Source organism: Anabrus simplex, chromosome 4 (genome assembly GCF_040414725.1).
Source record: "Anabrus simplex isolate iqAnaSimp1 chromosome 4, ASM4041472v1, whole genome shotgun sequence".
Taxonomy (NCBI): Eukaryota; Metazoa; Arthropoda; class Insecta; order Orthoptera; family Tettigoniidae; genus Anabrus; species Anabrus simplex.
Genome location: NC_090268.1, coordinates 384819640 through 384963818, shown reverse-complemented (window position 1 = coordinate 384963818; position 144179 = coordinate 384819640). Strand labels below are relative to the sequence as shown.

Sequence of the window (144179 nt, the reverse complement as noted above, 5' to 3'; positions counted from 1 at the left end):
TCTTTTTTCGGAAATCGCTCAGAACAAATCGAGCTGCTTTTCTTTGGATTTTTTCCAGTTCCTGAATCAAGTAATCCTGGTTAGGGTCCCATACACTGGAACCATACTCTAGTTAGGGTCTCACCGGAGACAGATATGCTCTCTCCTTTACATCCTTACTACAACCCCTAAATACTCTCATAACCATGTGCAGGGATCTGTACCCTTTATTTACAATCATATTTATGTGATTACCCCAATGAAGATCTTTCTTTATATTTATACCTAGGTATTTACAATGATCCCCAAAGGGAACTTTCACCCCATCAACGCAGTAATTAAAACGGAGAGGACTTTTCCTATTTGTGAAACTCACAACCTGACTTTTATTCCTATTTATCATCATACCATTGCCTACTGTCCATCTCGAGGTCATTTTACAGTTGCTCACAATCTTGTAACTTATTTATTACTCTGTACAGAATAACATCATCATCATCTTACTAGGATATATGCTTTTTCGACCGCAAAATGGTGAAAGCCACTGGACGTGGTTATCCACTCATCCAAGAAGATGGGATTGGCTTGTTTAGGGCACATTTTCTAGCAGAGTAAATGTTACATTGAGACTGACAACTGGGAAGTGCTCACCCTGGAACGTTCGGCCTGGAGTAACACTGTCCATCAAGGAGAAGCGGTTTTTTAAGAACAGAGACGTCGTATTGCAACGGGACAGCTCACTTGGAGAAAACATAGGGATGTCCTGAGGAGAAATGTCCAACTACCAGCAGACTCTTTAACATAATGTTTGTCACCATTGAGGTAGAGGATGTAACTCACAGATTGACATGATTAGCCACCTGAAGCCACATCAATAGGAAGACTAGAAAAACTATAATCAGATCCGTATAATTTTTTTCGCTAGTTGCTTTACGTCGCACCGACACAGATAGGTCTTATGGCGACGATGGGATAGTTAAGGCCTAGGATTGGAAAGGAAGCGGCCGTGGCCTTCATTAAGGTACAGCCCCACCATTTGCCTGGTGTGAAAATGGGAAACCACAGAAAACCATCTTCAGGGCTGCCGACAGTGGGATTCGAACTCACTATCTCCCGTATGCAAGCTCACAGATACGCGCCCCTAACCACACGGCCAACTCGCCCGGTAGAGCCGTATTTAGGCATGGGCCTAATCATTTGAAGATGAGTTTTCAGAATGCGTGCACTTTCGTAGTATTCAAAAACGAAAGATCCCGACATGAATAACGGAATTTTTGTTCCGCTTACATGGAAACTGTCGGTAATAATATTGTAAGTACCACAACAATGTTGAAACACAGCCCCCTCGGTTCTACGTCTGGGTGTCAAGATGACTTCGGGCTGCGACTTAGTCAAGTGAGAGATGAATCAACGCCACCTAGCGACAACCCATAATACCAAGAGTTCCCGAGAAGACTGTCAAAGCAATTTTTATTCATTTTGAGAGTGTGATTGAGCGTTTTTCGTGTTATGCACACAACATGGATGGTCGAAAACGATTACAGTAAGTGGCGCAATTATAGCAGATTGGCAGAAGAAAATAAGAGGAGTGAAAGTGAATTGTTCTTTTAAACAACAAAATTAGATTTGTTTTCCACAGAATCCAAAATAGGCCCTATAACTCAAACAACTTTTCATGCAGTGTGAGGTGAGAGAAGAAGTTTGCTATCATACTGAGGTGAGATTGCTCTGTTATCTTACTGTTCTGAGGGGCCCGATTATCAATGTGGCATAATCCCACAAGTAGCTTTTCAACTCAAGTATAATTATTATTTAGAAATATTCTGACATACACCAGGCTCCATTTCGTTATCTCTTATCTGTTATGACTTGAGTCAGCCTTCCTTTCAGAGAGGAAGCAAATGTAGTAAATATAATTATCTATGTCAAATGTACCCGACTCTGTATTGGAATGTATTTGTATTTGTACTGGTTAGTTGCCGACAGGCACTATCTGATGTTAGCATAACGACCCTAAGTGGTTAGTTCACTTATCATAACGACCATTGCGGTCTTTTCGTTCTAAAAGGAACTTCACAATATACTGTATTAGTATCTAAGACAAACAGGTCATTAGGGCAGGCCGGAGGCCAGTAATCATCCTTTGAAAGAGTATTTAAGCTTAAGGAAATGTATATGATTTGTCAGTGCACCATCATAATATCTGCTATGTACTTGTAGCTGTGCACTGGAGGACTTAACTTCACCTCTTGAATAAACCTATCTACTTTGAAACTTCAAATCTTCGACTTCTTATTTAAAGCTTCTCCATGTGTCTGAAGAACTGCGACTACGTTAGGTAGCCTACACTTGGCAGCCTTAAATAATCTATCTTCTGTAAGACTTCAAATTTAACATCTTCTTTGGACTCGAGTTAAGGCTCAGGTCCGAACCCAAGTAACCATTTTCGGCAACAGTATCAAAATTGATTAGTGTCACGGCTCGCTACGCGACATAATCTGGTGGCAGCGGCTTGGATCAAAGAAGATTTCTACATAAAGAACTTGGTTAAATAAGCAGTCACAACTTTCAACATTTTTTCGGCGATCTACATCGAGGTGTCTGGTCGTCATCACTTCACTGGTCTCTTTCCACCTGAGAGACCGGGACATCTTTTCTTCCTCTAACCGGAGGCCGACGCAGCCCGTCCGTCTTCTGGCGTCGAGAAGGTCAGAACTTCTGATCGAGTACCAGTTGGGGTCCTCGAGGGGACACTGCGCAACCCAGCAAGCCTGCAGCTATCCTTCTTCGCGGTGGTATTCGACTTCAGTGGCAGCTCCGAGGAGTGGCTTTCTCCCTTACATATTTCCAAGTAAGTCCTCAGCATTGTTGTATCTGGCATTGTGTTAGAAGTAATAACTTGTTAAAGAGCAGCAAATAGTAATAGCATTAATATGCCTGATAATTTAGTAGGAAGTTCAGCTCTCAGAGCGGATGAGCAAGCAATTCAATATAGAACAGTCTCAGTCGATACGGCGGTCAAGTTATTGAAAACCACCTTCAGTGGAAACCCAAATGAATTACAGGAATTTATTGATAACGTAGAAAATGCCTATAGTATTTTAAATCCTAGGGACCATTCAACTTTCTTAAAATTTGTGTTAGCCCATATCACTGGAGATGCAAAAACTGTGCTAAGTTTTCGCACAATTCCAGAGGAATTCCAGACTTGGGAAACTATTAAAGATAAATTAGAATTAAATTATTCGGTCCAAAGAACTCTTGATTTTTACGCAAATAAACTATTTACGAGTAAACAGCAACACACAGAAAATGTTACTCAGTGGGGAAATAGAATCGAAAAAATGACTACAGAGTTAAATAAAGCTCTTACTAGGCAGATGATAACTTGGACTAATGAAATGCAGGATGGAGGGAACAAAACAATTTCCTTATTAAGCAAATGTTGTTTCGTACAGGGAATTAGTGACGAGTCCGTAAAGACTATTACGAAAATCAAATCGGAAGATAAGCCTTTGAGACAATTAATTGAAATAGCAGTAGAAGAGGAGAGTGCTAGGAAATCTAGAGATCATTTCAGGGCATATAATGGGAACTGTAAGAAAACTAGCTTTTCGGGGAGCAGCGTAAGAACCCCAATGCAGAATGTACGAAATGGAGGTGGCACTAGTACATCTTCTGCGCAGGCAAGACGTGAACCAGGAGTTAACGCGGCAGCAACGATTACTTGCTACCGTTGTCAGAAAACTGGTCATGTTGCAAGGGAATGCAAGGGCAAACCTTTGTGTGTGAAGTGTAAGAGGAGTGGACATGTAGCCAAAGATTGCCTTAGTACTAGCAATCAGGGAAACTAGCAGCTGGACTGTTTGAGCGACCCAGCTACAGTCCAACTCCACAAGTTAGTAGAGGTTGCAACCTAAACGAACAAAATGAGGTATTAAACCTAAATGTTGATAATGAGGTATTACACCTACGGGCAAGTGAGATCCCAATTAAGGCCGTGAGTGCCAATGTTGTTAATATGAAGGCCGTCAGCGCCGATGTTGTTAATAGGAAGGCCGTGAGCGCCAATGTAATTGAAGGAAGTGTAAAAATAGATAATCCATATGTAGTATATGTGTTGAATGACCATTTCACAGATGGTTATGGGGAAGCATTAATAGACACAGGGTCACAAGTATCTTTAGTGAGGGAAGTGAGTTTAAGAAACATAAGAATTAAACCTGTAAATGTATCTTTTCAAAGTGTAACTGGTGAAGTATTTCCAGTAAAAGGTGTGGTTAACTTGCGTATTAATAATGTAATTAATGAAAGAGAAGTGCCATTTTATGTTGTTGAGAAATTGCCATATAATGTTGACATGCTGTTGGGACAAGATTGGTTAGAGATTCATAAAGGTGTAATTAGAATTCCGTGGAAAAAGGATTTTGTAAAATTACAAGCTTTGAGTGAGACAGTAGTTCAGTTTCCAACACTAGAACAGGGAACACGACACTGCCAAAAGCAAATGATAGGAGACAATGTAATGTGTGCAGACAGTATAGTTCATTGTGATGAAGGTAAATTCTGTTGTTTAATAATCAATTGTAACGAAGAAGAAACCTTGATAGAAAAGGTACCAGAATTAACAACCATTAGCTTAAAAGAAAATATTTCAGTAATAAACGTAAAAGATAGGAAGAATTTATTATTAAGTAAGTTGCGTTTTTCACATATAAACGAAGACGTGGATGAATTGAAAGAAATGTGTGTTGAATACAATGATATTTTTCGCTTACCAGGCGATAGGCTGACAGAAACGAAATCAACGGTACATTCGATACCGACCCCTTCAATATTACCGGGCAGGGCAATAAACCTTAAGAATTATAGAATTCCAGAGCAACATCAAAAGGAGGTAGACAAACAAGTAGAAGAAATGTTAGAGCAAAATATCATTGAACCCAGTAAATCAGGTTGGAATTTCCCAATTTTAGTAGTGCCAAAGAAGCTTGATGCTTCAGATGTTAAGAAATGGAGAATTTGCCTGGATTTTCGAATTTTAAATGAGATCACTATAGGAGATAGTTACCCCTTACCTAACATTCAAGACGTGCTACATAAATTAGGAAGGTCAAGATACTTTTCAGCACTAGATTGTGCAAGCGGATATTGGCAAATACCAATAGCTCCGGAAGATCAATGCAAAACAGCTTTTAGCACCCAGAGAGGACATTTCCAGTTCAAACGGATGCCTTTTGGTTTGAAATCAGCTCCCGCGACATTTCAAAGATTAATGAACACTATTTTAAGTGAATTAGTGGGATTACGTTGTCTGGTTTATCTTGATGATATCATAATTTTCTCGGAAACACTCCAAGAACATCACGCTATATTGCGACAAGTATTTCAGAAATTAAGAGAACACAATATCCAATTAGAACCTGATAAGTGTGAATTCCTAAAGACAGAATTACAATATTTAGGTCACATTGTAACAGCTGATGGAGTAGCTCCAGATCCTATGAAAATTGAAGCTATAGTAGGATTCCCTACCCCAAAGACACAGAAGGACGTCAAATCATTTTTAGGATTAGTAGGTTACTACAGGAGATTTGTACCCCAGTTTAGCAAAATATCAAAACCACTTAATGATTTGCTAAAGAAATGGGAAATGGGAAAAAGAACAAGTAGAAGGTTTTCAGAGTTTGAAAGACAAGATAACGAAACCTCCAGTTTTAAAGTTCCCAGATTTTACTCAACCTTTTGTATTAACTACAGACGCTAGTAACTATGCATTAGGAAGTATATTAAGTCAAGGAGAAATTGGTAAAGATCAACCACTAGCATTTGCAAGTAGAACTTTAAATAACGCTGAAATTAATTACAGCACAATTGAAAAAGAATGTCTAAGTTTAGTATGGAGTTGTAAACATTTTCGACCTTACTTGCTAGGAAGAAAATTTACTATAGTTACAGATCACAAACCATTAACTTGGATATTTAGTGTGAAAGATCCCAGTTCACGTTTGTTACGATGGCGATTGCTCTTAGAAGAATATGAGTTCTATGTAGTGTATAAAGCAGGCGTTAAGAACGTACATGCTGACGCACTTAGTAGGTATCCTATTGTAAGTAGTATTCAACCGGCGAACCAAGAAATTTCAGAAGAAAGGAAAGCAAAACTCTTAAAAGAAATGCATGAATGCCCCATAGGAGGACATCAGGGAGTACAGAGAACATATGAACGTTTGAAACTGTATGTTTCATGGCCTAATATGTTCAGAGACATTGAATCTTACATTCGCAAGTGTTCAGTTTGTCAGTTAAATAAACAAACACTTCCGAAGGTAAAAGCGGATTTGCAAATAACAGACACACAGGATAGGCCGTGGAGTAAAATATATTTAGATATCGTTGGGCCATTCTCAGTTTCGGAAAAACAAAATAGGTATCTCCTGACATGCCAGGATAATTTAAGCAAATATGTTATTGGAATTCCAGTTGAAAATATGACGGCGGAAACGATAGCTCTCAAATTTGTGTATGAAATAGTTTTAAAATATGGAATACCAGACCAACTCTTAACAGACTGTGGAACACAGTTCATGAGTGATGTGTTCACAAACTGTTGTAAATTATTAAAGATTAAGAAACTTAAGACTAGTGTGTATCACCCAGAAACCAATGGTAGTCTGGAACGCTCACACAAAGTCTTAGTTGAATATCTTCGATGTTTTGGAAATAAATTACAGAACGATTGGGATCAGTGGATTCCATTTGCGTGTTTTACGTATAACACTTCTCCACACAGTGTTACAAAATTCACACCGTATGAATTATTGTTTGGTAGAAAGGCTAATATACCAGGACAATTACAGCAAAATCCTCAACCGTTGTATAACTATGAAAGTCTAGTACATGACATTAAACAGAAATTCCAGACAGCATGGCAACAGGCAAAAGAAAGATTACATGTAGCTAAGATTAAGCAGTGTGATAAAATTAATGAGAATAGAACGGGAAAACAGTATGAAGTAGGAGACTTAATATTGGTTTATAATGAGCAAAGAAAGAAATTAGACCCTTTATGGAAAGGTCCATATGAAGTTAAGGAATTAAAGGGAACAAATGTAACTTTAATTAAGGTAGGCACGACAGGTAGAAAAGTAATACAGACTCACATTAATAGAACGAAACCGTATGTTTCAGATCAGAACGAAACATGACGACGTGGATAACTCTACTACTTATTATTTGGTGGTGGACAATTCGGCAAACAGCAGCAGAGCTCGAACCGACAGACCTCAGCAAAGGTTCACAAATCACCCAGATCACAAGTCAAACAGGTGTTTACTTTGATCACATCGGCAATATATATTTCTATCCTACAGAATGGAATTTTATAACGTATGTAGACTTAAGACCTGTTAGAGATTTATGGAAGGAAATAAAAGATAGAATTAACTCTTTAAATGATATATGTAACAAATTAAGTAATGAGACTTGGTTTGTATATACGGATTGTAGACCCAGTACACCTTATTTTCAATCTAAGAGACGAATTGTGGACAGGTTAAAGAATATATTAATAGATTTAATTGGAAAGGATACGAGCTTTAATAGACGTAGGAGAGATTTATTCAATTTTGGAGGTAAGATTTTAAAATTCCTTTTCGGAACTGCAACGGAAGATGAAGTAGCTGATAACTTTGAACATATAGAGTCAATGGAAAAAGACCACAAAGAATTCTTAAGAATAGCTTCAGAACAATTACTAGTTTTGAAATCAACTATTATTACTATGAATACAACTTTAAAAGACGTGTCGGATAATGAACGTAAATTGACAAATGCTTTACAGATATTAAATAAAGAAATTAAAGTGCAAACTGCAGAATTAAAGAAGGAGATTGATACTAGTCTCGTATTAAATGAGTTAATTAAGCAAATTGAGCGAGGAATTGAGGAATGTCAACACACGTTTGACTTATTAATAGATGTATATTTGCATGCTCAGGATGGTATTCTCCAACCTCAAATTATAACGATTCAAAAAATTAGAGAACTTCTAATGGAACAAGCAATGCCAGAGTCGACGATGTTTCCACCTTTCACTTCTTCCGAACTCCTTTCCTTGATACAGCCAACTATCTATACTCAAGGATCATATTTGGTGTATTCTGTAAAAATACCTTTGGTAATTGAAACAAAATTTATATTACATAAAGTAATACCATTTCCTGTCATGATGAAAACTAATGTAACAACAAAACTCTTAAATGTACAGAAAGAGTATATATTTGTAGACATGTTGAATGAAAAATATGGGTATATTACTCAATATGAGTTGGATAAGTGTATCCAACCAAATGAAAATAATTACGTATGTATAGAGAAAAATCCTATTAATACCTATATCCCTAATGTGGAATGTGTACCCACATTAATGCATCCTAATACTTTTCAGGTACCCAGTGTTTGTACTTTTAATTACTTACCTTTAAAGCAAGTGATGTGGTTACCACTTCACAAGAGTAATTCGTGGTTATTTGTAGCACCTCAAATGGAGTTGTTTACAACAATATGTCAAGATGGAGAAAAATACTCCAATCGATTACAAGGTAGAGGTATACTTACCTTAAGAACAGACTGTAAAGGTCTAGGTAGTAAAACTACATTATTTCCATTGTCACATCATGAAACCAATTTAACAAAAAATGATATCCTTCCATTTGTAGATGTTGACATCGATTGTTGTCTAACCCTTCCTCAACAAGAAAATATGAAAAATGTACCTTTAAAACTTCCTTTATCAAATATTGTATCATCATTAAATGACTTGAAAATTGCTAGTTTTAAAATAGATGAAGTAGATAAATTTATAGAAGAGCAAAAGCTTAGAGAAGAACAGAGAAATTATTCTTGGAAAAGAATTGGTACTTCTTGGTACACCTATGTATTATCAATAATAATGTTAATTGGCATTTGGTTTTGTGGATGCTGTTGTTGTTCTTGCTGTCGCAAGATAAGCTTTTGGTTAATTAATCAATGTTCTCCAAGAAAATGGTGGAAAGAATCAAAAGAACTTTGTCCTAGAATTCATGTTACAAATAGTCCTGTACATCAAATTAATTTATCATTAGAGAATATTCCAATGGAAAGACAAAGTTTAATGGAAATGCCAAGGTTCTTAAACCAACCATTGAGAACTAATTCAGTAAGATCATTGCCTTCAGCACCAGAACTAACAGAATTAGAGAAGCATAACGCAGAAATGGAATCTGATCAGCAACTAAGGAGATCAGAAAGGCTTAAGAAAAGAGAACTATGGTCCATGTACAAAAATTAGCATTTTTAGAAATGATAATTTTCGTCCAAAAGGGGGGAGGTGTGGCATAATCCCACAAGTAGCTTTTCAACTCAAGTATAATTATTATTTAGAAATATTCTGACATACACCAGGCTCCATTTCGTTATCTCTTATCTGTTATGACTTGAGTCAGCCTTCCTTTCAGAGAGGAAGCAAATGTAGTAAATATAATTATCTATGTCAAATGTACCCGACTCTGTATTGGAATGTATTTGTATTTGTACTGGTTAGTTGCCGACAGGCACTATCTGATGTTAGCATAACGACCCTAAGTGGTTAGTTCACTTATCATAACGACCATTGCGGTCTTTTCGTTCTAAAAGGAACTTCACAATATACTGTATTAGTATCTAAGACAAACAGGTCATTAGGGCAGGCCGGAGGCCAGTAATCATCCTTTGAAAGAGTATTTAAGCTTAAGGAAATGTATATGATTTGTCAGTGCACCATCATAATATCTGCTATGTACTTGTAGCTGTGCACTGGAGGACTTAACTTCACCTCTTGAATAAACCTATCTACTTTGAAACTTCAAATCTTCGACTTCTTATTTAAAGCTTCTCCATGTGTCTGAAGAATTGCGACTACGTTAGGTAGCCTACACTTGGCAGCCTTAAATAATCTATCTTCTGTAAGACTTCAAATTTAACATCTTCTTTGGACTCGAGTTAAGGCTCAGGTCCGAACCCAAGTAACCATTTTCGGCAACAGTATCAAAATTGATTAGTGTCACGGCTCGCTACGCGACATCAATATAGTGGTAGTGAGGGTGTTCAGGAATAATACAGATACCCTCAGCTATCGTCGTAGGTACATACGAAGCAGTGATAAAATAGTATACAATATTAGTTGATAGCTCAAACATATACGTGGTAAAAGAAGCAGCACGATATAATAATAAAAATAATAATTTACAGCAGAATTTGCGCAGTGAGAAGGAATAGGACCAAAAGAAGGTGACAGGAACAAGAAAATCTCGAATTTAACAAAGCAAACAGGATATGTATTTAACAGATAATAAAAATAGTAAACATTTTTCAACAAGTTTAGTAAATCGCAGACAAGAGTTTGCTAGACTGAAATATATAGAGGAAACCTTGAAAGACAAGGAAAATGTGCCACATTTACAATATAAAACATCAAAAACCGTATGAATAAGTATAAAGGGTACAATGAAGAATAATATAAGTCGATAGAGAGGAAGCAACCTGAAAGAAAAAGTGAAAAGAAGGAAAAAGGAAAAAAATGAAGTAGGGATTTAACGGGGAAAGGGATTCTCTTCGCCGGGTGAAGTTACGCTGCAGAATGTATTAAATAAACATTATACCAAAAGGTAACGATGGTCCAAGGAAATAGATATTGTGATTTCAAAATTCCATTGTCCGTAGTACAGTTCGTGTTTGAAAGGTTTTAGTCGAAATAATGTCTTGCATATATATTTGATGCCGTAATAAGCTGGCCAAAGTAAAGTTCAAGTGGGGCAGATGGCCCAATGAAGAATTTAATGTCCAAATAACATTATGATAAAACTTGCTCACCGGATAACCTGAAGAAAATAACAGTCCAGATGGTAAATGACAATATCGAACGTAGCAGTAGTATGGCTGCTTCCACCACTCCGTAAAGAAGCCAGACTCAATATTTTGAGCGGTGGAGCGAGATTATATAATCGTACAGAAACATCGAGAAGAATAGAGAAGTTGAAAACCAGCATATTCCAGAAACGTCATAATCACGTGTCCAATAGAGGTTAGCGCAACCACACACACAGGTAGAGGAGGCGGTGCGTGGAGAAGAAGATGACGTCAGGATCACGTGATGAACAGAGTAGGCAGGCGACAGGTGAGCATAGCAGAAGAGTGAATGAAGCAGTGGCGGCGTGATCGGCGAAAACCAGCATGCGAAGGTAGGATGTATACGTAGCGGTAGCGGAGATCGTAACAAGTGACAAAAATAAAAATGATGGTAACGACACAAGGAACTGATGAGCATGCGTTTCCATTGGTCTGCTGTTGGAACTGTAAGTGAAAATCGTGAAGACGATCTAGTACCAAGAGAAGGTATTTTTAAACCAAATTATTACCCTTTTTTTTGGCTTTTGAATAATGTCACTAGAGATTACTATGCTGAAAGTGGAGTGAAGCTGAATCAAGAGATGTTCTGTAGTTCTATACGGATGTAGCCTATCCAAACAATTAGTGATTTCTGACCAAAGTGCTGTTTGAAAGAAAGCTTTTAAATGGAGACAATATGAAACGTGAGTATCTGGTTTATTCATGCAGCCAATGATCTGTTTTTGTGCTCCTTGTAAACGTTTTGGAGGGAAATCCCAATTTGCAACAACTCGCTTCAATGATTGAAAGCATGGAAATCAGAGGTTAACGGAATATGAGAATTTCCACTCTCATCGTGATTACGTAGTAATGTTTAAAAGCCAGGGTGGTGAATTGTGCAGATTTGATTGTAGTCTGCTCTCTCAGTTGAAATTATTATTATTATTATTATTATTATTATTATTATTATTATTATTATTCCGTGGTGTATCGTGGATCGCAGAGGTGAAAGAAGGTGCCGGGGGAATGGGTCTAACTACAATGTCAAGAATTGGATTTAAAACTTAAACTGAAGGTTATATTTTCAACAATTTCCAACTTCGCAATTTTTACAGGTACAAGTAGCAAACATTAAACAAGATTGGGAAAAATCCAAGATTAGTGGTTTTACCAGATCATGGGCTTCAAGCCCTCGCTTCATTCTTCCTGAGCTCCTAGTTCAAATTTACAAAGAGCACACATTTACTCAAGGGCAGAAATCCCTCAATACATGGAGCACTTGCTCCCTAAATTACAATATCAAGCCTCCCAGAGGCACTTTTACAACACTAGAAAAAGAGCTAACGTGCTCTCAGTTTTCCAAGCCTACTCAAGGCAACATAGCATGAAAATCTAATACTCTCTGGCCTTACAAGTCACTATTTACAAATAGAAATCTTATTACACAGAGGTGTCTAGTACCCAACCTACAGGGCCTTAGTGAAAAAGAACAGGTTAAATAAACGGCCCGAGTACAATTTGAATGGAGTCGAAGGCTGAGCTCCAAAAATTTAAAACCTATAGGTCACTTGGCCGACGAAACAGGGGCTATTCCCAAACTACTGAGGTAGCACGCATGGAAATCACTTTAATATATAGCAGAAACAAAAGCGTGGCACATCAAACCAAGATGAAGGGGAGCTCGAGAGGGTATATCACTCTCTATCCCCGATTTACAGTTAAAGATTTTATGATGTTATTACATTAGCCGGCAGAAGTTACATTTTCAGAAAAGTAGGTTACATAGTAATGATTCGGACCTTTCCCTCGGGATAAACTGCGGATCTAGCAAGAAAGAAAGAAAGAAAGAGGTTATGTGGCCATTACCTTGTAAAAGTTCTAGCTGCTGACAAAGAGGCCTCCGGCCTCCTGTTTGACACACACACACTAAAATGACGATCAATTGGCCAAGAGACGTGAAAATTAGCAGGATATAAACCCTCGGGGAAAGTTCGAGACCATTCAAGATTAAACTAGCCACACCCTCTCATGTTTATTGGGTACTTTCAAAGTTAAACTCAAAATCGAAGAAGAAGACTGTGATTGATAGAAAATTAATTACAGAAATTAGGGATTGGCTGGATTCAAAACTGGAGGAAAGAAAAGATACATATTGCAACCTAAAAATAAATGAAAATCAATTAGTAAAAGAACTTATGAATACAAAACTTCTTTAAATCAAAAGTTCTTTCACATTGCACCAGGGTGCATGATCATAGTTTTTTGGTAGTGTCATCTATGGGAGAATGTCCAAACTTCTTGATGAATGGCAAACAGAACAAGTAGACATTCACACAGTACAGGAAACTTCACAATAACAAAATTACACCAGATTTCTTTGGTGACATCTTCTGAGTAAAGTTCTAAGTAGGTGTAGTTTCCATTTCACTGTTTCGCCAGTAGAGGACTTATTTTAGGCGTTAGGTTTAAATGCGCGGCGTTGAGGTGTTCCTCCCGGTACAATTATTATTATTATTATTATTATTATTATTATTATTATTATTATTATTATTATTATTATTATTATTATTATTATTTAATGGTATTAATGTTTGATATTTTACCTTGGAGACCTTCTTCTGCATTGCTTTATTCGTTATAATAAAATAATAGTAATAGCAATTTTGTCTTATGTTATGGGGCGCAAAATTATTTGAGGCCAGAGGCGATGCAGTATTTAAATTCGGCGGTGAATATCATACTCGCGTGAGTGATTGGCGATGATGATGGCGATGCTGAGGATACATATTGTTCCAAATTCAAATGTTAATATTAAGTGAAGCCTGCCCTCAAAGAAAGTTTAAATCACATTTGGCAAATTTACAGGATTGAAAAGAAAAATTCAGATAGTTCTTTATATTATGGAGGTCTGGGTTTCATCCTTTCTGTAAGTAGAACTTATACCTTCCCCTTCATAGCTAAATATTTGCATGTAGGCCTAAATGGTATCATAGAAAGATCACAGTGAGAAAACAGCAAACTCTCTGGAAAAGTTATATATCACATCATGAGTTCTGTAGTACTTTTGTGTTTTAAATACATGACAACTCGAAATATACATTATTTTGTAAAAAAAAATACAGTATCAAGAAAGGAACATGTACTGTTGTAACTCAAATGGCCTTGAAATGCAGGCATAATTCTCCTTTTATCACAGTGAGGAAGCTATGAGGTATTTGAAGAATCTAATAAATCCTGCAAAAACAGAAGTAATTTTTACACTATGCAAGTTCATATAAATATGTACTTTGTATGTCTGCATCCTATGTGTCAAGTATAACACACGACAAACTTCAAACAGTTACCACAATACCTACAAAAATTCATCTCCACGTCTCATAGATGGCAAGTCCATATAAAATTTCTTGTCTTGTGGCTTCCTTAAAACACCCGGGCCTAAAATGAAACCAACATTTCAGTAATAAACTAGTTTGTTAAATAGTAAACTTATTATCTGACACATTGTTATGAAAAGCATGTTACGCGAATATAGTGCTTAAACAACCGGCCACGTGATATCCAACGTTCTTCCTTTACCTATTATACAGCCCGATAGAAATGACAATAAAAGGCAAGAGAAAAGGGAAACTGGATGCAATGAAGAGGATTACCTGGACGTAGAACCTCGGACAATTCTTCAGCATGCGCGATGTAGTAACTCTGATACGGTAAACACTAAGTAGGAAAAAGAACTCCATGATAGACGCCAACCTTCTGTGAGAAGTAGAAGAAGAAGCAGTTCTTGATTTCCAACTGAGTAGGACGGTGTTGAACAGAGCATGCCTCGCTAGCCAGTGATAGGACCATCTCGCTTCACTCAACAACTGCATTTCCTTTAAATAATCAGCAACTGCTTGGTATACTATATTCTGAAAAGCAAAAATGCTGATACTATTGCCTCTTCTTCACAATCCCTCTCCTAAACGCTTTCACAACTAACTCTAATCCATCAACCAACATGGTCGAGGAACTAATGCTGGCATAATTGTGCTTACATCATTGAAAGTACATTGTTGAGAAACTCAACTTTCCAGGATGGATTTAAAATGTTTAAGCAATTAACTGAAGTAGAAGAAAGAGTGAATGGAAAGATTGTTATTAGTTGTATGCAATATAATATAAGTAAGACCTATTCATTTCCACACTTTCTCAGCCGATTCTAATCCACCGACCCCTACGTTCAAGGCTTACACAGCCTGCAGTGGCAACTATTCTCTTTACTTATGCACATCCCGGTAGAAATATTACACTTTGTCTGCCATGAAGCGTTGAATTAGCATAACTGAACGACTACGTACCTCTATACTGACGGTAAAAAAATGAAATGGGGTATGGCTTTTAGTGCCGGGAGTGTCCGAGTATATTTCGGCTCGCCGGGTGCAGGTCTTTTGATTTGACATCCGTAGGCGACCTGCGCGTCGTGATGAAGATGAAATTATAGTGAAGACGACACACACGCCCAGTCCCGTGCCAGCGAAATTAACCAATTATGGTTAAAATTCCCGACCCTGCCGGGAATCGAACTCGAGACCCCTGTGACCAAAGGCCAGCATGCTAACCATTTAGCCATGGAGCTGGGCTGTTCTGACGGTTATCCTGTAGTAGAATGTAGCACACAATCCGTCAATCAATACCCTACAGCTTGTCTTAAATATATGTAACTAGAAGATAACAGAAGGATATGTCTTTTCAAATTAAGAATCTATTCAGTATCATTTGACCAGAGAAACTTCATGCAGTTATGCTTTTCTTTCATTTACACTAAGTCGGCCCCGTGGTGTAGGGGTAGCGTGCCTGCCTCTTACCCGGAGGCCCCGGGTTCGATTCCCGGTCAGGTCAGGGATTTTTACCTGCACCTGTGGGCTAGTTCGAGGTCCATTCAGTCTACGTGATTTGAATTGAGGAGCTATCTGACGGTGAGATAGCGGCCCCGGTCTAGAAAGCCAAGAATAACGGCCGAGAGGATTCGTCGTGCTGACCATACGGCACCTCGTAATCTGCAGGCCTTCGGGCTGAGCAGCGGTCGCTTGGTAGGCCAAGGCACTTCAAGGGCTGTAGTGCCATGGGGTTTGGTTTGGTTCATTTGCAATAAAGTACAACATTTCTTTCGTTAGGAACTTAACGTCTAACTCCGATTAGGCTTTTGGCGACAATGGGACGAAACGGCTGTGATTTTAAGTAACGCTTCAATAGAGTGCGAAAACTGAGAAACTACTAAGGAAAACCATCTTCACGGCTGTCGATGGGGGCCGGGGTGGTGTGTGTGTGTGTTATTCGAAGGACCAATCTCCCGAGTGCAAACTCATAGGTACACGGCCCGTACATCACTGGTACGCATAAAAATGAATTATAATGTAGGTTAGTGCTTTTCTTCAGACTTGAGAAACAACAAACTGATCAGCAAAGAATAGACTATAGTACAGTAGATCATGCCGACAGGAGTGCACGTGTCATTTTGTTTACAAAACATTTTGTCAATCAATCAATCAATCAATCAATCAATCAATCAATCAATCAATCAATCAATCAATCAATCAATCAATCAATCAATCAATCAATCAATCAATCAATCAATCAATCAATCAATCAATCAATCAATCAATCAATCAATCAATCAATCCTGATCTGCATTTAGGACAGTCGCCCAGGTGGCAGATTCCCTATCTGTTGTTTCATAGCCTTTTTTATGATTTCAGTGACATTGGAAATTTATTGAACATCTCCCTTGGTAAGTTATTCCAATCCCTACCTCCCCTTCCTATAAACGAATATTTGCCCCAGTTTGTCCTCTTGAATTCCAGCTTTATCTTCATATTGTGAACTTTCCTACTTTTAAAGACACCACTCAAACTTTTTCGTCTACTAATGTTATCCGTTGACAGCTCGGAACATTTCACTTAGTCGAGCTGCTCGCCTTCTTTCTCCCAAGTCTTCCCAGCCTAAACTTTGCAACATGTTTGTTACGCTACTCTTGTCGGAAATCAGCCAGAACAAATCGAGCTGCTTTTCTTTGGATTTTTTTCCAGTTCTTGAATCAAGTAATCCTGTTGAGGGTCCCATACACTGGAACCATACTCTAGTTGAGGTCTTACCAGAGACTTACGTGCCCTCTCCTTTACATCCTTACTGCGACCCCTAAACACCCTCATAACTAGAGCCCGGATTTCCATGCAAATGCATGTTCCTAAATAAGCTGGTTACACTTCTGAAACTTTGCAAATATTCGTTTTATGACTAACCAATTCCAAACAACCGCACTTTTTCCGTTCATGTTTGCATGTTTTGGCCTTTTTGGGAGAAAATTCATGCATAATGCATATTTTGAAGATTTTGGATTTAGTAGCGAATAATTGGACATTTATATTGTATTATATGACTTTTCTTCTGACTTTGACGCATATATTATGTTAATTTGCATGATAGTGCCTTTTTCTGAACATGGATTTGCAGAATTTAGGACCGTACATCCACGTTATTTGTTTATAACTGGGAGAGAAAGAAAATGTATTCTTGGTATATTACTTCACAACCAAAGTTAGATGCATAGAGGTGCCATAATCCAGTTAGCTAAGCACGTTCTTTTCTGTTGCTTGAATAAACATTGACATAAGCGGGAAGGCCCCCCGTCGACCTCTCTAATCCTTAGAAATAAGGTGCCCCAGTAAAAACTAACCGTAAATTTGGGGTTAATAAATGTTATTCCTTTTTTCGTCTATGTAAGACGAAGATATCAAAACTTCAATCATACTTCTGTAACGCCGCGTTTCTGAGATAGCAGCTTACAAACCTTGGTTTTGCACTGCATCCTGTTTTCTTTTCCTGGAATTATCTACTCTGAACTCCGAACTCTCACTGTTCACATGTCTGAGGCCAAAATAATTGAGAAAAGAAGGGAGTTAAAAAACAGCACGCTTACACGCTTCAAATTGCAATTTAGTGTTGGACTGTGCTGTGAAGTGTTGGGGTCATGCCACCTATTGAAATGAAATTGCGTATGGCTTTTAGTGCCGGGAGTGTCCGAGGACAAGTTCGGCTCGCCAGATGCCGGTCTTTTGATTTGACTCCTGTAGGCGACCTGCGCGTCGTGATGAGGATGAAATGGTGATGAAGACGACACATACACCCAGCTCCCGTGCCAGCAAATTTAACCAATGATGGTTAAAATTCCCGACCCTGCCGGGAATCGAACCCGGGACCCCTGTGGCCAAGGGAGAGCACGCTAACCATTTAGCCATGGAGCCGGACATGCCACCTATTAAAAGTATACGAAGAGACTTCGTGTCTAAATGGATTGAGGTAAGGAAATTTTTAGTTAATTTTCGAAAAGAGATAACCACTGAGCTCGATAACTGCAGTCGTTTAAGTGCGGCCAGTATCCAGTATTCGGGAGCTAGTAGGTTCGAACCCCACTGTCGGCAGCCCTGAAAATGTTTTTCCGTGGTTTCCCATTTTCACACCAGGCAAATGCTGGGGCTGTACCTTAATTAAGGCCACGGCCGCTTCCTTCCCACTCCCAGCCCTATCCTCTCCCATCGTCGCCATAAGACCTATCTGTGTCGGTGCGACGTAAAGCAAAAAAAAAAAAAGAAGTGATAACCAGATATACTTCGTCCTAAATGTCTTCATTTAAGTATGAACCTGTCACTTCTTGTGACGTAGAAAGATCATTTCCCGTGTTCAGCAATGTTCTGTCAGATAAACGAATGAACTGAAATGAAGAAAATATGGAGAAATTAGTTGTACAATGTTTCAAACGGAAGTGAAAATATAACAACGTGGAACTAAATTTTGATAGTGCGTATTTTCCACTTGATTGTGCATGTTTCGTCATTTGATGTTGCATGAATACATGCATATTTCGAGACTTGATAGTGCATGGAAATCCGGGCTCTACTCATAACCATGTGCAGAGATCTGTACCTTTTATTTAGAATCCCATTTATGTGATTACTCCAATTAAGATCGTACTTACAATGATTCCCAAAAGAAACTTTCACCCCATCAAGGCAGTAATTAAAACTGAGAGGACTTTTTCCTATTTGAGAAACTCACAACGTGACTTTTAACCCCGTTTATCATCATACTATTGCCTTCTGTCCATCTCACAACATTATCGAGGTCAGAAATTATTTTACTTTGATTATGTGTTATTATGCGTGCTTGATATTTACATACGATTCATACGGGTGCTTTCCCGGCCCCAAGCTAAGGGAGTTGCCATGTGCTCGTCTGCCCAGCTCGCCCATCGAACCGCTGCGGTGCGCCGGCCCCAACTTGAGTAAAATACTCTGTATATGATGTGGTTGCAAAGCTACCATATTGCAACATTCACCAATTCAAGAGTTAGTTCCGTGAAAAGTGCGATGGTAAATGAAAAGAGGCACCTTGGATGTTTTTTAAATAAATAGCTGGAAGTAGGTCCAGTAGAAAACTACTGTGTAAGCAAATTACGATTTTTAAACTAGTGTATTAAAATATGGATGACATATTTCTCATAATAAAATGTGTTCTATATGACTGATTTATGCCAAACTGAGGGAAGTTTGTTTTAACTAGCTGTAACCCAATAATTTTAAACGCCAGAGTGGTCTGGCATCCGCGATTTGTCATGCCATGACTTAGAGAATTTTGGAATTACAGCGCTGGTCGTTGCGCCTAGAAAAACCGCTATGTGATAATAATTTAGAGTAGATACTTTTAAGGCACACGGCTGCAGCTCGAAAAAATTACCAAAACAATGAGTAATGATAGAGAAAGAGAATATGAGGTGCAGTTACTTTAAGCTAATCCAGTTTCCTCTGATTATGAAGACTTTGCTTACGTAGAATAATTGCTTCAAGAACGTGTTACTAATTAAAAGTTTCATTAATCACATAAACTTAGGCTATGCACGCCTACTGATGCTATACCAACCGTAGTTAACGACATATTCTGGTTCATTGCGGTTAAATAAATCAGAACCGCAACATCGTGAAATTAAAATCCTTTCAAAACCTACAAAATACGGCCAATTTTAACCGCCCGCTTTGAAAATGCTTCGGCTAATTTCGGCGCTGCTCGTGTCTCTCTCTGGTCCACTCGCCAGCAATACCTGAGCTATGTTCTCCTTGCTCCTCATAACCCCTCGCCATGCGCACCCCCTTTAAGTCCCACAGCTCCACGCCCTCAGTCCTGAAATTGAAATGATGTTATTGGCTTTACGTCCCACTAACTTTTTTTTACGGTTTTCGGAGACGCCCAGGTGCCGGAATTTAGTCCCGCAGGAGTTCTTTTACATGCTAGTAAATCTACCGACACGAGGCTGACGTATTTGAGTACCCTCAAATGCCACCGAACTGAGCTGGATCGAAGCTGCCAAGTTGGGGTCAGAAGGCCAGCGCCTCAACTGTCTGAGGCACTCAGCCCGGCATCCTGAAATTGAACCTCTTCGCTGATTCCGGAAAGCAGCCGAGTGTTGATGTCAAAATTATAGCTATGTGCGCGAATATACAGAGCCAATTAGAGGAAGAGGCTCTTGGTAGTCCGCCTTTGGTTAGTGTGACTAGCTGCCATCCCCGGAAGACCGGATTCGATTCCCGGCTCTGCCACGAAATTTGAAAAGTGGTGTGAGGGCTGGAACGGAGTCCACTCAGCCTCGGGAGGTCAACTAAGTAGAGAGGTTTCGATTCCCATCCCAGCCATCCAGGAACTGGTTTTCCGTGATTTCCCACTTCTCCTCCAGGCAAATACCAGGATGGTACCTAACTTAAAGCTACGGATGCTTCCTTCTGTCTTCCTTGTCTATCCCCTCCGATCTTCCCATCCCACCACAACGCCTCTGTTCAGCATAGTGCCGGGCTGAGTGGCTCAGACGGTTAAGGCGCTGGCCTTCTGACCCCAACTTGGCAGGTTCGATCCTGGCTCAGTCCGGTGGTATTTGAAGGTGCTCAAATACGTCAGCCTCGTGTCGGTAGATTTGCTGGTACGTAAAAGAACTCCTGCGGGACTAAATTCCGGCACCTCGGCGTCTCCGAAAACCGTAAAAGAGTAGTTAGTGGGACATAAAACAAATAATAACAACAACATTGTTCAGCATAGCAGGTGAGGCCATCTGGGCGAGGTACCGGTCCTCCTCTCCTGTTATATCTCCCGACAAAAAGTTTCACACTCCAGTACACTGCCCTTGAGGTGGTAGAGGTGGGCTACCTCGTTGAGTCCAGGGGCAAAAACAACCCTGAAGCGTAAACGGAATAAGAAATAAATAAATAAATAAATAAATAAATAAATAAATAAATAAATAAATAAATAAATAAATAAATAAAGAAAGAAAGAAAGAAAGGCAGGAAGGAAGAAAGGCTCTTGATAAACAATTTTACCGAGCTCGATAGCTGCAGTCGCTTAAGTGCGGCCAGTATCCAGTATTCGGGAGATAGTGGGTTCGAACCCCACTGTCTGCAGCCCTGAAGATGGTTTTCCGTGGTTTCCCATTTTCACACCAGGCAAATGCCGGGGCTGTACATTAATTAAGGCCACGGCCGCTTCCTTCCCACTCCTAGCCCTTTCCTGTCCCATCATCGCCGTAAGACCTATCTGTGTCGGTGCGACGTAAAGCAAATAGCAAAAACATGTCTATTCCTAGGAGGTTCACTGAACCACTGAACATACAGAACGCGCCGCGCCTGTTGGTAGGTCAACTATCTGTTCAGAGGCAGGTTCCTTCTCACCAAACCAAATCTCATGGCAATACAGCCCTGAATGGTGACCACTGTTTAATCCTAAGGCCTGTAGCGGTACGAATCCCCTCAGGCGTTATTTTTGGTCGCTGTCCCATCGTCAGATAGCCCCTCAATTGTTCTCACGTAGGCTGAGTGAGCCTAGAATCAGTCTTCAGATGCAAGTAAAATTCCTTGACCTGTTCGGGAATCGAGCTCCGTGCCTCCGAGTAAGAGGCAGTCACGCTACCCTTTGATCGTGGGGTCGGCACTGATTCCTTGGTGCCACTCAAAGATAATCTCTCCATCATCCACCTCTAAACGAGGTTTCTAATATAGCGCATGCGAACTTGACATTATGTGGCGCTTTATGACAGCAAAAACATTGACTTCGAAGTGGGACGGATTCGTCACAAAATGTTTATAATGAAGTTCATTATAGTACACCACTTGCAATCAATATACGAACTCATTAACAGATACCGTCAAAATGACGATCGAGAGGATATTATGAAGCTATTAAATGCCTGTCTGCATGATTGTGGCCCATTATGCAATCGTCAAGAGCTATTACAATGGAGGGTTCGTTTGGAAAGCCATTATACTTACTCTGAAATGCTATCTTTTCAGGATGTGTCAAGTTTTCAGTAAACGACTGTTATTGTTGTGGTTGGCTCATTAATTGAGGGCATTTTTGATCACCAGCCTGTGCGGTTGAATGATCAAATGAGTGCGATGAGTAAATCTGGTATGAGTTGGAAGGATGTCTATAATAGGTACTATTAAAAGATATATCTAATGATTCACAACTCCGACGAACCTACGTGAATCCAATGTGGGTGGCCTGCAAAATACATTCGCTGTTTCCCTTGCATGTCCTAAGAGGCAACTAAAAAGGTTAACCTGCAGGAGGATGGTGACCATGGGACACCTAACTCAGCTTGGTAATGCTTCCCTTTGTGTCACTCTTAAATTTCGTACTCGAGCTTTCTTGACCAACTCTTGTTATCACCCACAAACAAACCCCATGGCGCAACAGCTCCGAAGAGCCTTAGCCTACCAGGTGACTGGAGATTACAGGGTGCCGTGTGGTCAGTACGACGAATCCTCTCGGCTGTTATTCTTGGCTTTATAGACCGGGGTCACCTCACCGTCAGATAGCACCGTCGAACTGGCCCTTAGATCTAGGTAAAAATCCCTGACCTGGGCGAGAATCGAACCCGGGGCCTCCGGGAAAGAGGAAGGCAACGTTGCCCCTTCACCGTGGGGACGGCGTTATCTTCCTACCCCGACGATTATAAGGTTGCGATGCCTAGGGTGCCTGAGATTTTCACGCTCTTTGTGGCTCTTCTTCCTTATTTGGCGAAACCATCGTTCTTCAAAAGGTCGGAATCCTTTTGCCCCGCCACCTGAACCGTCTTTTAAACATAAAAGTTGATTATGACTCAAAAATTTTACATAGGCCTTTGCGGTAATGGTTCATGTATTATTTTGACGTAGAAGGATGAGTGCACTAGTCGTGACATGGTAGCTGACCTAACGCGCATGACGCCATCACAGGATGGCCACAAAATTAAGGTATTATTACGTTCCAGCCCTGGCGTAGACCGCTTCTGTATTTCCTGGAAGGGAAGACTAAGCCAGGCCGGCAACCTCTCAGCCGACCGGAGGACATGTCGCGGTCTCTCCTCTATTGTTCTCTGGTCTCCCTGTGCGCCTTCTAGAACATACAGCAAGAATGTTTTGTCTTTAGTCGAGACCCCAAGATTCTAGTACTCCATCATCAGGAGTCAGTGAGTAATGGGAACTGGGGAGGCAGTCATGTTCGTTGTTGTCAGTGTCCCGTCAGTCAGAGTAACGTCGTGTACTAAGCGGAGTACTCTGTGTGTACTGCCTTGGAGATCTGACTGGAGTTCTGCACGTGTACCGATGTGCAGTGAGTAATGGGAGTGGTGGTGGTGGTGGTGGGGCAGTAGTACTGGCTATCGTCAGTATCCCACCGGTGTCAGAGTATCGTCGTGTACTGAGCGGAGTACTGTGTATGTACTGCCGTAGATTGTTGACCGACCTGGAGACTGTGTGTGGAACAGCTGGTTGTTAAGTAGTTCATTGTGTGGAGCGTCCACGTGACTTGACTGTATGAGTGACGGACTTTCTCTGGAGTCGAGCCAAGGAACAGTCGTGTGTTGCGAAAGTCAGCAAACATGTGTTCAGACTTGTCTACATGCAGCTGTTGAGTGAGGTGACTTGAGCGTGCGGAGCGAAAGTGAAAGGTGGAGTCTATCAATAAGGATTGTAGCCTGTATCAGGTAAAGACTGCCTAGCTGGAGTCCTGCTGTGAGAGATTTGTAAATAGACAGTAATTAATGGAGTGTAGTTATTCATAGTTGAATATACTGTAAGTGTGTGTGTGTGTGTGTGTGTGTGGCAGGTGTTCATGCCTGAGTCCCGACTACCATTTATCTCAGGGGGTATCCGGTTCATCTCTGGCATTTTAGAAGAAAATCATCCAAAGAAAATATCTAAAATGTTAAAAATATATATCTCCAATAAGGCGCTCGAGTAGCAGATCTAAAGTCTTGTCCAAGAGGTAGCCTACCTACTACAGTAACGAAATCTAATCGTCCATTCTGTCAGTCTTACGTCTTATCTCAAGTAACTTGTGTCTGATCTGAGGAGGTAGCTTTGTCGTCATGACGAAAAAGAATGGGAAAGTAGCTGCCTCTGTGGATCAGCGGTAGAGTGTCGGCCTCCGGATCCCAAGATAGCGGGTTCAAACCCGGCAGAGGTAGTCGGATTTTTGAAGGGCGGAAAAAAGTCCATTCGACACTCCATGTTGTACGATGTCGGCATGTAAAAGATCTCTGGTGACACATTTGGTGTTTACCCGACAAAATTCATTAAATCCCAGCCATAGACGCCCAAGAGAGTTTCGGTTTACTCGGTCTGCCATCTAGTGGTCCTAGAGTAAAACGGAACGTCGAAATTGACGAGCAGACAGCCGGATGGCGTCAAATTGAAATGTCTGCACACGGTAGCTGAGGCCATACGATTATTATTATTATTATTATTATTATTATTATTATTATTATTATTATTATTATTATGGGCAAAGTTAAGGCAATGTGATGTAATGCCTGTCCAGAGGGGTGCCAAACATAATAAGTAGGACGTGTGAATTTACTTCCATAAGCAATACACCTAAATATAACAGGCAATGTTAATGGGAATTCTCTCGTTGGTAGTAGTATATCACCAACAGGAAAGTAGGTCAGCGGAACAGGTCCGACGAGGTTCGCTTACACAAGCGATGCAACGGTACATGAGGAACAGAGGAGATGGCAGATAGCAGTTCCGAAGAGGAAGTCCAAGCAGCGCTCAAGCTGTCTAAGGTAATGCGAATCCGTGCTGATTAATCCCGCGGCAAGACGATACGAAATGTCCGGAAAAGTGTAACTTTAAAATCAATGTCAATAGCTTCTTTTTATTTCAAAATAACAGTTATTTAAATTGTAATTACTCACAATCTTAAATTTAAAATTTGCATAATATAAACGCAGTCAATTATTTATTTCATACAGTAAAGCAAGTAATCCCAAATTCAAGTTGGGAATCAAACCATCATGTCCTCTTCCGAAACCTATATAATCCCACACCTTTGAGAATCTAGGAGTCATGCTCTATCTAATCGTTTCTCTTATTATTAGTAACTGGCGCCCATTAACTATTAAAATACTTATCTATTTAATGTTAATTTAAATCAACCAAATCAAAATCAAATCAATACTGATCTGCATTTAGGGCAGTCGCCCAGGTGGCAGATTCCCTATCTGTTGCTTTCCTAGCCTTTTCCGAAATGATTTCAAAGAAATTGGAAATTTATTGAACATCTCCCTTGGTAAGTTATTCCAATCCCTAACTCCCCTTCCTATAAATGAATATTTGCCCCAGTTTGTCCTCTTGAATTCCAACTTTATCTTCATATTGTGATCTTTCCTACTTTTATAGACGCCATTCAAACCTATTCGTCTACTAATGTCATTCCACGCCATCTCTCCGCTGACAGCTCGGAACATACCACTTAGTCGAGCAGCTCTTCTTCTTTCTCTCAATTCTTCCCAACCCAAACATTGCAACATTTTTGTAACGGAACTCTTTTGTCGGAAATCACCCAGAACAAATCGAGCTGCTTTTCTTTGGATTTTTTCCAGTTCTTGAATCAGGTAATCCTGGTGAGGGTCCCATACACTGGAACCATACTCTAGTTGGGGTCTTACCAGAGACTTATAAGCACTCTCCTTTACATCCTTACTACAACCCCTAAACACCCTCATAACCATGTGCAGAGATCGGTACCCTTTATTTACAATCCCATTTATGTGATTACCCCAGTGAAGATCTTTCCTTATATTAACACCTAGATACTTAGGCCTACAATGATCCCCAAAAGGAACTTTCACCCCATCAATGCAGTAATTAAAACTGAGAGGACTTTTCCTATTTGTAAAACTCACAACCTGACTTTTAGCCCCGTTTATCAACATACCATTGCCTGCTGTCCATCTCACAACATTTTCGAGGTCACGTTGCAGTTGCTCACAATCTTGTAACTTATTTATCACTCTATAGAGAATAACATCATCAGCAAAAAGCCTTACCTCCGATTCCACTCCTTTACACATATCATTTATATATATAAGAAAACATAAAGGTCCGATAACACTGCCCTGAGGAACTCCCCTCTCAACCATTACAGGGTCAGACAAAGCTTCACCTACTCTAACTCTCTGAGATCTATTTTCTAGAAATATAGCAACCCATTCAGTCACTCTTTTGTCTAGTCCAATTGCACTCATTTTTGCCAGTAGCCTCCCATGATCCACCCTATCAAATGCTTTAGACATGTCAATCGCGATACAGTCCATTTGACCTCCAGAATCCAAGATATCTGCTATATCTTGCTGGAATCCTACAAGTTGAGCTTCAGTGGAATAACCTTTCCTAAAACCGAATTGCCTTCTATCGAACCAGTTATTAATTTCACAAACATGTCTAATATAATCAGAAAGAATGCCTTCCCAAAGCTTACATACAATGCATGTCAAACTTACTGGCCTGTAATTTTCAGCTTTATGTCTATCACCCTTTCCTTTGTACACAGGGGCTACTATAGCAACTCTCCATTCATCTGGTATAGCTCCTTCGGCCAAACAATAATCAAATAAGTACTTCAGATATGGTACTATATCCCAACCCATTGTCTTTAGCATATCCCCAGAAATCTGATCAATTCCAGCCGCTTTTCTAGTTTTCAACTTTTGTATCTTATTGTAAATGTCATTGTTATCATACGTAAATTTTATTACTTCTTTGGCCTTAGTCTCCTCCTCTATCTCGACATTATCCTTGTAACCAACAATCTTTACATACTGCTGACTGAATACTTCTGCCTTTTGAAGATCCTCACACACACACTCCCCTTGTTCATTAATTATTCCTGGAATGTCCTTCTTGGAACCTGTTTCTGCCTTAAAATACCTACACATACCCTTCCATTTTTCACTAAAATTTGTATGACTGCCAATTATGCTTGCCATCATGTTATCCTTAGCTACCTTCTTTGCTAGATTCAATTTTCTAGTAAGTTCCTTCAATTTCTCCTTACTTCCACAGCCATTCCTAACTCTATTTCTTTCCAGTCTGCACCTCCTTCTTAGTCTCTTTATTTCCCTATTATAATAAGGTGGGTCTTTACCATTCCTTACCACCCTTAAAGGTACAAACCTGTTTTCGCATTCCTCAACAATTTCTTTAAACCCATCCCAGAGTCTGTTTACATTTTTATTTACCGTTTTCCACTGATCATAGTTACTTTTTAGAAACTGCCTCATACCTGCTTTATCAGCCATATGGTACTGCCTAACAGTCCTACTTTTAAGACCTTCCTTTCTATCACATTTATTTTTAACTACCACAAAAACAGCTTCATGATCACTAATACCATCTATTACTTCAGTTTCCCTATAGAGCTCATCTGGTTTTATCAGCACCACATCCAAAATATTTTTCCCTCTGGTTGGTTCCACCACTTTCTGAATCAGCTGTCCTTCCCATATGAACTTATTTGCCATTTGTTGGTCATGCTTCCTGTCGTTTGCATTTCCTTCCCAATTGACATCTGGCAAATTCAGATCTCCCGCTACAATCACATTTCTTTCCATGTCGTTTCCCACATAGCTGACTATCCTATCAAATAATTCTGAATCCGCATCAGTGCTACCCTTTCCCGATCTGTACACTCCAAATATATCAAGTTGCCTATTATCTTTAGAAATGAGCCTTACACCTAGAATTTCATGTGTCTCATCTTTAACTTTTTCGTAGCTTACAAATTCTTCTTTCACCAGAATGAAAACTTCCCCTCCCACCTTTCCTATCCTATCTCTACGATACACACTCCAGTGCCGTGAGAAAATTTCTGCATCCATTATATCATTTCTCAGCCATGATTCAACTCCTATTACAATATCTGGTAAATATATATCTATTAAATTACTTAATTCTATTCCTTTCTTTACAATACTTCTACAGTTCAACACTAACAATTTTATGTCATCCCTACTTGATTTCCAGTTCCCTGTTCCCTTATCACCGCTCCCTAGGCCATCCCGTTTCCCTGAATGTACCTCCCTATTACCCTTCCAAACAAATTTCCTAACTTATACGTACCACTGCGGTTTAAATGAAGGCCATCCGAGCGCAGATCCCTTTCTCCTACCCACCCATTAGGATCTAGAAATTTCACTCCCAGTTTCCCCACATACCCACTCCATAGTCTCATTTAAATCCCCAATCACCCTCCAGCCAGTATCCCTCCTACACAGTATTCCACTAATAACAATCTCCGCTTTCTTAAACTTCACCCGTGCTGCATTTACCAGATCCCACACATCTCCAACTATGTTGGTACTTATATCAGCTTGCCTTACGTTGTTGGTACCAACGTGAAACACTACCACTTTCTCCTTCCCCTCCTCCCTCTCTTCTACTTTCCTCAACATCTGCCTCAACCTAATTCCTGGATAACATTCTACCCTGGTTCCCTTTCCTCCACACACTTTCCCCACGTGTCTAACGATGGAATCCCCCATGACCAGAGCCTCAACCCTACCCACCTCATTTGATCCCCTCCCCTCCTGGTCAGCCCTATCTTTCCTGATAGCTGCAGAAGCTACTTCCTCCTCCCTTTTCTGCTTCCCATGACCCTGTTCCACCTGTCTTTTCCTAACCTCTACTCTACATTTACCTTTCCTACCTTTTCCCTTCCTCCTACTTCCACGCATCTCAGCAACAGTTCCCTGTCCCTCATCTTCCCTCTGTTGTTCTACCTGGAGTGACTCGTACCGATTTCGCACAGACACCTGTCCTGAATTCTGATCCTGAATAGAGCCCTTGGCCTGCAATCTCCTTCCCCTTAGAACATTAGACCACCTGTCTTCTACAACTCCTCCCTTTCCTTCCCCTCCCTCTTGTACACCTACTGTAACCTGTACATTGTTTGAGGGAGTCCTATCTTCCTTCCCGTCTTCTGTGAGAATCCTAATTATCTCCCTCAAACTTTCCAACTCCTCCCTCATACTCCTCAATGCCTCACCACACCCACAATAAGTACACTCGCGCTCCTTAGCCATTCTTTACGTGGGAAAAAATTTAAATTAAAAAATAAAATAACTTATTTGCAAAAAAATAAATGAACGGAGGGATATATTGTCTGGGATAGTACACAACAATAAGGTAATTAATATACGACTACACTACAATACTACTTAGTCGTGCTCTATTTTTATTTTATTTTTTTTATCCTACAACCCCTAATAGGATAAAAGCTGCTTATATCGATAATGTTATGATTATATTCTATGACAATTAAGAATTATAGTTTGTCAAGTGGACAACCACAAATTGTGGATAGCACTCAAGGAATGTTATGAGACAACGATAAGCAAGAAAGAAGTAATTTATGCGACAAGTAAAATAGCAGTCGATACAGCCCCCGGTTTTGACAATGTTATAATCCGAGCAGTCAAGGACAACCTAGTATCTAATATAATAGCAAAAATCGCTACGATAATGTTAAATACCGGGTTCGTTCCAACACTTTTCCATCAGGCTCATACAATCTTGCTGTTCAAAGGAGGAGACGAGTTAAACTATATGTTCCGTATTACGACGTATTACTGAAAGGTTTTTCGCGGCCAGGTTGAGGCTTTTTGTGCAATTCAGTGAGCATCAGCAAGGTTTCACTAGGTCACCCGGTTGTCTCATTAACACTGCCATTCTGAGATCCAGCCTTCAACACGCTAAACTTGGAAGGCATGACGTAACCCTGATTTTCCTCGAAATAAGTAAAGCCTTTGACAATGTCGGCCACTCACATCTGTGACATACTCACAATTCTTTCAAATGCCCCTCTCATTTGACAAGAATAATTTGCAATTTGCAAGAAAATAATTCCACCCGTTCCCAGGTCAATCCGAGAAGGACTAAACCTATCATTTTGCGTCGTGGTGTAATGCAAGGGTCCCCATTGTCACCTATCTTATACAATATCGCTACTGACCACATATTTAGAGAACTCAGTGAAAACAATGTATCTAATGAATATGGATATACTATGGCTGATGGGTTAACTACAATGACAATTTTCGGATTTGCTGATGATACTGTAATAATTGGAGAAAAACAAACAATCAGCTCTCGAAATCACTAACTTAACAATTGAGGGATTTCAGAATTAGGGTTGAAAGCAAACGCAAACAAATCAATAGCTATTGACATTAATAAAGGGAAAATTAGCAGTGGGAACCTATGCATATCAAGCGGAATAACTACACGCTGCATTTTCGGATCTGAGTGCATTAAATATCTGTGAGTTAACTTCGCTGACGCTATTGTACTTGATCCTAAGCGATCCATCACATTACTGCAAGAGAAACTAAACGCTTATCCTTGGCTACACCCTGATCAAAAATTTAACATTGTAAATTCATCCTCTTGTCCCAAATTGATATTATCAGTTCCTTTCCACTCCACTGGAGAAAATTCCCAATGATATTTAGATACTTACTTACTTATACGGCGCTACAGCCCAGTGTGAGCCTTGGCCTCTTCTACGATATTCCGCCATCTACTTCGATCCTGAGCGGCTGGTCTCCATGGGCGGATGTTCATTGCCCTCAAGTCAGCTTCAACTTCATCACTCCATCTATTACGGGGCCTTCCTTGTCGCCGTCTTTTGTCTACTCGGGATTTAACTACTTTTCTTGGCATTCGATCTTCCTCCATTCTTTCCACATGGCCAAGCCATCGCAGTCTCTGTGCCTTAATAAATCTAACTATATCCTCCTGGTCTAGTATGTTTTGTATTTCAGCATTCGTCCTTATCCTCCAACCATTCTGGTCTTGAATTGGGCCATATATTCGTCTAATAATCTTTCTTTCAAATATCTTTAACTTATTTGCGTCATCAGATAAAAGGTTCCAGGCTTCTGAGCCATATGTCACTACAGGTCTAATAAGGGTCTTATATATTTTGAATTTTGTAGGTTTAGACAATAGACGAGATTTAAATAATGTAAGATTAGCATAATAGGCCCTGTTTCCAGCTATTATTCTACGATGTATCTCCTCACTTATTCTATTATTATTTGTCAACATGGTTCCCAAATACTCAAAACTTCGTACATTCTCAAAATTATGTCCGTTTATTGTCAGATTATCTTGACTTCTTCTGCCCTCTATAACAGTCACATGCATATACTTAGATTTACTGTCATTCACCTCTAATCCCATCCGTTTTCCTGTTTCCTCCATTTCAAGAAACATTTCCTTCAAATATCTATCATTCCTGGCCATTAACACTACATCATCTGCATATGCACAAATTTGTTTAGATTTATATACAATATTTCCTGTATCCATTATTTTTTCAAGGACTTGGTTAATTGCCAGATTAAACAAAGTAGCTGAGAGTGCATCACCTTGTCTGACTCCTGTATTAAGAGCAAACTCATTTCCAATTCTTCCATCCACCATCACCTTTGCCCTTACTTCTCCTAAAGTGATTCTGAACATCCTAATCAGTTTCTGTGGTATTCCTATTGTCTCCATGTATTCATATAGCTTATCCTTGTATATACTGTCAAATGCTTGTCTAAAATCTACAAACAACATATGTAGATCTATATTATGCTCATAGCATTTTTCCATCGTTTGACGTACCACGAATATTTGATCTACTGTGCTCCTATTTCGCCTGAAGCCACACTGTACTTCATCCAATCTTTCTTCAGCATATGGAGTCAGATATTGTAATAGGATATTTGAAAATACTTTATAGATGATATTCAGTAGTGTGATTCCCCTATAATTAGTGCATTCATATTTATTTCCCTTCTTATATATTGGGAAAATTATTCCTGTATTCCACTCATCAGGTATCCGTTCTTCCTCCCAAATCTTAATAATCAGTTCATGTATCTCTCCTAGCATTTCTTTGCTACTATTTTTAATCAGTTCACTTGTTATTCCGTCTTCTCCTGCTGCTTTATGGTTATTTAATTTTGCAATAGCATTTTCTACATCTTTCAATGTGGGGGCATTTATCCATTGTTCTGGTCCATTCTGCTTCATATGCCGTTCACTTTCTTCCACATCTTCTCTTTCCTTGTTAAGGAGCTCTCGGAAATATTCGGTCCATCTTTCACTTATTTCCTCTTCATTCTGTAATAGCTTACCTTCTTTATTCTTACAGCCATTCAATCTTGGCTTATACCCTTTCCTGAAATAATTAATTTCATTATAGAATTCCTTTGTCCTCTTCTGTAACCTTTGTGTCTCTATACTCTCTAGTTTCTTCTTAATCATCTCTCTTTTTTTCTTCTTACAGATGTTATTAGCTTCACGTCTGCATTTCTCATAATTTTCCCTATTTGACCTTGTATCTCTCTGTAACATTTTTGCTCTTGCTGCATTCTTCTTTCCAATTGCTTCCTCACACTCCATATCGAACCAAATATTTCTTTTATTTTTGGCTATACCCAGTGTTTCTTGTGCCGCTTTTTGTATGCACTTTTGAACTTTTGCCCACCTTTCCTCTATTCCAGAAACTTGTCCAATCGTCTGTAAAGTATTATTCATTTTTGACTGGAATTCTTGTTTTCCTTCTGGTTGTTGTAGTTTTTCCAAATTCCATTTCTTTCTTTCCGTAGGTTGTCTCCTCTGTCCTATTGCCAATTTTTGCCTCACTATTGCTTTTACTAAATAATGATCAGAATCACAGTTTGGCCCTCTGCATGTCCTTACGTCAATAATCGATGCTGCATGCCTCGTTGTTACTAGTACATGATCTATTTGATTTACCACATTGCTTCCTGGCATCTTCCACGTCACTTTATGTATTTTCTTATGATCAAAGCAGGTGCTTTTAATTATAAGACCACTCGTAGTTGCAAACTGTCCCAAGTAAAAACCATTCTCATTTGATTCTTCATGTAGTGTATATTTCCCGGCTATTGGTCTCATACACTCTTCCTTTCCCACTTTGGCATTAAAATCTCCTAAAATAATAGTCATGTCATATCTTGGTCCCTCTTCAACGGTTTGTACTAACTCATCATAAAATTGTTCCTTGCTTTCCTCATCCGCATCTTCAATTGGTGCATGTGCTGATATAACAGTTATGTTCCTAAACTTCCCCTTAATCCGAAGCTTACATATTCTATCTGAGATCGGTTCAAATCCTATTACACTCTTCTTCAATTTCCCATGTACTATAAATCCCGTACAGAACTGTCCTGTTCTTTCTTCCGGCCCACTGTAATAGAGGTTATAATCTTTCTTTTCAATACATCCTTGCCCTTTCCATCTTATTTCCTGAATCGCTACCAAGTCGTATCCAAATCTTTTTGTTTCATTTACAATTTCTTGCATTTTTCCCGGTTTCAACATTGTTCTTACATTCCATGTCGCCATGTTTATATCCGCTTTCCTTACTCGTGTCCTTTTCCTAAGCTTTTGTCGTCTTCGATTTCCATCCGGTTTTCTCGTAGAAGTCTTCTGAACAATGCTTTTTTTACAAGGTGAGGCCGTTAACCCCACGCTCAACCCTATCCACTGGCTGGGGACATTGATTTTGGAGCATCCTACTCCTAGACAGGTTGTCTTCACCACGACTAAGGAGTCCCGTCTACCCCGTCTTACGTCCTCAACTAATTAACCCCAGTGAGGATGGGTTGCCTCATCCGCCTTTTCCACCATTCCGAAGGTCTCCTTCTCTGCTGGATCCATCGTTAAGGTCTTCACCCGTAACCCTGGGCAAGGGTTCCACGTTATACCCCGTGGGGCTGGGTCCCCACCTGAACTTAGCCATCCTTTTACACCGGCCTACTGGAGTAGAGGATGCCCACCCCCGCAACGTGGATGCGCCAGGCAGGAGTTACTCAAGTGGGGAATAGGGAAGGTGGCCCTATCTCCCTTGAGTCGGGTTAATGGTTGTGTATGGTACCACAACCAAAGGCAATGATATTTAGATGATGCCGACAAAATTATTAAGAGTACTCTCAAAGAGATTTTATCACTTCAAGCTGACACACCAGATGCAATTTTCTATTCTGCCAAAGCGGTTTAAGGTCTGGGTCTTTTTCGTGCAAGGTGGGAAGCAGCTCTACAACCGATCAATAGCTGTAACATCCTCCGAAAAGCTGGCAATAAGAACACTGAAGCAACTAGAAACCTCGAAGTTGAAACTGTTCAATACGCGTCCACCCTCACCAAATGTTTCACCAAAAATTCTGCTAAATTGCAGACACGTGACGACTGTTGGACACCATGCAACTCAGGAGATCGCTCAGGGACTAGGAATATAAAAATGGTGCCTGTTAAACCATAAAGGCAAAGGCGTATGCCTATATCAAGAGTTTACTCCAGCCAACCGGTGGATAAGAAAACAGGAAGGACTCACAAGCACCGAACTACTGCAGACGATGCGGTAACATTGAAACTTTGGCACACGTCTTAGGATCTTTCCCATTCGGCGAATGCCTACGGAACACCAGACACCATCGCATTCGGTCTTCCTTGGCAGGTACGCTTACATGGTGAAGGGGTACCTAGTACACGAAGAGGTCCATGGCCTCGCAGTTGACGGTGGGACAAGACGTATCGACATGATCGCCTTCAAACCCGGGAGAAAAAAAATGTTTCATTCTCGACCCGACAGTCAGATTTGAAGCACATGCACAACAGCCCGTTAACGTCAATGAAGGAACAAAGATGATATATTCACCAACCATTCCATATTACCTCAATAAGTACAACCCTGAGGACATCGAGGTCATAGGGCTCATGCTGGATGTTGTATGTCCGGCGCTCACTTCTCGCTCCGTCAGCCAGCTGCACACGCGCCTGTGTATCATTCTGCTAGCTTCGACGCGCAGCCCTCAGTGCGCGTGCCTGACCATCGAGTGTACTATAAATAGGAGCTCCCGGCCTGCTCACTTGCCCACTTGCCCCGGTGTCCAGCTCCAGAATACACCCTACGTCGAGCACGGAGGCTACTCCTCTTGAAAATGTGCTTCGACCAGGTGGACTGAATTTCTGGCAGTACGAGGTTTCACCTCTGGTCACCGCTCCCTTACCTGTTTCCGCTGCCTATGTTCCGTAATTCTTTTACAAGCCATTTTCATTCCCTAAATTATGCAAGCTCCCTTAGTTTCGCTAGGTGGAATTTCTTCAATCAATTGAACTTGCTTTTTAGGAATTCAGGCACTTCAACAAACAAGGACTCTCATGAACATTTATGTTAGTGTGCCAGATAGTTCTCGACTATCAACGTGTCAATTCACAAAGACTATCTTTTCAAGATAGAAGTGTATATAAAGACTGCAAACCTGTACATATTGTATAAAGACAGACTTTTCTCAAGATTCAATATTCCTTTTTGCTTCAAAATAAATTTCAGTTATTTGTGTAAATATCATAAAGTGAAGCAATAAAAGTTGTGTTTTGTAAACTTCAACCTTGGTTACAACACAACTCTATGGCGACGAGGTAAAAAAGCGACACTACAATTCATCGGCCCCAGTCGCCAACTCTATGGCGACGAAGTAAAAGCAACAAACTACAATTCTTCGGTCCCAGTTGCCAACTCTATAGCGACGAGGTACACACGAAACCAACACTACAATTCAACGGGCCCAGTTGTCAACTCTACGGCGACGTGCTACACAACAACGACACTCCAACCAGTTCTGACACACAGCTTACCTTATTTTTTCTTGCACGCATCTCGCAATGGCTACTGCGGAACAACTCGCTACGGTCTTCCAAGCCTTACAGCAGCAACAACAACAGTTTATGCAACAACAACAGGCAGCGTTAATTCAGGCTATTCAAGCTATTTCTGTCTCTACACAGCCATCAGCTATTCCTCCGTTCTCTGCTTTTGATCCGGCTAAGGAAGAATGGTCAGTTTATTTAGCCCGCTTGCAACAGCATTTCATCTGCCATTCTGTCACAGATGATCAACGCCGCCGCGCACTATTTCTTAGTTCGGTTGGCAATGCTACGTGTGAATTACTACGTAAATTAAGTCCAGAAGAACACTTATCTGAGGTACCCTTCACGCAGCTCTTAGCCCGTCTCACGGAACACTATGCCAAAGCTCCTCACATAGTGGCTGCTCGCTATAAATTTTTTCAGAGCAGAAAGCAACCCCATCAGGCACATACTGAATGGATAACTGAATTGCGTGGTCTAGCTAAACCCTGCCAGTTCATCTGCTCCAAGGACGGTTGTGGTTCATCCTACACTGATTCTCTCATTAGGGACATGATAATTTTACATACTCCTGAAGACAAAATACGTTTTGACGCTGTCAAGCAGAGTAACCCTTCTTTAGAAGACGTCCAGCGTATTGCTACGGTTTATGAGCTTACTACCAAGACTGCCGCAGCCATAGCTTCTCCACACGAAGTTGCACAAGTCTCGCCTCAGGCCCGCAAGTCCTCTGCTACAGTGAACCGTACGGATAAGGCGCTCTCAACCAAGCATTCTCGCCAGGTTCCCTCTCGTAATGCTACACGGAAGCCCAATTCTAAAAGCACCTCGAAACTCCTGCCTTCCTGCCGAGGTTGTTTCAAGCATCATGAACGTCGTGACTGTCGTTTTTTCAAAGCTACTTGTGCACGATGTAATAAACTTGGACACATTCAGACTGTCTGTCAAAGTTCGCCCCGCCCTGCTAAGACTACTGCAGCGCGCCGGAAGCATATACAGCCCCGCCAAGACATGGAAGTTGATCAGATCAATCTTATTCTTCCCACAAAGGATTCTCACAAAATCATCGTTCCTCTCTCATTCTCTGATCGATCTGTCGATTTTCAATTAGACACTGGATCACCTGTCTCTATTATTAACCTGACTACCTACCACGACTTAGGTTCACCTTCATGCTCTCCAGCTGACATCCAGCTAGTGACATTTAACAAGAAGAAAATTGACATCAAAGGTCAAATTAAGCTTCAGGCTAGTTATAAAGGAATTCAGAAGGCCATTCCTCTTCTCGTAGTTAACAACTACACTGCATCAAACATTATGGGCATGGATCTATTTAACTTATTTGGTTTCCAGATACATGACAACATTAACGTCGTATCTACATTGCATCCTACTTCTGACGTTACCGCTCTCCTAGCGCAGTTTCCTGAAGTCTTCGACTCTCAGCTCGGAACAGCAAAAGACTATACAGCTCACATACAGCTGAAATCAGGAGCTAAGCCTCGCTTCCTCAAAGCACGTCCAGTACCCCTAGCACTTCAAGACCAGGTCACGAAAGAATTAGAAAGATGGATACAAACTGGCATTGTCGTACCAGTTACTTCTAGTCAATGGGCTACTCCACTCGTGGTAATCAAGAAACCTGATGGTAATGTTCGACTTTGTGGCGATTTTCGATCTACAGTCAACGCACAACTCGAAACCGATATCTTTCCTATTCCACGTCCAGAAGACTTATTCCGTCGTCTCTCTGGTGGACAATTCTTCTCTCGAGTTGATCTTAAAGATGCATATCTCCAGCTACTTTTAGACGAAGAATCTAAGAAATTTCTCACACTCAACACTCCTCTAGGACTGCTCCAGCTCCAGCGGCTCCCATTCGGTGTTTCATCCTCAGCGGCTATTTTTCAGCGCTATTTGGCTCAACTCACCGCCTCAATTCCCGGTTGTGCTAACTACCTGGATGATATTATTGTTACTGGAAAAGATCATCAGGAACATCTAACCAATCTCCGCCTTCTTCTCCAGAAATTGAAAGATAATGGCCTACGAGCGAATCTCGCTAAATGTACCTTCTTTCAGCCTCAAGTTCACTACCTCGGACATATACTTGATAAGAATGGAATTCGTCCTAGTATGCAGAATGTCTCCGCGATAGTAAACATGCCAGCACCTCAGAACCTCAAGCAGCTTCAGTCCTTCATCGGCAAAGCGAACTATTATAATAAGTTCATTCCACGCTTCGCTACATTGGCAGCTCCATTAAACGCTCTACGTAAAAAAGGTGTTAAGTTTCAGTGGACTCCGCAATGCCAACAGGCATGGAAAACAATCAACAACGCCTTAATTCAAGCTATACAACTCACTCATTTTCAGCCCGACAAGATCATCACGCTAGCTACTGACGCTTCAGACTATGGTGTCGGTGCAGTTCTCTCCCAGAAGGATCGTCATGGACAAGAACGCCCCATCGCCTTCGCTTCGAAAACACTTAATGACCATCAACGTCGATACTCACAGATAGAGAAAGAAGCTTTAGCCATCATCTTTGGTATTCGCCGTTTCAATGAATATCTTTATGGCAACCATTTCCTGATCATTACCGATCATAAGCCTCTCGTACACTTATTCCATCCTGGTAATAAGATCCCAGAGAATTCCCTCAGAAAGCTTCAAAGATGGTCCATGTTCCTTTCTGATTATTCCTATCAGATTGTATATCGAGCCACATCCCAGCATTGTAATGCTGATGCCCTCTCCCGCTTACCCGTTGGTCCTGATACTGCCTTCGATTCTCAAGAATCTGAATGTCTTCAGTTGGACATAGAACTTGCAGATACTGTATCCAGTTTTCCTATTGATGCTACCTGCATAGCTAAAGCTACGGATAAGGACAGTACACTTGCTACTGTACGTACTTACATCCGCAACGGTTGGCCTCTTCAGAGCACACTTCCTGCCCACCTGGCACCTTATCATCGTATGCAGCATCGTCTCACGACTCGTGCCGGAGTTGTCCTACTAGAAGCAGGCACCATCTTCCGAGTGGTTATCCCACTTAGCCTCCAGAAACAAGTTCTCGAATTATTACACCAAAGCCATTGGGGTATCTCCAGAACAAAGCAACTCGCCCGTCAACATTGCTACTGGCCCGGTATTGATGCCGCCATCGAAAAGCTAATACGTCATTGTGAGCAATGTCAAACGAATCAGAACGCCCCGTCTTCTGATCTTGCTTCATGGCCTCCTGCTACTACTCCATGGGAACGAGTTCACATCGATTTCGCAGGTCCTTTCCTCAATTCCATGTGGTTAATAGTCATCGATTCACTGTCAAACTTTCCATATGTCGTGGATATGCATTCGACTACTACAACCGAAGCTACCATTCGTGCTCTCCAGAAAATCTTTACTACAGAAGGTTTACCGCAAGTACTCATTTCGGACAACGGACCTCAATTTACAGCTACTGCTTTTCAGAACTTTTGTACACATAATGGCATTCGTCATATCCTAGCACCACCTTTTCACCCTCAATCTAATGGTGAAGCTGAACGCTTCGTACAAACATTTAAAAGAAGTATGAAGAAAGCTGTCTCTTCAGGCTTAACTAAAGACCAAGCCTTGCTCCAACTCTTAAACACCTACAGAACTCTACCCGGCGCTGATAATATCACTCCTGCACAGAAGCTCCATGGACGGCCTCACAGAACTTTACTTTCTCTGTTACAGCCTCTTCCGGCCCAGCATAAGACCTCCCCAACGAAGTTCTCCATCAATGACAAGGTCTACACCAGGACATTCAAATCCAACCCACTCTGGATACCTGGAGTCATCTGCAGATCTTTGGGTCATCGTCTCTACGAGATACAGACTACGGAGAAACGTATCTGCCGCCATCAAGATCAGATACGTCTACGCTACCGCCCCTGTCCAGCTATTGATGCTATTGCTAAACCAGATAAATCTATTGCTGAACGAGCCTTAGATCATTTAATAACAATGGGTTCCTTTCAGGACGAGACAGCGCCACTCCGCCCAGTTCCAGCTCCGGACAATACAACAGAGATATCAGCAGCTCCGCCCCAGCATCGCAGTCGCCGCCAGCGCCGCCGCCGTTTCACGCCGTACCGGCGTATTTAGGAGGGGAGGGTGTTGTATGTCCGGCGCTCACTTCTCGCTCCGTCAGCCAGCTGCACACGCGCCTGTGTATCATTCTGCTAGCTTCGACGCGCAGCCCTCAGTGCGCGTGCCTGACCATCGAGTGTACTATAAATAGGAGCTCCCGGCCTGCTCACTTGCCCACTTGCCCCGGTGTCCAGCTCCAGAATACACCCTACGTCGAGCACGGAGGCTACTCCTCTTGAAAATGTGCTTCGACCAGGTGGACTGAATTTCTGGCAGTACGAGGTTTCACCTCTGGTCACCGCTCCCTTACCTGTTTCCGCTGCCTATGTTCCGTAATTCTTTTACAAGCCATTTTCATTCCCTAAATTATGCAAGCTCCCTTAGTTTCGCTAGGTGGAATTTCTTCAATCAATTGAACTTGCTTTTTAGGAATTCAGGCACTTCAACAAACAAGGACTCTCATGAACATTTATGTTAGTGTGCCAGATAGTTCTCGACTATCAACGTGTCAATTCACAAAGACTATCTTTTCAAGATAGAAGTGTATATAAAGACTGCAAACCTGTACATATTGTATAAAGACAGACTTTTCTCAAGATTCAATATTCCTTTTTGCTTCAAAATAAATTTCAGTTATTTGTGTAAATATCATAAAGTGAAGCAATAAAAGTTGTGTTTTGTAAACTTCAACCTTGGTTACAACACTGGATGCAAGGGGCACCATTCTTAAACTACTGGTCACCTACTTAAGACGCTTTGGTGTACTGAACGAGACCATCGTGAGCTGGGGCATACAAACATTGAAAGCCTCGATAACAATCTTGAGGTATCACCTCTACGCTCCATCCACTTAATTACATCAATTAAAGTAATGTATCTGCTGCATCTTCGTTTTCTGTATATTATCAATAGAATGATTGTTTTTTTACTCTATACTCTGTACAAAATTTATATTGTATGATATTCTTTGTCAGTTTGGCAACTTAAGTCATTTGACGAAGAATAAGTATTATTATTGTAGGAACTATTCAAATGTGACTCCCTAAAGTTGAGCTCACAGGTTAGTGAAGTAGGATGAGCAAATGGTACAACTACAACGCAATCGAAGCACACTCCATTAAAAATGGCACGTGTGGTATCGAGTGTTTCGCAAGTTCCGATGATTAAAATTTTTGACGATCTTGAAGTTACATTTAAGTAGATGATTAAATAACCGAATTTAACACTCGCGCAAGTCACATATAAGTAAAAGAAAGACAATAAAATACATTTTTGCAGAGTGTCCACCTACATTAGGGACTGCCTGGCCGAGGCGGTAAAGGCGTGCTCGGTTCGCCCGGAAGGACGTGGGTTCGAATCCCCGTTAGAAAATCGTTAAATTTAAGAAAACGAGATTTCCACTTCCGGAGGTGCATATGGCCCTGAGGTTAACTCAGCCTACACTAAAAATGAGTACCAGGTTAATTCATGGGGGCAAAGGCGGCTGGGCGTAGAGCTAACCACTCTACCCCATCACGTGCCGAGGTTAACAGTCGTGGAAGCCTTTACCTTCCACTCCTCCAAGGGCCTTCATGGCCTGTACGGAGGTGACTTTGCTTTGCTTTGTCGACCTATATTCCGGAAATTACACAAGGAACGTAATAATAATAATAATAATATTGTAACTCCTTTAAATACCTTGGAGAAATAATTCTTCCTTCGGAATTAGACAGTTTGGCCAATACAGATAGGGCCTCAAAACTTCAGAGGGCATTTAGACTGATATGGGGCCATTGCAATAAACGAATAATGTCACGTAATGCTAAAGTGAAACAGTACAAAACAGTTATTTTACCGGAAGCTCTATATGCATCAGAAACATTAAATTTAGGATGTCATTCTAAAATTGCAGATATTGAAAAACAAGAACGTAAAATTCTTAGAAAAATTTTCTGCCCCATACAAGAAAATGGAATTTGGATCTAAAGGCGAACTACAGACCTCTATAGTTAAGCAGATAACTTCATCAATACTTCTCGGAGGAAACGTTTGAAATTTTTTGGCATATTTTTAGGATGGATCATAATAGATTCACGAAAAGGTTATTCAATGTAAAAAATTCTCAAAAGAGGAGAACGAATTGGCTGTAGGACACAAGGGGAGATCTGAATGAATTGAACATCAGGGAAGACATGATGAAAAATCGTAGTCTTCAGGACCTCAGTAAATAAACACACATTTGTGGTCAAAACTAGCAGCAGGACTGGTACAAAGTGGTCAGAAGAACGGCAGAGGCAAGACAATGAGTTCATGAAGAGATTTTGGAAGAATAGGAAGGTGAAAGTCATCAAGCCAATGAAAAAGTTCCAACGCGCTCAATGAATGGGCATAACGAAATAATAATAATGATAATAATAATAATAGTTATACTAACAACTTTGACAGTTTTTGAGACAGCGAGGTGCCGAAAATGTGCTGTAGGATAGTAAATCTACCGACACGAGGCTAACATATTTGAGCACTTTCATATGCCACAGGAATGACCCGGGATCGAATTCGGAGACTGAGCTCAGAAGGCCAGCAGTCCATCGTTTGAGCTACTCAGATCGACATAAGAAATGTGAAATGGATGCCATTCTCTGGGAGATTCAAATAATCCATACAGTAGGAATGACAGTTTATTTAATCACTTGAAATTATGAAATCATACAGTAACTTGGTCTCCTTGACATTCGAGGAAAGGAACTGAATGCTATAATTAATACTCAATGACAGGTCATATATATTTTTCTTGAATGTAATTAAGGAGATATTGTTGTCTGTGCTTGAGATAGTGCTGATAAAGCGTCCCTCAGACGCCGTTCCTGAAGTCCGCAAACTTATGAAAACTTTAGCATATATCTTCATTATACATTAGGTTGTTGCGTCTCTATGAATTTTTTCTGTAATCTCTGTGAATTAACTATGCGCTTCCATAATCATTTATTTGCAACTACTGAACCTCCGTGGCCTCGTTTAGTTTTACACCTCACATCGTCGTCTCCATCTGCTTCTCTTACCCTTCATAATTGAGTTCATCATTCTCCTCAGTTATTTATTCTTTTCCATTCGTCTCACATGACCTCACCACCGAAGCAAACAACTTAATCTGTCGACTTCATTCCTTATTTACCTTTGTTTCCTCATTACGAGTACCCTCCAACCATTGTTACCATTTGTTTATAACATCTACTTCTTGCATTTCTTTTCAAGCTCTGAGAGTTGGTCTGCAGGCTTTCAGCGCCAGTCTGCCATTAAGGCCAATCGTTTGTATAGGCCAAGCGGTTTACTGCGTTTTCATTCAGATGAATTCCTCCATACCATTTTATATCTTTCAGTATGTAAATTATGAGCAATATTGGTGAATGATTGCAGCATTATCTAAAGCTTGTAACTACTTCGGACCATCGGTTCTCACTGCGGCCCGACTGTCAACATAAATGCTTTGATTGCCTGTAATAAACTACGCCTGATCCCATAATTTTCTCTCTTGATAATCAGTCATATATCTTCTCCAGATCTGCGAAACATAAGCAAAAGTGTCCTTACTTTTCTTATTAAAAGCCTTTATTTAATCACATAATCAACACATAATTTTATTGAATAGTACTAGGTCCGGCCGATATGACGGCCATCCTAAGCTATTCACAAGAAGACATTGTTTAGATAAGAACATAGTAACATTCCAAATGTCTTAACGAAGCAAGTCGAATGGGGTTAACTCCCAAGAAGCTAGGATCATACATGATGATCGCCAAAACACATAATATATGCGCGTTCGAAATGTTCATTACGGTGTTTTCTTTGCCTTAACACCTGATCAGCTAAAATAACAGTCTAATGGAGTTGGATCCCATAAGTTAGGGACTATACATGATCATAGAAACACACACATAACTTATATACAAAGTTTAAAAGATATTCCGTGTAGTCTGTATACAAAAGAAAGAAAATCCACAGCCTGTTTTCAGCCATTCAACCGGGCCAGGAATGCAATCTAGCGGCGAGGATAGGAATTGTGCTGGCTGCCGAAGCCTGTCACACTCCTCTGGGGCAATGATTGATGATTGGCAAATGAAGTGAAATGATATTGGAGAGTGTTGATGGAATGAAATATGAGAGGGAAAACCGGAGTCCACGGAGGAAAACCTGTCCCGCCTCCGCTTTGTCCAGCACAAATCTCACATGAAGTGACCTTGATTTGAACCACGGAACCCAGCGGTGAGAGGCCGGCTCGCTGCCGCCTGAACCACGGAGGCTCCTTTCTGTATCCAAAATTTAACTCTTAATCAGACAAAAGGTGACATTAACACCGTTGTCTGTTGGTACCATAAAAAGTGTGAGTTGTGAGAACATTCATATTAGGAACTACACTGTTTCTTATAGGTTTCATCTGAACGTTAAAATTGTTTTGTTAAAAATCACGATGTTGAACTTATCTAAGCACTGTCTTGTTGTGAATAGCTGAGGATTGACGTCATACCGGCCGAAACTAGTATTATTCAATGAAAAATTGTGTATTGATTAGGTTATTAAATAAATGTTTTTAGTAAGAAAAGTAGATCATATCCATCAATACCGGCCTAACAATTAAGTTCATTGCTTACACGCAAAAATGTCCGTATTTTTCAGTTACTTGAAGTATACTGATATTCTAGTCCTGGCAGTCCCTGGTTTTCATTCAATTGACAACTTTACCATTAGAGATGATATAGGCTTTTGGGCTTATGCCGCGTCAAGAAAATGAGGTGAAAATATTTATATTTCGCAGATAAATTTTCCTTGACCTTTCACTATTGTTATTTCGTTTCGGTGTTTTCCAAATTCGTACGTTCCTTATCACCAGGTGGTTCATTCCAGGCTGTGTGTTAAGTGCCATACTCTCATAACGTGTGTATGCCGGTTATACCGCTCCCACACCGTCTCACATTATCATCCTCTGGTTTTCTCCAAACACTTTCGTTCCATTTTTCTGTTCTGTTCTATCATCGTTATCTTTCGTTCCACTTTATTTTATTATTTGCTATGTATTTCTTCTACCACATTCGCCCCTGATTCTTCTGATGACCTCGTTGTTACTTTTTACGTAGGGTACATACACACTGGGCGACTTTTGAAGCATCAGTGGTGTCGCGCCACTTCATTGTATTGCGACGTGACTTGCGATTTCTGATAGCGGCACGATCTTTCGCATTCGAGGAAATGGAATTTGAAGACGTAGCTGCGAGAGTGTATTTGTCTCTCTTGCAGGAAAAGAAGAGGAAAAGGGGTAAAAGGTTCTGAATTCATCCTATTATACAAGGCCGAACGTCAAAGAGTATATTTTATACAGTGTATCCTCATCTCAGAACGGATGCAGTGGAATTATTTAATTATTGTAGGATGTCTGTCACATCAGTTGATGAACTTTATGTCATTCTGAAAGAAAGGTAGACTCGTCAAAACACCGTTATGAGACCAGCTATTCTTCCGGATGCTTTTCTATTTCAAGAATACGTTTCTCAGTGTAACTTTCAGTCCGATTCATAGGTAGGTAGCTACGACTGCTCTCCACGTGTGACAGGACAGTATGAATATTGCTGACTGGCTGTTGCAGTGCTACTTGTCGAGAAACACGAGTCGCGCATGGTCGACGGTAGCGTTCAACTTGGCGAGTAGCATTACATATATGTCACGCCTTAACGCCAGCTTCAGACAAAGCGACTTGTGACTCGCGACACCTGTTGCGCTACACCCTCACTCAGCAGTCGAATATGACGAAATATATACGAAACGCGACCCGCACGGAACTTGGTGCACCATTCCACAGACATGCTGCCCCATACACAGTCCTCATTCTCCGATTAATGTCCACCGGTTTGTCCTTCGGCAGCCAAGAACAGAAAAACAGCACGTTGGTCCTGTTTGGGCGCATTTGGTAATAAATAGAGATGGGAGAGTTGTGGGCAGGAATAGGTTAGAATGCAAATACTCTTTAAAGAGTTCAACCCTCTTTTCACCCCGTTATCTACGGAATATCAAAAAATCCTCCCTTAGTGAGCACCTACACTGTAATATAAATATATCTCCAAAATGTCATTTCTTTATGTCGCATAGTTTTGGCTGTGCGTTGATTAAAGTCAATCGGAGTTAGCTTTTTTATATAGAGACTAGCAAATGTACCCGTGCTTCGCTACGGTATTCTACATTGTGTACGGATTTTTCCGTAAATTACTGTAAAGGAAGTGAGTGAGATTATACTAAATTGCATCTACAAATGGACTTCACCATGCGACGCCTCGTTCAATGTTCTACATGGTTGGTCCTATGACATTTTCTCGTATCTCCTATATTTATGGGTTAGAATCAGTTAGTCATTGAATGGGGGTGAAATTTGGTACATTTTTCACATACTACTTTATATTTTTGATACCCATGTGACACTGGAATCATAACATTTGGCGAACATATGGCCACTGGTCATATCAATTTACGTGTCCAATGTCATGATTGCATGTTTCCTATAAGTATGCCAAAGGATAACTTATACGTGTACAAAGTAAAAAATTAACTTGAAATGGAGAACTGCAGCTCTATTTAACGTACTATACCCTTCAGGGCATGAAACAATAGTGCGTTACATAACTTATCTGCTTACCTATCCATAAATAAACTGCACCAGATTAGCTATATTGTCACTTCAATTAGCTCAACTTCACCACACATGTGTGTCCCGTAAACAAAACCTGGATAAATTTAGTTAGCGGCTCTGATCCTATTGCCGAAGGTCGTCTATTGCTACATTCGCCCTTGCCACTTCTGCGAAGAAGTCTATATATATATGGCAATGTGTCTAGTTGAATGCTCGCAAATTCGCGACCGCAGAGCAAAAATCTTACTGTAGTCACATGTTAAAGTTGTTATTGAACAGACTTACAAATCACTTCTCCGATGAATAAAATTGGCGTGACCGCACTAAAGTAATTACAGTCTTTGTTCGGACAAAGGTTTATGGCGCAAAATACAGACAGACGGGCGACACGCACTAGCAGCAATCTTACCGTCGAATAAACAACCTCCCTCCACATCTCTCATCTCTTATAGGGAGCAAAACGTGAAGCCACGCCAGTTAACCTCCCTTCAAACTCTCTTGAGATTGGTATGCAGTCACTAAACAGCTTCCCACGGTGGTCGGATTAATGTGAAGTTATCAATCTCGTTACTTATTAACGGCGTGAAACATATCATTAGCTTCCTAAAATTCTGGAGATAATTTCCATCATTTTATTATCATGGTAAACCCTTAGGTAGAAGAGATATCACTCAATTCCCGTGATATGCTAAACCTGACTATTCCCGCTTAAAATATTGTTCGGGTGGCATGGTCCTTCCCAAAACAAAATTCTTATCTCTCTTCCCTTCTTCCCCATATCTTCTGTTTCACTCAAGCATGGTCACACCCTACCTAGGGAATCACCTCCAATTTCCCGCGTTCTATACTGCATCACGCCCTTATATTTGGCGTTATGTTGCGCAATATTTAATCTGCGTTAAAAAACGCCTATTAATTCATGTACAGAATGGTTCAGTATAAGGGATAGAAATACGACAAAGAGTCATAGGAGCCCCCCACCAAAAACGAAAGGCGATTGTGCTTTCCGTTTTGTGATACGACTAACCGTTTAGCCACAAATTATCCCGAAACTAAGGTCTGCAACGTCGAAAAAATTGCATCCATATTCCGATATCTTTCGGGGCCAAAAGTTATACTTTTGCTAGTTTACAACTTTTCCTCAAAGAAAAGAGTGTACAGGCTTCAGGATTAGCATTCGCATATGTACGGAGTAAGAAAATAATGCAGTTAAGAAAGTTGAAATTAATAGATAATAGGACAGCCGGATAGGACAATAATATGTAAATAGCAAGTGATTGTATTGGAAAATCAAATGCCGCTCAATGAATTATGCTGATATGAGTTAAAGATATAACAAAGCAGAAACAGAGGAGAAATTTAGGTGCAGGGATTCTTAAGTACACAGATAAGAATTCTACCCAAGGAACAACCACGAATTTACAGGAATGATGACGAAAATGGCAATATGTTACTTCTCTGCTGGCAAGCAGTCAGAGGCGTTGCCATGGTAACCTGTAGGTTCGTTGTCGGCCTGTCGGTCACTCAATGCATGGTACCCGCAGAAAATTTTCTCCGTCACCTGAAGAATAATATAATGAAGAGGCGTTTCACATACAGTCCACGGCGTTTACAGAAAGAATAGTATAAGAGAAAATGGAGGAAACCGTGCGGTTTTCCTATAAACATCCAGTCTGTTCCATGATTTTAAAATGATATGTATATCAAAACCTTCCCCGGGATGTGTATACACTAAATATGACGTTTGATCGAGATTTATCTATCCGTTTCGCCGTGATGCTGGAACAAACAGATAAACAGACAGACAAACAGACACGAAAAATAAAAAAAGACCGATTCGGTATTGAGTTGATCTAAAACGGATAAATATCTGAAAAATTGGCAAAACAAACGAAATTACAGACAGCCGACTCCCTACAACTTAATTTATATACAGTAGATATTCCTGTCTGTCTGTTAGGTCATCAGCTCAGAGGCTGGTTGAATCCTCAAAACAACACTAACAAAGGCTATGCGGTTATAGCCAAACAGAAAAAGGACCAATTGGTGGTGTCAACATGAGACTTGAGGTAGTTCGCCATTGCTTTCCTCACTGAGATAGAAAGTGTTATTGCAGCACGACCTACTTAATGTAGGTCATGGTCATCAGGCGGGCGAAGACTGGGACTTCGGTGAAAGCTACATTTTACTCTGACCTGTGCGGAGAGACAGATAAAAGAGTTCTTCATGCGTCAGGAAATGTCAACAGGCGGCTTTTGACCATAACACTCAGACGCAGTAATCGTGCTCGAAATGCCTTTATTCAGTACCATCCATACCCAGCATTTTCTATATATTCACAGTCATGATTGAGATTGGGACTTCGGTTGCTTTTTTTTGTTGGTACTTGAACCGGCTAACCACGGTGTCAGACTGTTCAGACTTCAACCCCTTAACGATCATGGCCACCAGGCGGCTGAAGACTGGGACTTCGGAGAAAGCTACATTTTACTCTGACCTGCGCATAGAGACAGGTACAAGAGTTCTTCATGCGTCAGGAAATGTCAACAGGCGGCTTTTGCCCATCCAAATATGGGGCTGACCTGGAAGGAATGGAGTTGTCACAATCTGTTTTATGTCGCACCGACACAGATAGGTCTTATGGCTACGGTGGGAAAGGAAAGGGCTAGGATTGGGAAGGAAGCGATGTTGGCCTTAATTAAGGCCTGGTGTGAAAGTGGGAAACCGCCAACTTCAGAGCTGCCGACAGTGGGTGTTTGAAGCCACTATCTCCCGAATGCAAACTGAGAGCTACGTGACCCAAACCGCATAGCCACTTGTTCCGTAGGAATGAAGTGTTCGTGAATTACCCATATGTGTCTTTTCAATCACTGACATGAGTGACAATTGATAACTCATCACATCCATTACCAAGATGTAAATGAGTAAAACGAAATGACAGTACAGAGAGGGCTAAGACAGGGATGTGCTTTGTCTTCCACAATGCTTAATGCTTATATTGAAGATTCGTTCAGCAGGGCCAGAGGAGAAGTGAGTGAGGGAGTTCAGGTACGTGGAGAAACAATAGATATGATTGCATTCCTAGATGGTATTGCTATGTTCGTAGAAAGTAATCTTGAGTACATGCTAGAGGAAATGGGAAATGGTCGAATATAATGCGAGATTAGGCTCCATGGCTAAATGGTTAGCGTGCTGGTCTTTGGTCACAGGGGTCCCGGGTTCGATTCCCGGCAGGGTCGTGGATTTTGATCATAATTGGTTAATTGGTTCGCTGACACGGGGACTGGGTGTATGTGTCGTCTTCACCATCATTTCATTCTCATTCCGACGTGCAGGTCGCCTACGGGAGTCAAAGCAAAAGACCTGCATCTGGCGAGCCGAACTTGTCTCGGACACTCCCGGCACTAAAAGCCATACGCCATTTCATTTTTTTTTCAATAAAGAGAAATCTAATGTATGTAAGTTGCAGAGAAGAAGACACAAAAGTAAGCAAAATCACAAGGACTGGTGGTGGTGGTGGTGGTGGTGGTGGTGTTGTGGGGGGAGGACTTTGGATTATGTGAGATGATTTAATCATCTAGGAAACAACGTCTTAAACTTAGTAGGAGCAAACAGGAGACAAGTAGGACCAGTGAAGTACAGTGGGCATTTAGCAAAATAAAAAAAAAATTAAAAAATGGATTGCAAGGGAGGATTGCTAAACTCACCTATATGTAGAATACTGCAATGTATGGGCGGAAAACATAGGCAAGACAATAAGAACTACGAAAAATAAGAGATTATCCAAGGACGAACAGTGGTGGAACAGAAGAACTTTGAAATTTAGTTGCAGAGACGGGACAACAAATGAAGAAATGCATAAATGGGCAGCGAATATAATATTAATGGGGCATGTGACCGGGCGAGTTGGCCGTGCGGTTAGGAGCGCGCAGCTGTGAGCTTGCATCTGTTAGATAGTGGGTTCGAAACCTCCTGGTGGCAGCCCCGAAGATGGTTTTCCGTTGTTTCCCCATTTTCACACCAGGGAAATGCTTGGGCTGTACCTTAATTAAGGCCACGGCCACTTCCTTCCCATTCCTAGGCCTTTCCTATCGCATCGTCGCCATAAGACCTTGTAGGCCGCCCCTAGTGGGCTTTGACTGAATTAAAAAGCAGTAGATAACTCTTCCTTGCCGAGAGAGAAAAGAAGCAGAAAAAAGTAAAGAGGTAGTGTGCTGTTTTTTATATATTTGTGTAACGATAATTGTGGTGTAAAATAAAAGTGTAGCTAAAGCGGATTCAGTGTGGTGTGTACCCCGACGAGATTCAGTGACGGAAGTGCGCAATAAACATCGCGAAGTGCATAAGTGCAGTATAAGCGTGAAGAAAAATGGATGAAAACACCACAACGGGTACGCCAATGGCAAACGAATCTCATTCAGGACACATGGTGGGTGAAGCTAACAAGGCAAGCATCAAGATCCCTCCTTTCTGGATATAAAAACCTGAAATATGGTTCTTTCAAGTGGAAGCTCAGTTTTCTATCTCAAGAATTACCCAAGAGGACACTAAATTTAACTACCTCGAACCTAAATATCTCGAAAACTTTTGGGACATTATCAAAAGTTCGGAACTGAATAAATATTTCGCGGCTAAAGAACGCCTTCTAAATATCTTCAAGGAAAGCGAAGATAAACAAATAAAACGGTTGGTAACAGACCTAGAATTAGGCGATCTGAAACCTAGTCAGCTTTTAAGGAAAATGCAGTCCTTAACAGGCGTGAATGTTTCCGAAAAAGTGCTTCGTACCTTGTGGCTTGAGAAATTACCGGACTCTATCAAACATGTTCTAATCGTATCTGACGAAAACTTGGAAAAAATCGCAATTATGGCCGACAAAATTATTGAAATGAATCCCTGCAGTAAACTTTACAGTGTGAAAAATAGCGGTACTGATGCGTCCGTAAGTAACGACGCTATCACGATACTCTCTGCACAGATAGCCGCCCTAGAGCAACAGATAGCTTCAGTGCGCACTTTTAGGCCCCGCAGTCGAAGTTCGAGCCGAAACCGAAGCAAAAAGAAGTACGATCGAAATGGAAAGTACTGTCACTGTTGCTTCCCTGACAAATGCAAGCCTCCATGCTCGTGGAAAAATTTGGAAACACCAAACAGTAGTAGAGTTGGCAGCAAGTTCCACTGCTGAAAGTAGTATGGATTGCTGTAAACTCAGTTTATTTGTACGTGACAAAATCACGGGTTTGCACTTCCTAGTGGATAGTGGAGCTGATGTTTTAATAACCCCTGACATTTCCAGTAACAGAAGCTGTGACCCAGATTTTAAATTATTTGCAGCTAATGGCACAGAAATCCCAACTTAGGTACTTAGAACACTGAATATTGATTTGGGATTCCGTCGACAATTCCAATGGCCTTTCATAGTAGCTAAAATTGGCAAAGACATATTAGGTGCTGATTTTCTGAAGAAGTTAAACTTACTAATTGACCTAAATAAAAAGCAGTTAATTGATGGCGAGACTAAACTCTCTGTCATGGATGAAGTAACAGCCATCACAGCTGATAATGTTGTTAGCACAATGTCAAATGCACAAACGTTTGCCGATCTCTTATCCAGTTACCCAGATTTATAGAAACCAAATTTACTACCTACTCAAATCAAACACGACATTCAACACTTCATCCAAACTGAAGGCCAACCAGTATATTGCAAGCCCGGGCAGCTCGGAAGCTACACATTGCTAAACAGGAATTCCAGTTTATGCAAAACAGTGGAATTATTCGACCATCAAAGTCGCAATGGGCTAGTCCTCTCCAACTGGTCCTCAAAAAGGATGGAACTTTTCTACCATGCGGCGATTACAGACGACGAAACGCACAAACTATCCCAGACCGATATCTGATTCCTCGGATTGAAGATTTTCAACATATGTTGAGGGGTAAGAAAATATTTAGCAAGCTCGACCTTTTCAATGCATATTTCCAAATCCCTGTAGCAGAGGAAGACAAACCTAAAACCGCTATTATCACTCCGTTTGGATTATATGAATTTAATGTGATGCCGTTTGGACTCCGTAATGCACCAAGCAGCTTCCAACGTTTCATTAATGACGTATTTAGAGGCCTAGACTTTATTTTTCCATATCTTAATGACTGCCTAATTGCTTCAGAATCAGTAGAGGAACATCGTGAGCATCTTAAGATTGTGTTTGAAAAGCTACATGAATTTTGCCTCCGAATTAATGTCTTCAAGTCTGTTCTTGGCGTAGAGCAAGTGGAATTCTTGGGACACTTAATCACCACGGAAGGCTCCAGACCCTTACCAGATAAAGTGAAAGCGCTTGTTGACTACAAACTAGCCCAGACAGTTCATGACCTTCGTGTATTCTTAGGTACCGTTAATTTCAACAGACGTTACTTCAAGAATGCAGCAGAAACGCAGTCTCTTTTGCATGATATCTCAAAGGTGCTAAGATAAGCGACAAATTCACTGGACACCAGAAGCTATGACAAAATTTGAAAAATGTAAGCAGGACTTGGGAAATACAGCACTGCTTACATTTCCAGACCCAACATACTAGCTGGCCCTGGCAGTAGATGCAAGTGACTTTGCAGTAGGAAGTGTCCTGCAACAGTATGAAGAAAAAGGATGGAAATCTATTGGATTCTTTTCGAAGAAGTTAAGCGATACACAGAGAGCGAATAGCACCTATGACCGTGAACTGTTAGGAACTACCACACTGTCAAGCAGTTAAAACATTTTCCAGAAGGAAGAGACTTCATAATATATACGGACGACAAACCACTCACTTTTGCATTTAATCAGAAAAATGAGAAGGCATCTCCACGGCAGCTACGACATCTTCAGTATATCTCCCAGTTTACAACAAACATCCAACACATTAGTGGCAAGGACAATGTCGTTGCGGATAACCTGTCACGGATTGTATCTATGACTGTCATCGATTACGACACAGTCGCTGAAAGCCAACGTCAAGACAGTGAACTTAAACAACTTCAAGAGGAAAGTCAGTCATTCGTGTTCAAGAGCTACCTACTGCCTTCTGGAAAGTTACTGTGGTGTGATACGTTCACAAACAACATAAGGCCATACATTCCAAAAGAATTTCGCAAATAATTCTTTCTTCAGATCCACAACATGGCGCATCCAGGGAAAAAGACTACTGTTAGGCTGATGACTTCCAAGTTTATCTGGCCTGGTATCCAGAATGACGTCAGAAAATGGACGCAAGCTTGCATGGGATGTCAAAAAAACAAAATAACAAGACATACCAAATCGCCAGTCAGCCATTTTCAAGAATCTGATGAGTGGTTTAGCACTGTTCACATAGATATTGTTGGCCCTCTTTCACCTTCTGATGGCTATCTCTACTGCCTCACATGTATAGATCGCTTCACCAACTGGATGGAAGCAATACCACTGCAAAATATAACAGCAGAGACGGTAGCAAAATCATTTTATGATCATTGGGTGACACGGTTTGGAGTCCCACCAAATCTAGTTACTGACCAAGGCTGACAGTTCGAAAGTCGGCTCTTTATGAATCTTTCTGAATTGTGTGGTGTGAAACTTAAACATACGACACCCTATCATCCACAGAGCAATGGTAAAGTTGAACGTCTGCATCGAACAATAAAAACTGCTATCAAAGCCCACAACTCTATAAAGTGGAGAGACACGCTTCCGACTGTGTTGCTAGGTCTACGCGAGTCACTCCGGGAGGACTCGAACAGCTCAGTTGGACAAATGGTGTATGGCACGCATATTAGGCTTCCAGGTGAATTCTTTGATAACCCTCCATCTCATGCTGAACCAGAAACTTTTGTTACCAAACTTCAGCAGCACATACAGCAACTCAGGCCTGTGGAAGTTTAGCACAAAACTTCCCGAACTGTGTTCATCCATAAAGACTTGAGTAAATGTACTCATGTTTTTTGAGAATTGATGCAGTGAAAAAACCTCTGCAACCCACATATGAAGGTCCTTTTCTGGTAACTGCAAAAACTGAAAAATATTTCACGGTTACCATAAAAAATAAATCTGTGAATGTCTCCATTGATCGCCTGAAACCAGCCTACTTCATAGCAGCTCGTCATGAAGAACGACCAGGTGTCTTGCAAGGACTCGGCCTCCCTGATTGATCAACCGCGGATTCCCAGGACAAACCCAGCAAGGAGAAAGTGGTAACAAAATCATGTAGTGGAAGGACTGTCAGGTTTCTCACTCGCTATTTAGATGATATTGTATATATTTAATATTCTTGTAATTATGATATATTTTGTTTATGTTTATATTGTCTTTGTATCGTAACTTGGTTACTGGAGGGGGAGCGGTGTAGGCCGCCCCTAGTGGGCGTTGACTGAACTAAAAAAACCGTAGATAACTCTTCCTTGCCGAGAGAGAAAAGCAGCAGAAAAAGTAAAGATGGAGTGAGCTGTTTTTGTATATTTGTGTAACGATAATTGTGGTGTAAAATAAAAGTGTAGCTAAAGTGGATTCAGTGTGTTGTGTACCTCACTACAACCTATCTGTGTCGGTGCGACGTAAAGCAAAATAGCAACAAAACAATAGGGCATATGCTACGCCATGACTGCGTGCTTAAAGTGGTATTGGAAAGAAAGCTTAAAGGGAACAAGACGAAACAAGACCCTCACGTCTCGTAACCGGCAGATAATGGGAGATGTTACTGTGGAGGCTATGCCGAATTCATGAGGAGGGCAGAAAACAGAATCGATTGGAAAGCTGCCGCAAACCAAGCTGCGGATTGTATACTTACGGAGAAGGACAAAAATGTCTGGATCTTCTTAAGGGGAGCAATAACAACAAACACATACGGCCCATACTATTTATTTTTATCTCATACATATAAATGTGCTATTTCTCAACATTTTTTATTTGTAATTCGTACGGTACATAGTTGGGAACAATTGTAAGATAAAATTTATAGCCAGTGAGACGTTGGAAAACAGCAAAATTATGCATAATTATTGTTGACATAGCTACAGGTAATTAAAGATAGCCTAAGACAGTAGTTAGTAAAATTCCTATCTATTTACTTTCTAAATGTTGAAGAGATAAACTTAATATTTTTTACAGAATTGAGGTGAGTGCGAATACAAACAAAGAAATTACAAGTGAAGATATCAGTGATATAATTTTGGACAATCACTTTGTCGTATCGTTGTGTTGTTTGTTGTATTCATAACATTGTAGTATAATTTTTAGACGTGTTGTAGCCTGTTCTGGACCCCCGTGATCATCTGCAATTTCATGGAGTTTAATAAAATTGTGCTGTATTACGTTAGCTTCCTGTAAGAGGTTGAAATGGGGTGATTATTTCTGCAATAACTTCCTAGTCTGGTTCAAATGTTTAAAGTTAAAATGTGAGTAATCATGTTGAACATTTTAATCGCTCGCAAGTTCATTAATTATATAATTAATTTTGTAAGGTTTCTGAATTCATACATTGGAAGAAATCGTTTGTAATTCTTTCTTAATTCAAATAAGGTTTGACGTTTATAACGTTTGAGAAATGGCCTCTTCAATGTTTACTTCTTCAATATTCAGCTGCTCGTTAAATTCCTGGTGAGGCACCTCTTAGTTTCAGTCCATATGGAACTTCACGACTGGTCCTCAGATAATAGCTGCCTGGTATGCTGAAACATAAAAAAATCTCTTAATTCAATCACGGAAGACCACAATCAATCAATCAATCAATCAATCAATCAATCAATCAATCAATCAATCAATCAATCAATCAATCAATCAATCAATCAATCAATCAATCAATCAATCAATCAATCAATCAATCAATCAATCAATCAATCAATCAATCAATCAATCAATCAATCAATCAATCAATCAATCAATCAATCAATCAATCAATCAATCAATCAATCAATCAATCAATCAATCAATCAATCAATCAATCAATCAATCAATCAATCAATCAATCAATCAATCAATCAATCAATCAATCAATCAATCAATCAATCAATCAATCAATACTGATCTGCCTTTAGGGCAGTTGACCAGGTGGCAGATTACCTATCTGTTGTTTTTCTAGCATTTTCCAAAGTGATTTCAAAGAAATTGGAAATTTATTGAACATCTCCCTTGGTAAGTTATTCCAATACCTAACTCCCCTTCCTATAAATGAATATTTGCCCCAGTTTGTCCTCTTGAATTCCAAATTTATCTTCATATTGTGATCTTCCCTACTTTCATAAAAGTCATTCAAACTTCTTCGTCTACTGATGTCCTCCCATGCCATCTCTCCGCTGACAGCACGGAACATTCCACTTTGTCGAGCAACTCGTCTTCCTTCTCCCAATTCTTCCCAGCCCAAACTTTGCAACATTTTTGTAACGCTACTCTTTTGTCGTAAATCACCCAGAAAAAATCGGGCTGCTTTTCTTTGGATTTTTTCCAGTTCTTGAATCAGGTATTCCTGGTGAGGGCCTCCTACACTGGAATCATACTCTAGTTGGGGACTTACCAGAGACTTATATGCCCTCTCCTTTACATCCTTACTACACCCCCTAAACACCCTCATAACCATGTGCAGAGATCTGTACCCTTTATTTACAATCCCATTTATGTGATTACCCCAATGAAGATCTTTCCTTATATTAACACCTAGATACTTACAACGATCCCCAAAAGGAACTTTCACCCCATCAACACAGTAATTAAAAATCAGAGGACTTTTCCTATTTGTGAAACTTACATTGCCTGCTGTCCACCTCACAACATTATCGAGGTCACAATCTTGTAACTTATTTATTACTCTATACAGAATAACATCATCCGCAAAAAGCGTTACCTCTGATTCCACTCCTTTAGTCATATCATTTATATATAAGAAAACATAAAGGTCCAATAATACTGCCTTGAGGAATTCCGCTCTTAATTATTACGGGGTCAGATAAAGCTTCGCCTACTCCAATTCTCTGAGATCTATTTTCTAGAAATATAGCAACCCATTCAGTCACTCCTTTGTCTAGTCCAATTGCACTCATTTTTGCCAGTAGTCTTCCATGATCCACCCTATCAAATGCTTTTGACAGGTCAATCGCGATACAGTCCATTTGACCTCCTGAATCCACGATGTCTGCTATACCTTGCTGGAATCCTACAAGTTGAGCTTCAGTGGAATAACATTTCCTAAAACCGAACTGCCTTCTATCGAACCAGTTGTTAATTTCGCAAACATGTCTAATATAATCAGAAGGAATGCCTTCCCAAAGCTTACATACAATGCATGTCAAACTTACTGGCCTGTAATTTTCAGCTTTATGTGTATCACCCTTTCCTTTATACACAGGGGCTACTATAGCAACTCGCCATTCATCTGGTATAGCTCCTTCAAGCAAACAATAACCAAATAAGTACTGCAGATATAGTACTATATCCCAACCTTTAGTATCTTTAATAAATCCCCAGAAATCTTAACAATTCAAGCTGATTTTCTAGTTTTCAACTTTTGTACCTTACTGTAAGTGTCATTGTTATCATATGTAAATTTTAATATTTATTTAGCATCAGTCTCCTCCTCTATCTGGAAAATCTTCTTGTAATCAACAACCTTTACACACTGCTGACTGAATACTTCAGCCTTTTGAAGATCCTCACATACACACTCCCCTTGTTCATTAATTATTCCTGGAATGTCCTTCTTGGAACCTGTTTCTGCCTTAAAATATCTATACATACCCTTCCATTTTTCAGTAAAATTTGCATGACTGCCAATTATGCTTGCCATAATGTTATCCTTAGCTGCCTTCTTTGCCAGATTCAATGTTCTAGTAAGTTCCTTCAGTTTCTACTTACTTCCACAGCTATTTCTAACTCTATTTCGTTCCAGTCTGCACCTCCTTCTTAGCCTCTTCATTTCTCTATTATAATAAGGTGGGTCTTTACCATTCCTTACTACCCTTAAAGGTACAAACCTGTTTTCACTTTCCTCAACAATTGCTTTAAACCCACCCCAGAGTCTGTTTATATTTTTATTTACCGTTTTCCACCTATCATATTTACATTTTAGAAACTGCCTCATGCCTGCTTTATCAGCCATATGGTACTGCCTAATAGTCCTACCTTTAAGACCTTCCTTTCTATGACATAGATTTTTACTACGACAAAACAGCTTCATGATCACTAATACCATCTATTACTTCGGTTTCTCTATAGAGCTCATCTGGTTTTACCAGCACCACATCCAGGATATTTTTCCCTTTCGTTCCATCACTTTCTGAATCAGCTGTCTTTCCCATATTAACTTATTTGTCATTTGTTGGTCATGCTTCCTGTCGTTCGCATTACTTTCCCAATTGACATCTCGTTTATTCAGATCACCCGCTACAATAACATTCCTTTCTATGCCGTTCCCCGCATAGCTGATTATCTTATCAAATAATTCTGAATCCGAGTCAGCGCTACCCTTTCCCGTCCTGTACACTGCAAATATATCAAGTGTCCTGTTATCTTTAGAAATGAGCGTTACACCTAGCATTTCCTGTTTCTCATCTTTAACTTTTTCGTAGCTTACAAATTCGTCTTTCATCAGAATGAACACTCCCCCTCCCACCATTCCTATCCTATCTCTACGATACACACTCCAGTTCTGTGAGAACATTTCTGCATCCATTATATCATTTCTCAGCCATGATTCAACTCCTATTACGATATCTGGTAAATATATAATTATCTATGCATTTCTTAATTCTGTTCCTTTCTTTAGAATATTTCTACAGTTCAACACTAACATTTTTATGTCATCCCTACTTGATTTCCAGCTACCAGTTCCCTTATCACCGTTCTCTAGGCCACCCCGTTTCCCTGAATGTACCTCCCTATTACCCTTCCAAACACATTTCCTGACTTATACGACATACCCACTCCATAGTCTCATTTAAATCCCCAATCACCCTCCAGTCAGTATCCCTCCTACACAGTATTCCACTAATAACAATCTCCGCTTTCTTAAACTTCAACCGTGCTGCATTTACCAGATCCCACACATCTCCAACTATGTTGGTACTTATATCAGCTTGCCTTCATTGTTGGTACCAACGTGAAACACTACCACCTTCTTCTTCCCCTCCTCCCTGTCTTCTACTTTCCTCAACATCTGCCTCAACCTAATTCCTGGATAACACCCTACCCTGGTTCTCTTTCCTACACACACTTTCCCCACGTGTCTAACGATGGAATCCCCCATGACGAGAGTCTCAACCCTACCCACCTCGTTTGATCCCCTCCCCTCCTGGTCAGCCCTATCTTTCCTGATATTTGCAGAAGCTACTTCTTCCTCCCTTTTCTCCTTCCCATGACCCTGTCCCACCTGTCTTTTCCTCTACTCTGCATTTCCCTTTCGTACCTTTTCCCTTCCTCCTACTTCCACACATCTCAGCAATAGTTCCCTCTCCCTCATCTTCCCTCTGTAGTCCTACCTGGAGTGACTTGTACCGATTTCGCACAGACACCTGTCTTGAATTCTGATCTTGAATAGAGCTCTTAGCCTGCAATCTCCTTCCCCTTAGAACATTACACTACCTATCTTCTACAACTCCCCCTTTCCTTCCCCTCTCTCTTGCACACCTACTGTAACCTGTACATTGTTTAAGGGAGCCCTATCTTCCTTCCTGTCTTCTGTGAGAATCCTAATTATCTCCCTCAAACTCTCCAACTCCTCCCTCATACCTCTCAACGCCTCGCCACACCCACAGTTCGTACACTTGCACCCCTTAGCCATTCTTTACGGAAAAAATGAAAAGAAAAGGAAAAATATAATAACTTATTTGCAAAAAAATAAATGAACGGAGGGATATGTTTTTTGGGATAATACTCAAAGATCACACGGCAATAAGGTAATTAATATACGACTACTCTACAATATTATATTTTTTTTTGCTAGGGGCTTTACGTCGCACCGACACAGATAGGTCTTATGGCGATACAATACTATATAGTCGTACTCTATTTTATCTTACAACTGGTTTAAGGGACTAGAAGTTTGGAACTGGAGCATGGCCCCTCAGCACCATATAACACTATGGGAAAAGGGTTAAGTAGAATCAAACTTTCCACGATTTTTTGTCATTGTGTTCCAGTTAGGGCCAGCAATCCACAGTGTTGGCATTTTAGCCTTTTTTGCCTCCGTGGGTTAGGGGTAGTGCGTCTGTCTTCCGATACCAAGATCTTGGGAACTAACCCGGCAGAGCTATTCAGAAATGTACAGGGTGGAGAGAAGTCCATTTGATGTCGTATAATGTTGGCATGATCGAGTTTAACTTATTTTATCGGGTAAACGTCAAATTCAAAATGTTGCACCATTGTTCTTCCACATGGATCTTATTGTATTCATTCATCAGAGCAGTGCATCTACGGAGGTGGGGTGGAGGAATATGGCTTAGTACGGGCAGCCATTGAACTGGAGTTGATCTGATCGTAAACGTGATCATTCTCATTGTGTCATTTAACTTAACATCTATTCTCTTTACACGAGGACTGTTCATCCAGACGGGGGCACAATACTCCGCAGTAGAGTAAACTAGACTTAGAGCTGAGCAGCGTAGATTAGTTGCACTTGCACCCCAAGAAGAACCACACAGTTTTCGAATTATGTTGTTACGTGTCTGAAGCTTGGCAGAGCTCTTTCTCAGATGTTCTTGGAATGATAGTGTTCTGTCAAGTGTAACACCTAGATATCTGGGGTGTCTATTGTGGCAGAGGAGAGTGTTATCGAAGTATACTTTGAGGTCCCTTAAAGGCATTCGGTTGTTCAGATGAAAACAAGAAACTTCTGTTTTATTCATACTTGGTTGGAGTCTCCATTTTCGAAAGTATTTTCCTAAAACAGAGAGATCTTTTGTCAACGTTTCTTTCGTCTGCTCGAAGCATAGGTCTTTAGTGGCAAGAGTCCAGTCATCTGCATACCCAAATTTCCTGCATCTTGTGGATGGCAAATCTGAGATATATCCTGCTGCGACTGTGGTGCTGAGAGGCAAACTGTGAAGCACATCACACAAGAATGCCCACTGAGACGTTTCAAGGGAGAAACGAGTGAATTTTTCCTGGCGACGCCACAGGCGATTACCTATGTAAATAATGTAGATATAAACCTGTAATTTATTGCACTGTTCATGTATTTGCCATACGATAAATAAATAAATCTGCCACATGGCAGTTCCATTACAAAGGCTTTAACGAATATTCTATAATGAAAGAAGAACAGCAGTCTGCTACTCGGTTTTACGTAGTGATGGTGTGAAACCTGTTGAAATTAATCGACGACTGGTGATTCACTGTGGTGATGCATATTTGCCATAGCAGCAATATAACAATGACCGGCCCCATACTGCCCGTGCAACAGTTATAACAGGACGCCAGACTTTTATGCACTAATAGGACAGAATGCAAAGTAATTTGATTATTAGGAAGTGTCGTTTAGGCCACGCTTCCGTAATGCAGTGAGAGTAACACAAATTCTAGGGTTTCTGATGGGCCGATCCCCTAATATTTATACAAAGATCATAGCATAGGCCTAACCGTTGTGCAGATTAGACTATACTTGTTACACGCTACAGTAAGTTCGCATTTTAACTCACTGCTGCCTAAAACTCCTGGCTCTACTGTACTTATAATCATCCACCACTTACATTTTCAATATCTTCTACATCCACCATATTTACCGGACATTGCCTCTAGTGATTACCACATGTCTGGGCCGCTCAATGAAAGGAAATATGGTTCTGTTTGGATGAACAGGAAGGAAGACGGTGGTGCATGAGTGTTTCCGTCGAGGGTGATAAGAACCATGTTGATTTTGTGCTTGCTAATAACTGTGGATCACTGGTAGGTTGTCGGCCTCCGGATCTCCTCATCACGCGTTCAAACCCGGTGGGATGATAGTTGAATTTTTGAAAAGGGGGGTTAAGTCTATTCGAGACTCCATGTCGCAAGATGACGGCATGTAGAAGGCATGAAAACTCATCGCCCAACAAAGATCCGTTTTTCTGCAGCCTGGTAGAATAAAAAAGAAACATTGAAATGGCGTCAAATCAAAATTCTTGTGCACAGTGGCTGAGATTGTCATCATCATCATCCTCATCATCTGTTTACCCTCCAGGGTCGGCTTTTCCCTCGGACACAGCGAGGGATTCCACCTCTACCGCTTCAAGGGCAGTGTCCTGGAGCTTCAGACTCTTGGTCGGGGATACAACTGGGGAGAATGACCAGTACCTCGCCCAGGCGGCCTCACCTGCTATGCTGAACAGGGGCCTTGTGGAGGGATGGGAAGATTGGAAGGGATAGGCAAGGGAGAGGGAAGGAAGCGGCCTTGGCCTTAAGTTAGGTACCATCCCGGCATTCGCCTGGAGGAGAAGTGGGAAACCACGGAAAACCACTTCCAGGATGGCTGAGGTGGGAATCGAGCCCACCTCTACTCAGTTGACCTCCCGAGGCTGAGTGGACCCCGTTCCAGCCCTCATACCACTCTTCAAATTTCGTGGCAGAGCCGGGAATCGAACCCGGGCCTTCGGGGGTGGCAGCTAATCACGCTAACCACTACACCACAGAGACGGACCTTTTATGCTTATCATTACATATTACTATGGGGCACCACGGTAAAGGTTGCACACACATCGAGACAGGCGCAGTACGGTAGCGCAGAACCAATTTCGAGCGTGTAAGGAGAAGAAGGTTGGGATTTGCGGAACATCTGAAGTGGATGGACGACGACAGGTTGATCAACAATTCGATGGAATTCGACGGGCTTAACGGGAAATAACTGGATGAAGTCAGGGCTGCAGACACTACAGAGACTGCCAGAGAGATGAATGCGCGCGGCAAGTGGGTGAATTATAACTCATTGGCCACGACCTCGGCAAAAAAATATGTACCCCTACTACCTTTCCTCACAGCACATACAAAATCTCCACTACTTGCCGTAGCGCTATACAAATTGATTAGCTGCGACGAACAGCATTTTGTGCGTATTTCCGTCAATAATTATGTTAATAATGAAAGAGACCGAGCTCAATAGCTGCAGTCGCTTAAGTGCGGCCAGTATCCAGTAATCGGGAGATAGTGGGTTCGAGCCCCACTGTCGGCAGCCCTGAAGTTGGTTTTCCTTCGTTTTCCATTTCCACACCAGGCAAATGCCGGGACTGTGCCTTAATTAAGGCCACGGCCGCTTCCATCCAATTCCTAGGCCTTTCCTATCCCATCGTCGCCATAAGACCTATGTGTGTCGGTGCGACGTAAAGCGAATAGCAAAAAAATAAAAAAAAGTAAAGAAAATAAAGGAAGGAATTAGCAGATAAGATAACAAGGTTTGTACAAACAGCTTTTTAAAAATAATTCCTAGTTCCAGCTGACTAAAGTGGAATGAAAATATAATGTTTACTCCACAAAGTGGGGGGGGGGGAGGGATTGTCCCACCACGCCCCACCCTCTAATCGCCGCTACTGTTTGTGGGCACGCCAAAAATGCAGAAAAGGAAATCTAATAACTTATTAATTTATACACGTGTAGACATTCCACTCAATGAAAGAGTTGCTTGTATGAAACAAAAGCTAATACTGTTCGGTGAAGTCCGTGTGTAGAAGGCATACGTCTGTTTGGAGCTTCTGTTGCATTCCGACCAGATTGTCCATATTAAAATAATGTCTGTGTATTCGTCGCTGCTGATCACACTAGCCATTGCTGATATGCAGACAGCAAATATAGTGCGGCTGTACCATACACCAGCTTAGAACTATGCGGTTGAAAACGATGTTTACTAATGCAAGGGGTGCATTAGACCGGCAACGCTGAGTAACATGCTGCGAGCGACACTCCGTTTCTTGTCTATATTCTGACGTAAACTGCCCGCTGGCAGTAGTTCCCCTGTCAAAATCAGTTGCTAGACATCCCACTCATCATTTGTGCATGCGGAGCATTTATAAGTAGAAAGTACGGCGTTCGAGAGCCACCTGGTGTATGGGGCAGCGTAAACAGTGTGTGACAGTTGAGGCACGGTGGGTGTTAGAGTACTGCTTTGCAGTACAGCGGAGCGGAGTACTGTGTGTGTTCTGCCATGGAGTGCTGAGTACTATCTACAGTGGAGTATTGAGTACTGTGAGTGTACTGCTGTGCAGTATGGCAGAGCGGAGTACTGTGTGTGTTCTGCCATGGAGTGCTGAGTACTGTGAGTATAAGCGGAACGGATTACTGTGTGTGTACTGCCATGGAGTGCTGAGTACTGTGAGTGTACTGCAGTGCAGTACAGCGGAACGGAGTACTGTGTGTGTACTGCCATGGAGTGCTGAGTACTGTGAGTGTACTGCAGTGCAGTACAGCGGAACGGAGTACTGTGTGTGTACTGCCGCGGAGTACCGAGAACTGCGAGTGTACTACCGTGCAGTATGACCGAGTGGGATACTGCTGTGGAATACTGAACACTGTGTGTGTCCCGCCGTGGTGTACTGAACACTCTGTGTGTACTGCCGTGGAGTATTGAGCACTGGGAGTGTAGTGCCGTATAGTGCAGCGGAGTGTGTACTGCCGTGATGTACCGAACACTGTGAGTGTACTGCCGTGCAGTACAGCGGACTGGGGTATTGTGTGTGTACTGCCGTGGTGTACCGAGCACTGTGAGTGTACTGCCGTACAGTACAGTGGACTGGGGTACTGTGTGTGAACTGCCGTGGATTACCGAGCACTGTGAGTGTAGTGCCGTGCAGCGCAGCCGACTGGGGTAGTGTGTGTGTACTGCCGTGGAGTATCGAGCAATGTGAGTGTACTGTCATGCAGTGCAACGGACTGGGGTACTGTGTGTGAACTGCCGTGGATTACCGAGCAATGTGAGTGTACTGTCATGCAGTGCAGCGGACTGGGGTATTGTGAGTGTACTGCCGTGGAGGACCGAGCACTGTGAGTGTACTGTCATGCAGTGCAGCTGAGTGGGGTGCGGAGTGTGTTCTGACGTGGAGTGTTGAGTACTGTGCGTGTACCGCCGTGGAGCACAGAACACTCTGTGTGTACTGCCGTGGAGTACCGAGCACTGTGAGTGTACTGCCTTGCAGTGCAATGGAGTGGGGTACTTTGTGTGCACTGCCATGGAATACTGAGCACTGCGTGTCTAGTGCTATGGAGTACCGAGTACTGTTATTGCTGTCGAGTTCAGGTAAATGTGTGTTCTGTCTGTTATTGAGTTGAGTCTGTTTTTCTGACCTGTAGTGTCATGGAGTTAGATCTCTCGTGTCTGGCTGCAGTGAAGTGAGTGTCGTGTCTCTGGTGCGCAGCGCGAGTGTTCGACGAGGATTGGCAAGCGACATCGAACGAGGATTGTTACAGTGTAGGATCGAAGAAGAGTGCAGGTGGCCGTTGAGACGGACGGTCCACGTCAGGTAGGTACAGTGTGTACTGTGTGGATAGTGTTACCGTGTTAGTGTGAGTAAAGAGAGAGCAAACTGTGAGTGTATCTGATAGTAAGTACCCGTGCGCGTAGAGGCGCGCGGCTGTGAGCTTGCATCCGGGAGATAGTAGGTTCGAATCCCACTATCGGCAGCCCTGAAAATGGTTTTCCGTGGTTTCCCATTTTCACACCAGGCAAATGCTGGGGCTGTACCTTAATTAAGGCCACGGCAGCTTCCTTCCAACTCCTAGGCCTTTCCTGTCCCATCGTATCCATAAGACCTATCTGTGTCGGTGCGACGTAAAGCCCATAGCAAAAAAAAATGATAGTAAGTACCGGTAGTTAATAAATCATATTTACTACCCCTGTCACTTTACGGTATACTCAGCTAGGTGACTCAAGGTCACAAATAGATGCTCCCAAACTGAAAGCCCCTAGAGTTACACGTGAATGTCACCTCTTACAACAGATGGGGGGAGAGGTATCGTGGATGTATTCTATCGACCCCACCCACAGGGGAATGACCATCATCACACTAATATTCTTCTCCTCAGCACGTGTGAGTTATCACTTACCTCTGGTTGTTACATTGACCGATGTAATTGATCGTATTGCTAGCACAGCCGCCCAAAGAGAACTTCATTAGAGAAGAACACAGACGAGCTGGAAACAATGCCGTGTCTCGTAAAGTCTCCATGAATATAACCTGGGACCGAACGTGGCTGCAAAGCATTGCTGAAAGAGAAACACCTACTTTAATGGAAGTTCATTTATACAGTTTATACAGAGTGATTACGAAAAAATGCGACTAGGCTTAGACGTTGGACGGGGTGAAAATCTGATAAAATCATTGGCTTAGTTTTACGGAAGGATGCCCACCATGACACCAACCCTATGTGTAGGTATGTATTTAATACTGCGTGTTTCAGTGGTGGTTGCTAGTGTGGTATGTTTGTGTAGATGAAGAGAACAGTATTAAGACGAGCACATAACACAGAGTCCCACAGCCAGAGGAATCAACCCCCTTCTTCTTCAAGTGTAATAATAATAATCGCAATAGGAAACACCATAAGTAAAGTTCCTGCAGTCAAGTACTTAGGACCGGGCGAGTTGGCCGTGCGCGTAGAGGCGCGCGGCTGTGAGCTTGCATCCGGGAGATAGTAGGTTCGAATCCCACTATCGGCAGCCCTGAAAATGGTTTTCCGTGGTTTCCCATTTTCACAACAGGCAAATGCCGGGGCTGTACCTTAATTAAGGCCACGGCCGCTTCCTTCCAACTCCTAGGCCTTTCCTATCCCATCGTCGCCATAAGACCTATCAGTGTCGGTGCGGCGTAAAGCAAATAGCAAAAAAAAAAAAGTACTTAGGAAAACGGATCTCAGGCAAGCGAGAGCAAAACTTTAGCCATAGACATCAGGTGCACCAAGTTAGAGGGCACCTGTCATTCCTGTAAAATAGTCTACACCTCCAAGTAGCTCTCCCAGAACCTAAACCACTACAACCCAGCGGAAAGACAACCTGTACTCTACGTCTCTGAATGACTCTTAATGAATCGAAAGGGCCCACTCAGCAAACTAGAACTTAAAGAGACAGGCCATCCTACGGGGAGTCTTCCCACTGTCCCTCACAAGCAAAAAAAGTACAGGGACCACCGGACCTAAGAGGACGGATAGAAGGGAGCAGGCAGACAATGAAAGCGTACTGGGTCAAGAAACAGCAGAAGACCATAACTAAGATTTAAGACGAGCCCAGTGGTCCCTAGTAGACCCAAACCGAAAATATTAATAATATGCACCATCCCGCGTCCAGGTTGACTACACGAGTTTCCAGACTAGCTCTTGATAATACTTTCATCTGCCGAAAATTCTTGGGTTGTGAGTTCCGCGTGAGAAAGAATACCGACGGCCTACGGTAAATACCAACCTACGTAGATGAACGTCTTCAACACGCTATTAGTCGGTTACCGTATATTTTTGATACCAAAATTTATCGCAAAAATCAGATTATCGTGGCTTGCCAAGAACACCCTACATGATATCATCATGATCGCAATGAAAATTAATCATTCCAAACTTATATCTAGTACTTATTCTAAGCAGACATTGAAAGAATTCAATATTACTCTACTCAGCTTTTATTCATAAATTGATTTATGGATGAATTGGAATAAACGTTGATTACCTTGAAAATCTTTTATACAGTATAGCAGGTTTCCTATTCAATCAGTTTCTCAATAATATATTGATGTTGTCTTGAAGAAATAGGTTTGGGAAAACCTCTGATAAATAAATAAATAAATGAACTTAGGCCTTATTCATCTGACTCATAATCTTAGCCTATCGAAAAATTGTATTCTAACTAAGTAGTTTCCAAGGGATTGAAATGAAAAGAAAAATAATTAAATTATATAATAAGTAAAATTACTCAACATAATTGAAAAAGTTGGACAATTGCAATAATTATAATTATTATAATGTTTGTAATGAAAGAATTATTTGGATGCATCCGAAAGCTCTAAGTAAAATAAACTATCTTCCTACTATATACAATTCAAATTAAAGTTCAATTGGAAAATGAGGAAAACGCAAAGAAATTGGCCAATAATTAATGACTCAATTAATTAATTAATTAATTAAGATCTGGAATCTCTGAATATTATACTAAGTTGCTTCTCGAAATTATCAAGATTCAATTGCCTGAATTAAATTCACATACAATTACAGAAATGTATATCACTCAGTTGAAAACAGTTCATCTCAATGTCCACGCACAATAGAAAAATCGTGTGAAAAGATTACTGTCTGATCCTTAGGTATTTACTCTATTCGAAGTTTCAATTTGTTCAATGTTTCATATTTTGTATCAATTAGCCTCCATATAAGCAAAACTAAGTCCACTTTAAGTCGTAAGCATTTTCAAATTATTTCCATCGTAAGGATTACATTGCTAAATTATTCAATTATTCCTTTAATTCATGGTTAAATTCCAGCCAAAGTGCGTATATGACTTACCATAACATTTCCAAGTACATTACGATTACTATTCCAATGAAATACCATGTGTGGAAAAACTGACACATAGGAAGACTCTATCCTCATCTAAAATCCACATATGAAAGTCTAAGTTACCAGTGATGTCTAATATTGCTCCAAAAGAAAATAAATAAATCGTAAGCTGACTTGCCGTAAGTGAGAATATATATGAAAACAGTCGTAATTATGTCAGTGAAGGTCTAAATGTTTCTGTAAGTGATCTCTTGGCTCTTCGAAGATCCTTCTTATTCAATTAATTCTTTAGTGATGGCATTAAGATCGTATCCTAAACCGTATCATATATATATTAGGGAATAAAATAGCAATCAGAAACAGTACATTTCACTACCGACACCTTAGCATGTGCAACCCACACATACTACCATTTCTCGAAGAAATACTATGACCGACACCTTAAATAACAGTAACTATCACCATCAAAATACACTAGCAACTCATATGCTAACTATATTCATTATTTAACACTTCCATTATCGCGTAGCATTTATAATTGAAGCACTCATTCCATCAAAACACAACATATGTACTATCACCTGCACATATATATATTCATTACCATTACTGTCATAGTATCAAATAAATAGTACACTGTAACCTTAAAATTGTGCCATCAAATTTCCTTGTAATACTCCCTAAATACGATCTTTACGCTTGCTATTAGTCAAAACCATCATGCATATAAATATTAGGTTCCTCATATTACTCTAATATTTCACTGACAACAAATTATGAACAATATCAATCACTTCTCCACTATCATATTGACAAACTTACGAACGGCATTTCACTGGTACTTTAACGCCTATGTTTGGAATTTACGGTAACTTTGGATGAATACCTATTTCCTTGTGAACACACACACGAATATTAATTACGCACACAAAATGTCACTACAAATATTATACATTAACCCAAAGAATAAGGTTTTCTACTTACGATACGACTTAAATGGGGACTTATCTTTGCTTATTGGATCTGGCTTCCATCTCGCTGTTGATCGTCATGGGATGGTAGGTCTTGCTCCCTGGTTCGGCTTAAGTAACAAGGAATCATCTCGTCATCACAGCTGACTACTATCCTCCTGGATCATTCATCTCGTCAAGCGTTACCATAGCCAGAGTAGTCCTCGCCTCAGCTTCTTAGAAGATCATGATGGCCTTCATTGCATCAAGGACAGAATAATACAAGGCATTAGTGGATTTATACATGGTGATCTGCTTAGTAATGCTAATGTGGTCAGTATATTTGTTTTCTGTTCCGCTTAATTTGCCTATAAGACTCTAAATATCGTCTTGTTTCAAACTGCCTTGCTCGCCGAAACGTTGTGAATATTACGTGCTTTAAAGATTGCACTCTGTTCGGTTTACTTCAGCTCTCTTGATGTTATGCAGTATCGGGCAAATAAAATGTTCCGAGCCCAACCGTGACGTAGTGAAGCTCCAACTTGACGTTTCTTATCAGCTGGTCTTTTATCTCACGTATATGTCAATTACAGCTGGTGTTCGGCGGGTTATCGTGGACTTGATCTTATCTCTAACAGTAGACCAAAATCTCCAATTATTACTGGATTTCTTTACGCGATTCCGTCTTTCTTGGTGTAGTGCTCAAATAAGAATCCTTTCTCTAATGGAAGACTTTTTTTTTCAATAATCGATTTAAATAATCCGCTCTCGTCATTCTTTCGCACTGCCTTCTAAAAAAAAAATTCCTTCTGTGATTGCCGGTTGAATTTATCATCTCTTCAGTTCATACAGCTGTTAATTGTTTTTATTCTGACCCGCTAATAGCCGAAGCGCCATATTTGTTCCAAATATAGTAACTATAGAACGGTGAAATGGCACATTTACTCCTCCCACGTTGACTTAAATATATGGCTTGCTATATATTTATCCTATATATTTCTAAGATCATAATGGGACTTTTCACTGTTCATAGTTAAAATTTTGAGAGCATTACTGTAAGTTTTTTTTTAATTGGATTAGTTCGTTCTTCTCATAAGCCATTCCACTTCTCATTCCTTATTTAACTACGTCATTCGATGGATCCTAATTCCTTTGTTCCTTGTAATATAACTTAATATTTGCCGCATTGTGTATTCCTTTACTTCTACCATTCAGATCGTGAACTTCATAAGCGTTGTTTCCAAATGACCGATGTATAACAAATGGTCCATCGAATAAATGTATGAACTTTGCAAATATTTTAGTGGATACGTTCGAGATTGCTGGCTTCTTTACTAATATAAGGTCGCCTTTCCTCAATTCAGGATGGAACTTCTTGTGTTGTATCCTCCTCAGTCTCCTTTGGGATTGTTTATATAACCTCTCTCGAACTAGTTGGTTCAGCTTATCTTGGTCTAAGCTTGGTTCGGTAGGTAACTGGATTATTTTGTCCCATGGTCTCTCAGGTTTAATGTTGTAATGAATAACCTTTGGAATTTGGCCGCTGGATTCGTGGACAGTGTTATTAATACTTTCTTCAATTTTCTCAAGGACATCTATCCACTTCCAGTGTTGCTTGGAACAGTATATCCGGCAAAATTTGGCTATTTCTTTCATATATCTTTCGACTGGGTTGGATGCTGGATGTCTTATTGAACATAGAACATGTTTAATTCCCATCTCTTCCATAGCCTCTTTAAATTTAAGTGACGTAAACTGAGTTCCTCTGTCGGACAACAGTCTCTCGGGTTTTCCCATGTTAGGCAAAATATGTTTAACTAGACGTCGTATTACTTGTTTCGAATTAGCACGCTGTATTGGTTGAAGTGATACATACTTTGAGAAAACATCCATAACTACCACGATGAATTTATTTCCTTTCTTAGCGGTAGGAAGCTTGCCAAATATGTCGATAGCATATAGCTCTCTGGCTTTGTGTGGTATTATGGCCCTTGGTTCATGCCTTATCAGACAATTACCTTGTTTTACTTTCTGGCAAATATCACAAGTTCTTACAATACTCCTTATAGTTCTTCTATTTCCTTTCCAAGTGAATTTTTCTAAGATGACTTGAGTTACTTTCTCCATACCGCCATGTCCTGTGATCCGATGTACGTGCCAGATCACTTCTCTATATAATACTGAAGGTAATACAATGCGTACTTTCTCTTGATCTTTACCTGTTTTAGCCATGAGCATATCCTGTTTGATGCTGTATACTCTTGATATTTTCGACCTTGCCTCAGAATCACAATCTCTACTTTCTAACTTATCTATGATATTCTTCAACTTCTCATCCTGACGTTGCAACTGTACAATATTCCGTAATTTTTCTAGAATATCCTCATCTTCCGGAATTAGCTCTATTTTATGGACTTCCTCCATGTTGTCCATGGGATTTCGACTCAAAGCATCGGCTAGGATATTTTCCTTTCCACTGCAGTATTCTATCTTTATTTGGAACTGTTGAGTGAACAACATCCATCTTGTTATTCTTTCGTTTGTCATTGCTGCTTTAAGTCCGAAAGTCAACGCTTTGTGATCAGACCTGACAGTTATCGGATATCCATAGATAGTTTTCTTCCACTGTTGTAAAGCATAGACTATTGCTAGTAGCTCTTGTTCTGTGGTGGTGTAATGAATTTCATGACTCCTCAACTTTCGACTGGTGAAAGCTAAATATATTCTTTTAGGGGGTGTTCCCTCTTCCTCTTGGTATAAACATGCGCCTATACCGACATTTGAGGCATCTGACTGAATAATAAATTCCTTTTCGTAATTAGGATAGCCTAGCTTTATACTTTTGGTCAGCAAAGTTTTTAATTCTTGGAATGCCCTTTCTGCTTTTTCATCCCACTTCCATCTGTTATTTGTTTTCAAAAGATCCTGTAGAGGTGCTGCAGTCTGAGTGTAACCTTTACAGTGGTTAGAAAAGAACTGGGCCATTCCGAGGAATTGTCGTACATGTTTAATGCGTTTTGGTCGAGGAAAGTCGCATATCGCCTGGATTTTTACTGGGTTTGGTCGTACCCCTGTGCCATCTATCATGTGACCGACAAATAATACTTCTTCCTGACAGAACTTGGACTTGGCTATGTTGATTTTGAATCCAGCTGTCCTTAGATTTTGAAATAACTTCTCTAGCTTATCACAATGATCCTCGAATATCTTGGTTGCCAAGATGAGGTCGTCTACATAACAAGTTAGAAATTCCTTCACCTCTGGAGTTAAGTTCCTATCCAGGGCTCTCACCAAAACGGCACAACTATTTTTCAGTCCGAAAGGCAATCGACAGTAGCAATAAGTCTGACTGTCAAACATGAATCCCGTTAGCAGTCGAGATTTTTCTTCAAGGACAATATGATGGTAGGAAGACGTGAAGTCCATCGTCGAAAAATACCTCATGTCTCGGAATTTTTGTACAATGTCCTTAATCTTCGGTACAGTATTATATTCAGGAATTAATCGGGTATTTAAGGATCTCGCATCTAGGCAAATTCTCAGTTTCCCGTTGCTTTTCACAACTATTACTAACGGGTTCAAATATGGACTAGATGTTTTCATGATAATTCCATCATCCTCCATGCCTTTTATAATTTCCTTTACTTCTGAGAAATATTTTTCTGGTACCCCATACAATTTTCCTTTAAAAGGTGTCCAATCATTTACCAACAACTTATATCTAAAATTAGGAATCTGTCCTGGCTTGTTCCTGAATAAATCTGAATATTCCTGCAAGATTCCGTGAAGTCTGGATTTTTCGAGTGGTGAAATTTTAGCATTTGCAACCGCCTCTGAGATGTTTGGTGTATTTTCTTCTTCCACTGTAATCATGACCTTCTCAATAATTTCTAGCATATTCTCACATGGTATTGATATTTCATTCCCTTCTATTTGCAATTTCGAATCCCTTTCTGAGTGTAAGTCCTCTCCTTCTTCCTCGACTTTCACATTATTGACTACACCGTCGTCCTTATTGATCTTAATTCTTTCCTGTTTTTCTTCGGTATTCCCATCGCAAATAGGAAATCTTATCTCTTGTTTCTCCATGTCAATGGTCATTCCTGTGACTGTCATAAAATCTATTCCTAGTATGACGTTATACTTGATTCGGTTCATGACTACGAATGGGTGTTCAAAATTTATGTTTCCTATATTAATCTCCAGATATGTTTGTATATCACACTCCACTGTCTTGTCAGGTACAATACCCCGTATCTTAATTTTTGACACTGGGATCGTAAGCAGTTTCATTCTCTTATTCATGTCTTGGAAAAGCTCTTTGGATAACACACTAATACTGGCTCCAGAATCCACAAGGCAATGTACTTTAAGCTCTCCTATTCTTGCGACTATAATAGGTAAATTATATCTTTTCTTGATGTGATGCTGTGTTAAGTCCTTAACCAATTCTTCAGAATCAATCTCCCACGAATCTACCTGCGTTACAAAATAACTATTAATTTTGAAATTCCCCGCGTTTTCTACATTTTCAATTTCACCTTCTAATTCGAAATCGGCGTTTTTTTTTGCTTGTTGGCCTTTCACTCTCTCCCCTATATTCAAATTCTTTTGTGTTGGGATTGAGTGCCTGTTCTTCTTGTCTTCGCTTCTTGAATCTTTGTAATTCAAGACTCTCAGCTCCTTCCACGTCAGTATTTACGTCCTGATCTCTGATAGCCTTTTCCCATTTAATTTTATCATTTCGGGCCTCATTCAGTTCTTGGATGTATCTTCGGTTGTAACTTTGCTTTTCTTGAGTATCCCTAACATTCCTTCTTTCATATCGGGGTCTCTCTCTGAAATTATTTCTTCCTCTGCCATCTCGATACTGGTTCCTCGGTCGCATATTGGGCTTATACCTTCTATTTCCCATATATGTCCCTTGACCATAGGTTCCTCTCCTGCAATGACATTTTCCTTCCTCCTTTCTTCCATTTTCTGGATTGCCCCATTGTCTTTTTCTATTTATGTTTCTGTGTTCTTCTAGGGTATTTCTACTTGTGTCATCTTGCGTAAGTATGTTAACAGTTTCTTCACTGTAACCATTCCTAGCTATCCTGTGAGGATGTGGTACCGTAGTCATGTCAATCTGTCTTAGTGTTGTCTCCATTTGTACAGCCGTTACCGGGTTAGCAGTAGCTAGTAACCGTTGAACGTCTAACGGAAATTGACGTTGTATAGTCTTAATTGCTTCGAGTTCGCTGGGTGGTGAATCCAGGTCCTGGAAACGATAAAATTGGTGGGCAAAGAAATCGCTGAACCCTGTTTGACCATTTGAAGCATATTTACGAGAATAGAGTTCTAAGCGTAAGTTGTGTTGAATGTCTGGATTCCAGAAGCGTTGCAAGAATGCTGTTTTAAAATCGCTGTACTCGTGGAAAGTATATTTGAATGCTTGGAACCACAAACTAGGATTTGCGTCCAAGTGTTTTTCTACTATTTTTAGTTTTTTCTCCTCTGGGATACCATGCTCTCTGAAATAATCATCCATTTCCCGAAGGAAACGTTTCGGTGACATACTCGTGGTGTTATTAAAATGTTTGGGCCTATCGTCGAATGTCTTTATTACATTTATTATAGTAGGGCTCCCACTACTTCCATTCTCTGTATTCCTTTCCGCAATACTATGATTCGAACGTGTAACCGGTATACCTGCATTTTCCCTCTCATTCATCTGAAATTCCACATTCTTACGACCTTCGTCATTGGATGATGGAACGGTCCTTCCATGTTCTTCATCCCTGATCTCTTGTATTTGAGCTTGTATCAGCCGAAATCCTTCCTCAGATTTACTTATTCTCTGATTTAGCTCTTCTTTGTTGTGCTTGATCTCGTCTTTTATTTCCGCTATTTTATTTCCGATCTGATCTGCAGCTTGTTCGTATTTCCTTTCCAAATCAGCATTCGTTGTCTGTATTTCGCTGCTTAATTCCCCAATCTTCTCCTCACATTGTTTCCATTTCTCTTGGGAATCTATATGCAATTTCTCCACGTCGTCCGTCAGGCTCTTTATCTCATTCTCCTTCAGAGATTGTAAATAGTTATTGTTCCCTATCATCTCTTTCTTGATGTCATTTATTTCATCTTGTATTTTCTGATTTTTCTCTTCCACTTTTCCACTAATCTCTGCTTTCCATTCCTCCATGTGGCTCTTGATCTTGCCCATTTCTGATCCTATTTTTAAGATCTCTTCTTTCATTTCCGTCATTATTATTTCGCGTCTTTCTTCTTGCTCCCTAGTTACCTCTTCCATCTTCCTCCGATATTTGATCAATTCTTCCTTCTGTTCTTGATGACCTTTCTTCATCTCTTCCTTCATCTCCTGCTTCATTTCTTGCTTCATCTCCTCCATCATTTGCCTCTGCTTCTCTTCCTGTTTACTAATAATTTCTTCCATCATTTGCTTCTGTTTCTCTTCTTGCTTCCTCTCCTTCTCTTCCTGTTCTTCCTTCTGTTTTCTCTCCTTCTCTTCCTGTTCTTCCTTCTGTTTTCTCTCCTTCTCTTCCTGTTCTTCCTTCTGTTTTCTCTCCTTCTCTTCCTGCCTCTTCTCCTTTTCTTCCTGTTTATTAATAATTTCTTCTATCATTTGTTTATGTTTTTCTTCTTGCTTCCTCTCCTTCTCTTCCTGTTCTTCCTTATCGCGCTTTCGGCTTTCTTCCATCATTTGCTTTATGGCTTGCAACATTCCCTGTCGCTCTTCTTTCTGCTCTTTCTGGTATTTTTCTTGCTTCTCCTCCTGTACTCTCTGGTACTCTTCAAATTGTGCTTTTAATTGACTCAATGTTGACATCTTTACTTTTACGTATTATCTCCGAATTCTCTATTATTTCAGAAAATACTCTAATTCTGCCCTAATTCCTCTATAGTTCAATATTCACAAATATTCTTATCCTTACTCACTCAACTGTACTGATACAATGCTTAAATATAGGCTTAACCACTCTGACTAGGCTTTGCTTACGAGGATGACCCAATTACTCCACAAAATATGAAACATTTACCTTAATGACTAAGATTCCAAATCCTAATTCTGGCCTAAATAATTAAAAAAAAATTCAAATAACTCAACTTATCATCTACTTCCTATATCTAAGTTATTTCATAATAAATGGTGACCAACATGTTAGTAACATCCCTTATATCCATTTACAATGTTTTATATTTACAATTATAAAGTCCTCATATTCTACTTCAGCTTCCTCTGGACAGAAATTCGATTATTTCCAGCCATCCTGAAATATTTCCTTCCTCTCATCCATCCGTTTCTCTCCCCTTTTACTTCTGATTATTATTATTATTGGGCATCTATTCGATTTCACAGTCCACTGTTCTGCTGTGCTTTCTGCGATCCCAATATAATATCTGGTCAAACGACAATTTTTTTATCAGATATGACTAAATTTTGCATGATACCTCCATTTTTACTCCATCATCTGGTCCATACATTCAAAATCTTCTGTGAATCAACTCCTAAAATATACCTTTCCTTCTTATCAAGGCTCTTTCAGTAAAATTTGAAATTGCCACATGTTTGTGTAATTCTACAATACTCAACAACTCCATTTCTTGACCTTAATATCTTTCTCTTCATTCTGAATATGACGTAACATCATATGAATATGGTTTGATAACCAACATCTCTCTCCCACGGTGTTTTTCTCTTGAATTATTCCACTATTGCGGCATCAATTACTACATGTTTTAGCCACATTTTGCCCCACAGTGTCCTCCTATATTTGCTACAGATTACTCCCACGGTGTCTTTCTCTTGAATTGCTACACGTATGGACGACAATTTATCTACAATTGGCGACCATTCGTGTACACCTTTTCCTCATTTCGCATGGCACCAATTTAACTACAAGTTTTGGCGACCCTTTACTGCCACGGTGTCTTTCTCTTGAATTGCCCCGCAGTTGGGCAGCCAATTAACTACATGCACCATCCCGCGTCCAGGTTGACTACACGAGTTTCCAGACTAGCTCTTGATAATACTTTCATCTGCCGAATATTCTTGGGTTGTGAGTTCCGCGTGAGAAAGAAACACCGACGGCCTACGGTAAATACCAACCTACGTAAATGAACGTCTTCAACACGCTATTAGTCGGTTACCGTATATTTTTGATACCAAAATTTATCGCAAAAATCAGATTATCGTGGCTTGCCAAGAACACCGTACATGATGTCATCATGATCGCAATGAAAATTAATCATTCCAAGCCTATATCTAGTACTTACTCTAAGCAGACATTGAAAGAATCCAATATTACTCTACTCAACTTTTATTCATAAATTGATTTATGGATGAATTGGAATAAACGTTGATTACCTTGAAAATCATTTATACAGTATAGCAGGTTTCCTATTCAATCAGTTTCTCAATAAATATATTGATGTTGTCTTGAAGAAATAGGTTTGGGAAAACCTCTGATAAATAAATAAAATAATGAACTTAGGCCTTATTCATCTGAATCATAATCTTAGCCTATCGAAAAATTGTATTATAACTAAGTAGTTTCCAAGGAATTCAAATGAAAGGAAAAATAATTAAATTACATAATAAGTAAAATTACTCAACATAATTGAAAAAGTTGGATAATTGCAATAATTATAATTATTATAATGTTTGTAATGAATGAATTATTTGGATGCATCCGAAAGTTCTAAGTAAAATAAACTATATTCCTACTATATACAATTCAAATTAAAGTTCAATTGGAAAATGAGGAAAACGCAAAGAAAATGGCCAATAATTAATGACTCAATTAATTAATTAATTACTTAAGATCTGGAATGTCTGAATATTATACTAAGTTGCTTCTCGAAATCATCAAGATTCAATTGCCTGAATTAAATTCACATACAATTACAGAAATGTATATCACTCAGTTGAAAACTGTTCATCTCAATGTCCACGCACAATAGAAAAATCGTGTGAAAAGATTACTGTCTGATCCTTAGGTATTTACTCTATTCGAAGTTTCAATTTGTTCAATGTTTCATATTTTGTACCAATTAGCCTCCATATAAGCAAAACTAAGTCCACTTTAAGTCGTAAGCATTTTCAAATTATTTCCATCGTAAGGATTACATTGCTAAATTATTCAATTATTCCTTTAATTCATGGTTAAATTCCAGCCAAAGTGCGTATATGACTTACCATAACATTTCCAAGTACATTACGATTACTATTCCAACGAAATACCATGTGTGGAAAAACTGACACATAGGAAGACTCTATCCTCATCTAAAATCCACATATGAAAGTCTAAGTTACCAGTGATGACTAATATTGCTCCAAAAGAAAATAAATAAATCGTAAGCTGACTTGCCGTAAGTGAGAATATATATGAAAACAGTCGTAATTATGTCAGTGAAGGTCTAAATGTTTATGTAAGTGATCTCTTGGCTCTTCGAAGATCCTACTTATTCAATTAATTCTTTAGTGATGGCATTAAGATCGTATCCTAAACCGTATCATATATATATTAGGGAATAAAATAGCAATCAGAAACAGTACATTTCACTACCGACACCTTAGCATGTGCAACCCACACATACTACCATTTCTCGAAGAAATACTATGACCGACACCTTAAATAACAGTAACTATCACCATCAAAATACACTAGCAATTCATATGCTAACTATATTCATTATTTAACACTTCCATTATCGCGTAGCATTTATAATTGAAGCACTCATTCCATCAAAACACAACATATGTACTATCACCTGCACATATATATATTCATTACCATTACTGTCATAGTATCAAATAAATAGTACACTGTAACCTTAAAATTGTGCCATCAAATTTCCTTGTAATACTCCCTAAATACGATCTTTACGCTTGCTCTTAGTCAAAACCATCATGCATATAAATATTAGGTTCCTCATAATACTCTAATATTTCACTGACAACAAATTATGAAAAATATCAATCACTTCTCCACTCTCATATTGACAGATTTACGAACGGCATTTCACTGGTGCTTTAACGCCTATGTTTGGAATTTACGGTAACTTTGGATGAATACCTATTTCCTTGTGAACACACACACGTATATTAATTACGCACACAAAATGTTACTACATATATTATACATTAACCCAAAGAATAAGGTTTTCTACTTACGATACGACTTAAATGGGGACTTATCTTTGCTTATTGGATCTGACTTCCATTTCGCTGTTGATCGTCATGGGATGGTAGGTCTTGCTCCCTGGTTCGGCTTAAGTAACAAGGAATCATCTCGTCATCACAGCTGACTACTATCCTCCTGGATCATTCATCTCGTCAAGCGTTACCATAGCCAGAGTAGTCCTCGCCTCAGCTTCTTAGAAGATCATGATGGCCTTCATTGCATCAAGGACAGAATAATACAAGGCATTAGTGGATTTATACATGGTAATCTGCTTAGTAATGCTAATGTGGTCAGTATATTTGTTTTCTGTTCCGCTTAATTTGCCTATAAGACTCTAAATATCGTCTTGTTTCAAACTGCCTTGCTCGCCGAAACGTTGTGAATATTACGTGCTTTAAAGATTGCACTCTGTTCGGTTTACTTCAGCTCTCTTGATGTTATGCAGTATCGGGCAAATAAAATGTTCCGAGCCCAACCGTGACGTAGTGAAGCTCCAACTTGACGTTTCTTATCAGCTGGTCTTTTATCTCACGTATATGTCAATTACAGCTGGTGTTCGGCGGGTTATCGTGGACTTGATCTTATCTCTAACAGTAGACCAAAATCTCCAATTATTACTGGATTTCTTTACGCGATTCCGTCTTTCTTGGTGTAGTGCTCAAATAAGAATCCTTTCTCTAATGGAAGACTTTTTTTTTCAATAATCGATTTAAATAATCCGCTCTCGTCATTCTTTCGCACTGCCTTCTAAAAAAAGAATTCCTTCTGTGATTGCCGGTTGAATTTATCATCTCTTCAGTTCATACAGCTGTTAATTGTTTTTATTCTGACCCGCTAATAGCCGAAGCGCCATTTTTGTTCCAAATATAGTAACTATAGAACGGTGAAATGGCACAAATAATAATAATAATAATAATAATAATAATAATAATAATAATAATAATAATAATAATAATAATAATAAATAATAATATACGACTCCTTGGCTGAATGGTCACCATTGAGGCCTTCGGTTCAGAGGATCCCGGGTTCCATTCGTGGCCAGGTTGGAGATTTTTATCACGTCAGATTAATTCTTCTGGCTCGGGGACTGGCTGTTTGTGTTTTCCCAACACTCTCCTCTTCATATTCACGCAACACACCACACTACTAACCACCACAGAAACACACAATGGTGTTCACATCCCCCGCACGTAGTGTTGGCGTCAGGAAGGACATCCGGCCGTAAAACAAGGCCTAATCCACATGTGCGACACAGTTCTCATCCGGGACACAACAGATGTGGGAAAAGTGGTATAATAATAATAATAATAATAATAATAATAATAATAATAATAATAATAATAATAATAATAATAATAATAAGAATTGTACCGGGCGGTACACCTCTACGACGCAAGTTCAAATCTTGCGCCAATTGAATCTCCTCTACAGGAGAAGCTCTGAACTTTAAAAAACGGATCCCCTCTACTGGTTATCAGGAGATGTCACTGTGTGTTTTTGATTTGCTTTTGTTTTTCATTGATCAAGAAGTGTGGACATTCTCTAACAGATGTCTCTACCAAAAACTAGGATAACGAACTCTGGTGTAAAGGAATGAACCTTCTTGGAGAAATGTTGTATTCGTAAGTTTTGTCTTTACTAAATTTTGTTCTGTGGTGTGTGGGTTGGCAATATTAATCCTTTCTTTCCGCCTGTTTTGAATTTAGCCAATCAGTAATTTCTGTAATTAATTTTCCTCCAATCATAGCTTTCTTCCTCGAATTTCCATGTGTAACTCACAGTCAACCAATAAAAATTGAGTGGGTGTGTCTACTCATTCCTGAACGGTCTCGAATTTTCCACGAGGGTATAAAACTTCTGATTTTCTTGTCTCTGGGCCACTCGTATAACATCTTGCTTAGTGTGTGAATATGTAGCAGGGGGCGGGAAGCGCCTCGTTCTTCAGGCAGCCGTTCTTCAACAATAAGTGCGGCCAGTATCCAGTATTCGGGGGATAGTAGGTTCGAACCCGACTGTCGGAAGCCCTGAAAATGATTTTCCGTGGTTTCCCATTTTCACACCAGGCAAATGCTGGGGCTGTACCTTAATTAAGGCCACGGCCGCTTCCTTCCCACTCCTAGCCCTTTCCTGTCCCATCGTCGCCATTTAACATCTGTATTTCTTGCTAGCTCAGCAGTTTAACTCTCGGGGAAGGTTCGAAACCTTTAACATGTAACCCATCTCTTTAAAATGTAAATCCTTTTCACTCTATGTAAAAACTACAATTTATTTAACTGGAATTCGGGGATAGAGAGTGCTTTACCCTCTCGAGCTCCCCTTCATTTTTGGAATTTGAGGTGACTACGTTTTCGTAACTGTTTTTCTCTTCCTTCTTACATACATACATACATACATTATCATTATAGACTGTTATGCCTTTCAGCGTTCAGTCTGCAAGCCTCTGTGAATTTACTAAACGTCGCCACAATCCTCGATTTGCAACTAGTGTTGTGGCCTCATTTAGTTCTATACCTCTTATCTTTAAATCATTAGAAACCGAGTCTAACCATCGTCGCCTTGGTCTACCTCTACTTCTCTTACCCTCCATAGCAGAGTCCATTATTCTCCTAGGTAACCTATCCTCCTCCATTCGCCTCACATGACCCCACCACCGAAGCCGGTTTATGCGTACAGCTTCATCCATCGAGTTCAATCCTAAATTAGCCTTTATCTCCTCATTCCGAGTACCCTCCTGCCATTGTTCCCACCTGTTTGTACCAGCAATCATTCTTGCTACTTTCATGTCTGTTACTTCTAACTTATGAATAAGATATCCTGAGTCCACCCAGCTTTCGCTCCCGTAAAGCAAAGTTGGTCTGAAAACAGACCGATGTAAAGATAGTTTCGTCTGGGAGCTGACTTCCTTCTTACAGAATACAGTCGATCGCAACTGCGAGCTCACTGCATTAGCTTTACGGCACCTTGATTCAATCTCACTTGCTATATTACCATCCTGGGAGAACACACAACCTAAATACTTGAAATTATCGACCTGTTCTAGCTTTGTATCACCAATCTGACATTCAATTCTGTTGAATTTCTTACCTACTGACATCAATTTAGTCTTCGAGAGGCTAATTTTCATACCAAACTCATTGCACCTATTTTCAAGTTCCACGATATTAGACTGTAGGCTTTCGGCACAATCTGCCATTAAGACCAAGTCGTCAGCATAGGCCAGACTGCTTACTACATTTCCACCTAATTGAATCCCTCCCTGCCATTTTATACCTTTCAGCAGATGATCCATGTAAACTACAAACAGCAAAGGTGAAAGATTACAGCCTTGTCTAACCCCTGTAAGTACCCTGAACCAAGAACTCATTCTGCCATCAATTCTCACTGAAGCCCAATTGTCAACATAAATGCCTTTGATTGCTTTTAATAATCTGCCTTTAATTCCATAGTCCCCCAGTATGGCGAACATCTTTTCCCTCGGTACCCTGTCATATGCTTTCTCTAGATCTACGAAACATAAGCACAACTGCCTATTCTTCTCGTAGCATTTTTCAATTACCTGGCGCATACTGAAAATCTGATCCTGACAGCCTCTCTGTGGTCTGAAACCACACTGGTTTTCATCCAACTTCCTTTCAACGACTGATCGCACCCTCCCTTCCAAGATGCCAGTGAATACTTTGCCTGGTATACTAATCAGTGAGATACCTCGATAGTTGTTGCAATCCTTCCTATTCCCTTGCTTATAAATCGGTGCAATTACTGCTTTTGCCCAATCTGAAGGTACCTTACCAACACTCCACGCTAATTTTACTACTCTATGAAGCCATTTCATCCCTGCCTTCCCACTATACTTCACCATTTCAGGTCTAATTTCATCTATTCCTGCTGCCTTATGACAATGAAGTTTATTTACCATCCTTTCCACTTCCTCAAGCATAATTTCACCAACATCATTTTCCTCCTCCCCTTGAGCTTCGCTGTTCACAACACTACCAGGATGATTTCCTTTTACATTGAGAAGATGTTCAAAATATTCCTTCCACCTCTCCAGTGATTCCCTGGGATCTATTATGAGTTCACCTGAATTACTCAAAACACTGTTCATTTCCTTTTTCCCTCCCTTCCTAAGATTCTTTATTACTGTCCAGAAAGGTTTCCCTGCTGCTTGACCTAGCCTTTCCAGGTTGTTACCAAAATCTTCCCATGACTTCTTTTTGGATTCAACAATTATTTGTTTCGCTCTGTTTCTTTCATCTACATACAACTCCCTATCTGCCTCGGCCCTTGTTTGGAGCCATTTCTTATAAGCCTTCTTTTTACGTTTACAAGCTGCTCTCACTTCATCATTCCACCAAGATGTTCGCCTTTTCCCATCTTTACACACAGTTGTTCCAAGGCATTCCCTGGCTGTTTCTACTACAGCATCCCTGTATGCCACCCATTCACTTTCTATATCCTGAACCTGCTTACTGTCTACTGTTCGAAACTTCTCACTAATCATATCCACGTACTTCCGTCTAATTTCCTCGTCCTGGAGATTTTCTACCCTTATTCGTTTGCAGACAGATTTCACTTTCTCTACCTTAGGCCTAGAGATACTTAGTTCACTACAGATCAGATAGTGGTCTGTATCATCGAAAAATCCCCGGAAAACTCGTACATTCCTAACAGATTTCCTGAATTCGAAGTCTGTTAAGATATAGTCTATTATGGATCTGGTACCCCTAGCCTCCCATGTGTAGCGGTGAATAGCCTTATGCTTGAAGAATGTATTCGTAACAGCTAAACCCATACTAGCACAGAAGTCCAGCAAACGCTTCCCATTCCCATTAGCTTCCATATCTTCCCCACATTTACCAATCACCCTTTCGTATCCTTCAGTTCTATTCCCAACTCTCGCATTGAAATCGCCCATTAGCACTATTCTATCCTTGCTGTTTACCCTGACTACAATGTCACTCAATGCTTCATAAAACTTGTCCACTTCATCCTCATCTGCACCCTCACATGGTGAATACACGGACACAATTCTAGTCCTAATTCCTCCAACTGACAAATCTACCCACATCATTCGCTCATTTACGTGCCTAACAGAAACTATGTTCCGTGCAATGTTATTCCTGATAAAGAGCCCTACCCCAGACTCTGCCCTTCCCTTTCTAACACCCGTCAAGTACACTTTATAATCTCCTATCTCTTCCTCGTTATCTCCCCTTACCCGAATATCACTTACTCCCAGCACATCCAGCTGCATCCTCTTTGCTGACTCAGCCAGTTCTACTTTCTTTCTTCCATAAGCCCCATTAATATTGATAGCTCCCCATCGAATTCCATTTCGTTCGCAAAGTTGTTTCCAAGGAGTCCCTCGCCTGTCAAATGGGAGTGGGACTCCGTTACTCCCATAGGTCCGAGGCTTGCTTAAAATGTTCTGAGCTCGGTCGATTCATGAAGCAGGATGCTGCCCTACTTGCACATAGTCCAAGTGAGGATCTCTCCTCTAACGGGTTATGGACCACCGGTGGATTGTATAGTCCTAGCCGCCTGAGCACAAGGAGGGCCAGGACTCAGAATATGTCCGAGATGCCCACTCCCATTCCATAGCAACTGGTATCCCGACTCTCAGGACCACTTACTAGGCCACTCAGCCGTTGCCCATGGTTCACGAACTAGGACGTGACTACAGTAACCCACAAACATGAACCACCTCTTCCTTCTTAATGTGTTAAATTTATTTTGCAGACTAATCACCTCCATTGATTGGGATAAGCTCCTGTATTATTGGCCGAGAGCCACTTAGGTTTTAAAATGTGTATTTAGGAGTGCAAGTCCACGCCTCCAATCCTCTCTGTACTTTGGGCCAGTAACTTACCCTGTTCTTCTTTTCTTCAGTGCGAAGGCCCTGTAGGTTGAGTACAAGATACCCCTGTTTCACTGTAAGTGTGCCTTGAGGGCAGTTAGAAGTAAAGTTTGTTGTGGCCTTTGATAGTCTTGTAAATTTGAGAGCAGGTCAGCTCTTTCTGGTATGTTGGAAGGTGCCTCTAGGAGGCTTGACATTACTAAGTGGGAGCAAGAGCTCCATGTAATTAAGGGTTTTCTGCCCCTTTGTATTTTGTGGTTGTGAGCTGAGAGCTCAAGGATTGTCGTATTGGGGTTCGAAGCCCAGGACTTGTAAGAACCCGAAACTCGGGCTTTCCTTGAAAAACTACTCTGGTACCTGATTTTGTTATTTCCCCTAGTGGAAACTGGTTAAATTTTTTCTTGGACTTGTTGATTGTGTACCTGATTTAACTTGTTGTTATTTGTTGTATGCTCAAAATTCTGTCACCATTGTATAGTTTCGAAAATATAAACTTAATTGAAATTTTAATTCATCTTTCGGACTTGTTTAGTTAGACCCATTCCAGCCCGCACTTTCTTTCCCCTCTGCCTTCCACGGATAACTCCGTAACAACAACAACAATAATAATAATAATAATAATAATAATAATAATAATAATAATAATAATAATAATAATAATAATAATAATGTTATTAGCTTTACGTCCCACTAACTCATTTTACGGTTTTTGGAGTCACCGAGGTACCGGAATTTATTTCCGCAAGAGTTCTTCTTCATGTCAATAAATCTATCGACACGAGGTTGACGTATTTGAGCACCTTCAAATAACACCGCAATGAACCAGGACAGAACCTGCCAAGTTGGGGTCAGAAGGCCAGCGCCTCAACCGTCTGAGCCACTCAGTCGGGCAGAAGTGCCATATCCGGTCCCTCAGACTTTGAGGATCACCCTGGAGAAGAAACAAACAAACAAAATAAAACATTTCTTTAGCTAACCTGAAGAGTTGTTCGGTGTTGTTGATGTCAGTCTAGTCGTTGATGTTTGGGAGCCATGACATCGGTGGTCTACCAGCTTCTCAGTTGGCTTCTAATTTGCCTTGCAATATCAGGTGTAGCCTAGTATCCTGTACCTCCTAACCCTTAGAACATGGCCTAAATATGCTATTTTCCTGGCTTTGATGATGTTTGCAAGCTCTTGCTCTGCTATAGGTCTCCTTTAACACTTCATTAAATGTTACGACATCTGTCCTGGGTACTCTGGGCATTCTTCTATGTAACGACATTTCAAAGATCTGTAATATTTTCAAGGAGGAAGCTTTCACAGTCTACGTCTCTACTCCATACAGTAGTGTTGACAAGATGTAGAATTTAAACATATTTTGCCTGAGTTTAAGGTTTATGTCATCATCACAAAAGAATGACCTCGTCTTTTGGAAAGACTAGACATCTCAATACGTTATCTCATCTCTTTTCCTGGGTCGACATTGCCTGCTTTGCTGCTCCCGATATAAATCGACTGGCTAGGACACTGCTCTTGAGGCAGTAGAAGTAGGAAACCTCGCTGAGTCCGAGGGAAAAACCAACCCTTGAAGGTAAGCGGATTTTAATTCTAATTTCGTGTGGCTATTTCTTTTTTTGCTAGTTGCTTTACGTCGCGCCGACACAGATAGGTCTTATGGCGACGATGGGACAGGGAAGGGCTGGGAGTGGGAAGGAAGCGGACGTGGCCTTAATTAAGGTACAGCCCCAGCATTTGCCTGATGTGAAAATGGGAAACCACGGAAAACCATTTTCAGGGCTGCCGACAGTGGGGTTCGAACCTACTATCTCCCGAATACTGGATACTGGCCGCACTTAAGCGACTGCAGCTATCGAGCTCGGTGTGGCTATTTCTAGCCGAGTGCAGCCCTTGTAAGGCAGACCCTCCGATGAGGGTGGGTGGCATCTGCCATGTGTAGGTAACTGCGTGTAATTGTGGTGGAGGACAGTATTATATTGGTGTGTGAGTTTCAGGGATGTTGGGGACAGCACAAACACCCAGCCCCCAGGCCACTCGAATTAACCAATGAAGGTTAAAATCCCCGACCCGGCCGGGAATCGAACCCGGGACCCCCTGAACCATAGGCCAGTACGCTGACCATTCAGCCAACGAGTCGGACGGTAAGCGGATTAAGAAAGGAAGAAAAAGAAAATACTTATTTTAGAGTATTGAAAAGTTGGAATTTCTCTCAAATATATTTAGCACTGCAAATACGAGCTTCTAACTATGAAACTGTTTTTATGCAAGGTACGATGTTGTAAAAGTAATTCAGATCAGAAACGTCTGCTCATCAGTAATTGAAGTGGGTGTGGTATGTTAGCTGCATGGCACCCAAAAAATTCCTGAAAGTTTTGAACTACAAAGGTCATCCGATGAACTGTTTGGCTTGAGGGATGTCTGACTTACTTTCACTTGACTTGTCTTTCTCAGTGAGTGGGATTACTGGACTCTAAGCTAGTGCTCTACGTGCTGTTAGAGCCACAGTTTAAACTTACGTTGCCCATTTGACTCAGGTGCGAAAAATTCACATCCAGGCTGTGTTCCAAATCCTCCATTAACCCAGTAGTCCACGGTGCCTGTCCGGTTTGTAGCCCCCAGACGCCCTCTGTCGGTGTGGATAATCTCAACACAATCAGCGTCCCTCGCCGAGATGGACGACACACACCGCACTGGTTCGTAGAATAACGGGCCGGCAGGATCAAAGGCTGCAAACATAAAAAGAAAAGGCAGTCACATTGTAAATTCGGAACTAATAAGTAAGTCACTTAACGTTGGTCCATTAGAGAGAGCCTTATCAGTTCTTCCTCATCACTATTGAAGCCTGTCGTTATTTTCCAACTTTTGGACAGTCCTGCATGTGATGCCTCAGGATGAGATCCATCAGAGTCCTTATGAGTGGTTTTTTTTATTTTTGAAATTTGAGAGTAGTGGCGCCAGTAGTGGGTATAGCACTGGAGCTGCGTATAGGTTTCATATAGTGCAGCTAACGGAGCGTTTGTTTACGGAGCGGAGGCTCTGAGCGCTTTCAATCGGTGCCCCCCGGAGATCCTCCACTTCGATGATAAGCGCGTAGTTTGAATTTGATGCGGGAAAAATGAACGCGCATTATTACAGGAAATGTATAACTTATCGTTATTATTGCGCGAAAGTACGCCCCTCCGCTAATATGTTAATTATTTGGCGGTATTACAGACATCAAGCTTATAGCTACGTAACCCAAACCCCGCGGCCTTTTGCTGGAACCGATTCCATAAATTGTTTGGCTTCTGTCATCATTGCTATTGGACAGAATTATATTCCCCTATGCTGGTCACAACCGTGGGCAGTAATGTAAATGATTTTTCGTTTGTTTTCTATTATCCTGCACTAAGATGAATACCGGAACAGTTCATAGTATAGGCAACACCCCCACCTTCACCTGATAACATCTCCCTGGTCTGAGATACGGTGTTACCGTCTAGGAGGCCCGCCGTCTCCATCAGGGACGGAATGCAAACTTGCGTGGTGGTGGTGGTAGTAGTTTTTTTGCTAGTTGTTTTACGTCGCACCGACACAGATTGGTCTTATGGCGACGATGGGACAGGAAAGGCCTAGGAATGGGGAAGAAAGTGACCTTAATTAAGGTATAGCCCCAGCATTTGCCTGGTGTGGAAATGGGAAACCACGGAAAACCATCCTCAGGGCTGCCGACATTGGTATTAGAACCCACTATCTCATAGCTGCGCGCCCCTAACCGCACGTCTAACTGACCCGGTGGTGGTAGTAGTAGCAGTAGTAGAAGTCCAGAGCGTAGATAAGTGAAGGTTACTGGGGGTTAGACCCCTCCACCATGGAATGTTTAACAAAATAACATAAACAGAAACTAACAATAAATAATAAACTAAAATATATTGAGAGATATAATTGTTAAACCAACAGATCTGTTGAATCTATTTTGCTAAGAAGCCTCGAAAATTGGATTTTAGATTGTAAACTGAACGTAACTTACCACTCGCTATAAAACTTGTTCTTGTTCTGTATTATCTTATAAATAAAGTTGTAGGGGGTCCGCTGTCTGTAATTTCGTTTGTTTTGCCAATTTTTCAGATATTTATCCGTTTTAGGTCAACTCAAGACCGAATCGGTGGTTTTTACTTTTCGTGTCTGTTTGTCTGTTTGTTTGTTTGTTTGTTTGTTTGTTCCACTATCACGGCAAAACGGCTGGATAGATTTCAACCAAACTTCATATTTGGAGTATACTCACCCCGGGGAAGGTTTCTATATGCATTTCATTTTAAAATCTTTGATTAGACGGGGGTTTATAGGAAAACCAGAATGGTTTTCCTCCATTTCCTCTTATACTATTGATTTCCTGTAAACTCCGTGGACCGTATGTGAAACGTCTCTTCATTATAAACAACTTTTGTTATGCTCATAATTTACCTTACTATTCAAATGACGGAGAAATTTACTATTTTCTGCGGGTATCATGGTCTGCGTGTGTGACCGACAGACCGACAACGAACCTACAGGTTACCATGGCAACGTCTCTGACTGCTTGCCAGCAGGGAAGTAACGTATTGCTATTTTCCTCATCATACCTTTAAATTCATGGTTATTCCTTGGGTAGAAGGCAAGAGAGGGCATCAATCGGCCATTCTGCGGGATATTGGCGGAATATCGTTGGAGTTTATAACCGTCCTCGAATAGCTTAAGTAATAACACCATTAGTCATCTTATCTGTTGACCTAGGAATGCCTGCGTCTAAATTTATCCTCTGTTACCTCTTTCTTATATCCCCAACTCACACCAGCATAATTTATTGAGGGGCATTCGATTTTCCAATAGATTTACTTGGTATTTACATATTTGTCGTCATCCGGCTGTCCTCAGTTTTAATCCATTTTCTATTAATTTCAACTTTCTTTACTGAATTATTTTCTTCCTTAATTACACCGTATGTATGCGAGTGCTAATCCCGAAAGCTTGACACTCTTTCCTTTGAGGAAATATTCTAAGCTATGCAAATATATAACTTTCGGTCCCGGAAAATATCGAAATATGGATGCAATTTTAACGACGGTGCACACCTTCGTTTCGGGATAATTGGTGGCTAATCTGTAAGTCTTAACACAAATCAGAAAGCAAAATCGCCTTTCATTTTGGAGAGATCTACAACTTTGGTCCTATGACTTTTTATCGTATTTCTATTCCTTATACGTTAAATAGAGCTGTATTTCTCGATTTCAAGTTAATTTTGTACTTTCACACGTATATGTTAACATTAATTTGGCACACTTATAGGAAAGATAGAATCATGACATTCGGCACGCACGTTGGCATGACCAGTGGAAATGTGATAGCCAAATTTTATGATTCTATCTGTCACATGAGTATCACAAATATAAAGTAGTATGCAAAAACTGTACAAAATTTCACACCCAATGATTCTAAATCAATGTAACCCATAAATATAGGAGATATGAGAAGATGTCATGGGACCAACCATGTAGAACACTGAAAGAGGCGTCTGATGGTGAGGTCCGTTTGTAGATATGTCGCAGAGTTTCAAAGCAGTAACTCTCGAAATAAAGGTCTGCACTTCTAGAGTGTGTCTGTACATTGACTATTTTGGCGACATTTCTGCACAGTTATCCGTTTCAGGTGTAATAATGACCATCTGCATATTTTTAGCTTTGGTATCTGTTTGTCTGTTTGTCTGTTTGTCTATAACTTGGAAACTACTGGATATATTTCCACCAAAATTCATATTTAGAATCCACCTGTCTTTGGCTAGGTTTCAGGGTAAATATTGTTTCTAAATCCATGAAATGACTGGGGAGTTTATACGAAACCGTGATTTTGCACTCCCACAAAATGTATACAACCAGACTTAATAGAAATCTACCTGCCTTAATGGAAATTAATTTTTAAACCTTTTTTCTCATGTGCATCATTTCGGTAAGAGGATTTATAAGGGAGATATCATTAACCGGACTTAAGAACGGGCGCGTGTTGAGCGTATTTCTTACAACTTGAAAACTATTGAAGATATTTGAACCAAACTTTATATTTAGCATCCATCTTTCCAAAGGTAGATTTTAAAGGTCAATAACATTTCCTGTTCCTGGAATGGACTGGCGGTTTATAGGGAACCGAAATGGTGAATTTACTCTTCCACAATATATACAGTACATGACCAACATGACTGAAAATCGACCAAATTTGTTGGAAATCCATTTCTAAAACTTTTTTTCATGTGTATTTTTTCGACAGAAAGATTAATAATGGAGATATCATGAATGGTCGGTTTTGCAGGGCAAGTCCAGCAGACATAGACCAAAAGGTTTTGTACGTGGAGCAGATTTCTTATCTATCTATATAAGTAAAATCCTAACGACTGTGTGCCTGTACATTGACTATTTTGGCGAAATGTTCGCACAGCTACGCGTTTAAGGGGTAATAATAACAACCATCTGCATAATTTTTGGTTTAGTTTCCTGAAAGTCCTAATTTTAACCCTCCTCGCCCAAAATCAACATTGCGGCATAGTCTGCCAGACGAACAAGAAAACAGAAATTTGGCAAAATTATACGTTTTAGCCTGTAACGGACAGAACATTTTCAAGAGCTTTAAATTTTTCACTTTTCCCCCCGAAGAATATCGAAATATGGAGGCAATTTTAATGATGGTGCAGATCTTCGCGAAGTCCTATCACATAAGGGAAGGCACAATCTCCGTTTAATTTGGAGTGATCTACAACCTTGGTCTTATGATTTTTTGTTGTAACTGTATCCCTTTTACGTTAGATTTTTGTCTGTTTCTCGATGTTAAGTAAATTTGGACTTTTCACATGCATAATTCATACTTTCAATCACTTATAAGAAAGATAGAATTATCAAACCCTACACGAAAATTGGCCCACCCAGTAGCCATATGTGAGCCAAATGCTATGTATGTAGCTGTCACATAATTATCTGAAATTTACCATATTCAACGTTTCTGACTCAATCTGACCCATGAATAGATCAGATATCATACGACCAGCCATTTAGGCTGCTAAATCTGACGTCTTATGGTACAATCCTTTGTCGATATGACGTACCGTTTTGCAGCAGTCAATCTGTAAATGAAGGTCTGCAATATTTTAAGCATGCATATACTTTCGTATGCCGATCTATATATATTCACTGATGTCGTCTTGTAGCGATCGAGAAAGGGTGTGTCTGCTATTGTAATCAGTACTCTACACACCGACTTTGACTGGCAGTAGGAATGGGTCCTTCTTCAACACCTGTGTAACTGGCATTAGTAAGGAAGACCTACCATTGTAATGAATAATTCACTTCTCGATTTGACTTGCAGAAGGCAAGGGAGCATGCATTGTTGTTTAAAAGTCCCCTACCCGATTGTGTTTGGCTGTAGGCAAGGGTGCCCGCCCTTATAAACAAATGTATCCATCTAAAATGTGACTGGTATTAGGCATAGTGGCCCGCTATATTGATGGAAACTCACCAACTTGGTGTGACTGGTAGTAAGCTGGCTGGCTGTAGGAAAAGGGGCCTATCATTATAATTATAACTGCACAACTCAATTTCGACTGGTAGTAGGGAAGTTGCCAAACATTCTAATGAAAACTGTAATCTGTCTAAAAGTAGGAAAGGGGGAGTGCCATTGTAGCGAAAACTCCCAAATCGATTGTGACCGCGCCGTAGACGACGGGGCCTGCAATTATAATAAAAACTTCCCAACTCGATTGTGAATGGCAGTAGGCAAGTGAGCCTGCCGTTATCATCACAAATCCGTAACAAGCACTTTACATTGGAAACACCGTATTGGGAATCCCTATGCTGTTTCTCGGATAACGCTAAGAGACATGCCATTTTAAAACAATCTTATTTACTGTATGTACAGTATTTACTTCGATATTCGAATACAATGTAGAATACCGTAGCGAAGCACGGGTACATTTGCTAGTTATAATGTAAAATTTTGAAGATTACGGTACTGCAATCTGAATATCAACATAACTTGTATCAGTATCCTTATGAAATGAAGTGGCATATGGCTTTTATTGCCTGTGAGCTTGGATCTGGGACATAGTGGGTTCGAACCCCACTGTCGGCAGCCCAGAAAATGGTTTTCGGTGGTTTCCCATTTTCATACCAGGCAAATGCTGGGGCTGTACCTTAATTAAGGCCACGGCCGCTTCCTTGCCACTCCTAGCCCTTCCCTGTCCCATCGTCGCCATAAGACCTATCTGTGTCGGTGCGACGTAAAGCAAGTAGCAAAAAAAGAAAAAAGATCGATTTATGTGTATGTAGACAACGCTTTTTATAGGATGCCTACATTCATGGGCCCAATACGTCCGTACAGTTGGAACTAGCACTACGAGGAGGAGGCGGTCCTCCTGTTAACCTCAGAAGCTCCGTAACTGCTTTGGCTCCATCCTTTTCACAGCGCTAGTTTCATATTCTTTCCTATTCAGATCAATAAGTGTTTCTCCAATATCGACAGCACTCCGAACCTTTTAGATTGATGTCATCTTGTACTAACATGCGAATGGTATGAGAGTGAAGGGAAGCAATGTGTTTTATGGGAGAAATGTGGTTAAAGGGAGATATGGCGCATGCAACATGTTCTGCGAGTGCCCCCGTGTATGAAAGCCTAGAGTTTCCTGCAATAAATAAATAAATAAATCTATATATATAAAAGCAAGTCGGGCTGGAGCGATGTATATATAAATATTTAAAAATGAAAAAAGACGTGAATTAATGAGGCACTTCCAGAAATCTCAGAAATTTGAAACTTGGTACGGGGGAAACTGATGACCCCAGGATCCCTAGAAAAATCGGAAATTCTCAAAATTCCCTGAAGGGGGCACGCTGGGGGGGGGCTCAAATTTTGGGCTCAGCATAAGAACACTGTCGTATAGTATATCCAAAACGATAACCTATAGGTTTCGTGGGCTTAAAAATTTTCGGGAATTTCCTCATTTTTATCCCCTACCCCCCAAATCAAGATGGCGGCACAACCTGCCAGACGAGGTAGACAATTAAAATTTGGTGAAATTATAGCTTTTGGTCCCTAACAGACGGGAAGATTCCAAGATGTTCAAATTTTTCACTTTTTACCCCCAAAGATATCGAAATATGGAGGCAATTTTAATGACTGTGCAGACATTCCTTTTGAGCTATTTTTTGGCTAAACGGTAAGTCGTATCACAAAACGTATGGCACAGTGTCCCTTCAATTCGGAGTGATCTACAACTTTGGTCCTTTGACATTTTGTCGTATCTCTCTCCCTTATACGTTAAATTTGGCCGTATTTCTGGATTGTTCGTAAATTTGGTGATTTTTACAAGTATATTTCATTGTTTGACACACTTATAAGAATGATAGGATCATCGCGTTAGGTGCGCACATTGGCACGATTAAGGGACATATGTGTACCAAATTTCATGATTCTAGCTTATACATAAGTAGGCAAAAAGTAATGTAAAATGTTAAAAATGCACCCAAATTTCACCCTACTCAAAACGTGAACTCAATTTACCCCCTTAATATTGGAGATACGAGGATATGGTTTAGAAACAAACATATAGAGCCATAAATGAGGCGTCTGATGGAGCAAACCGTTTCTTAATATCATAAACCGTTTAGGAGATATGAATCTCGAAGTGGAAGTCTGCAGTTTTCAACGTGCTCATGCTTATCCGTCATCTATATATATAAAAGCAAGTCGGGCTGGAGCGATGTATATATAAATATTAAAAAATGAAAAAAGACGTGAATTAATGAGGCACTTCCAGAAATCTCAGAAGTTTGAAACTTGGTACGGGGGAAACTGATGTTCCCCAGGATCGCTAGAAAAATCGGAAATTCTCAAAATTCCCTGAAGGGGGCACGCTGGGGGGGGGCTCAAATTTTGGGCTCAGCATAAGAACACTGTCGTATAGTATATCCAAAACGATAACCTATAGGTTTCGTGGGCTTAAAAATTTTCGGGAATTTCCTCATTTTTATCCCCTATCCCCCCAAATCAAGATGGCGGCACAACCTGCCAGACGAGGTAGACAATTGAAATTTGGTGAAATTATAGCTTTTGGTCCCTAACCGACGGGAAAATTCCAAGATGTTCAAATTTTTCACTTTTTACCCCCAAAGATATCGAAATATGGAGGCAATTTTAATGACTGTGCAGACATTTCTTTTGAGCTATTTTTTGGCTAAACGGTAAGTCGTATCACAAAACGGATGGCACAATGTCTCTTCAATTCGGAGTGATCTACAACTTTGGTCCTGTGACATTTTGTCGTATCTCTCTCCCTTATACGTTAAATTTGGCCGTATTTCTGGATTGTTCGTAAATTTGGTGATTTTTACAAGTATATTTCATTGTTTGACACACTTATAAGAATGATAGGATCATCGCGTTAGGTGCACACATTGGCACGATTAAGGGACATATGTGTACCAAATTTCATGATTCTAGCTTATACATAAGTAGGAAAAAAGTAATCTAAAATGTTAAAAATGCATCCAAATTTCACCCTACTCAAAACGTGAACTCAATTTACCCCCTTAATATTGGAGATACGAGGATATGGTTTAGAAACAAACATGTAGAGCGATAAATGAGGCGTCTGATGGCGCAAACCGTTTCTTAATATCATAAACCGTTTAGGAGATATGAATCTCGAAGTGGAAGTCTGCAGTTTTCAACGTGCTCATGCTTATCCGTCATCTATATAAATAAAATCGTAACGACCGTGTGTCTGTACATTGATTATTTTGGCGAAATTTCCGTACAGTTATCCGTTTCAGGTGTAATAATGACATCTGCATCATTTTTAGCTTTGGTGTTTGTTTGTGTTTGTTTGTCTGTTTGTCTGTTTGTCTGTCCTTCTATAACTTGAAAACTACTGGATATATTTCCACCAAACTTCATATTTAGAATCCGCCTGTCCTTGGGTAGGTTTTAGCGTAAAAAATAAAATCGTAACGACCGTGTGTCTGTACATTGATTATTTTTGGCGAAATTTCTGTGCAGTTATCCGTTTCAGGTGTAATAATGACCATCTGCATCATTTTTAGCTTAGGTGTCTGTTTGTCTGTTTGTTTGTCTGTTTGTCTGTTTGTCTGTTTGTCTGTCCTTCTATAACTTGAAAACTACTAAATATATATTTCCACCAAACTTCATATTTAGAATCCACCTCTCCTTGGGTAGGTTTTAGCACAAATATCGTTTCTAAATCCCTGAACTGAGTGGGGATTTTTACGAAACCGAAACCGTGATTTTGCACTCCCTCAAAGTATACACAACCGAACTTAATGGAAATCAACCTGCCTTAATGAAAATTAATTTCTAAACCTTTTTTTTCTCATGTGCATCATTTCGATAACAGCATTTAGTGAGGGAGATATCATTAACGGACCGTTTTTCGGTACAAATCCCAGCGGACTTTACGCAAGAGCGGGTGCGTGTAAAGCGTACTTCTTACAACTTGAAAACTAACAAGATATTTGAACCAAATTTCATATATAGCATCCATCTGTCCAAGGGTAGGTTTCCTTGGTGTCTGTTAGTTAGTTAGTTAGTTAGTTTGTTTGTTTGTTTGTTTGTTTGTTTGTTGGTCTGTTTGTCTTTCTCTAACTTGAAAACTACTGGATATATTTCCACCAAACTTCATATTTAGAATCCACCTGTCCTTTGGGGATGTTTTAGGGCAAATATTGTTTCTAAATCCCTGAATTAATTGCGGGTTTATACGAAACCGAAACCGTGATTTTGCACTCCTCAAAATACACACAACCAAACTTAATGGAAATCTACCTGCCTTAATGGAAATTAATTTCTAAACCTTTTCTTCTCATGTGCATCATTTCAATCACTTACAGGAAAGATAGTATGATCAAACTCTACACGAACATTGGCCCAGTACCCATATGTGAGCGAAATGCTATGTCACATAATTATCCGAAAAGTAATGCAATGTAAGATATTCTTACACAAATTTCAACCTATTCAACGTTTCTGATTCAATCTGACCCATGAATAGATTAGATGCGAGAAAATATCATAGGACCAGCCATTTAGATCGCTAAATACTGCGCCTTACGGTACAATCCTTTGTCGATATGACGTACCGTTTAGCAGCAGTTAATCTGTAAATGAAGGTCTGCAATATTGTAAACATTCATATACTTTCGTATGTCCATCTGTATATATTCATTGATGTCGATTTGTAGCGATCGAGAAAGGATGTGTCTGCTATTGTAATCAGTACTCCCTACACCGACTTTGACTGCTGGCAGTAGGAATGGGGTCCTTCTCCAACTCCTGTGTAACTGGTATTAGTAAGGAGGGCCTACAATTTTAATGAATAATTCACTTTTCGATTTGTCTTGCAGAAGGCAAGGGATCATGCAGTTTTGTTCGAAAGTCCCCTACTCTATTGTGTTTGGCTCTAGGCCAGGGTGCCCGCCATTATAAAAAAAATTTCCAATCTAAAATTTGACTAGCATTAGGCATAGTGGCCTGCTATTTTCATGGAAACTCACTAATTCTGTGTGACTGGCAGTAAGCTGGCTAGCAGCAGTAAAAAGGGACTGTCATTATAATGATAACTGCACAACTCAATTTTGACTGGTGGTAGGGAAGTTGCCTGGTATTATAATAAAAACTCCTCAACTGTAACCTGTCTGAAAGTAGGAAATGGGTCTGCCATTGTAACTAAAACTCCCCAAATCGATTGTGACCGCGCAGTAGGCATTGGGGCCTGCAATTATAATGTAAACTTGCCAACTCGATTGTGAATGGCAGTAGGCAAGTGAACCTGGCGTTATCATCACAACTCCGCAACCCTCACTTTACATTGGAAACAACGTATGTGGACCTCCCCATGCTATTTCTCGGATAAGGCTAAGAGACATGCAATTTTAAAACAATCTCATTTGCTGCACGCACAGTCTTTACGTCGATATCCGTATACAATGTAGAATACCGTAGCGAAGCACGGGTACATTTGCTAGTAAATAAATAAATAAATAAATAAATAAATAAATAAATAAATAAATAAATAAATAAATAAATAAATAAATAAATAAATAAATATATATATATATAAATAACGTCAGTGTAGTAAGTACAGTGGCAAATATCAATAAGAATGTAAATAAATTAAGAATATTGCTTTTTCAGACTGTTTAAAGGCTGTCGAATTTCAGTTGTCTTGATGAGGTGTGATACCAACTGTGGCCAATAAATAAATTGAAAATTGTGGTTGTTTGCTTGGCCTGTGAGTGAAGATACATGGAATGTTTCCATAACAGAAGTTAATACTTTGTGGGTGATTCATACCGGTACTTGCTTTGATTAATACCTGAACCTGAAATAAGGAGTGACTGCGAGATAAACACTGTTAGATTTGGATAAACTGGTTTTACTTTCAACATTTTCCACTCCAAAAAACGCGGATAATCAAGAGTTTATTGTGCCATATTTCAAGCATACATAACCACCTGAAATCATCACCAGCCGTCATTGACTGGCTGTCCGACTCCATTGTTCAATGGTTAGCGTGCTGGCCTTTGGTCACAGAGGTCCCGGGTTCGATTTCCGGCGAGGTCGGGAATTTTAACCATAATTGGTTAATTTCGCTGACACAGGGGCTGGGTGTATGTGTCGTCTTCATCAACATTTCATCCCCATCACGACGCGCAGGTCGCCTACGGGAGACAAATCAAAAGACCTGCATCTAGCGAGCCGAAATTGTCCTCGGACACTCCCGGCACTAAAATCCATACGCCAGTATCATCTTGGTATGCCGGCCCCGTGGTGTAGGGGTAGCGTGCCTGCCTCTTACCCCGGCCAGGTCAGGGAATTTTACCTAGACCTGAGGGCTGGTTCGAGGTCCACTCAGCCTACGTGATTAGAATTGAGGAGCTATCTGACGGTGAGATAGAAAGCCAAGAATACCGGCCGAGAGGATTCGTGCTGACCACACAACACCTCGTAAACTGCAGGCCTTCGGGCTGAGCAGCGGTCGCTTGGTACGCCAAGGCCCTTCAAGGGCTGTAGTGCCATGGGGTTTGGTTTGGTTTGGTTTGGTTTATCATCTTGGTATGGTCAGAATATTGCTGTTCTAGTATTTCTCTTTCTATCAAAGTGCGTTGTTGACGGAGATTTAATCGTGCAGCTTTACACTGCTGAGCTGTTAAATATATTATGATTTCTCTGGTTATTTAAAAGTTATTTGTTCTTACTAGAGTATATAACAAAAGCATAGTCATTAACAAAAACACCTTCAAATGAGAGTTGAAAATTAAGATGACGAACAAAGTCATCGGTATTTCACGTCAGAAAATTTTAATGCTGTTAAGAACATTAACTGTCGAGACTACGAACCAGAAGCGTGTTTACAGTTTCGAGTAAATGTTTGGATACTTTTAATCAGACAGTGTATATTTGTCCAACATGCACTTTGCCGATAAGCTTGTGTAGTTCTATTAAATTAGGAAAGTAATAATCAGCGTTTATGACAATTTGGTATGAATAGTTTCATTATTTATGTTTGTTTGAAAATCACTGAAGTGCACCCATTTATTGGCAAAGTATACACGAACTTCCCACTCCTTTCTTCATCGAGCTTGAAGGTGCTATCGCATGTCAGTCCGCCAATCTCACTGAAATACTTTCAGCAACAAGCTCTCTGAGTGACACTTTCATAATGTGGTGGGTTGTCAGGGTCCATAAAACTAAATAACTGTTACTGAAATCTTCTTCTCTCTACTATTTCAGGTCATTTACAAGTCCACTCGCCTCGGAGTTCCTACTCGACATAGTTCTTACCATCGTAACAGTCTGGTGGCGTGTCTTCTCCTACAGGGCCGCCCCTGCACAGTGTCGTTCCAGAACAGTTCACTTCATAAGAAGCCTCGCAGAACACCGTGTAGCCATCGGACGGACTTACTGCCGTAGAATGACTAATCTGTCCGCCTCTGCCCCTGTCGGGTGCAGTACGAGGGCTGGAACGGGGTGCATTCAGCCTCGGGAGGTCAAATGAGTAGAGGTGGGTTCGATTCCTACCTCAGGCATCCTGGAAGTGGTTTTCCGTTTTTCCACTTCTCTTCCAGGCAAATGCCGGGATGGTACCTAGCTTAAGGCCACGGCCGCTTCCTTCCCTCTTCCTTGTCTATCCCTTCCAATCTTCCCATCCCCCACTAAGGCCTCTGTTCAGCATAGCAGGTAAAGCCGCCTGGGCGAGGTACGGACTCGTGACCGTCTCGTGATTATTTGCATTCACTCGGCACTGACTCAATCGAGACTGACTCACTCAAGTCTGACTCGGCACTCCGGCATCTTCTCTCTTTATACAGAGTGTCCCAGGAGGAGTAATCAATGTACAGGGATATGGCAGGAACGATCATTTGAAGCAAAAAAATAATATGGATATTTTTGGGCTAGTGGCGCTCACGTATGTGTCTTACCCACCCAACCTCTTTGACATTTTACTCTGGTCCAACCTACCTCGTTGCTTCCAACCTCTTTGCTCGGGATGTCTTTCTGCCATGGAACTAGGCCGTTTAACGTGCAGGTGTGCGTGGTATGTTGTAGGGATGGGCTTGAGCGCAGCTCGAGGAGACGTCACAGCTCGATGTAGGTCGAGCAGTACTTGAGTAGGAGTAATGGCCCGCCATCTATGAGTGATTTCCTTGCACTGAATCAGTTGTGTGGCAATCTTCCTTGCTCTTTGATGTCAAATCCCGCATGTTCGTGGTAATAAAATAAGTTTATATCGAAATATATTGAATTATTAATGACTAATCCACTAGAATATAATAACATAATAACATAATAACATAGTAACATAATACCAGCCCTATGTGTCCAGTGATGCATTTTCGCAACATGCAATATCTACGGATTGTGAGATGTAACTTAAAAAAACCTGAAAGTTCAGTTATATCCTATCGGATTCAGGACTTCAGTTCTGTTCAAATTTTCTTAATGTTATTACTATTCTCCCTCCTTTCCCTTTTCCTAATTAGCATATACGGGAGCAAAATAATTATAAATTGAATGGATACACATTAAATATCGAAGGTCCCGTCATATCAATGATGTATTGTATATAAACACGTCTTCGTGCATTAGAAATAGTATCATAACACTCTAATAAAAATAAAAAGTATGTTATTCAAATGATACATCCAATGATGAGAAGAACCAGAAATTGAAGTAGCGACCAGGTAACGACAGGAAAAGCACAGAAATATTATCAATATGCAGAGCTCGTCTTCATGTCGAGCATTCAGTTAAATTTGATAATAAAAATTTATTCTGGGCATATATGGGTTTAATAAACTGATACGTCCACTACGACATGGTACGTCTGTACTTCTGTAGAATGATCGCTAATTACTGTACTAAAATGTAATGCCGGAATGTGGAGACCAAAGAGAACGAGTGAAGACGGAAATGTGGCTCGAGTCACAACACACACGTCCTGCTTAGAGCGCATGCAAGCCTACGTCACGAGGGAATTCTGTGCTGCCCGATCTTGCTCGATCAAGCTCGACACACCAGTTCGTGACATCAGCACTCGAGCCTGCTCGAGCAGGCGATCGAGTGGTACATCCCTAGTATGTTGTGTTTTAAGTTGTGCGAGGGATTGAGAGTGTATCAGAGAGAAGCATCGGTTAACTCTGTTTGTACACGCGCCACACATCTACACCAATGAAGAATACGCAGATATGGTGCATGTTTACGGCTTCAGCGATGGTAGTGCTCCAGCTGCTGTCGAGGAACACCGTCGACACTTTCCGACACGTCAAATTCTTGATCATAGAGTGTTTACCAGAGTTTTCAGCACATTGCGTGAAACAGGTATTCTTCCAAGCTCCCATTTTTCTACTGAACGTGTAGTTCAACAACACATTGTTGAAATGGTGCGGCGTAGTCATACTACCAGCACACGGTGACTTTCTGCACTTATCAATTTCCCACGAACACTTGTATGGCGAAAATTACATGTGGAAAACTTGCACACATTTCAAAACATCAGAGAACTTGGGTGGTTAAGACACGTAAGTGCGCGCCACTAACTCAAAAACAAATGTACATTAATGTGATATATCTCGGAATTCATTCCGATTAGGGCATATGTCCATATGAAGAATTTTGCTTCAAATGATCGTTCTTGTCATATCCCTGAATATTGGCCATTCCACATGAAACTCCCTGAGTAGGCCAGTGAGAGATACTAGTAGGTTTCACTTCTAGAACATTCTAGGCATCAGCTCCATTATTAATCAGATAGCCTACCAGCTTCTTCTTGAAGCTTCCTTATCGCGAGTCCCAAGGATTCGGCGGCGTTATTGTTTAGCTCGCTGGTAGCTAGAACACATTGTCGCCGATCGCGAGATTATTTCTGCCGACCCGTACACTCACGGACTTCATTGTCGCAATACCAGTCATCACAAAGATTGACTGCCGAGGTGATCATTCTACTATACTCCGCTCAGGCAGTCTGCGAAGAGCCAGTGTAAAAACGTGTCGTCCGCTCATAGAAGGGTATGGGCTGCCTGCTCCAATGAGACACGAGCCCTTGGAAGGAGTAGTGTAGGAGGGAGGCACGTCATTGGCTTGGCTTAGCTTCTCACAATATGTTCAGCTGCTTGGCTGCACCCATTGCGTACGCTCTCCCACTTCCTCCGTGTGGTATGTGCAGACCTACTTTGCAGATCCTGTGGACGGAGTATAGCATCGCTCATACCTCCGTGATTTCTATATTGTTATCATCAGAGATAAGGCTGTGGAAGAGCGGTGAAAATGACACACCTGTCCTATATCAGAAGTTACAACCCTACTGTGTCTCATGTATCTGGGCTTTTCATCGCATTTAAATTTTCGAATACCGCCTAAGATAACCAATTTCAACTGTGATGTCAGTATTTGATATTCCAATTTAAATCCAAGTTGGAATTTCGGATCAAATGTTGTATCTTAACACAATGGGCAATTTGTGCCAAATCTAATGTACGTATCCGGATGTAAAAAGTACTCACCAATCATATGGCTGACACGGTTCTTCATGTTTCTAGCAATGTGCCCAATACACTGTCCTCCAAGACTGATGCCAGATAGGTAACACAGCGTGACACCGGCAATGATCATAGCATCCAAAGAACGTGCTATGGCTTTACCCGCATTGGGAGTCATGCCCACCGAAGTAGAGTATTCTTTGGACGTGACAGATGTCCAGTCAACCATTACAAAATTACAGCTGCAGTTTCTAACGAAGGCTGAAATCAGAATAGAAAACGTTGGTTACCACAACTCCAATCATTGAATATAACACCAGCATGAGACTTATAAATAAGACCTTTTAACCTCTGTACTTAATTGATCTTACAAGGTCTCTCATATAAACCCAGACCGAACGCACAGTGTTTGTACTCTGCGCTACGGCAGCTGCCTCAGCCCAACTTACGTCGCGCGGGGCCGCCCTGCTTCAAGCATGTACACAATCCTGAAATAGTGTTTGCTGAGAACGGACTTCGCATTGGCAGTCTAGATAAGTACGTAAATTTTTCATTACATTAATACTTGTAAATGTATTTTTTTGTCATTACTGGTTCATGTTATCACTAAACTCTCTATCAGTGACAAGTTTACGCAACGTAAACAATACTGTACATATATAAGCATGTTTTAAGTGATTTGATAGAATCTGAGGATGTTCTTGTAGAACGAAACATGTCATTCTTTGTATAATAGTGTGTATTTTTACAGTATGTTTATAGTGTTATATAATTTATATTGTAATTGCATTGTGTTTGAAAGACTGAAAAGTTTTTGTTACATTTAACTAAGTCGACATCGAAATGTATGGCTTCATTCTTAACAAATTATAACATATCTGTAAAAAAGTAAACACTATTAAAGAGACTGACTGAGTTAGCCGTGAGGTTAGGGACGTGCAGCTGTGAGGTTGCATTCGGGAGGTGGTAGGTACGAACTCTACTGTCGGCAGCCCTGAAGATGGTTTTCCGTGGTTTCCCATTTTCAAACCAGGCAGATGCTGGGGATATGCCTTAATTAAGATCACGATCGCTTCCTTCCCACTCTTAGAAGTTTCCTCTCCTATCGTCGCCATAAGACTTATCTGTGTCGGTGCGACGTAAAGCAATTTAAAAAAAATAGTTTGAACATTTTAAAGTCATATTTAATTATCTAGAATCTGAAAATATTTTACAGCTTGAGTGTTAGCTTACTTTTTAGCTTACCTAGTCTCATCTCTTGGTGGGTTCAAGTCTTTCTCCTTTTCTTCTAGTGGTTTAACGTCGTACTAACACATCGAAGGTTTTCGACGGCGCAAGGATGGGAAAAGGCTTGGGTTGGGAAGGTAGTGGCCGTGGACTTACTTAAGGTACAGCCGCAGCACATGTCTGATGTGAAAATAGGAAACCGTGGAAAACCATCTTCAGGGCTGTCGATAGTGGGATTCGAACCCACTATCTCTCGGGTGTGAGCTCTCACCTACGTGACCGAAACCGCAATTCAAACTCTATCGGTTTTTCAGTTAACCACTGTAGAAGAGGTGCATCTAACTCTCCGTATGTACATTTTTTAAACTTTTACATTTACTATCGCTGTTCTGCACAAAATCATTCAACTGTGTTATGTTTTCTGAAAACTGCTGTCAATTTGTAGGCTACTCATGTTCCCATAATCTGCAGTCAGCTTAGCATTCGACTTTCCCTTCTCAATTTTTCTTGTAACTTACGTATTTATTAGCATGGATTATGTTTCTGAGAGGAGTGGTGGTGATGACTTTTGTTTTAAGAGGAAGTACAACTAGTTACTGAACAAATTAGTGTAAACAAAGACGAAAATGAAATTAAAACGGGAGAATTTGAAAATGACTTAGAAAAATATTAAGCCGAAGTTGACACAAACACATTAAAATAAATTTGTATACGCTTGATTAATCCACTCTCGCACATAAAGCGAATGACGAGATCAGTAGTATTCTCGTCATCGGATGGTATGAGTTCGATTGCTTCCTGCAGGCAGAGTCGTTTTAGGCTAGGGATATCAAGGCATTCTCTGAGGATGTGGGACGCGGTGAATTTTGTACCACAAGAACACACTGGTGGGTTCTCGCTCTTTAGGGGATAAAATAATACAGCAATTCCATTTTTATTACTTTAACTTTTTACGTGCCTTGAACAACGATCTTACTTGATATCATACGTGGTGTTTAATAATGCTGATCACGAAAATTATGACTTCCGTAATGCCATTTAATCAAAATTAGGGTGCAAGAATATGTTCTACGTAAGTAGTAGTGTTGTCTGTCTTGTGCGATCTTCCTGTTAAGAGATTATTCATTTAATTGCGAAATTAAATTAGTGCCAAAGTCAACAGCCATCTTTATTTTATTGCTTGGCATTGATTACACATTGTTCTTCTCGAGGCAGACTAACTTAAACGTTACCAAATCTTGGAAGTTATAACGCACTACCATCTGGCGGAATTCGCATTAGTTACATCTGACATCATCATATGGAGTGGGTATATCTACCCGTTTGTATATTCTACGTACCTCGTATACATTATATTTACAATGTTTTTCTTTTCAGTATTCAGCACGTCCAATCTATCTTATATTCTCAAAATTATCATTGATCCAGCGCTAAGAATACTTACAGCTCCGATATCTACCTTAATAACTCTATGAAAAACAAAATAATATTCATCTGTTGCCACGTTCAAATAAATATAATGAATTAAAATGCCCAACGTTGATTCACAGTCTGGTGACGAAATTCCATGTCCTATCTGTAATAAATGTTGTAAGTCTACGTTAGGAGTAAATATTCACATAGGAAAAGCTCACCCTGAGAAAAGGAGAAATAAACTCTCAACACAATATGCTAATACCGGTAACATGAATGTTGGGGAAAGCTTACAGTTGACAGAAGACACCCCAGTGGTCGCTGATCATGAAAATGAAAATATTAATCCTATGAAAAATTGGGAGGATAGGATTTCAAACATTATGCAAAACGGTGATGCTAAGCAGCTGGAATCTTTTACTTCTGAGGTTATGCAGTTCTTTGCTGATCAGGTAAATGAATTACCTGGCCCTCAACATCCTGCTGTTAGATTTTACAAAAGTAGAAAATTACAAAATAATCGTAAATATGACCATAAAACCTCTAGTAACCCACAGCGGAGGTCTAAAAGGCAACGAGAGAAAAACAGAGAGCGTTATGCCTACGAGGTAGCCCAATATCATTTCTATAATGAGAGGCGGAAAATTGCTCGCAAAATTTTGAACAAAACGAATAAGGCCCATTCTTGTAAAATCCCAATAACTACGATTTCGGATCATTTTGAAAAGACTTTTGGTACCGAAAATAACAATTCTCCTCTTTTTCTTATGGAAAAAAGCAATGACTTACCTGCTGATATTAATATTTCAGTAGATGATGTCCATAAAGCATTATACAACATTAAAGTTGACACCTCACCAGGCCCAGATCATATTACAGTTCGTGTATTAAGGCACCTCAAGGCTACAAAATTTCTGACGTTACTCATCAACACGATGCTTCATTTTTCCTACGTACCTACAAAACTCAAAATGGCCAGAACAATTTTAATACATAAGGGTGGAGACATAAATGATATTAAAGAATGGAGACCTATAACCATATATTCGGTGATTAGGAGAATAACTGAACGAGTACTAGATATGAGACTGCGTTCATATGTCACACTAAGTCCTCACCAGCGTGGCTTCGTGCCATTACCTGGAACTCATGTCAACGCTTCCCTCGTGAATGGTTGCCTCCAAGATGCGAAACGCAACAAAAAGGATTGTTGCATCATTTTTTTAGATGTCACAAAAGCATTTGACTCTATCGGACATGAACATATCAAACGATCTCTTCGACAATCTGAAATTCCTCCTAACTTATGTAGATTAATTGAAGCATTTCTTACAAAGAACACAATTCAAGTGGAAGCTGATAATAAGAAATCAAAACCCATCGAAATTAAGTGTGGCGTAGCTCAAGGGTCCCCTATCTCACCACTGCTGTTCAATTTAGCAATCAATACTGTAATACAAAATCTCACCGACCATGACATATGCCAACGTTATGGCTATACTTTATCTGATGATCTACCGCCGTTATCCTCATTTGCTTTCGCAGATGACCTAGTCATACTCAGCAAAACTGAAAATGATGCTACTACCTTGTTAAATTTAGCTGAAAGCAGCTTTGCAGAAATTGGTTTACATATCCATCCTCATAAAAACAAATCTATAATCCTGAAGAAAGGAAAATTAACTGAAGGAAACGTCACTACACTTGAGGGATCAACAATCCCATCGATAAAAACACACAATGAACGAATCAAGTATTTAGGAATTGACTTCAACAGTGAAATTTCTCTTGACAGACATAAACTAATAAGCACAATAACTTCTGACTTAAATAATCTGGTAAAAACAAAGCTTCTAAAACCAGAGCAAAAGATCAAGATTATTAACGAGTTTGTTTGGCCGGGTTTGATCTATCCTCTACAATGTGCCCCTCTGACACAACTATCAAACACTTTTCTTAAAGATCTGGACAAAATTATAAGAAGTTCTGTAAAAGAAATAATGATGCTGCCAGATGATACTCCAAATTCGATGCTGTATAGCGCAAGGAAGGTCAGAGGGATGGGAATAATTTGCGCAGAATGGGAAGCAAATATACAGCATTACAATATTTGTAATCGCTTACTCCATGTTCAGGACGTTCATCTACCATACGTAAGGAAGTTACCTGAAGAACAAGATATGGCACTCCACAGACTTGACATAAAAAAAGAAAGTCTTCCTTCAAAGACTGACGGAAGAAAACTACGTGAAATTATGAGAAATCGATCCTTTCAGTCGTGGTGCCAGCTACCACATAAAGGAAAAGGAGTAGTGTTATATTCAGACTGCCCGAAAGCAAACTCCTGGATGACTCGTAAATCACCTCTGTCCTCTTCTGAATACATAAACGCAGTGAAGATGACATGCAACCTCACCGCAGTCAGGTCGGTTCCCGGTAGGTCATTCAACACAACCCGTTGCCGCCAAAATGGCTGCAACGAGACAGAAACCCTTGGACATGTGTTGGGATTCTGCCGGAGTACTGAGCTAATGCGCAACCATCGCCACCATCGTGTAAGAACGTCGATTGCTCAAGGCTTGAGACAGCGTGGATGGGAGGTGCACGAGGAGGTCCACTGCATCTCTACCGATGACTCTAATCGGAGGGCGGACATCGTAGCCATCAACAGAGAGGACATGAAAGCGATGGTCTTAGATCCCACCATTCGCTTTGAAAGAGACCTTAATCAGGCACGGGATGTGGACCTAGAAAAGCAAGCTATTTATGTTCCATGCTTGCCTTACCTTTCATCTAAGTATAAAATACCCATTGATCGGTGGATTGTCACAGGCCTGCTTTTCGGAGCAAGAGGCACCCTCCCTAGTCAGACATCGAACTTCCTACAAAATTTGAAAGTTCCATTCTGCGAGCTAGAAAAAATAGTAATACAGATACTGAGGGACTCGCTGCAAATCATTCATTTCCACCTATACCTGAGAACGTGAGTTACATTCCTTCCCAACTAACCCTGGAAAAAAGAAGATAACAGCATTAACGATTAAATGTTCATCTTTTGATATTTTTAAACCATTGAAATTGAAACTGTATTCCGGATCTAATGGTCACCCTCATTGGAGGACGGATGATTTATTTCTTTAATAAATCTCTCTCTCTCTCTCTCTCTCTGGTTTTTCAGAGATGCCGAGGTGCCAGAATATTGTTTCGCAGGAGATCTTTTACTTGCTAATGAATCTACCCGAATCTACATGGAGCTGATATATTTGAGCACCTTCAGATCCACTGGACTGAGCCAGGATCAAACCTGCCAAGCTGGGCTCAGAAGGCCAGCGCAAGACCAACTACAATATCTCAGACCTTAACCGACCTATCGAAACTGTCCATAATGGCGGCAGCTGGAGTGCTAGCATGCGTTTGTTTTGATTTGTGTATGCCGTGTTGTTACCAAATATTTACGGAAATTTGAATATTATTAATCGTACATTATATTTATTTTTAGTCTTAAGAAGGTTGTAGATCCTCTTTCAGTGCCGTAATAAGTTGTTTGTTCTTAAAGAGCTGATTTTTTCTAACAATATCGCTATGATTAGGTTAATGTTGATTCTCGTGCTCTTCTATGAAAGTATTTTCTTCATTTTTAGTTTCGTATGCAATATATTTATAGTTTAATGTGCTGTGTGCCTGGATGTAAATAATAAATTCAGTTTTCCCGTTTCCAGAAGACCTAGTATTACGGCAAAATTGGGTTAAGAGCATTCGTAAGGAAAACTTCGATCCGAATCATACGACTAATAATGTTGTGTACATTAATCATTTTATCATTTTTGAAATAAAATGTATTGTCAGGGAAAACATTATTTACTCATAGAAGGTGGTGATCTAATTCGAGTGCCGCGCAAACTTCCGAAGTTAAAACTAATGATGCCTATTCTAGCATTTGCCCTATCAGCCAACGTACCTTACTACAGAGAAAATGAAATCAGTCCCAGAAAGATCCGGAAAATCATGACCATGATTTATGATTTAGAGACTAATTTAATCTTAAGCGGTGGTGCAAGAATGATGTAATTAATTTTCAACGTTTTACAATGAACATGCGTAAGCTAAACCTAACTCCATCTCCCGTGAGTGAACGTGAGGATTATGTTTTTTATATAAAATACAATTATGCCATCAATTCTGGTGAGTTTTAAGTTGGCGAGTGTTTTAGATGGCCATGTGTATCATACAAATATGGCTTTTACCTACTCAACAATACAGGTGGATTCTGGGGGGTTGAAATTTTATTGGAGAAATTTGTTTGCGTGTTTTACATAATGGGCTGTGGTTAATGGTAGTGTTACATAGTATTTCATGTAAGGTTAATAATGTTCTTTGTTGACATCTATATATACTATCTTATTTGCTGACCGGAGATTCATATGTGAAATATTTTTATACTCTGTGTCTGTTTCAACCTGACGTTGATACAATTATTTTTCCCCCTGAAATTACATTTAGACTTACAATACGCGATAACGTTACTTTTGGTGTTTAATTATTCATATTTTGAGTTAGTGAGTTGCATTTCATGACGTTTGACTTGTGATATTTTCTTTAGGTGACTCGAAATAAACGTGCATAAACTTCCCCTCAACCTCTCATATCGCACACCGATGTCCGCCATGTTTCTTCTGGATTACGGTCTGATGTAATTGTAGTTGGTCTTGGCCAGCGCTCTACCGTGCGAGCTACTCAGCTCGACTAGGAGATAAGAGTGCGTAGATCTTCCTTCACCTGTCCTTAGCGTACACAAAACTACCGCTTCTCTCCGCGAAAGCTCGAAATAGGACCATCACAGGACAATTGTCTTTTTTGATCAAAAGTGTTACTTGGGCAGCGTTATCGACTGCCATAGGCCTATAGCACACACAAGTACTCTGCAGTTGTCATAGTTAGACTACCATTGTTAAGTATAATTTCAGAGAAGTAAAACTAGCGATATATATAGCGGCATCATGTTTTCGCATTCATTAATGTTCGATTTCGCGAAAAGGAAACAATTTTTCACCTTATTTCGCGAAATAGGGGTGTAATTTCGCTTTAATCATTTTATAAAATTATTCATAAAATGTTTAATTCTTGTGAACTGTGAATTATTTATGTGAAAGATAGATAAATGTCCGCCTCTGTGGTGTAGGCTAGTGTTTAGTGTGATTAGCTGCCACCCCCGGAGGCCCGGGTTTGATTCCCGGCTCTGTCACGAAATTTGAAAACTGGTACGAGGGCTGGAACGGGGTCCACTCAGCCTCGGGATGTCAACTGAGTGAGGTGAGTTCGATTCCCACCTCAGCCATCCTGGAGAGTGGTTTTCCGTGGTTTCCCCACTTCTCCTCCAGGCAAATGCCGGGATGGTACCTAACGTGAGGCCACGGCCGCTTCCTTCCCTCTTCCTTGTCTATCCCTTCCAGTCTTCCCATCTCCCACCAAGGCCCCTGTTCAACATAGCAGGTGAGGTCGCCTGGTGGAGGTACTGGTCATTCTCCCCAGTTGTACACCCCGACCCCATGTCTCACGCTCCAGGACACTGCCCTTGAGGCGGTAGAGGTGGGATCCCTCGCTGAGTCCGAGGGAAAAACCAAACCTGGAGGGTAAACAGATTAAGAAGAAGATGTAGATAAATAAAGATAAACAATGTTGATAATCATTCATTATTTCTTATGTAATCTTGATTGGAACTATAATATAGCCCTCGCCAAGATTAATAACAAATTGCCCTTTCACCCTACATGGCCACAGTTTTCACCCCATATCACCATACCATTGTCCGACTCGCTGTCTGAATGGTCAGCGTACTGGCCTTCGGTTCAGAGGGTCCCGGGTTCGATTCCCGGTCGGGTCGGGGATTTTAACCTTCATTGGTTAATTCCAATGGCCTGGGGACTGGGTGTTTGTGCTGTCCCCAACATCCCTGCAACTCACACACCACACATAACACTATCCTCCACACAATAACACGCAGTTACCTACATATGGCAGATGCCGCCAACCCTCATCGGAGGGTCTGCCTTACAAGGGCTACCCTCGGCTAGAAATAGCCACACGAAATTATTATTACCATACCATTCAGGGATTTTATATAATATTAACAGGAAGAAATACTTCAGTCGTATTGAGAAATCTTTATTCTGTCTTTTATTTCCCTTCACACACGTGGTACTGGAATACCATTTCAAGCTCATTAATCTCGGCGAATTTCGCTGCATTTTCGCACTTATCGCAAAATAAATAAATTTCGCTTTAAGCTGGCCTTGCCGCTTTAATTCGCGAAAAGATCGTCACTAATTTCTTAACCAGAATCATATGATTCTTTACGATATCTCAAAATCGCTTAAAAATATTTTTTGTCGCGTTTATCCTTATTGCGAAAAAATTATGCCTCTAGTTATATAGGCTATTATATGATTCGTTTATCTATTTGTGCATTTTAGGATTTGTTAGGGTAAATAATATTGTATTTTCTTTTGTAACATGGGTATGTTTTTGGGCTTGGAGCCTGTCTGGAATAAGAGTCATCGATTTAGCGTAGATGATTTTGCGTGGATCGGGCGAGTTGGCCGTGCGGTTAGGGGCGCGCAGCTGTGAGCTCGCTCACCCCTTTGTCGGCAGCCTGAAGATGGTTTTCCGTGATTTCCTATGTTCACACAGGGCACATACTGGGGCTGTACCTTAATTAAGGCCATGGCCGCTTCCTTCCAACTCCTAGGCCTTTCCTATCCCATCGTCGCCATAAGACCTCTCTGTGTCTGTGCGACGTAAAGCAAGTTCTAAAAAAATAATAAAAAATTGAATGGACTGGAAACGAATACCGTGGTAACCAAGCAAATGGCGCCGTGTTTTAAACGAGTTTTCACTGTCTTTGACTGGCGTTTTGTCTACCCAAAGCCCCTTAAACACAGTAACGTGACCAAAGACAACAGAATTTTTCTCACAACACGTATCTCGCGAACATTTATGGCCATAAAATAGAGTACTAAATAAGCGGCCATTTTCTTGGACATTGATCTTAAGAAGATGACATGACATGGGAATGTTGTGTGCTGGCTCAGCTGCCGTATTGTTAGACGCAGATCTTGATAGGAGTGGCTATCTTGTGACATGACATGGGAATGATGTGTGCTGGCTCAGCGGCCATATTGTTGGACGCAGATCTTGATAGGAGTGGCTATCTTGTGACATGACATGGGAATGTTGTGTGCTGGCTCAGTTGCCATATTGTTGGACGCAGATCTTGATAGGAGTGGCTATCTTGTGACATGACATGGGAATGTTGTGTGCTGGCTCAACTGCCGTATTGTTAGACGCAGATCTTGATAGGAGTGGCTATCTTGTGACATGACATGGAAATGTTGTGTGCTGGCTCAACTGCCGTATTGTTAGACGCAGATCTTGATAGGAGTGGTTATCTTGTGACATGACATGGGAATGTTGTGTGCTGGCTCAACTGCCGTATTGTTAGACGCAGATCTTGATAGGAGGGGCTATCTTGTGAGATGAAATGGGAATGTTCTGTGCTGGCTCAGCTGCCGTATTGTTGGACGCAGATCTTGATAGGAGGGGCTACCTTGCGACATGACATGGAAATTTTGTGTGCTGGCTCAGCTGCCGTATTGTTGGACGCAGATCTTGATAGGAGGGGCTACCTTATGACATGAAATGGGAATGTTGTGTGCTGGCTCAGTGGCCATATTGTTGGACGCAGATCTTGATAGAAGGGCCAATCTTGTGACATGACATGGGAATGTTGTGTGCTGGCTCAGTGGCCATATTGTTGGACGCAGATCTTGATAGAAGGGCCTATCTTGTGACATGACATGGGAATGTTGTGTGCTGGCTCAGCTGCCATATTGTTGGACTTAGATCTTGATGCTACATATTTCTTTCGAATTATTGGAACTCTTTATCTCCTCTGTGTGATCTGTACCCCATGCATGTGCTGCTAAGTGAGGAACAATCAGAATATTAAGGTACAGCCCGTGCATTTGCCTACTATGAAAATGGAAACCACGAGAAACCATCTTCTGGGCTGCCGACAGTGGGATTCGAATCCACCATTTCCCGAGTGCAAACTCACAGCTGTGCGACCCTACCTGGGCTGCCAACTCGCTCGGTAATAATTCTCTATTAGAATAAAATGGTAATAGTAGGGCCTACTAATAATTATAAACACTGAAAATAGTTATGTAATGTTAATAAAACAACGTATGAGCTTAATCCCCTGGAATAAGGGCAAGTTCCCCTAAAACGAAACAACAACAACAACAACAACAATAATAATAATAATAATAATAATAATAATCCCTAAAACGAAATAACAACAACAATAATAATAACAATAATTATAACAATAATAATAACAATAATAATAATACTGTAGTTTGTATTTCAAATTACCAAATTCTTCCTAAATCTACAAGCGTTTTTCCAAGTTCATTCTATCGTTAAATGCAAAAAAAAAAAAAAAAAAAAAAAAAAAAAAATCAACTAGCCCTCCAAAATACCAAAACCAACCTTATGGCACTACAGCCCTTGAGTGGCATTGGCCTACCACGCGACCGCTGCTCAGCCCGAAGGCCTTCAGATTGTGAGGTGTCGTGCGGTTAGCACGACGTATCTTCTCGGTGGTTATTCTCGGCTTTCTAGACCGGGGCCGCTATCTCACCGTCAGATAGCTCCTCAATTCTAATCACGTAGGCTGAGTGGACCTCTAACCAGCCCTCAGGTCTAGGTAAATAATCTCTGACCTGGCCGGGAATTGAACCCGGGACCTCCGGGTAAGAGGCAGGCAAGCTACCCCTACACCACGGGACCGGCCAACTGGCCCTCCAGGTTCCTGTTCTATGTGATAAACGTATAGGTATATTGAGTAGTGAGTAATACTTACCCTGATAGCCGTGGATCGAAGCTTTCCCGTTCAGTTTTTGCGTCCAGCCCGGTACATAGACCACCATGCAAGAGGATGTGTCGAAATGGGTGTCATTAAGAATACTCGTGGAATGATTTAAGGGTACTGAGATGTGCTCGCTGGGCTCCAGCCTGCAAAATGAATGGCATAACGAGTTATTTAATAGGCAAGAAAATTCCTTTCCTTGAGAAAAAAGAAACCCTCTCGAAGTAAACTTTTAACATGTCAGGTCATGGTCAGTATATATAGAATATGTAGAAGAATAGAAGATATTAGCTGTTGTGCCGTGCTTCGCTACGGAATTCTACATTGTATACAGAATTCTAGATGAAGTCGTGTACACCTTGCGAACAAGATTTTAATAAATTGCGTAATAACATAGGTATTTAAAAATTAAATTTTAGGCGTGAAGAAAGTTATTTACAACCTATACTGTAGTGCTCTATTTCCCGTCTTTACATACCGATTTTCATTACATTCTGTTCACCCATTTTCTCGTGGCTGACATTGATACGGACTCGGCAGCAAAAATCGAAATTCTAGAAATTCTCTTTTATCATAGCCGGTACGGTAAAAATGTATAAGACATAAATGATCGGAAATTTAGTTACGTAGTATTTATCGATAGGACCAATAACAACTTAAATATTTGAGAATTGTATGTTAGGCCTTTCCCTAAACTACCATTTCAATCAGCGTGAATAACATTATTTACACCCTAGATTGTACAGCCTTATTCCGCGAATTTACATACCAATTTTCAGAAAATTTTCTTCAGTCATTTCTTGTGATGGCCGTACAGACAGACAGACAGACAGACAGACAGACAGACAGACAGACAGACAGACAGACAGACAGACAGACAGACAGACAGACAGACAGACAGACAGACAGACAGACAGACAGACAGACAGACAGACAGACAGACAGACAGACAGACAGACAGACAGACAGACAGACATGATGGAAAATTAAAAGGTGCATTTCGTTGTTACCGTGGACACCGTGGTACAGAAAACCGTTCGTTTAAAATTCTGAGTATGGTACAGACAAAACTCTTACTTTATATACCAGGCGGTTCGCGAGCGCCGTACTTTCTACTTATAAATGTCCCGCATGCAGTAGTGATGCATGGGATGCCTGATCACTTGTTTTCGAAGGAGCGACAACGTGCTGTATTTCGGATGTTGGGAAACAAATAGCAATCATTTTACAGCGCAATTTCTATAAGAGGGTGCATTTGTAAATACGCCCAAAGATGCAGGAAAGAAATTGTATTATCTTATTACCATTACACGTGCAGACATTCCACTCTCTAGAAGAGTTTTTTGTATGAAACAAAATCTAGTACATATTATTATAGCTTCAAAGCTCAGAAAATTAAAGTGTCACACTTGGATCTACCAGAAAGTTTCCTTCTACAACTACTCGTAATAGATATGCTCAAAAACATATCCCTGATGGCGGAGGCAGTACTAAACACGTCTCACAGTGTCTGCATGAACACGTCACAGTATTTCAGGGAGTCACCGCAGCACAGGCCTCACAAATTCGTTGCTGTAATTATTCTTCAGCATTTTGTGACTCAGTTCCGTACACTTTCGATTTGATATATCTTCGCAGATAAAAGTTCAGGGATCAGGGAGGGAAGGGGGGGGGGGTAGATCAGGCGATCGTGGTAGCTATCATTGTCCATCATGATTTTCCCTAACGGCTCGAAAGTTTTTACAATTTGCTTTACGTCGCACAGACACAAATAGGTCTTATAGCGACGATGGGATAGGAAAGGGCTAGGAAAGGAAGGAAACGGCCGTGGCCTCAATTAAGGTATAGTCCCAGCATTTGCCTGGTGTGAAAAAGGGAAACCACAGAAAACCATCCTCAGGGCTGCCGACAGTAGGATTAGAACCCAATATCCCCCGGATGCAATTTTACAGCTTAGTGCGCCTAACCGCACGGCCAACTCACCCTGTCGGGCCAAACGTAGTGAGGTAGTGCACCATCATGCTGGAACGTTTCCTTCTACAACTACTCGTAATAGCAGTGGAATATCTTCTAGAATATTTTCTAGACACAAGTCGGTCTCTAAAAATTTCGTGTAACGCCTACCGGTGACCCCAGGGGCTATAAAAACAGGCCCAGAATACCGCACCACACATTAATCTTAATCGCCTGTTGGTGTTGCATATGCTGTGCTCGAACACAGTGGGGTTTGCCGGAGCCCAATAATGGAGATCGTGTGTGTCGGCGTTTGAATCATTCGAAAAGTAACATTTATCGCTCCACAGGACATTCCTGATAAAATGTGGATCATTCTGCAATGCCGTGGCCAGTATGGGCAAGGTCGACCACTTGCTACAACCCAGCATCAGGATCGTTATCTTGCCTTAAGTGCCCGAAGACGTCCACCTGAACTGGCTAGAGATTTCGCGGCAGACTCTGGGTCACACATCTCCCGTCAGACCGTACATCATCTGCTTCGAGAGGTTGCTATGTTGCTCTGTATTCTCAGCGACCCGCCAGATGCATTCCCCTCATGAAAGAACACCGCCTGGCTAGTCGAATGTGGTCTCCTGCTCATTGTGAATGGATCCAGGAACAGTGGGGTAGTGTCCTGTTCGCGGATGAGTCGCGGTTTAACCTGGCGAGTCTCTCCCGCCGTCTATTCATCTGGCGTGTCCCTGGGAATCGTTACAACCCTGCCAATATTGTGGCCCTGGTAATTCGTATGAGGCAAGGCGACCGAAATGGCGACACTGTGTTCTCGTGTATCGTGTTAGGTGCACGTACCCCATTACAAGTGTTTCCTAAGGGTACTGAGACGGGTGCTGTCTATAGCGATGACATTCTGCAACAGTATGTGCGGCTTCTTCTTGGTGCACAAGGACCTGGGTTCCATCTGATGGACGATAATGCCCATCCACACAGGGCTGCCTGGTGGACGAATACCTGCAATATGAGGATATCATACGTCTAGGTTTTAAGTCTGATTGAACATGCACGTGACGCTTTGGGCCTTAGGATTTCAAGCCCTAACACTTCCTATGCGGACCATTGTTGAATTCAAAACGGCTTTCGTTCACCAATGGGATGCGTTAACGCAAGCCATGCTGGACAGTCTGATCCAGAGTATGGGAGGTGTTGTGCATCCTGTATTGCCATGCGAGGTTATCACACTTCGTACTGAAGTCCTGTATACCGCCGGCGGAGGGACACCACACACGGTCAGTGTCACCCACTGGTCATGTTTGGTTTTCCTGTATATCTGTAAGACTGTGCCAGAAGTCATTGTTGCCAGGGAACCTTTTAATGCACACATTATCACAGTGTTACGGAAATGCTGCACACTTTGGGCTGCGATGAGTAAGGAGGCGAAAGGCTCGACTATGTGGTATGCTCCGAGTCGACAGTGGAGAGGTGACTTGGAATGACATTAAAGGACGAATAAGCTTGGGAGGCGCTTTACAAGTAGGAAAAATCATAATATGAAGAAAAGTTGGAATTCAAGAGGACAAGTGGGGAAAATAATTTTTAGGAAGAGGAAGTAGGGTTTGGGTTCATTTACCAAGGGGATGTTCGGTAAATTTCCAACTTCTTTAAACCCAATTTAAGAAACGACTAGGTAAACGATAAACAGGCCTAAATGTAGAATTCGGTGTTCGAATGGTTAAGAAGCTACGAATGTAGTCTTTTGTAGTTGTAAGTTAGTTCATATCTTTGCTTTTCTAGAGTCTCTTGTTTTCAGCCATTTTGACGAAATCTACTGTATTAAAAAAATTCTTCGAGGGAAGCTAGTTATCTGTCGAAATATCGCAAGTACAAATCAATATATTCTATTGAATGATCTGTGAGATTAATGAACACAATTAATTTACTTACCCATATTGAAACCTGAGCGTGATCTGAGAGATGGCGATGTTTTCTGTGGAGGGAAACAGATATTTGACTGTTATTGCTTTGAAAAGTGTGCAATATTAAAATTAAAGTTTTAACAATTCATTATTCAATTGACCAACTTATTAACAAAACTCTCACACATCTTATTACGGTAAAATGCGTACAATTGGAGGAGGGGGATAGAAAAGACTAAATGCGGGTAACTAAAGGACAGTTATTTATGCAACAGCCAATAAAGTGGTCTTTTTCGTTACGAATGAGATGTTTAGAGAATTTAGAAACGAATAACGTAAAATTATCACTTTCTTGGCTGTTGTGTACAATATTATATCCTCGACGATGCCGAAATATAAATACTATATGCCGGAGAACTGAATTTTAATGAGGCTCTTTGTAGTTCAAGTTTTATTATGATAGAGGTTCTCCACCAATCACAGTTCAGATTTTAATTTTGATACAGGTTCTCAACCAATTAGAGTTCAGATTTTCATTTTGATACAGGTTATCCACCAATTAGAGTTCAGACTTTCATTATGATACAACTGTTTGACCAGTTAGGTAAGGAGAGCGCCGCACCTGCGCCCAACTCACTAGATTCGCACTTGTTTCCAAAATCAAACATGTCGGACACACATATTCACATCAATGCACCTTCTACTTCCAATATTCCACAAACACACGGCACATTCCCGCAAATTCACTTCACCAACTGTATAATAAACAAATTGTATTTGAAACAAAGCAAGCTTATGATAACCTTCTATCAAAGCTTTGAAATCATATGACATTGTCAAGGTCTCTGATCCACTCACGGAAAATCAAAAACTCAGCGCATGTGCTCTGCGCTCTGTTCAGTAAACTCAACTGTCAAGCGACATCTCGACAGAAATTTATGAATATTTATAAAATAGAGTTATAATTATCGTCGGCCATAAACTGTCGTATTAAACTCGTCTATAGTGGTAATTAAGACACTCGTATGGGAATTATAAAACTCGCTTCACTCGTTTTATAAACATATTCGTGTCTTAATTATTGCCATTATAGACTTGTTGCATAATGTATTATTATTTCATACTATGGCAAATGTATTTGTTTTAAATTTATTGAACTTAAATAATTTTGATTCGTCGTGATGCAAATCGTCCATGTTTGATCCATGCATTGACTTTTATCGTTTTTGTTTGTTTGTTTGTTTGTTTGTATCTTGCTATGAAAGACATAAGAGATATGTACATAGGGTTGCGTTATGATAAAACATAAAAAATAATGTTATTTGAAGCAACGAATAGTCTACTAAAATACCAGAGCTGCAAACATGGTCCTGTGGTCCTGGATTAATGAAGGTAATACGAACTTTATGATATACTGTAATATATACGATATTTATCTGTTTAGTCAGTATTGTGGTGTTAATATCTCCGTTATTAATCATCTCAAAGAAAAACGTACCACACTGTTTTACGGAACCCTTACTACCATTTGGAAAGGTGAGAACAGAATATCTATATCCTCAGTGCAGTACAAGTTATTTCGGTGTAACGTCTTAGGTGAATAACCCTATACTGGGTGGCCCTCTACTTATAAGAGTCCTGCATACACCACTGATGAATGGGATGCCTAGTCACTGGTTTACAAAGGAGCACTGTAACGTGCTACATTTCAGACGTGAAATATTCATTTTACTGCATACAAACTGTAATGGTATGCATTTGGAAACACGCCAAATATGCAGAAAACAAATTTTAATGTCATTACGTTATCCACATACTGACATTTCACTCTATTAAAAGTTCCTTGTACGTGGTAAGTGCCCTGAGCGATTCACTAGCTCTTAAATGCAACTCTTCCCGGCGAAATACGTGGACAGAAGTCAGGGGGATATTTGAAACCTCCAGCGCGTTCCACGTTCTGCCCATGTATTCGTCATTGCTGAACACATCAGCCATTGTCGACAAGTTGACAGATACTCTAGTGCTACTATACGAAGTATCAGCCTACTACTATGCGCTCAAAAACAAGGCTTAGTAACGCAAGGGGGTGGGGGGCGGCGCATTAGACTGGTTGCGTTGAGGAACATGCAGTGAGCGGCTGTCCGATTGTTCTCTCTTTCCAATTTTGACGTAACCTTCCTGCAGACAGTGATACTCCTGTGAAAATCGGTTATTAGACATCCCATTCATCACTAGTACACGTGGAATACGTATAAGTAAAACGTATAGTGTTGGAGGGTCACCTGGTATATAAGTAAAGATATGTGAGATTCGAAATTAAACAATAATATGATAACAAAATTACAACAACTGTTTTCATGTTTTCTTGCAAATAAGACTTATGATGCAGTTCAACATATTTCTCATAGAACTGGCCGGGGATTTGAAGTAATGATCTAAGTCAGTTAAAGATCGTTGTTTTACCTCGAGATTATGTTTTGGAGACGTCCACTTGCAAGGCAACCGCTGCCGCCTTGAAATTTGATAGGATACGCAACCACCCAACATCCACGGCAGCAATCAGTCCTTACACCAAAGGAATGAGAGCTTCGTCCTGCTACGTAACGCTTCTCAAGGCAAAAGAAGTATCGATGTACTCACCTTCAGATTTTGAGACATTGTAACAGCGGTTCGCTTCGAGCATACTGGTGAAGTCAGCATCAGTAACTTCTTGACAGTTCACATTGCCTGAAATGCATCAGAAAACAGTTTGTACTTGATATTACTGACATTCCTATAGTTTATAATATTTGCAATAAATAAATAAATAAATAAATAAATAAATAAATAAATAAATAAATAAATAAATAAATAAATAAATAAATAAATACATAAATAAATAAATCATAAAACTTATATTGTGTCTACAGCTTAGAGTCGTTTCTTGATATGGTTTGGGGATGAGATGATATGAATTTATACTGTATGCAATGTTTTTACGGCCAGATTCCCTTTCTGACGCCAACCATAGCTGGGGAGAGAATACACATGAAATGAATTATGTTGAATGAATAATAATAATAATAATAATAATAATAATAACGCCGGGATGAGTGGGTCAGACGGTTGAAGCGCTGGCCTCCTGACCCCAACTTGGCAGGTTCGATCCTGGCTCAGTCCGGTGGTATCGGAAGGTGCTCAAATACGTCAGCCTCGTGTCGGTAGATTTACTGGCACGTACAAGAACTCTCGCGGGAGTAAATTCTGGCACCTCGGCGTCTCCAAAAACCATAAAAGTGGTTAGTAGGACGTTAAGTAAATTATATTATTAATAATAATAATACCGTAAATGAATGGCGACAATATTATTTGAGTCATCGGTTCAAATACTGCAGTACCTATTTGTAGTTTTCCGTTGCACACTATCTTACGGTTACCCGGTAATCTCTTTATAAGTTTGTTTGTCCAACCCTTGTGCCGTTTCTCTACAGGGTCGGGTATGAGGTGAGATGAATCTGTCGTGGCGGGTTTTTATAACTGGATGCCCTTACTGACGTCAACCTCGTCAGAGGAGTTAAAAAGATGAAATGAATGACATGATATTATATGATAGAAGGAAGGGAGAGGGTGAAATCCGGTGCCGGCACATAGCCTACTCCGGTCGGATAGCACCAAGGGGTCTGCTTAAGCCTGAACGTCCCCACCCGAAGGACGAATTATCATTAACAGCATTGTACGCCCTCATTCCATATGAGCACTGAAGAGAGTTTGGAATTTAATCCAGGCTTTTGGCACGCAATCTAGTGATTAGAAATTGTACACCACTACCTCTCCTACCCTGTCGGCCAACATTATGATAATAAAAATTTGTTCGACCAACGGGACTCGAGCCGGATATCCACGGTATTCGACCGTTTAGACGTCAACGCCTTGACGACCATGGTCACCAGGCGGGTTGATAATCTGTTTGTAAGTACCGTAATACAAAAAAAACCAAACAAACAAATATACAAACAAACAAAATCTATGACACAACAGTTCTGATGGGGCTTGGCCTATCAAACGACCTGTACTCAGCCTGAAGGTCTGCAGAGTACTAGAATGGTCAGCGCGATGAATCCTCTCGGCCGTTATTCTTAGCTTTCTAGAACGGGGTCGCCATCACACTATCAGATAACTCCTCAATTATTGATCACGTAGACTGAGTGGACCTCGAACCAACCCCCAAGTTCAAGTGAAAATCTCTGAAGTGGCCGGAAATCGAACGCGGAGCCTTCGGAGGAGAGGCAGGCGCGCTACCCATAGATCGTGGAGTCGGCTGTGTTACGATTTCTGTGAAATGAAGAGTCGTTCGAAATCGTTCGACATCAAAGTGCTCAATATCAGGATTTGTGAGAGTTCGAACTGGGCAGAATGATCGGTCTCCGAGAAGTGGGTTTGTCATACTGTGACATTTCGGCTCGTACAGTGAATGCGGCTACGACAGTGATGCATGTGTGTGGAAGCGGTGGATAGAAGAGGATCGTACACAGCGACGAGCGAGTACTGGACCGCGTAATATGACCACAGCAGGGAATTACCTCCGTTTTGTCCGCATGGCCAACACTGTTGACTCGACGATGGAGTACTGCAACAGGTGTGAATCTGTCTGCATCGAGGATTATTGCATAAGCTTGCACCGTCCAGAGACCACAGGAGCCTCAGACTGCAATGGGCACGTGAAAGTCGTGACTGGTGTGCTGAGTGGCAAAATTTAGTGTTTTCCGACGGGTCCTGCTTCAACCTGTCCTAATGTGCTGATCACATACGTGTTCGGCGCTACCGTGGGGAGAGCAATCTGGTAGCCTGTATTGTTGAGCGGCGTAGCAAACACCAATTTTGATGGTTTCGCGCGCAATTGGCAATTTTAACAGTATCCGGTACATGAAGGATGTTTGGGGACCCAAGGTACCCCCGTCCTTTAGGCAACTCCACATACCTTATTTCAGCAGGACAATGTCCGCCACATGTGGCGAAGAATGTGCACTATTTTTTCGAACAACGACGGGTACCGACTCTTCCCTGGCCTGCACGTTCGCCTGATATGTCGCCCATGGAACATGTTTGGGATATGGTTGGTCGGCAACTTGATCGTTCCGGCCCTCCAGTAACGTGTGTCGATTATTTGTGGACTCAGATACAAACTGCGTGGAGGGACATTCCCCGCGAACATTTCCAGAACCTCTTTGATTCCATACCACAAAGTTTAGAGGCTCCGATTGCAGCGTGTGGAGACTACACAAAATAGTGAACAAAGGTCGTGTACTCATTCCCGTAAGACTTATCTGTGTTGGTGCGACGTAAAGCTACTATAAAAAAGTCATGTACAGATTCGTAAAAATAATTTCTGTATTGTCATTTACATAATCTGTGGTATAAAGTTCATTTCAATCAAGTGTTTTCTTCGTGGTGTTGCAATTTTCATAAACATTAGTGTATATTCATTACTGACATTTTTTCTAAAATCTCTTTGTAACTTATACGTTCAGCTAAGTGCATCGGTATCACTAGTCTAATATAATAGTCATTAACATGTGACTTTAATTCGACTTCTTTTGATTTATATATTTATTTGTTTTATCTACTTATTTTATTTATTTTCATCTTATACTTCGTCCATATCGCTAAGTCACTCTTCCAGTTTTCTTCTTTCTTTCTTAATCCGTTTACCCTCCAGGGTTCTTTTTCCCTCTGACTCAGCGAGGGATCCCACGTCTACCGCCTCCAGTGGCCTGCTATGCTGAACAGGGGCCTTGTGGGGGAGGGGGGATGGGAAATTTGGAATGAGTAGACAAGTGAGCGGCCGTGGCATTAAGTTCAATCCCGGAATTTGCCTGGAGAAGAAGTGGGAAACCACTGAAAACCTCTACTCAGTCGACCTTCCGAGGCAGAGTGGACCCCGTTCCAGCCCTCGCACCACTTTTCAAATTTCGTGGCAGAGCCGGGAATCGATCCCGGGCCTCCGGGGCTGGCAGCTAATCACACTACCCACTGCACCACAGAGGTGGTTCTTTTCCAGTTTTAATGAATTTAATGAAACAACCCGTATTTGAACAGTGAATTGTACAATTAACATGTAGTATTGATTGAAATAATTATATAATTATTAAGCATAATTATATCATCCTCTGTAACATCATTGAAGGAAGAATTGTAGGGAAAAGAGGAAGAGGACGATCCAGAGTGTCTTATTTCAAGAATCTGCTTCTGAGGATGAAGTGCAAGACCTACGCTGAGTTGAAAAAACTGGCTCAAGATAGACATCTGTGGCTGCAGCGACAAGGCTTAGCCTTTAGATGTTTAGAATATTATGATATCATAGCTATCATCGCTAAGGAATCTGCCTGCAATGATACTCGTTATGTTGTCCTAATGTGCAATTCATCTCAACAAAAGTCTTTATATCCCAAGTAATTACACATAGTAATCAGCTCACTGTTTCAAGGTGTAAACACATTGAATGGAATAATAATAATAATAATAATATAGAGTCAGTGTGATGTTGGACTCACCTCGGCTAAAGAGACCAGTGAACAACAGAAGTGAGAGGCACAAAATTGGTTGAGCCATTGCTGTGTAAGAAATGGTGTCGATTGTTTGAAATAGCGCTGTTAAATATATGAGACGTGTGCTCTTAAATAGTATCATACCGAGTAAAATATCAGAAAATGATAGCGGACAATATTCATAATATTAGATAATGTCAAGGTCGAAACCAAAGTAACATAGGCAATCTGAACCTAGTTTTCAATGATGACAGCGTAAGTTATGGAAGACTGCGTAGCAGTAATTTGACAATAGGGAGCCTGAAGGACCCCATGTTGACAACAGTAAAAAAATGTAAAGCAAGGCCATCTTTAAAGCTGCACGATAACTGCTTGGTGTTCAGCTATCTGTATAAGAGATAGGCATGACCAAATTTGGGGAACTAGGCATCGTGTGTATCTTTGGAGTTAGTTTAGAAACTGTTGTACAATTTGGAGGGTAATCAATAAAGAAAGATATAGGGTGTCCCATAGGAGGGCGAGGGCTGCCTGGCCGAAGCGGTAGAGGCATGCACGGTTCACCTGGAGGAACGTGGGTACGATTCCCCGTCAGGAAATCAAAAAATTAAGAAATGAAATTAACCGCTTTCGCAGGTTCATATCGCCATGGTGTTCACGCAGCCTACACCAAAAATGAGTACAAGGTTAATTTCTGGGAGCAAAGGCGGCCGGGTGGAGAGGTAACCACTCTACCCCACCAAATGCCGAGGTTACGGATAGTGGAAGTCCACCCCTCCAAGGGCCTTCATGGCCGGTACGGAAATGACTTTGCTTTTGACTTTTTGACAAAGGAAGGTAACTGAAACAGTATGATAACACTAAACATAACGATTAACGTACCAATACCCCTTTGTGGGCGGGGGCCGTAGAATACCTCCCACGGTATAAGCTGCTTGTCGTAAGAAGCGACTAAAAGGGGGACCAGAAGCTCTCAAAATGGGAGAGTAGATTGGCGCCCACGTTTCTCCAAGCTGAGTCTGACATTGCTTTCACTTAATTGTAACAGGCTCCTCGTTTTCATCCTTCCAATCCGACCTCCCTCGGTCAACCTTTGTTCGTTTTCGATCCCGACTGCATTAGGTTTACGAATGTTACCGAGTCTTTCATCTTCACGCTCTTCGTGGCTCTTCCCATCCTTTTGCGATGCCTTCATTTTTCGAAGTATTGAACGCATTCCAGTTTAACTAGTTGTACTTCCTCTTAAAACAATAATAACCACCACTAACGCACCGCTGTGTGCTCTTTTCCCTTCTGACATTTTTGCTTGTGATATGTATGCATATACGTATATTGAATCCTCATCCCGAACGCTGGTTGAATTCTCAACAGCTCTACCATGTAACCCAGGCGTCAATGAATAGTCATAGTTTCCTATTGCTTTCCTCACCGAGTCAGAATTTGCTACTAAGAATCAGTCTGCCAAGCCCACTGAAAGGCGCACATCAACTTTCCTTAGGAAAGACGCTTTCACACCGTCTACAACAGGTAGTAGCTGCTTAAGGAATTGCATTATATGCACAACTACTATCACTGCAGAAATACAGCTAAAAGGGTTACAAAACACTGACCAAGAATACGAGGGAAATACTAAATTTAGCTTATGAACATTACATGAAACATTTACACGAATATTACTGGGTAAGCAATGTGAAGTCCGCCTCTGTGGTGTAGTGGTTAGTGTCATTAGCTGCCACCCCCGGAGGTCGGGGTTCGATTCCCGGCTCTGCCACGAAATTTGAAAAGTGGTACAAGGGCTGGAACGGGGTCCACTCAGCCTCGGGAGGTTAACTGAGTAGAGGTGGGTTCGAATCCCACCTTAGCCATCCTGGAAGTGGTTTTCCGTGTTTTCCCACTTCTGCCCCAGGCAACTGCCGGGATGGTACCTCACTTAAGGCCACGGCCGCTTCCTTCCCGCTTCCTTGCCTGTCCCATCCAATCTTCCCATCCCTCCACAAGGCCCCTGTTCAGCATAGCAGGTGAGGCCGCCTGGGCGAGGTACTGGCCATACTCCCCAGTTGTATCCCCCGACCCAGTGCCTGAATCTCCAGGACACTGCCTTTGAGGCGGTAGAGGTGGGATCCCTCGCTGAGTCCGTGGGAAAAACCAACCCTGGAGGGTAAACAGATTAAGATAGAAGAAGACCTATACCATCATGGCGAATGAGACCATAACTTCGCTGACAGAAACGTATTTTTCTTTCCAGCCCTCGTACCACTTTTCAAATTTCGTGGCAGAGCCGGGAATCGAACCCCGGCCTCCGGGGATGGCAGCTAATCACACTAACCACTACACCACAGAGATGGACTGATGATGTAAGTACACAGCCATATCTATCGACATAAGTCGAACTACCGTTCTTCGTGACTTCTGTTACCTTGCACAAATAGTGTATATGGAGCAAGCGAGAACGTTCTAAAGACTAGAACTGGTACCAGATATGGGTTCCAAGAACAATGCAATGATGACCATAATACACTGACTGACAGAGCAAATGCAACACCAAGAAGGAGTGGTTCGAAAGGGATGAAAGTTGGGGAAAAAACAGAGACGGCACGGACGAATAATTGATGTTTATTTCAAACCGATATGCAGGTTACACAATGCGCACGGCATCGACTCAGTAGGATGTAGGACCACCGCGAGCGGCGATGCACGCAGAAACACGTCGAGGTACAGAGTCAATAAGAGTGCGGATGGTGTCCTGAGGGATGGTTCTCCATTCTCTGTCAACCATTTGCCACAGTTGGTCGTCCGTACGAGGCTGGGGCAGAGTTTGCAAACGGCGTCCAATGAGATCCCACACGTGTTCGATTGGTGAGAGATCCGGAGAGTACGCTGGCCACGGAAGCATCTGTACACCTCGTAGAGCCTGTTGGGAGATGCGAGCAGTGTGTGGGCGGGCATTATCCTGCTGAAACAGAGCATTGGGCAGCCCCTGAAGGTACGGGAGTGCCACCGGCCGCAGCACATGCTGCACGTAGCGGTGGGCATTTAACGTGCCTTGAATACGCACTAGAGGTGACGTGTAATCATACGCAATAGCGCCCCAAACCATGATGCCGCGTTGTCTAGCGGTAGGGCGCTCCACAGTTACTGCCGGATTTGACCTTTCTCGACGCCGACGCCACACTCGTCTGCGGTGACTATCACTGACAGAACAGAAGCGTGACTCATCGGAGAACACGACGTTCCGCCATTCCCTCATCCAAGTCGCTCTAGCCCGGCACCATGCAAGGCGTGCACGTCTATGCTGTGGAGTCAATGGTAGTCTTCTGAGCGGACGCCGGGAGTGCAGGCCTCCTTCAACCAATCGACGAGAAATTGTTCTGGTCGATATTGGAACAGCCAGGGTGTCTTGCACATGCTGAAGAATGGCGGTTGGCGTGGCGTGCGGGGCTGCCACCGCTTGGCGGCGGATGCGCCGATCCTCGCGTGCTGACGTCACTCGGGCTGCGCCTGGACCCCTCGCACGTGCCACATGTCCCTGCGCCAACCATCTTCGCCACAGGCGCTGCACCGTGGACACACCCCTATGGGTATGGGCTGCGATTTGACGAAGCGACCAACCTGCCCTTCTCAGCCCGATCACCATACCCCTCGTAAAGTCGTCTGTCTGCTGTAAATGCCTCCGTTGACGGCGGCCTGGCATTCTTAGCTATACACGTGTCCTGTGGCACACGACAATACGTTCTACAATGACTGTCGGCTGAGAAATCACGGTACGAAGTGGGCCATTCGCCAACGCCGTGTCCCATTTATCGTTCGCTACGTGCGCAGCACAGCGGCGCATTTCACATCATGAGCATACCTCAGTGACGTCAGTCTACCCTGCAATTGGCATAAAGTTCTGACCACTCCGTCTTGGTGTTGCATTTGCTCTGTCAGTCAGTGTACTTGAACTGTTTAGTGGAAATTACTATCTTTATGTGAAATCAATGATTTTTTCCATTATAGGCTATTAAAACATATTAGTTCCACCAACACCAACAACGTTCTGGTGGCCATGGTCGTTAAAGTCGTCGAGTGCACATTATGGTCTGATACTTGGGTTAGCCGGTTCGAGCCCTTGTTGATCGAAAATAGTTTATCCATAGAATGTTGGCTGGCATGGTAGGAGAAGTGGGAGAATACAGTTTCTGATCACTAGTTTGCCTGCCAAAAGCCTGGATTAAATTCCAAACCTTTTCGCATATGGAGTGAGGGCATATGCCTGGGCAGCCGTCGTTCATTCCAAACCCACCCTTCCCGACCATTTTTCTCCGTAGAACGTTGACATGTCTGTCACACCCATCGGCTCCCGTTCAAATACCACACCTAAAACAAACTACACTCATGATCATAAATTAAGGATAATTGCATATTGTGGTGCCACACAACGTGGCGCTACACAAAACTGGCGCTAATAGCAAAGGCACATAGTGAACACAAACGAAACATATCTGTAAGTCCACGGTTAAGTTGAGAAAACCGTCCCGAAACACATGTGCTACAAAACGCCACTGTTTCCTGCGCATGTACCCCGACAACAATATGTGGTATGATCATCATGCACACGTACACAGGCCGCACAACGGGTTGGCATACTCTGGATCAGGTGGTCGAGCAGCTGCTGGGGTATAGCCCCCCATTCTTGCACCAGTGCTTGTCGGAGCTCCTGAAGTGTCCTAGGGGTCGACCGAGAGCATCCCAGACGTGCTCGATGGGGTTTAGGTCTGGAGAACAGGCAGGCCTCTCCATTCACCGGATATCTTCTGTTTCACGGTACTCCTCCACGATGGCAGCTCGGTGGGGCCGTGCGTTATCATCCATCAGGAGGAAAGTGAGACGCACTGCACCCCTGAAAAGGCGGACATACTGGTGCAAAATGACGTCCCGATACACTTGACCTGTTACATTTCCTCTGTCAAAGACATGCAGGGGTGTACGTGCACCAATCATAATCCCACCCCACACCATCAAACCACTACCTCCATACAGGCCCCTTTCAAGGACATTACGGGGTTGGTATCTGTTTCCTGGTTCAAGCCAGATGAGAACCCGGCGAGAATTACTGTTCAGACTATACCCGGACTCGTCCGTGAATATAACCTGGGACCACTGCTCCAATGACCATGTACTGTGTTCTTGACACCAGGCTTTACGGGCTCTCCTGTGAACAGGGGTCAGTGGAATGCACCTTGCAGGTCTCCGGGCGAATAAACCATGTCTGTTCAGTCGTCTGTAGACTGTGTGTCTGGAAACAAGTGTTCCAGTGGCTGTGGCAAGGTCACGAGCAAGGCTACCTGCAGTACTCTGTGGCCGTCTGCGGGCACTGATGGTGAGATATCGGTCTTCTTGTGGTGTTGTACATTGCGGACGTCGCGTAATGTAGCGCCTGGACACGTTTCCTGTCTGCTGGAATCTTTGCCATAACCTTGCGATCACACTTTGTGGAACACGGAGGGCCCGTGCTACGACCTGCTGTGTTTGACCAGCCTCCAGTGCCCTATTATTCTGCCCCTCATAACGTCATCGATATGTGTTCGTTGAGCCATTTTCACCACACAGTCACCATTAGCACGTCTGAAAACATCTGCACACTTACTCGCTGCACCGTACTCTGACATGCACCAACACACCTCTGCGTATTTGGACTGCTGCCAGCGCCACCGTGCGACGTGTCGCAGGTCAAATGCACCACATGGTCATACCCCGAGGTGATTTAAAACTGCAAGCCGCCCACCATAGCGTTGTTTCACCATGTATCAGCATTATCCTTAATTTATGAGCATGAGTGTAGATAATTATATGATCCTCTTATTCCGAAGATCAACTTCCGAAGACTAAATCACCACTGTCCTTTCCTAGTAGGGTTTATTCACGCCCTGTTGAGAAACCCTTCGTTTTCCTCACCCCCACCTCGCTCTATGATGGCACTCAAACTGAAAAACGTGGAAAATAAGAAAGAATGTACTGTTAATTTAGCAATCACCATCAATATGTATCACAAACTCTTAGGTCAGGATGCGATCATTTTTTTCCTGCAAAAATTAACTGGTGTTAGTGACAGATGAGGGTGACAAGGAGTGTTTAATTTGTACGATAGCTACACATACGATGTGGAACATCCTCACGTTGTGCTCCAAGAGAATTCATAGCACCAGCTCTTAACTAATATATATGGATGAGTATACAATAGCATATCGGTCGATTGGACCGTTTGGCTTACAAGCACGGTTGATCGGTATGGCTCTACCGAGAGTTACTCGACTACTGGAGCTGTTAGAGAATGTATCCGTTCAAAAGCGGAGAACCAAGGGCATTTTACATGACGATCTACTGTCTCATTTAGAGTACTTTGTGGAAAGAATTTTGATCGGATATTTCATGATTGTTAAGTACCGGGTGGGTAAATGAAACTAATAATGTTACTTGCTTTACGTCCCACTAACTTCTTTTTGTTACGGTTTATGGGGACGTCGAGTTTCCGGAATTTAGTCCCGTGCCGGAATTTAGTCCCGCAGGAGTTATTTTACGTGCCAGTAAATCTATCGACACGAGGCTGGTGTATTTGAGCAACTTCAAGTACTACCGGACTGAGACGGAATAGAACCTGCCAAGTTGGGCTCAGAAGGCCAGCGCTTCAAAATAAAACTGGGCTGGGAAAAATTTACAATAGGACCGACGTGAGATTGAGCCGCAGTCAGAAACCACCGGCAGAACTCATAACGCGAATTTCCTGTCTGGACGCTTTAACGGATGCACAACAATAAATTTGTAAGGATCTTCTTCTTCTCCTACTTCGTTTCTTCACGGGGCTCTAAATATTAGTTCCTAATTAACGTCGATCACTAAGATCTTTCGCTACCATGTTTTTTCTTCATTATCACCCAGATATACCTGCTCCCTTCAAAAAGCTGCAGGTTGTTCTTATTGGGTCTTCTTGGATTTCTTCTCTCTCTTCACCTGGTACTCCTAGAGTGGAGAGTCTAATTCTACCCAGCGCTTCACATTCGAAAAGTATGTGTTCAGCTGATTCTTCTGCTTCATTGTATTTCCTACACATATTGTCTCTTATTACTCAAATTCTACGTAGGTGTTTCTTCAGATGGCAGTGTCCTATCAACAGTCCTACTACCCTTCTTGTAGTTTCTCTGCTGAGTTTCAACAGTTCTTTAGTATGCTTTTTGTTTGGTACTTTTATCAGATCCTTTGCAAGCTTGCATCCTGGAGTATTTTTCCAGTTCTCCATTTTTTATTTTGTGCCCATTTTCCTATGTAGTAGCGGGCTTGTCCATACGAAATCCTGCATACAGGTTCTGGGCCTACAAAATACGTTTCTGCCCCTTTCCTGGCCAGTTTATCTGCTTTTCCATTTCCTTCCATACCTGCATGCCCTGGTACCCATATTACTTTGGCAATGTTGTACTTTGAAAGCTTCAGGAGATGTGAATGGCAATACCAGACAATTCTGGATATTATCCGGACTGCCACTAACGCCTTAATGGCCACTTGGCTGTCCGTAAAAATGAAAATGTTCTTATTCCTATAGTTCATTTTTAAATTTCCTTCAAGACATGTTGCGATAGCTATTACTTCAGCTTGAAAGACTGTAGTGTGTTTGCCCAGGATCATCTGGATTGATCTCTCAGGTCTTCCCCTGTTGATCCTTCCTCCTGTGCTATCTACAATCTTTGAGTCATCAGTCCACCACACTATATCTTCTTTTTCAGTATTCCATTTGTTCATATCCCAGTCGTCTTTTTCTGTTATCTGGGTCTCAAACGGTTTTTCAAAGTTGTACTTTGCTATCATATCATCAGAAGGCATGTGTAGAACTTCCTCTGTTATTATTATGAATTTATAAGGATACACATCTAGGTCCCTTTTGATAATGTTTCTCGATAATCTCTTAATTCCTACTTGCACAGATAAACGGTGTTGGGATTTCGTCTGAATTCATTCCAGGCTTTCCTTCGCTCGAGCAATGTTTTCTGGTGTTCGAACTCTTTTTCGGATCGTTGCGGTCTTTTTTTTTCGCCACAGAGCCCGTTTCACGCTGTTTTGCATTGCAGAATTTCTTGGAGGCTTTGCGAAAACACTTCCAGTCTTAAACTCTTGTGCAAACACCACACAGGTTTTCCACGAATTGCGCTTCGCATAACGCTCAACAGTGTACACGTGCTGTTTTATCATGAGCATCATTTTCTGTTGCATTCAACTGGTCACTAAATTCGTCCGTTCCTCTCACTCACTCACTCACTCACTCACTCACACGAAATGACACAGCGACGTACTCGGGAGATGTGCACGCGCAAACATATGACAGCAACTGATTGGTGCATCGAAATCGCGGTTTCGGGCGTTTCCTGTGATGTGCAATTCATTAACGGGGGTCAATTCCGCGTCAGTCTTATTAATATTTTCCGGGTCCGTTTCATTTTGCCATCGAGCTCGATTAAGTGCGGCCAGTAGCCAGTATTCAGGTTCGAATGCCACTGTCGGCAGCCCTGAAGATGTTTTTCCGTGGTTTCCCATTTTCCCTTCTCTTCTATCCCATCGTCACCGTGAGACATATTATGTCGGTGCGCCGTAAAGCAGATTGTTGAAATAAAAGCAACTTATTGCATGATCTGGATAATGAGGTAATGGCTGTCGAATCCTCGTGAAGAGACCATCCAGTGCTTCACTAACACAACTGACATGATACCGTATTTTAAGGTCTATGTTAGCACTAATCGAGGAGTGTCTACTAAAGTGAGAAGAGTGTTATGAGGGTGTTTAGGTGTGGTAGTAAGGTCGTAACAATGTCTCTGCTAAAACCTCAGTTAAGGTAGAGTTCTAGTGTACGGGACCCACATCAGATTTACTTGACACGAGGACTACGAAAGGAACGCAGCACGATTTCTTGTGGGTGATTTTCAACAAAAGAGTACTGTTAATAAAATGTTATAAACTTCGGGCTGGGGAGACGTAGGAGTAAGGAGACGAAATCATCGACTAAGCGGTATGTTCCGAGCTGTCAGTGGAAGTACGCGGAATGACATTAGCAAACGAATAAGCTTGAGTGGTGTTTTTAAAGGCAGGAAAGGTCATAATATGTAGACAAAGTTGGAATTCAAGACGGCAAATTGGGACAAATATTCGTTTATAGGAGGATGAATTAAGGATTGGAATGATTCATCAAGGGAAATGTTCGATAAATTACCAAGTTTTTCGATATTTTTTAAAAAACTGTGTAAACTCCTGATAGGATACCTGCTATTTGTGTGACATTCCTAAATGCAGATTATTGATTAATTGATTGATTAATCAACATACTTGCTTGTTATATTTGCTTTACGATTTTACAAGTGTCCATTTACTTCTGCCTTGCAGACGAACTCACTAGTGGCCGCTAGTGATGCATGAAACATTCAAATCTATTAACATTCCGACCGATTCACATAAATAACTATTAATTTTGTCAGATAACTTTGTAAATATTTTTCTGGTAATAGTTTTGGAATAAAAACGATCATATTTAAAAGAAATAATAAATTGCGCATTTAAGGGTTAACTGATTGAGCAGGGATTCGATGTGCGGCCTCGTAATTATAGCTCAAATATCATGTGTGTGAGTTTCCCGGCCGGGTGAAATTTCTAACCAATTCCCTGCTGTGTTGAATATAAAGATAAGCGCCAATTAACAATTGGCTCCTTGGAGTCTATCTCTCTATGACAATGTCTCTCGTGTATCACGCTTGCTACCATTTCTGGTTTTCTTATCTGACTGTATATTATTCCCTGTGTGTTGATAAGTGAGCCAGTGGGAATATGGACACGAAGTCAAACAATAAAATAAAGGTGCCCACATAATTTCGATATAATAATATACTGCCAAGGTCTACCTTGCCTTAAACACGCAGCCAATATGTAAAAACTGACCTCGCAGTATCTCTGACACGTGTTAAGAAAGAAGAAAACAGCTGTTAAGATAATTTTTTTACAGTAATTATATCACAAATATTATGTGTGTGAGTTGCCCCGCTGGGTGGAATTTCTAACTAACTTCCTACTGTGCTCAAGATAAAGATAAGCGCCAATTATCCATTACTTGGCTCCTAGGAGTATATGACTTTGGTGTCCAAACTCCTCTGGTTCTTTCAACAGTCTCTTAATAACAATATTGCATTGTTATTTAATTACAAGTCTGCCTCTGTGGTGTAGTAGTTGGTGAGATTTGCTGCCACTCTCGGAGGACCGGGTTCGATTCCCGGCTCTGCCACGAAATTTGAAAAATGGTACGAGTGCTGGAACGGGATCCATTCAGCCTTGGGAGGCCACCTCAGCCATCCTCGAAGTGATTTCCCATGATTTCCCATGATTTCCCACTTCTCCTCCAGGCAAATGCCGAGATGGTACCTAACTTAAGGCCACGGCCGTTTGCTTCCCTCTTCCTTGTCCACCCCTTCCAATTTTGCCATTCCCCCAACAAAGCTCCTGTTCAGCAAAGCAAATGAGGCCGCTTGGGCGGTGCACCGGTCCTCCTTCATAGTTGTATCCCCCGATCTAAAGTCTCACTTTCCAAGACACCGCCCTTGAGGCGGTAGAGATGGGATCCCTGGCTGAGTTCAAGGGAAAACCAACACTGGAGTGTAAACGGATTAAGAAAGGAAAGAAAGTGAAAACTTAATTACAGTATACAGTAGAGCGCCCGATGATAATTTAAGAAAAGGTGTGTGGCCTCTTTCGAGTGGACGTTCTACAGGCGACCTGTGTGTCTGGGAGAATGCGGCCCTAACTTCGATGAATTCTTAATCTGAAGACGGCAAAAAACACCCAGGTTCCGAAACATCGGAGTTAAGGTTAAAATCCTCGACTCGACCGGGAATTGAACCCTTGCAACTTGGACTGAAGACAGGGTGCAAAATCAGATAAGAAAACAAAAACGATGAGGGGGAAAAGGATCATAGGGCTTAACTACTAGTGTTTATTTCAGGCAGTACCCAGCGGGGGGGGGGAGGGGGTACTTAATTCCCTGTAAGTAAATCACCCCCCAGGAAAATGTAACTGAATTCTGTTGTTAGCAAGAATGATAATTATTTGAAAGTAGGTGTTATATTTTTTCCGTTAGTCATTACTAGGGCCCGGATGTTTATGCAGTAATAGGTTAGAATGCAAACTTCCTGAAGCGAGTAACAAGTATAGTCTACCTTCACAAGGACTATGCTACGGGGTTTGCATAAACAATAGGTGTACGGCCCATCAAAACCCCTATAATTTATGTTACTCTTGCTACACTATGAAAGAGCGGGTGGCCAACACCAAATTAGATTGCAATCTAAGCGGTTACTGCATAAAAATCCGGGCCCTAGTCATTACACAGTTCAATAAAATTACCAGTAACCAGTAGGCACTTTGAACTAGGCGCAATTTCACTGAATCCCTACACGTGTATTCGATGGAAAAAGTCAAGTTGAATCTCAGAAGTCTTGGCACTCATGTCTCTTTCTCCCTTGAGCACGGCGGCGGGTGCCAGACCTTATGAGTTGCAATCTTGAGCAATAGTTTATCTGCAACAGATGCTGGATCGTTGCACACATTATGACCATGGAATCCTATTGCGACAAACGGAGTAGAACTGTAAACAAAATTTTACTTAATGTAATAAATAAAAGATAACATCTATATATATATAAAATAGCTTGTCCTGACTGACTGACTGATTCATCATCGCCGAGCCAAAACTACTGGACATAATGAAATGAAATTTTGGGGATACATTCATATTAAGATGTAGGTGCTCGCTAAGAGAGGATTTTTGGATATTCCGTTGCCAAGGGGGTGAAAAGGGGGGGGTGAAGTTTTAAAATGAGTACACCTATATCTCAAAACTTTAAAAGTTTACAAATGTAAAAATTGGTATTTAGAATCTTCTTTGAAAATAAGGAAACACGTATTTTTTAGATTTCAGAAAATCCCAATAGGAGCGGTGAAAAGGGGTGAAAAAGGGGTTGAATGCCTTTAATCAGGATACCGGTACTTATATCTCAGAAACTGAAGAAATTACAGACCTGAAAATTGGTACTTTTGATCTCTTTTAAAAATAAAGGAACACGTATTTTTTTGTTTTTGCAAAAGCCAATTAATGGGAGGGTGAAAAGGGGGTGAATTTTTAAAATGAGTGAATCTATATCTCCAAACTTTTAAAGTTTGCAGATGTAAAAACTGGTATTTAGAATCTTCATTAAAAATAAAGAAACACGTATTTTTTTGTTTTCGGAAAATCGCAATAGGAGGAGTGAAAAGGGGTGGAAAAAGGGTTGAATGCCTTTAATGAGGCTACTTATATCTCAGAAACTGAAGATATTACAGACCTGAAAATCGGTGTTTGGGATCTCCTTTAAAAATAAAGAAACACGTATTTTTTTGTTTCTGGAAAATCCAATTAAGGGAGGGGGGAAAAGGGGGTAATATTTTAAAATGAGTGTATCTATATCTCAAAACTTTTAAACGTTATAGATGTGAAAATTGGTATTTAGAATCTCCTTTAAAAATAAAGAAACACGTGTATTTTGTTTTCGGAAAATCCTAATAGGAAGGGTGGAAAAGGTTGAAGAAGGGGTCGAATGCCTTTCATGAGTCTACTTATATTTCAGAACCTGAAGATATTACAGACATGAAAATTGGTGTTTGGGATCTCCTTTAAAAAGAAACACGTATTTTTTTGTTTTTGGAAAATCCAATTAATTGGGGGGTGAAAAGGGGGTGATTTTAAAAAAATTGTGTATCTATATCTCAAAACATTTAAAGTTTATAGATGTAAAAATTGGTATTTAGAATCTCCTTTAAAAATAAAGAAACACGTATTCTTTTGTTTTCGGAAAATCCCAATAAGAAGGGTGTAAAAGGGTGAATAATGGGTTGAATGCCTTTAACGAGGCTACTTATATTTCAGAACCTGAAGATATTACAGACCTTGAAATTGGTATTTGTAATCTACTTTAAAAGTAAAGAAACACGTATTTTTTCGTTTTTGGAAAATCCAAGTATTGGGGGGTGAAAAGGGGGGGTGAATTTTTTAAAATGAGTGTGTCTACATCTTAAAACTTTAAAATTTACAGATGTAAAAATTGGTAGTTGGAATCTCCTCTAAAAATAAAGGAACACGTATTTTTTTTGTTTCCTGTAAATCCCAATAGGAGGGGTGTAAAAGGGTGAAAAATGGGTTGAATGCCTTTAATGAGGATACATATGTGTCAGAAACGAAAGATATTACAGAACTGAAAATTTGTATATGGGATCTCCTTTAAAAATAAAGAAACACGTATTTTTTAGTTTTTGGAAAATCCAATTAATGGCGGTTAAACAGGAGTGACAAATTGGGGTGAATTTTTTGAAAGACTATATCTACAGAATATCTTGGAAACGTAAAATGTTACAGACGTAAAAAGTGGGTGTTTGGAATCTCCTGTAAATGTAAAGAAACATAGGTGATTTGTTTTTGGAAACTCCACTTAAGGGGAACTCAAAAGTTGTGAAATTTTAAAATGAGAATTTTTACAGTATATCTAAAAAAAACTTAACATGTTACAGAAGTGAAAAATGGTATTTTTTATCTCTATTAAACATAAAGAAACGTGTATTTTTAGTTTTCGGAAATATTACTTTGGCGGTGGGGGGGGGGGCGGTAAAAGTGACTGAAAATGGTGTTGAATTCTTTTATTTAGGCTACTGATATATCAAAAATGAATATGTTACAGACGTGAAATTTGATATTTTCAATCTGCTTTAAAGGTAATGAAACACGTATTCTCTTAAAATCCAATGAAGAAGGGGGGGGGGGAATGAAAGAATTGAAAAATTAATTGGCTTAATTGTATGAGAATACATACATCTAATAAAAACTAAAGTTGTTACAGACGTGAAAATTCGTATTTGGATCTCCTTTAAAAACAAAGAAAAACGCGTTTTGGGCGGGAAACCATCTTGGAGGGCGGGAGTGTAAAGGAGTCGATTTCCTTTCATGAGGACACATAAATAAAAAACTGAGGAATTTAGAGTCGTGATAATTGGTATTTAGAAGATCCTTTACTATTAAAGAAACAAGTATTTTTGCGGGAAAGTTCACTTAGGTGGGGGGGGGGGGAGTAGTGTGAAATGAAATGAAAAAAGTAAATTACTTTTATGGGGATACTTATACCTCAAAACTAAAGGTAATAGACGTGAACATTGGTGTTTGGAATATTACTTAAACATAAAGAAACAAGCCTTCTTTTAATTTTTTTTTTTTGGGGGGGGGGTGCGGTAAATAAACTTAACGGCGGTGGGGTGTAGAAGGAGGTGAGACCAATTGATTTTACTGTTATTAATGTACTTATAAGGATCCTCCGTGGCTCAGGCGGCAGCGCGCCGGCCTCTCACAGCTGGGTTCCGTGGTTCAAATCCCGGTCACTCCATGTGACATTCGTGCTGGACAAAACGGAGGCGGGACAGGTTTTTCTCCGGATACTCCGGTTTTCCCTGTCATCAACCATTCCAGCTACACATAATAATAATAATAATAATAATAATAATAATAATAATGTTCCGGACCGTCGTCAAATGTGCTGACGCGCTGGAAACGGCTCCTGGACAGCTAATGACTAAGAATGCAGTCCGGCCGCGTGTTCAGTGCCGCCAAGGCACCCAATATGACACCACGCCGTATCTTCTGAAGGATTTTATCCATATTAAAAATGATTATAGGAAAAGATGGCAAAGATTTACGGACCCAACTGACCGGGAGGAATACCTGAGCCTAGCCCGGGAAGTACAAAATCGATTGCTGGAAAGGAAGATTGAAAAATGGGAGGAGACACGCCGTAATCTAATAGAAAACGAGTCAGATCGGGAATTTTGGTGGATTCTCGCCGAAAACGAGTCAGATCACAAATTTCGGCGGATTATATATCTAAAACAATAAGCATTCAATTATAAATTTCAGTATAATACCGTAGCGAAGCACGGGTATCTTGCTAGTTTATAAATATAGAGTGTACTAAATATTGTATAGTCCATAACTTTTGCCCTATCTTTTTACCCCATCCATGAGGTACGAAATGTGCCCCTAGAAGATTTTTTTCCTTTAAGAAATCCTGCTAACTACCAGTGCACTAATTTTGAAAATCATACATGGAGTGAATGAACGAAGAGCGTAACTGACGCTGAGGAAAGAAAATGTGCCAGCTGATGAGGCCTATTGCACTCCTCTGGGCAATGATTAACGAGTAAAAAAATGAAGAGATTGTGGAAAGCGTTGTCGGGATGAGAGATAACAGGAGAAACCGGAATAAACTTGTTCCAGCTCCGCTTTGTCCAGCACCAATCTCGCATGGAGTGATCAGTGTTTCAACCACCGGAGCTATGGTGGGAGGCCGACGGGGTGATTTTGGAAAATCTTAAGTAATTTAAAACTTTTAGAATGAAAATACAGATACATTTTAAAGAAAAATACATTTTACAGCATAAGAAATAAAATAAAACGAAACTCACCTCAAAGAAAAATTCTAAGGTTGTATTTCTCCTCGCTGCTGTTCTTCAATGAGTAGCGTTGATGTCCAGAGGCGACCCATTTATCAGCGACGGTAACTGCATCCCAAAATTTCAAGGGGGTTTCATTGAGTTTAATAGTCATCAGAGCCTGCAAAGTGTTTAACAAGACGCAATTTATTTCGGTTTTTTTGATGCTATGAGCAACGCCGGAACCTAGTTCACAAGCGATGTTTGGCCACAGTATCACCATCCAAACCAAACAATTCAACTGCTTTATATACAACAGAATTACTATACAAATCACTCCTATCACTACTTGCTTCTTTTTCAAACACTGCAAAGCACTTCAGTATTTCACTTGAAGGAAATCATCCTTCTGCTTCGTCTACTAAACCATGAATTATTTGTCCTCTTACTCTGTCAAACTCTCTCTTTTCATCCTCATCAGAATCGCATTTGTAATGCGTTAAATACATTTCCTTGGAAAGAGTCAAATAAACATCGTCTTTCACGCGCATTTCTTTAAGGGTCTGTATTGTAGAATTAAGCTTGTTTTCGAATTTACTATAAGAAACGGATTTCTTTTGCAGTGTTGTACTTAGGAGGGACAGTACACATGATACATCTAACAGAAAAGCCAACAATATAATATTTTTTATCTGCGACAACTTTCTGTATAGCCCTGCAAATTTACAATGATCTTTACTGAATACTTCTCTGTTTTCATATTCACGGATTAGGTATTGCATGATGCAAGGGAAGTCTTTGAAAACTGCCAATAAACAGCCCTTCTCACGTGAAATCCAACGAACATGGAAGAGTTTTTGACTTTCAGGAATCCTAGAACACCTGTGATTGCCGCAATGTCTCACTTCAGCAGCTGCAGATTAGTTAAAAGTTTATAAAGTTCGTCTAGTAAGTATTCAGAATTATGAACAGCATTCACAACACTAAAAACTTATCCTGAAACAAGGTCCATTCTATGAGCCATACAGTTCATTGCGAGATGAGTGCCGAGATATGTTCCTCCTGATTCTGGCAGCAACACCTTCATTTTGGTCAGTAAATACTGCAGCTCCGTCCGATCCAACCGCCACAAGTTTATCTTTGAGCTTTTCTACATCTATGTCATCTTCTGAAAAGGCTTGGACAATTTTCTCTTCCAGCGAATTATCATCAGCATTTTGAACAAGTGTTAGTTTATAGAAACAGCAGCAAGCGTGATTCTGTTCGTCAACGTTCGTAATATACAAAATCAAATGTTTTTCAGAACCATCTGTAGACTGGTCCACAGAAACTGAAAATCAGTCAGTCACTTTCAAAAAATCACTAATTTTAAACGTAATTCTTCCACATTTAAATTGGCCATTGCGCCGCTGTATTGTCTATATTAAGATGTGTCCACATGTCTAAGCCATTTGCGATTTGTAGATTTATAAGCCCCAGATGATCACGGAAATTCCACTCTCTTCTCGCTACTACATAAATTGACATTAACACTTTAAAGGTTGTATCCAACTTTTCCTTTCGACTTTTCATGAACAATTTACGAACATTCTCTGCACACGCTTTTAGAACCTGTCTCTTACACATTTCATCCTGCTGCACACAGTGAGAATGAATTACGCTAGTTTCGTGTTTATAAATAGCGTCCAAATTCTTCTTTTTATTTTTTCTCATTACACCGTCTTTCACCCAAACGGCAAATAGAGCAAACAGGCTCCATTGTTCTGCCAAGAGGTCGAAAACTTCTCGGTTACCAAAAGCATTGATGATCCTGGATTATCTTCATTGCTGCATTCGACATTGTGCTCGCTGGGTAAGGGACGTTCCGCAGTCACCTTACGTAACACTTTGTCATATTTAGGTTTTTCATTGGAGTTTTCCTGCACATCATCTTCATATGTAACCGATTGAATTTGCGTCGTGACTGGTAGTGACTGTATATTACCAGTTTTCAGGAACTATTGTTACTTTTTACCGCGCGTTTCATTTCTAGATTCTCGATCTCGACTGTTCACTACCATGTGCATGCTTGCAGGTTGCAGACTGGTGCCAATGGCAGGCTTGGCAGCGGTAACGTCAGACAAGTTCATCTAAAATCCAGACGGGAGGGCTGTTCTGCGGAGTAAGTGAGAAATCAATGCAGAGAAGGAGAAAGAAAGAAATTCTGCTGAGAAGTTTATGAGAGACTGTCCCTTTCCTAAGAAACGCCAAGCGAGGCGCGCTTTGTCCTGATTTATTGCTTTAATGTATTAGTGGAACCTTCCTCTACCAGGGCTAAATACTGACTGAACAACTTTCTCATTCTGTACACTCCTTAAGTAAATATTGTCCTATGTCCGACTCGTTGGCTGAATGGTCAGCGTACTGGCCTTCGGTTCAGAGGGTCCCGGATTCGATTCCCGGCCGGGTCGGGGATTTTACCCTTCATTGGTTAATTCCAATGGCTCGGGGGCTGGGTGTTTGTGCTGTCCCCAACACC

General features: G+C 40.9%; 1 protein-coding gene across 1 annotated transcript; it reads right to left on the bottom strand.

Annotated features, from left to right (window-relative positions):
* Positions 1-87080: 87080 nt before the first annotated feature.
* LOC136872286 (lipoprotein lipase) lies at positions 87081-141765 on the bottom strand. The gene is made up of 7 exons (XM_067146106.2): positions 141695-141765; positions 122277-122363; positions 119665-119707; positions 115765-115916; positions 104226-104462; positions 88671-88880; positions 87081-87085 (listed from the first exon to the last, which is right to left on the bottom strand). The coding sequence occupies exons 2-7, from the start codon at positions 122317-122319 to the stop codon at positions 87081-87083; spliced, it is 690 nt and encodes a 229-aa protein (XP_067002207.2). The 5' UTR covers positions 122320-122363; positions 141695-141765.
* Positions 141766-144179: the final 2414 nt, after the last annotated feature.

Bases quoted from the DNA above. Each gene is read 5' to 3' on its own strand.
- LOC136872286 (XM_067146106.2), bottom strand. From the start codon at position 122,319: ATGCTCGAAGCGAACCGCTGTTACAATGTCTCAAAATCTGAAG. The intron at 119,708-122,276 runs GTGAGTACATCG...TTCCCTCCACAG, and splicing joins CAATGTCTCAAAATCTGAAG to AAAACATCGCCATCTCTCAG. The intron at 88,881-104,225 runs GTGAGTACTTTT...TTATGTTTGCAG, and splicing joins CCGTGTCAGCCATATGATTG to CCTTTGATCCTGCCGGCCCG.